Source organism: Dipodomys spectabilis, unplaced genomic scaffold (genome assembly GCF_019054845.1).
Source record: "Dipodomys spectabilis isolate Male_0828 unplaced genomic scaffold, ASM1905484v1 ptg000045l, whole genome shotgun sequence".
NCBI classification, from domain to species: Eukaryota; Metazoa; Chordata; class Mammalia; order Rodentia; family Heteromyidae; genus Dipodomys; species Dipodomys spectabilis.
This window is the reverse complement of record NW_024870722.1, coordinates 3,402,382-3,546,560: the sequence shown is the minus strand read 5'-3', so window position 1 is coordinate 3,546,560 and position 144,179 is coordinate 3,402,382. Positions and strand designations below refer to the sequence as shown.

At 41.7% G+C, this 144,179-nt stretch overlaps 1 non-coding gene and 1 pseudogene across 1 annotated transcript; one reads left to right on the top strand and one right to left on the bottom strand.

Annotated features, from left to right (window-relative positions):
• Nucleotides 1-14,868: 14,868 nt before the first annotated feature.
• LOC122107034 lies at nucleotides 14,869-14,973 on the bottom strand. Its single transcript, XR_006147286.1, has one exon. It is a non-coding gene; the product is annotated as a U6 spliceosomal RNA (small nuclear RNA).
• Nucleotides 14,974-53,575: 38,602 nt separating this feature from the next.
• On the top strand, nucleotides 53,576-119,019 carry LOC122106990 (annotated as a pseudogene).
• The last annotated feature ends 25,160 nt before the right edge of the window (nucleotides 119,020-144,179 follow it).

Here is a 144,179-nt window from a genome sequence, read left to right as displayed (position 1 = left end):
ATAAGAGCAGCTGACAAAGAGAACAAGCAATTTCTTCATCTTTCAGCTCCACACCGCCTCTGTGCTTTGTGAATGGCCAGTGCACCTGTTACAGTGAGCAATCCTCCCCGCTCCATCAACTGGAAAAGAGGGCCAGCTCCACACCCCACTCCCAACCCCTGTTCATATTTTTAAGAAGGAGTGGGGGGGGGGAGAAGAGTTTTCTGACATGAGGGCACTGATAAAGGGCTACCTTGGGGCCCTATCTGGGCCGGCTGGGCTGGGCTCAGCAGGACAGAGGCTAAATAGAAGTTGGCTTCCTCTGTCTGGAAATGTTTTTTTTTTTTCCTGTCCTCCTTCTCTGTGGGTTGTTTTGGTTTATTTGTTCCCTGCTTCTCTAAGCTTCTTTGTTTCAACCTTGGCTGCTAAAGATCCTAAAGGTTTTGGTGAAAAGAAGCTTCTCCCAGCAAAACTAACTTTGGCATGAGGAGAATAAAGGCCCTCCCCGTTTGTCCTAGGGTGGGTGGGCGGGCATGCATGTGGCCTCTTCCAGTTTTCTTTTTTCTTGTTTTATAGTCTATGAATCCCAGGCTGGCAAAAGGTGCTGGCTGGACAGGCTGGATCTGTTTTTCCTGGTGAAGCAGCTCTGTGGGCTAATTGGTAATGCTGGAAGGGAATGGGTGGAACCATCTCAAGAGAGAAAGGAGACCAGCATTCTGTCCATGGAATTTTTTTTTAGAGAGTCTTGCTATGGAATCTACTACCCTTGAACTTGTGATCTTCTGCCTCACCTTCCCAATGGCTAGGATAACCAGCAGGGGCCTTTGCACTGAGCTTTGAGGGAGTCACTTCCCTTCTGCCCCCTCACTATTTTCCTCTGTCCAATTGATACATAATCTAGCTAAAGGTCACCCATCCCAGAAACCTGCTGGGATCACTGTAAGTGATTTGTAGCATCCCCTTTAGAAGAATGCCTGGGGAGGGTGGACAATGCCTGGCCTTTCTTGCACTCTCTGCCCTGTGTAGCTACTGCCTGTGAGGTGGACCAGGATGGGTCATCCCCAAATATGCCAGGTTTGGGTCCAAGAAGTATTTAAAACTGATAGCATTCAAGTTGCTGAAATCCCTTATTTGCCTGAAAGCAGAGACTCCCAAAGGAACTCAGTGATCACAAATCTCTACCCTGTGTGCAGCTAAGTAATCTCTTCGTGGAGACTAGGAGTCTCCAAATCATGCAAACAGTGTCATCAGACTCTCCTGTCACCCATCTTCTCCCCTAAGAGCCCATTTGTCTTCCCAGCTGTCATTCATTTTCCATATGTACGTGCCTTTTCTCCTGTTGTCAGATGTATTCTCACCACAGCTTTGACTCCGTCACCTCTGAGTATTCTTGCCCTGTAAGAAGGATGTGCATTTATTTTTTTTCTCCAGTGAACCTGTCTTTCCTCAGTTATTTACAGGCTCCTAGTCAATGGACCTAGAAGGGTAGAGAGGGAAAATGGTTTCCCCCTCCGCCTGTGCCCTTAACAAGACCGGTCAGTAGTTTGGGAAGCCTTTAAGGATTCCAGCCCCTCCCTCCACCCCCCCCCCCCATCATTCCCTCAGCTCAGTCCTGGCTCCTAGCCCACATGCTATAAAGATTTGATAGTATTAAATGCCAGTGGTCCTGGCTAACTGGTGTATTAGTCACAAGTTGCTTTACAGTTGAGATTTGGTGGGGGTGATGGGTGTTGAGAGGCTGTTTGGAGGAGGAGGTAGAGTCTGTGTGCAGTTTTGAAGTTCTCCAGTTAAGATGGAACATGAAGAAAGGTGGTTTATATTTAGTATGTCAGCTGTTTATCTGATGGGCTCCTAACATGCTGATTCTAGCTTTCATAGCACAAAATGGGCTGGCGGGGGCTGAGGAGGACTTTTCGTCATCTAGATTTGGGCATCAGGGAATGGTAAGGTGTGAAGGTAAGTGCTAAGTTTCCAGGGCATTTGGTAACCTCTGGGATGCTGTGATTTGAGTCTTATTCCTGATATGTTATCGCTTCTGTCTCAGGCCTGCTCAGAAGATGAAATTTTAACATCCTCTGTCAACTTTCCCTTATGGTTTTGTCCTGCCCAACTCCTGGCCAGTGCCAGCTCCCCAGAAATATTTTGAAAAATTGGACTTTAATAAGGCTTTCTCCTATCCTTTCCAATTGATATATAATCATTTGATGCATTAACAAAGAATTTCACAGCTGGCAGAGACTGCATAGCATTTTAAGGGAGATTTGAGGAGTTGGAAGTTGGCTTATTTTGAAGAATACACTTCATTATTTCTAAACAGTCATTGTATTTCCTAAGAAGATGAAACATTAGAGCCGTTACTATGAGTGGCAGTGTGCCCTCCTCCCAGTATTTGTGGGATAGCTTACCATTCCTTGGAGAACAGTGAGGAGCCTTTTGTCTGGTGACACTATGCATGCCAGTCTTAGGGCTTGAACTCAAGGCCTGGGTACTATCCCAAGCTTTTGTGTTCCAAGCTAGTATTCTATCACTTGAGCCACAGCTCCACTTTCAGCTTTTTGGTGGTTAATTGGAGGTAAGTTTCCATGGACTTTCCTGCCTGGGCTAGCTTCAAAGTGGGATCCTCAGATCCCAGCCTCCTGAGTAGCTAGGATTACAGATGTGTCATTGGCCATCTGGACTAAATAATCATTATAGAGGTTTTTTTTTTTTTTTTTGGAGGGGGGGGTCCTCTGGTTTGAACTGTTTGTTAGACAGGTGCTCTTCTATTGGATCAATGCTCCTAGCTGTAAATATCTATTAACCAATATCACAAGATAGTATTTCATACCCATTGATTAAATCAGGAGCTCCTCTTGTGATCCTAAAATGTCTTGAATACTTCTCCAATACCAGTTCTTCTCCCCCCCTCTTTTCTTCTCTATTATTACCATCCTCATCATTTCTAATAAACAAAGCGGTAGGAAATCCCTATGTTCTCAGGCCTCAGTATTGTGCTGAAATTTATAACATTTTTTCCTTGTATTTATTTCTATAGTCACCTTCTGTTTATGGCAAGCATTGTTGGCCTACAATTCAAAATTGGTATCAATTAAAAAAAATTTTTTTGCAGTCCTAAGGTTTCAACTCAGAGTGTTGTGTTTGCTAGGCAGGTGCTCTACCATTTGTGCCATACCCCCAGCTCCGTGTGTCAGAAAAATTTAACCATGAGAATATTTAAAGAGCTGGGCATGGTAGTATACTCTTGTAAACCCAACAGTTGGAAGGCGAAGACAGGAGGATCACACTTTCAAGGCCAGCCTCAACTACACAATGAAGCATAAAAAAAGCATAAAAAAAAGAAGCATAAATTGATTTAAATATATTAAGTGGTAGGTAGAATTGGGAATGGCAAACATTTTACAGGTGATGCGATGAGAAGTAGAAGAGACCTTGGTTTGGAAGATTTCTCATTCTTGCCCAGTTGTAGCAGTTAACCCTTAATTGTTTCAGGGGATATTTCTCAGTGAGACTGGCTTGATTCCATATTGGCTTTTCTCCTTTCCTTCACCACCGCCATCTTTTTCCTCCTCCTCCTCCTCCTCCTCCTCCTCCTCCTCCTCCTCCTCCTCCTCCTCCTCCTCCTCCTCCTCTTCCTCCTCCTCCCCCTCCTCCTCCTCCTCTTCCCTCCTCCTCCTTCCTCTTCCTCCTCTCTCTTCCTTTTCTTCTTCCTCTTCCTCCTTCCTCTTCCTTCTCTTCTTCCTCTATTTTCTCCTCCTCCTCTTCCTCCTTCTCCTTCTTCAGATGAATTAGTGGGATGAAAACAAGGGTGAGAACAGAGGCTGGCTCAGGCAGGCATGCTCTCTCCCTGTCTGACCAGTTTCAACAATTTTTAAACTCTTTTCCTTGGTGTGATCACTTTCTGCTCCATTGCTCACCTGTCTGAGATTCTGCGCTGGGGGTCAGGCCTGCAGGCATGGGCCCCGTTTTTCTCATTTCGCATCTTGTATGGACCCTGGGTCACTGCTAGCACATACAAGGTTCTTGGTAGTGGTTGCTGCCTTAGCTATGTGGCATTTTAGCAATCGGCCTCTCTTGATAAATAGACAGGTGACCAGAGGCAGGTGGATCAAGGTCCTGGTACCATACAGACTTCAGTACAAAAAGTAAATAAATAAAGAGAGGCAGGTGGAGATTACACAGCCCCACTTCTACCACCTCAAGGCTAAGATGAAAGCCAAGAGTTAAATCTAATTTTTTTTTTTCATATTCTGTGGACCAGTGAGGTGACAATCTTTATTCCCAGATACATTGGCAGGGCTGCTCACAAATAGAGTCAGGTTAGACTGCCCCATGAATAGAGTGACACAGGCCTAACCAGAATTGAAGGCCTACTCTGTTGGTTCCCTAATATTCTAATTAGGGCCCATAGAATCTTTATGCTTTATTTGTGCAGAAATGGTAATAGATGGGCAACTTTTACTCAGCCAAATATTAATCACTAACCACTTCAAAATACAATTTTTTTTGGGGGGGGGGTCCGGTTGTGGAGCCTGAACTCTGGGCCTGGGCGCTGTCTCTCAGCTCTTCAGCTCAAGGCTAGCGCTCTACCACTTGAGCCACAGTGCCACTTCTGGCTTTTTTTCCTGCTTATGTGGTGCTGAGGAATGGAACCCAGGGCCTCAAGCATGCAAGGCAAGCGCTCTACCACTGAGCCACCTTCCCAGCCCCCAAATACAATCTTTTATGCTTGTAATGTATCCTCTGGTATAATTTTTTAAAATATATTCCTGTAGCACCTTTGGTGGATTAGTGATGAAATAGTTCTAGCTACATGTGGGTCATAGATTGTAACACACACACACACACACACACACACACACACACACACACACAGAGTTAATGTTGAATGTATCAGAACAAATTACCACAATGGAAGAGTTTGGAACATTGTCAGTAGAGACAAATGTCTGAATGTTTGCTATTGCTCCACCTGCTTCCTTTGTATCTTCACAGGAACTGCCAAAATCACTGCCAATCAGCTAGCCACAGACAGGCTCTACCTCTCTACCCCCCACCTCCCACTTTTCAGGTAATGGAATTTGAACTCAAGACATGCTCAAGAGGCATGTTTGCTCACAGCTGGAGTTCTGCTGTTTGAACCATACTTCCAGGCTGACATTTTGTTAACCAATTGGATATGAAGTCTCACAGACTTTTCAGCCTAGGTGGTTTCAAACCATGATCCTCCTGATCTTAATAGCTAGAATTACAGGCATGAGCCACCAATGCCTGGCTACTCTTTCTCATTTAAGACAAAAAAATATTTAAAAAAATTTCAGAAGCATCTTGAGATTTTACTTCCATGATCTGGATTCATTCCCATTGAAAATCAAGGTCAAGTGGACTGGGTCTGCTTTTCTGTTCCACAGGAAGTTTCTGTCCACCCCCTCATCCCTGAAAGCATTTCTTAGAAGTTCCCAGACATTATTTGGATTGCTTCTTTAGCTGTAAAATAGAAAGCAGAAACTCACTAAAATCCAGGATTTTCTTCTTTCCTCGAGAAGTGCAGGAGAAAATGTGTGTCAAATTGACTTGTTAGTGTTTTCTTTCTTTCTTTCTTTCTTTTTTAAAAAGCAATTCCACTGTGAGCTACTTTAGTTGTTAGCACCCCACAGGCCCTAGAAGCAGCCACAATTTGCAGGGAGCCATCTTTTCTCTGGATTGGATAACTGAGTCACCTGTACCTGCTGTAATCCAGGAGTAAATGCATGTCCCTACCATTCCTTCAGTGGAACACTGAGTGAAGGCCGAGAGAGTATCTTAACATAGGATGTATTCTAGCTTGAATGGAAATCTCAATTCTGTGACGTGGAGTTCCAAGGTTTATTGTTTGTATGATGAAAGCAGAGAGAGGAAAAAAAATGATTTATTTTTAGTACACTCCTGCAGCACTGAGCGAGGATTGAGATACGGATGATTGCTTTGTTTCTCAAAAGTCTCATCATAAAGCTGCAGCTGCTTAAGTCTAAAAGTTGTAGTGCTCCTATTTGGCTTAACCAACGCCAGCACACTTTACTTAACTCTTCTGCCTTCTGCCCACATTGCTTGGCTTAAGAAAACATACATTTGCCTGCCATAGGTGACCTAGTGTCTCTCCTATGGAATCAGATTATCATAAAAATCGAAAAAAAGAAAGGATGGGGGAGTCAACAGTGAAGGCACAGAACGCACTATACTTCTTTTAGACCAATGCTTATTTTCTTGGCAGGCAAATGTTTTTTTCCTCACCTTTTGACATAATCTGAATGGTCCCATTAAAATACATTTAGCCTCTTCTCTTTCCTCCATCTGCCAGCAAGCAACTGTGTCATTTGGTGAACAGCAGACAGATTTTAAGTTCCGAAAAGCAGAGAACAGTCTAAAGTATTAGAACAGGATCATATGTCTTCAGTTTTATTTTCAAAAATCTCCCCCCGCTTCTCCAGCCCCCCCATCCCCCGCCACCCTGACTCCTGTTTTATTACAGACTCTCCAGTTGTAGCTGGATGGGGAGAAGCTGGGACAGCAGGAAGGCATCTCTTTGTTAGGGAGGATTTTCTAGGGAGACCTAATTCCTAATTCCCATTAGGAATCTTTTGGAGCACAATGTTAGATTTATTATTTTTGGAAACTCCAACATGGCCTTGTTTAGTTGGTTCCCAACATTCCTTCCATTTCTCTGAGTGGATGATTGATTTTTTTTTTTTTTTTTTTTTGGTGGCTATACTTCAGGTTCACGTTCATAAATAAATTGAGAGTGTGCCTTAGCCTCAGACAGACTATCTGCCAACAGCAAGAGCTGGAAAGAGCTGAATTGGTGGCATATGAAGGGTGAATCTAGCTTATGGACAGTCGGCACAAACTATATTTACTTGGCCTTTCCAGTTCTTTGGTTAATGGTAGGGAGCAGCAGCAGCAGCTGGAGGAGGTAGGTAACAGTCTCTTAAATTCCTTTCTCCATCACCAAGTGACAACCCATCCCTTCCAGGATACCCTGTCAGCTACTACAGCTGGCTCTGAAGCAGGCAGGGCTGCTTGGTGTAGTTTTAGGATCCTGATGGGACCAGCTGGTGGGGTGAGCTTTGCATGCCCCTGGACTATCCAGGCAATAGGCAAAGGTTGAGAGCCCTTCTCAGGCAGGATGTATCAGAAGAGCAGGGGCTGAGCAGTTTCTGACTCAGGGATTTGGCTTAGGGCTTGGAGATAGCCAGAAAACGCCCAGCACGTTCAACATGGGGGAGAGCTGAGGAAGAGCCTTGAGGCAGGCGGCTGCTCGGGGAAGCGGCTCTGGTTGTAAGGATGGCTATAAGAGCCGGACAGGGCTGCACAGCCCTGCCTCAGGCCAGAGGAGCCGGGAGCACTGTCCTTCTGTCTTCTCCATGCAGCTGCTTCACTACACATCCAAGCCTCTGGGTCTTCAGAAAACACTCCATACCGGGTTTTCTCAACCCTGGCAATATAGGTTGAATGTTCCTAGTTGGAAAAAAAAAAATCTAGCATCTTTCAAATCTCCATGCTTCAAAATCTGCAACTCTTCTGATCGCTGATGCATGGCTCCACAAGTGGAAAGTTCCACCACTGACTTTGTGAGACAGGGTGCCGTCAAAACACAGGCACACTAAAAAGAAGGTAAAAACGACCTTTAGAGCCAGATGCTGGTCCTCATGTATGTAATCCTAGCTACTCAGGAGGCTGAGATCTGAGGCCCATGGTTCGAAGCTAGCCTGGGGGAGGAAAGTCTGTGAGAGACTTATCTCCAATGAACCACCAGAAAACTGGAAGTGGCTCAAAGTGGGAGAGTGCTAACCTTGAGGAAAAAAGTGCCTAGGCCCTAAGTTCAAGTCTCACAACTGACAGAAAATAAAAAGACCTTTAGGCTATGTGGATAAAGTATATGTGAAACATATATGAATTTCATATTTATACTTGAATATCATCCCCAAGATATTCCCCTGTATATGCATATATTCTGAAAGTGTCCCATATCTGAAATCTGAAACATTTCTAGTTCCAAATATTTGAGATAAGGGTTATTCAATCCATACTGTTGATATTGGGACACATAATTCATGTGCTAAGTTTGTGCAGTAAGGGGACATTCAGCTCTATCCCTAAAAAGCCAGTAGCATCTTCTATCCCATTATGGCAGTGAGAAATGTCTCTAGACATTCCTAAATATCCTGTTAGGGCAAAAATGCCCCCAACTGAGAAGCACTGTATTTTTCAGAACATAATACCCTTCCCACAACCCCACTTCCAAATTTATATACGCCATTTGGACAGAGAGCAGGTGGGGTGTAAGATCATATGTTTTTCATATTTGAATACCCAGCTCTTTTATTAGATTGAAGCTCACAAAATTGTCGTTCTTTTCAGATGTCAACGTGGTTGAATAACAGCAATTTTGTATGGCTCAAGCTAATACTGAGCCCATGAAATCAGATTTGTACAACCTCAGTCAGAGGGGGCCTCAGGACCGGGTCATGCCCTATGGTGTTTATTAAACACCCCCAAAAGCGTCCTCTGCAAGGATTTGTGTTATTTGAGGAGGGTGGGTGGAGAGGGAGGAAAAGAGGAGGTAGAGAATGTGCTGGAAAGAGCCTGAGAACAGAGCCAAAACTTTGGAGAATATTTGAGGGCAAAATGGGGAAGAGTTTCACACGTCCACGCTGTGGGAAAGGAAGAACACATCCCACTGGGGACTTATAGCAGAAGGATCATTCTAGAGGAGAATAAGAAAGAAAAGAGACAATGAGCTAAAGGGGTTTGGGAGAGAAGGGGCAGAGGGGCTGGTCCTGTAGGAGTGTTCAAGTAAATAGGAACTGGAGCTAGCTTGCCTCCCTTCTGACTTTTTGGGTTGATGTAAGGACTCTGGGCAAGCATGGCATTTGCTCCAGGGACTTGGGAAGCAATCTGCTTTTAGTGTATTTTTTTTTAGAGAAGGGAAAGAAGCAGTGGCCAAGTTTTCCCTGGATATCTTCCCTGGCCTGGCTCTTCTCCTCAAAGCTTGTCTATTGAGCTTGGTAGTTGTAGCCATTCCTTGTGGCTATAGCAGGCTGAAAATGTGATAGATGCATTTGTGGAAATGTCACAACGAAACCCATTCATATGTATGGTTGAGATGCTTTAATAATTACAAAAATGTCTAACAAAAAGGTATGTGTTTTAATAAACATTTAATAAAAATACTATCAGTTGCTAAAAAGAAAGAAACGGACAGACAGACAGACAGACAGACAGACAGAAAGAAAGAAAGAAAGAAAGAAAGAAAGAAAGAAAGAAAGAAAGAAAGAAAGAAAGAAAGGAGGAAGAAAGAAAGAAAGAAGTTACCACTCCTTGAGAAGAACAGTTGTTACCTTTTCTCACTCATAGCATTTATTTCTTTGGGCTTTGACTCCTTTATTTATTTAATTTAATTTAGTTTTATTTTTTTTAGGTACAGTCATGGGGCCTGAACTCTGGGCCTGGGCGCTGTCCCTCAGCTCTTCAGCTCAAGGCTAGCGCTCTACCAGTTGAGCCACAGTGCCACTTCCGGCTTTTTTCTTTTTGCTTATGTGGTGCTGAGGAATCGAACCCAGGGCCTCATGCATACAAGGCAAGTGCTCTACCACTGAGCCACCTTCCCAGCCCTCCTTTATTTATTTTAATTTTGTACATGGCATAAATAGGACAAGTTCTTCCAGTAGAGGTTCTTAGTTTTCTCCCTTTCTTCTTTCTTTTCTTTTCTTTTTTCTCCTTCCTTCCTTCCTTCCTTCCTTCCTTCTTTCTTTCTTTCTTTCTTTCTTTCTTTCTTTCTTTCTTTCTTTCTTTCTTTCTTTCTTTCTTTCTTTCTTTCTTTCTTTCCCCTCTCTCTCTCTCTTTCTTTTGTCAGCTGTGGGGCTTGAACTCAGGGCCTAGGCACTGTCCCACTATCCCTAAGCTTGTTTCCCCAAGGCTAACACTCTACCGCTTTGAGCCACAGCTCCATTTCTAGTTTTCAGGTGGCTAATTGGAGATAAGAGTTTCATGGAGTCCAGTGCCAGTGGCTCATGCCTGTAATCCTAGCTACTCAGGAGGCTGAGATCTGAGGATGGTGATTTGAAGCCATCTGGGGCAGGAAAGTCCGTGAGACTCTGACCTTCAATAAACTAATCAGAAAAAGCAGGAAGTGAAGCTGTGGCTCAAGTGGTAAAGCACTAGCCTTGAGCACAAAGAGGTTCAGGGCAGCACCCAGTTCCTGAGTTCAAGCCCTAGGATTGGAAAAAAAAAAAGTCTCATGAATTTTCCTGTCTGGGCTGGCTTCAGACCACAATCCTCAGAACTCAGCCTTCTAAGTAGATGGAATTACAGATGTGAGCCGCCAGCACCCAGCCTCCCGTATCTTTAACCCTTGTCTGTCATGTCTCAATAGGCCTCTTTGAAAATTGATGGGAAAACACCATTGCTGTGAGCCTACTGTTTGCAATGTGACCAAATAGGAGTTGTTGTTCAGGCAGAAGGGGAGAGGAGGCAGAGGGAGACTGGAACAAATAAGGCCCCGGTCTTGATGACTGAGGAGGGGATGTAATGGCTCAGATAGGCAGCTTGGATCTAGGAGGAGGCCTGGAGGATGCTTATTTCACTGAAGGAATGCAGGCCCAGAAGGACCTCCTCATCTGCCATCCTTATTCAGTTCCCGCTTCTTATGTTATTCACAGCCTAAGCAGATGCTCTTTTCTTTGTTATCCCAGTCCAACCAAGGGCTGCAACGCTCTTCCCAACTCCTAGCTGTGTGCATTACCTGGTATAGGCACTGAGCATACGCTTGTCCAGGACCTGCTTGCATGACTCAGTAGTAGACTGCTTCCTCCAGCCAAGTGCTTATCATCAACAGGCCTGGGACCATATTGTTACTATTTTTTATTTTGGCCAGTCCTGGGGCTTGAACTCAGAGCCTGGACACTGCCTCTGAGCTTTGTTTGCGCAAAGGTTGGTGTTCTACCACTTGATCTACAGTGTCACTTCTCGTCTTTTCTGTGTATGTGGTACTGAGGAATCCAACCCAGGGCTTCACACATGCTAGGCAAGCACTCTACTACAAAGTCACAATCCCAGCCTGTTACTATTCTTTTTTGAGACAAAGTTTCACTGTGGCACAGGCTAGCCTGGAACTCACACCTCCTCCTCTTTTTGTCTTTAAGCATAAATTACTTTATGATTATTATGTGATTACATCACCTTAAAATTTAATAAATTTGCCACAATAGCTTTACAGATAACACCTATTATCAAATAAAACATTATGTCGGGCAGGTGCCAGTGGCCCAAGCCTATAATCCTAGTTACCCAAAGCGCTGAGAGCTGAGGATCACAGTTCAAAGCCAGCTCAGGCAGGAAAGCCCATGAGACTCTTATCTCCAATTAATCACCAGAAAACTGGAAGTAGTGCTGTGGCTCAAGAGGTTGAGTGCTCACCTTGAGCTGAAGAGCGCCCAGACCCAGAATTCAAGCCCCACAATCGACCAAAATCAACCAATCAATCAATCAATTAAAAAATCATTTAAAGAATCCTCTTAACTACAGAGCTAGAATCAATTTTGTTTCTTCTACATGTTTACTCTTTCTTCCCTGCTTGCTTCTTGAATGCTGGGACGACAGCCACTTGGTAGGAATAGACTCATTTGCAAAGTAGGAAAGGTCGACTCATAATAGTGTCTGTGGAAGGGTGTTTCCTGGCTCTGACTATACAAATGTCTATACCCATTTGTGGAACATTTATGTAGGAAGGGGAAACAAAATGCAAAAGAAAGATACTCTCAGGGCAGCTGCATACTCTCAGGGTTCCCTGGTACCTACGGCATCCTATTTGGGATGATTAACTTCATTCCTCATCAGGAAGCTGAAACTCAAGGAGAAGAATGTTCTTGTCAACCCATAGGCTCATGTGCAGCCTTTCTGGAAATGAATGAAATGTAAGTTGTGAAGCCCTTTGCTTGGGCAGGCTTAATTTGTGCTGGTAAATTTGTAGATGCTTTGCATCATCAAGGTTGTATAAAGTTAGTCCTTGTATAATGTGGATCTGCCTCCATCTGTCTCTGTAATTAGAAATCACAGCACTTCACAGGCCAATGTTGCATAGATTTTATTTTTACTAACTCAGGCTAGGAAAAGGCACAAAGTTTAAAATCCTAAGGGAAAAGAGTGCGGATGGATGAAGGAGAAGCAGAATTTGTCTACAATAGGAGGCAGGATTTTTTGTGTGAAACTCTCCCACCTCCAACCTTTCTGTCAGCTTCATTTTGAAGGCAATGAATGTCCAGTTGAATTTAGTTTTCTGTTTCCCTTCTTGCCATAGTGAGATGGAGGAGGCAGATCATAGGCTTAGGCTGTATGTCCATCAGTGTTCCATTACTGTAAGAAAATACCCAAGGTATTCAACTTAAATGCAGGCAAAGTTTATTTTGTCTTATGTTTTTTTTTTTTTTTAATTTTTTTGGTTAAAGGACTTCAGTCAGTCCATGATTGATTGACCTGATTGCTTCTAGGCCTGTGGTGAAACTGAGCATCATGTGTAGGAGCCTGTGGTAGAGGAAGCTGCTCACCTCATGGTGGCCAAGAAGCAAAGAGGGAGAGAGAGAGAGAATGAGCTGTGGTTTCAATACCCACTTTAAGGGCATGTCCCCAGTCACCTAACTTCTACCCTCTAAGCTCTACTTTCTAAAGGCTTCACTATCTCCCAAAAGTGCCTCAGGCTGGTGAGCAAGTCTTTAACCAACAGGCCTTTAGGAAATACACTGGATACCCAGGTGCAGAGGTTTGGAAGGGGCTCCAGCTGTGTGAGGTGTAAGAAATGTGTAACACATGTGCACTATACACAGCAGTGGACACATGAATTGTCCCTCTGAAGAGGACCACTCAAGGACACTTTGCGCCTGCCAAAGCCAGGAACTGACCAGGACTGGGAAATTGTTACACCAGCCATGGAATGAAGAGATTAGACATTACTTCGTGTTCAAGGCACAGCGGGCCACAGGTTCCAATTGTTTTCCAGAGTGACAAGGGGCGAAGCTGGAATTGTTTGGGAACAATTTTGCTCCCATTCATCCCTCCTTCTGCCTCTTTCCCTGTCACTTGTGTATGTGTCATTAGAGTGGCCAGCCTGCGGGCCCATTTACAAGGGGAGGAAGTTCCTCCTCCCATTGCCTTTGTGATGGCTTTGAGTGGACACTCTATTCTTTGGTGCTTCCTGCCTTGAAAGTGCTGACCAGGGTCACTTGCAGGGCTGTTAAACAGCTGCTGTGCCTCACCCTGGCAGCAAACACAGCCATTCCAGGCCCATCAATCAGCCTGGTTGGACAAATGTTTTGAGACCTGTCTGAGTGAAAGATGGGACATGAGCGTGGGCTTAGACCAGACTCTCTCAATCTCCAGACTAAACTTATCCAGAGGCCCTTGGGCCCTAACGCAGGGAGTCACAAGACTTGTGCAAAATACCTCAGATGCCCTGTGCTGTCATCAAGGAAGTGACTATTATTTTCCCTTTCTTTCTCATTCATTCTTTAAATACTAATTGGTTGCCTGCTTGAGACTGAACACAAGCCTTCACAGTTTTCTTTCAATAGGTAACATTTGGTATTGATGGATGTCAAAAAGACTGCTCAGTGCTAAAGAAAAGAAGGGACTTAACATTTGTGTGTGTGTTTTTATTCTTCGGGTGTGCTCAAAATGTAGTTCAAGGTTTCGCTTTTTATTTTATTGTTATTATAAAGGTGATGTACAGAGAGTTACAGTTATATAAGTCAGGTAATGAGTATAGTAGCTTTATTTTCTGATAGATGATAGGAATCATATGACCATACAAACCAAATTGCTCCAATAAATAAAATTAATAAACAAAATCAAGAGAGTCACACCTGATTTTTTGTTTCATAGATAAAGTCAGGGCAGGTTTCATTTAGTTATTATTATTATTTTTTCCTCCAGTAACAGGGATTGAACTCAGTAGTTTGTGTGTGTGTATGTGTGTGTGTGTTTCTCATATAGCTAGTGCTTTAATGCTTGAGCTGCACTTCCACTTCTGGTTCTTTGTTGGAGATGGGATTTCTTGGACTTTACTGCCCTTTCTGCCTGGGCTGGCTTGGGACCTCAAAGGTTCCATGTGTGAGCCACTGGTGCCTGGCTAGTTACTTATTCTTAAGAAAGCAACATTGAGAATGGAAACCAATTGTCTCTTAGAGCTCCATTAGCCCCTGGCTGCTATGAGTCTAAGAAACAAGTGCACTGGGAAGAAACCCTCCAGCCCCTGTCCCTCTGGTGTCTGCTGTATTTGTGGCCTCTGTTTGGAGGAAGAGGTGGGAGGGGACAGGTGGAGATTGCCACAGGTTGCCAGTAATCTCTGAGGTAACTTCTAAGAACTGAAATGTCTAAGTGCTGAAATGTCTAAATTCTAGCCACAGGACAACCTGTGATCTTTAGTTCTTTTTTTCTTTTACTTATTTTTTATTTTTAATATATATTTTTAATTGTAAAGATACTATACAGAGGAGTTACAGTTACATGAGTAAGGTAATGAGTACATTTCCTATTGAGCATTGTTACCCCCTCCTTTGTTTTTCCCCTACCATCCCTTCCCTCCCCACCTCTCCAGCTTCTCCCCCCTCTCTAAGCTGAAAAAGTTCATTTTCAAAAAAATATGGAATGCTGGTCTAGGAAGGTGGCTCAGTGGTAGAGCGCTTGCCTTGCATGCATGAGGCCCTGGGTTCGATCTCTCAGCAACACATAAGCAGAAAAAGCTAGAAGTGGCGCTGTGGCTCAAGTGGTAGCCTTGAGCCAAAGAGCTTAAAGGACAGCACCCAGGCCCAGAGTTTAGGCCCCACGACCAACAACAGCAAAAAATAAAAATAAAAAATAAATATTTATATGGAACGCTTCATGAATTTGCATGTCATCCTTGTGCAGGGGCCATGCTAATCTTCTCTGTATGCTTCTAATTTTAGTATACGTACTACTGAAGAGAGCATGATGTTTAGTTCTTAAAGAGGATGGAAGTGATGGATGAATGCTTTCTTCCTAAGTTTTTCAAATGTCTCTAGAGGCCATTCCATACTCATAGTCTTGTGTTCTCTCCATCAGAGGAAATGAAAATACAATTACTATCATGTGTTGTTGTGAAGGACATTACTTGACCTAAAAGAAATCCTGCTCTTGGTTGAAAAGTGTACTGCTCTTTGGGTGTGTGTGTGTAGGTGTGTGTTTATGTGTATCTGTGCTGGTACTGGGCCTTGAACTTAGTGTTTTTTGCACTCTACTACTACATCCATGCCTTCACTTCCAGCTTTTTGCTGGTTAATCAGGATATAAGAGTCAAGGTTGTGTCTGCCTGAGCTGGCTTCAAACCTTGACTCCCAGATCTTAGCTCCCTGAGTAGCTGAGATTGGAGTAGTAAGTCACTAGTGCCTGGCTAACTTGATTGATCTTTAAGAAATGAAATATGAACATACATTCTGGTTCTTTTTTTCCCTCTCTCAGATTCTGGGAGATCAAATAAAAGCCCCCGAAGCTGGCTGGGCTGTAAAATAGGGCTTCCATGTTTACTTCATTGCTTTTCATCAGCCTTCCCAGTCCTGATTGCCACCCAGCATTACCTACACAATTACATCTCCTTTGGCTGGAGTCAATAAGGCTGGATTTTGAAGGAGAAAGACAGACAAGGGAAGCTTCCAGAAAGAAGTTCCTGGAGTGGAGAAGGTTTTTCAGATTGCTCGGCATACTTGTGCCGTTTGCCTTTTGGCTTAGCTGCCTTCGGTTCATTGGTCGTTCAAATATTTTCCTTCTTTCCCTTTGGTAAGATGGATTTGTGGACATCTAAACATGGGCCCTTGCCTACCTGGGCTGCTTTGCTCCTTTCCTAGGAACATAAAGGACTTGTTTGAAGCGCCTGCCCTGGCACGGATGCCAGGCAAACAGATGCAAGGGCACCTCCGTATGTACAGTCTGGGCTAAGTAGCCCTTTCATTGGGGTAGTCAACACCTTTTGTTGCTGCCAGACTGGTCAGGATTGACTCAATATTAGCGGTACTTTGAGGTGGGTTGGAGAAGGATGAATGTGCCCAGAGTAGCTTCTAGAAGGGACAAGCTGAACACTGCTTCCTTTGGTTCTTCCCTTCAGGGGATCTGCTAAGGACAACAAAAGCTTTTAGTCTCAGTTTTGGCGATAACTGGAGTATATAACCAGAGACAGCCAAAAACCCTTTAGGAAGTTCCCACTTAACACATTTGCTTCTATGATTCTTCACATTTTTACATCCTCTCCTTGATTTTCGATTTCCTTTCTATGAAATTTTCATAAGTTGAAAGAAGAGGAATCTTAAATCACGCATAATTATATTTACTCAGACTCTACTTAAAGTATGAACTCATTGGAACCGAGAGAGGGCTGCTGTACTAGGAAAGTACAAATTTAATAGAATGTTCCAGAATGGGCTATGGCAGAAACCCATTGGGTCTAGGGTGTGTTTTTGAATTATAAACATGCACACTGGTGAGCTGGTTAGTGAATGGTCAGATTAAGAGCAACATGGCTAGGAACTATTGCAAGAAGTTAAGCTGATTTGTAGGGATCCAAACTGTACAGTTGGTGTCTCCCTCCCTTTCTCTTTTTCCTTCCTTCCTTCCTTCCTTCCCTCCTTCCTTCCTTCCTTCCTTCCTTCCTTCCTTCCTTCCCTCCTTCCTTCCTTCCTTCCTTCCTTCCTTCCTTCCTTCCTTCCTTCCTTCCTTCCTTCCTTCCTTCCTTCCTTCCTTCCTTCCTTCCTTCCTTCTCCCTCCCTCTCCCTCCTTCCCTTTCTGGTACTGGGACTTGAACTTAGGGCCTGAGTGCTGCCCTTCAGCTTTTTTGCTCAAGGCTAGTGCTCTACCACTTGAGCCAAAGCTCTACTCCCAGCTTTTTGATGGTAGGAGATAAGAGTCTCATGGAGTTTGCTGCCTGGACTGGCTTCAAACTGTGATCCTTAGAGTTCAGCTTCCTGAGTAGCTAGGATACAGGAGTGAGCCATCAATGCCTAGCTTCTCTTTGTTTTTAAGAGGAGGTCTTACTATGTAGCCAAGGGTAGTCTGGAATTTCCTATGTTGTCCAGGCTGACCTTGAGTTCACCATTCTTGCTGGCATTACAGGCGTGCATTCCCATACCCAGCTTCTATATTCAACTTTTGGGGGCAGCAGTATGTTTTTTTTTTTTCCTCATAGCAGCTGAGCCATTTATGCATTGTTGTCCCACTAAGACATAAGCGTTCCAGTTTCTCTCCATTCTAATAGTTTTTTTTTTTCCCCAGGGCTGAGGACTGAACCCAGGGCCTTGCGCGCCGGGCGGGCACCCTTTGTCTGGGCTAAACCCCCAGCCCCTCTAATTGTTATTCTCTTTCGTGTGTATGTTTTTGTTTGTGATAGTAGAAACATTCTAATGGGTATGAGGTGATATTTCACTGTACTTTTGTTTTGTATTTTCCTAATCAGTGTTCATGTTCAATTTCTATTCATATGCTAACATGGATATAAAAAGGTGGATGTTTCTATGTCTTCTTTAGAGAAAAGTCTACTCAAGTCCTTTGCCCATTTTTTTTTTTCAATTAGGGTAGTTTTTGTTTTTTTTTTTGTATGTGTTTAGTTCTGTTTTGTTTTTGTTGTTGTTGAGTTTTAGTTCTCTGTATATTTTGGAAATAAATCAGTCCTTCATCTTATAGTTGTTTTCAAAATGTTTTGTTCCTTACTGTGAGTTACCTTTTTACTCTCTTAATTATGTCCTTCCATGGAAAAACGTTCCTAATTTTCATAAAGTTCATATTGTTGATTTTTCTTTTATTGTCTGTGCCTTTCACGTCATATCCAAGGAATCAATGCCAAATTCAATACAGGAAGGTTTTCTTCTAAGAATATTACAGTTTTAGGTCTTATATGTAGGTCTTCAAGCCATTTTGAGTTAGTTTTTATATATGGCATAAGTTATGGATCTAATTTCATTCTTTTTTTTCAATTGTCTATGATAATTTGTTATCATTATTTTAAATTTTATTGTACAGGTGATATACAGAGGAGTTATAGTTACGTAAGTAAGGTAATGAGTATATTTCTTTTTGCACAGTGTTACCCCTTCTTTCATTTTCTCCTGCTTTCCCCCACCTGATTCCTCTATCCCTGAAAGTTGTAAAGTTCATTTCCAATACAGTGTCTAGTGAGTAACACTGTTGCTAACTGTATTCTCTTTTTGTTTTGGAGGTGGTAATGCTGTAGGACTAGGGTTTGAACTATGGCCTTGTACTTTCTAGGCAGGCATTCTACTACTTAAACCATACCTGCAACTTCATGCTTTATGGAAAAAAGCGTATAGTTAGTTATTTCAACACTCATTTTTGTCTTTTCCTAGTGAATGTTCTTGGCACCTTACTGAAAATCATTTAACCATATATACAAAGGCTTATTTCTGGGTTTTTGGTTTAACATTGCTAGCATGTCTTTAAGCTAGTATCACACTATTTTGGTTATAATGGCATTGTAATAAATTGTGAAATCAAAAAGTGTGAAATCAAAAAGCTTTGTTTTTCTTCACCCCAATTGTTTTTTGTTATTCATGGTCTCTTGAGATTCCATGTGAGTTTTAGGATGGATTTTTCTGTTTTTGTAAGAAATAGCACTATGATTTTAATAGGCATTATGTTAATCCTCTAGATCACTTATCACAGTTATCAACAGTAATATGGAAATTTTAACAATATTAAGTCTTACAGTTTAATAAGATTTAATATTGTTAAATATTTTTAAATATTTGATAAGATTTAATTTTAATATTTAATAAGACCCACACAGATGTTTTCCCACTTATTTATGTCTTCTTTAGTTTCTTTCAGCAACATTTTGTTGTTTGGTACATCATTTGACTCCTCAGTTAAGATTTTACTTATTGTTTGATTCTTCATGATGCTGTAAAGGAGTTGTAATTGTTATTGATCTCTTTGGTTGTTGCCTTGATCAAGGCAGACAATTTGTTTTTCTTCTATGATTCTGTCTTTCCATGCCATTATTCCTTTCCCAAAGGCAGATGAATACTGTTTAGGTGGATGGTGCTAGCCCCCCAGAGGGTCATCTCTGCCCTGGGAAAGGAAGTTACAGAAAGAGGAAATTGGGGCTAGTCTCAAGTTGGTCTGATGTTGTTCAAGGTCTCTGAGCTTTACTGACTCTTATTATGTAATATGCTTTATTCACAGCACCAGCACAAACAACTTTCTTTCAACTATTGCATCAAGCAAAGTGATGAGAAATGTAGCAGCTGTTGGGAGATTATTCAATTTTTAAAGCCTGACTGAAGCAAAAATTCTAAGGTTAAACAGTGCATTCATAGCTGCATTTTCTCCTTGCCCTGGTCTGCACTGAGATGTTTTGTTTTATTTTGTTTTGTTGGCCAGTCCTGGGGCTTGAACTCAGGGCCTGGGAACTGTCCCTGACCTTCTTTTGCTCAAGGCTAGCACTTTACCACTTGAGCCACAGTGCCACGTCCAGCTTTTTCTGTGTATGTGGTACTAAGGAATTGAACCCAGGGCATAATGCATGCTAGGCAAGCACTCTACTGTTAAGCCACATTCCTAGCCCCTGCACTGAGCTTTTTAAAAAAAAAAAATCTTCTTTTATCCTGTTTACCTGTTACCTGCCTATCTTTCTGCCCCATTCCCTTTCCCCAAATTTCTTTTCCTCTGTCTCCTTAACAAAATGTGTCTCTCCTATTTCATTCGCTTTGATGGGTAAAAATAAACTCTTGCAAAGCGAGACTAGGTGCTATCTTAATCCAAATAGGATGACATGAATCCAGCTAATCCTGGCTGCTTTAGGAATTCAGAGGCTAGAAGGGCAAATTGTGGGGGATTTGCTTAAGTTTGAACCTCACTGACAGTGGACAGAAGCAAGTGTTTGGACAAAGCCAGGGGCAGATGATACAGCAGCAGCCAAGTGATACGCTGGCCCACAAAGCAAAGCAACTGCATTCCTGGAGGTGCCTCAGAGATCAGACACCTCTACCTCCTCACAGGCTCTCAGGGAGACAGGAACTCTAATTGTTATTGGTCTCTCAATGACCCATTTCTAACTTTCCAACTTCCTCCAGGATTGGCTTTAGGGGGAAGGAGGATTATCCGAGGACTGTGTGGTTTCAACAGCCTGCAGGTACTTCAGCAGCAGTCTGTTAACTTCAGAAACAAGTCAGATTTGTTTAGGAATCACTGCAGACTTAAAGCCCAAGGACCCTCGGACTGATGTTCAGTGTATGATCTAATGACATGCCACAGTCACAGGCCATACCTGAGGGCAGCTACGTCACCTGGGTCATTACTGTGAAGAGGGTCCGTCCCTGTCTTCAAGCCTTCCTCAGTCTGGAGCCCTGCAAAGCCAGGACTACACAATACCTCAACTCAGCAGGGTAAGGCGGGGCTTGGCAATGAGGTGGACTGGAGATTCTGCTTTGTGTCAGGCTGCTCCACAGAGCTGTCTGCCATGTGAATTTGATACAAAACCCACAAACATTTTACTGCAAAAGGCACATTTTTTTTTTATCTCCCTTTCCAGAATCTCCAAGAGAGCCAACCTTGGTGGCTTGCCAAACAGGCTCTGATCCTTATGAGATGTGGGTTCCTATCTTCCCATGGAACCTGCATCTCTGGAGCTCTGGATATAAAAATGCAGGGGACATAGTTGGGGAGGACATGTGACACTATCTCAGACACAGGGCCAAGGACACAAACAAGCTTAGGTAGACCGGAAGAGAAAAGGAACCCCAAACAAACCAACACAAAGGTAAACATCTGTCTCTCATTTCTTTCCTGTCCCAGCACCTAAATTGTATTAGTGGAGGTTAGAGATGACTGTTTTGAAACTTCTGATTATAGCCCCACAGGTCTAGAGAATCAGCCCTAAAATTAGGACCTTCTTTGTTGAACCAACAGAATCTCATATTATTAAAGTTTTCTTTACAACTTGCCAGCATTTCTTCTCCTTCCCTAGCTTTAAGATCTTGAGCCCTCTGCCCCCACTTTTTAAACTTCTTTGCCTTTTAATTCCTGTTTCATCTGGTGGAGGACTCGCTGTGGAAATGAAGGTCTTGGGGATAAAGTTCCTCATTTTGTCTGTTTGGGTAGTAGAGGGAGATGCTAAGATTCAAGAGTCACACCTTTCCATTCGCTTTCCTGCCCATGTTTCTCTACAGCAGGCTTGACATCTTTTTCTTTAAATTTTTATTTAGTTACTTTTTTGTTGCTCGTGGGGCTTGAACTCAGGGCCTGGGCGCTGTCTCTGAGCTCTTTTTTGCTCAAGGCTCGTGCTGCTCTACCACTTTGAGCCACAGCTCCATTTTTGGTTTTCTGGTGGTTAATTGGATCTAAAAGTCTCACAGACTTTCCTGTCCAGGCTGGCTTTGAATTGTGTTCCTCAGATCTCAGCTTCCTGAATAGCTAGGATTACAGGTGTGAGCCACCCAGGCCCAGAAGGCTTGGCATCATTAATTTATAACTTTGAGTCTTAAGGGAGAGGGTTGTCTTTGCCAGTGGATGTTTTGTCTCTGACTCAGATTGGCAAGCTGGGTGAACAGAGCTCCCAAACAGTTCCAGAATTCTCTGTCTTTAAGTGTTGTCAGGCCTCTGATGTAACCTTAGTGATTTCAACTTTACATGTCCCAGGCCTCTTTAAAAAAAAAGAAAAAAAAAAGCATGGTTGGTGTTCAATCCATGGATAATGTTACCATCCTCTAGGGGTGTTCGGCGTGGTGTCTTAGAACTTTTCCAGTTAGGCAGTGTCTTTCCCTTTCTGGATGGATGTCAAGCAGAAGCCATCGTGGTCAATGCCACATCTAAACTCTGGCCTCATAGGAGAGTCCAACTGTGAAGCCATGATAATAGGCTTCATAAATTTTCCTTGCTCTTTCAGGGGGATGTGGTATCTTTTACTTCCTGTCTCTAACTGCTCGGCATTGTTGTGCCATGGAACAGCTGCTTCGTATCAAGTCATGGCCACATTCCAGCTGAGGAAGGAGAGTGTACTTTGGTGTGCCACTGTGATATAGGGGCAACTTTTGTTGGTGGTGTAGACTCTCAGGCTCCGCTCCTGAGCTGCCTGGACACGGATAACTAAAGGCTAAAGCATGGCATTAACACGTTAGATTAGAATGAGGCTCCACTACAACTCTAATTTTACAGGTGAGACATCAGGAAATGGGCAGACTTGCTGTTCAGCTACTTGCTGATCTGCTGTCACATGCTATATGTACTTTCTATTCCTGTTGTTTCTTTCAGAAATAGCAGGTAACAATAAATAAGGTCAGAATTCTCTAACTAGCTCCCATTTTGTGTTTTGTAACTACTTCTTTATGACATTTTGCTTGCCCTGTGTATATGTGTGTGTGTGTGTGGGGGGGGGGGAGGTGTTGGAGGCTGAAACAGACAAGTTGTCATTGGCTTCATTTAAAACACAACCAGTGATGCATGAGTCAGCTGAGGTGTTCCGATAGTGCCGTGGCCGGAGTGATCATCTTTCCCTCCCTCTAGTTTTTAAGTAGTGCCTTAAAAATGTACTTAATTTGTGACATGTCCATACAGGGAGAAAACTATAAAACATAGGATTCCGTTGATTTATTTTCTAAATTTTTGCATATTGAGATACTTCTGGGATTGCAAAAAAAAATTGTAGAAACAATAGAAACAACATGCAGATCTCCTGTATATCCAAATGTTTACCAAATTAATTTTCTTCCTCTCAGTGATAGTTGGAGCCATTTCACTCTGGCTTATGGGAACCATTCACTGATATTTCTGGAACTCTGTGAGCTAGTTGCTTAATTTTGACCATTGTTAAACATTAAATTACTTTAGTTTACTATTAAATTATATTAATTAAATTTATTATAAAGTTAAATTAAATACCACAATGACCAATGCCTTGTCGAAATTTCAAACTTAAATACTCAGTAAATGAGTACTTAAACGTCACCTTTCCTTAATTATTTTAACTATTATCTATGTGCCTGTGGTGATTTTCTTCTACTATATCTATGGCAGAAATAATATATTATGGAATGCTCCATCCATTGCCTCCCAACACATCCTGTGAAGTCTCATAGCTAGCAAGGCCTTGGGTTCGATCCTAGGTACCTCAGATGTAGATACATATGCACATAGTTTTGGATGACTTGTTATTAAACATTTATCAGAACACCATTGTACATGCATGTTATTTTTTCTTGAGATGAAGTTGAAGATATATTGCTTGTCCCTTTATCTCTACATTCTATGGAACATAAAACAATGAGAACATTTTCATATATGATGGCAGTAATTTATGTAGTAAAAATTTCAGATCTAGAAAACTAACAGGTATGCTTTTGTATAATCTACCAATTTATTCAAAAGTCACTAGTTGGGCTGGGAAGATGGCTCAGTGGTAGAGTGCTTGTCTTGCATGCCTGAGGCCCTGGGTTCAATTCCTCAGTACTACATAAGCAAAAAGGAAAAAAAAAGCCGGAAGTGGCGCTGTGGCTCAAGTGGTAGAGTGCTAGCCTTGAGCTGAAGAGCTGAGGGACAGTGCCCAGGCCCAGAGTTCAGGCCCCACGACCGGACCCCCCCTCCCCAAAATAAAAAAGTTACTAGTTGGCTTAATAAAGTCTTTTCTGGTGAGGATGAATCGAGTCACTTATAGTAAATTCTCACACCTGCTTAGATCCCTATCTTCTTTAATTTGGAATACTTTTTTTAAGTTTTGTAGTCCCCAGCATTTCGTTATTCTGATGTTTTCGAGCAATATAGGGCCAATTATTTTGCAGAATGCTTTTTACATTTGCATTTGTCTTATGCGTAGAACTCAATTCTCCATATTGAATATAAAGAAAAGGTTGTATTCTTATTAATGTTTTATTGGAGAATTAGTTATTTATTATAGTGCTGGAGATTGAACTCAGAGGCTTCTACTTGCTAAGTGTGTACACTATCCACTGAGTTACTTTCCCAACTCCTATATTGGAGATTTTTTAAAATGTCAATTTTACCCATCATAGGTGACACATTTTCCCTGTCTTTTTAAGGCATTTGTCTACTAAATTGTTATTATATAAGGTTATTATTTTGAGGAGCTGATGAGGTAACACAATAGTAGAGTTCTTGCCTAGCATGTATGAAGCCTTAGGATTTATTTATTTATTGTCTGTCGTGGGGCTTGAACTCTGGACCTGGGCGCTGTCCCTCAGCTCTTCAGCTCAAGGCTAGCACTCTACCACTTGAGTCACAGCGCCACTTCCCATTTTCTGAGTGGTTTATTGGAGATAAGAGTCTCATGGACTTTCTTGCCTGGCTTTGAACCGCGATCCTCAGACCTCAGCTTTCTGAGTAGCTAGGATTACAAGTGTGAGCCACTGGCCCATGGCTAAGCCTTAGGTTTGATCCTCAGTAATGAAAATTTTCTTCCCATTAAATCTTATTAATAAGAATCATGTGGGGATGCAAACTGGAACTATACAATATTCATTTTCTCTATAAACTTTGTATCCAGTAGTTTTAGTGTTCTTTGTTGTTTTTTGAGTGTTTTTCTTATTACTAGGGTGATAATAAATGCTTGTTTTCATAAGTGTCTTACTTATGATTATTGTTTGATTATTTGTTTTCTAATTGTATTATCTATTAGCTGGCATCCTTCTATTGGCATAAATCTCTCTTATTTTTGTCTGTGTGAATTTAAGAGGTTCCTTTTTTATTCAGTGGATTGTCTGTTGCTATCATTTTTATTTTGATGTATTCAAATTGAGCCACAGTTGGTTAGTAGGAGTTCCTTTCATCTGGTTCCTGTGTGCTTTGATAAATCGAAATTCATCTCTTTTAAGAGAATAAGTGAGCTGGGTGGTGATATACACCTGTAATTCCAACACTTAGGCGTCTGAGGCTTGGGCTACATAGCATGACTCTATTTCAAAATTAACAAACAAACCATCACCAACACAAATAATATTAAAAGATAGTATGTAAATGAATTAGCATGTCTGTGTTCCAATAAAAGCTTTTTGAAAAGAACAGAGAGAGAGATGGGTTTGGCTAATAGGCCATGGTTTGCCAATCTTTGGCTTTAGTTTTTAACATTGAAGAGTTGACTGAGTCTGGGCTCCTGCTGTACAAGGCAAAGTCAAAACACAGAGTAAACATTCATGAATTAGAACAATCTGGTGCCTAAGCGTAGCTCATTCCCTTTAAAAACCAGAAGTGTAGAATATATAAATGTGGGGAATTTCTGTACTAAGTTGCTTTTCAAGATCATGCAGCAGTGTCTCTAACAAAACACTGACATATGCAACAGGACAGCAGAGGAGTTCTTCTGGATTAGTGGTCTGCATTCTTATTTCTTCCTGTAGTATCAGTTCCTGGGCTCTGAAGAATCTTGGGGGTGGGGCTGGCGGTTGGGGAGCTGGGGAGGAAAGTTTAATGTGTGTTTTTATTTTAAAAGAGTTTTCCAGGTGTTTCAGATGAAGTCAGATGAAGGACTAGCACTAAATGGTGAATAGAACTTCTCAGGAGAGTATCTTAATGAAGAGATAAGAATAATCTCTAATTACTACATTGATTTTATGTAAATAATGCTTTTACAGGGCTCACAATATTTTAAAAGTTAATAAGTAGCTAAAATGCTCTTTTCTAAGCCCTCTCTGAAAACTTGATTGTCACTTCTGAGATTCTTATCACACTATTTTTTTTTCATGCATGTGTTAAAAACAAACTTCAGAACTGCTTCTGCTGGAGTTTCAGAAAAATACTAATTATTGGTCTCTAAATTAAAGAGTGAAAAGTATTGTGGAAATTCAAGCCCATTACCATTTATTCATAAGGACAAGTGACTTAATCAAAACAGTAGCTTTGATGGATTACATGTGTTTAAACAAATAGTTAACTATAATACCGAGGGATTAGTATTTTTGAAGAGCTCTATTTTTGGTAGAGCTGTAACTGATATTCTTTGATAATCCCTATTTTCCCCTGGGAGTTGATGCCTAGATTTATTTTGGAAACAGTGTTTTAATCTATATTGTGTTTTAACCATATCCCCACAGTGTAGAATATGTACTTCTATTTGTAATACAAAAACCTACCAAATTTTGGAAATGACAAGATAGTGATTTGTATATTTCCTTAGAACTGAGCTATCCATCTGTTGATGTGAGATTCTAAGCCGAGACTGGTTAATTTATAACAGTAGAAACTTATTTCTTATTCTTTTAGAGGTTGGGCAGTCCAAGGTCAAGGTCCTGATGAGGGACCTGGCTTTGCTTGGGGACAACTCCTGTGTTGTCACATCATATGGTAGGAGGAAAGAAGGGCAGAAAGGGCCAAAAAAAAAAAAACCAGAGCATTTCTCTGCCTTCCTGACTTGCTCACTTCCAAAATGTCCCATCCCTTAATTCTACTAGTAATGAAATTTCAGCAAATTAGTTCATTCAGACCATCATTTCAATATTAGAAAAAAATAGGTTATTCCCTATTATCACTGATAATGATTTTGATACCCCTTGTCTTGTATATAAGTTTATCTCATTTGGGGAAGGGAAGGAGAATCCCAGAAATGGTGAGACAAAGTACAAAGGGTGAACCAATACAGCAGTGATACTCACAAGACACTATGTTGGAAATGAACTTAACAACTTGGGGAGAGAGGAGTCAGGGGAGAGAGAAAGTGGGAGCAAATGAGGGAGGGGATAGCACTGTTTGACAAGAAATGTACTCATTACCTTACTTATATAACTGTAGCCCCTCTGTACATCACCTTTACAATAAAAAAGGAAAAGAATCATCTGAAACTTAACAAACTCCCCTGAAGATGAAATCCTCAGGCAATATGCTTCTCATACTGTCAATTAGGGCTCGGATACTGAGAAGTTAGTTATATATTACCACTGAGACTTGTATTTGTTAGAGATACAAATCATTTCTGATAGAAACTCTCTCTCCTGTAAAAAAAGATCATCTGAATGCTTACAGTTTTACCGTCCTCAAGGTCATTACCCAGTTTGATTCCCAGACTCAGAAGACTGAATCTGACACTCCTGTTTTGGCTAGCCATAGAAGCTGCTCTTGTTGGAATGCCCTGCCACTCAACCATCCTGTTGGCCCTTCATAAGTGAATTACATACATTCTGCTCTATATCTTACTTGTGTAAACTTTTTTTTCCCCCCCTTTCTGGTATTAGGGTTTGAACTTGGAGTCTTGTCCTTTCTGGGCAGGTATTCTATGGCCAAGTCATTCCTCTAGGCTAGTTTGTAAACTTTTCTGAAAGTCCTACTATTTCTTCTTTAGGGTCCCAAGTTAACCTATGCTCTATGTAAGTGACTCATCTGCCCTACAGATGGATACTATATGGATAGCATCTTGGTTAGCACAGATCCAAGTTGTGGTTTGGTTATAGCCCAGCATATACAGTTAGGGGAACCCATTCATAGGGGTTCTTTGTGGTCTTTGCGTAGATAAAACATCTAAAAGGCCTAGATTATTAGGGGACACTTAGAGGCCCATGCATATGGTAAATGAGGCCCAGCCTCATTCTCTGATTTACATGGGTTCCCGTAGTTTATTGGGAGAGACTGCAACCTCCACCTAAAATCAGAGTTCAGAAATAAAAGGTATGGTCTATGACTATAGGGCAGGACGGGCAATGAAATTCAGGCCACAGGTAGGACAGTTGCTGTTTTCAGGGCTGGCTGATATCTTGCTATAGGCCAAACTTGGTTCTAAGTAATGAACACATAGATAATCTTTTAACGTTTTCAATTCTTTCAGAGGCTAGCTTTTGAATTCGGAATCCAAGGTACAGAGAATTTAAGTGACTTGTTCAAGGTTACCCAGCCAATGCAGTTTGAGTGGTCTGGAGTCAAGCTCTTAACTAGTACACCATATGGCTGTAATTGAACCAACTCCCTGCCAGAGTGCTAACACACCCTGGGCAGAGCAGTGAGGGTGAAAATAGAGCTCTTTATTACTGGAAACCTAATAAACTCTCCAGGGAAAGCTTTCTCAGGGTTGGGCAATAAAACTGAAGCCTCTATGGCATTCAGGTTAGAAATAAGAGATTAAGGACTCTTGGTCAGAGAAGAGAAAGAAGTAGAAGAGAGGCAGGCATGGAGGTGGGGGAATCCAGTGGTGCACATGGCCATTTGAGGGATTGAGATGGCATCAGGATTATTTGGAACCAGGATCCTTTTTATTCCTTAACAGGGTTTTTCTCTCCGCTGGCTTTCTTCCCCAAGCTACAAGCTGGAGGAGGGAGTACAGGTGGCACCTCTTGGCACCTCAGTGTCACCAGCAGAGAGGGACCATTTTTATTCTAAGATCCAGGGAAAGATGCTGACTGTTCCCTTTGTGACTTTGAAAGGGATGGTGGGGTATGTTTTCGTTGGTAGCCTAGTTTAGAATTATCTGTTCTTATTGGGGTGTGTGTGTGTGTGTGTATCTGTGTGTGTGTGTGTGTGTAGGATAGAGGAACAGTTCTCTCCCCAAAGGGAAATCATATTTCCAGAAGGAGCTTGGTAAACAAATACAAACAAACAAAACTCCAACACACACACACACACACACACACACACACACACACACCTCAGCAGGTAGACACTTGCCTCCCTTCAGATGAATTAGGTTATAAATAACACATCCTACAAACAACGAAGGCAATTTGTTAGCTCATATTCAAGATTCAAGGTAAGTTCTAGCTTCAGGAGCATTGTCATCTAGGTTCCAGTTCTTTTTTTCCTCATGATTTCTTTCTGTCCAGTGTTTCCCCTTGTGTGTGTATTCGCTTTATTCTCAGGACAGTTTTTATTGTAAGAAGCATTCATGTCCTTCTCTGTAGTCCCCAGGATTCATTTTTATTGGACTGGGTTAGACCGCACACTTTGAATCTTTTTGTGGAGGGGGGTGGGTTCCGGGGATGGACCCAAAGTCTCCTGTATTACAAGTGCTCTGCCTCTGAATGACACTTCCAGGCCTCAGTCATTTTTCTGTTTTGTGACGTTTTCAGACCAAATGGGGTTTCCTAGGCCATTTGATATACCTCTAGAACATGGTAAAACTAGCTTTGGGAAGCCAATTGCCAAAGGGAAAGGTAAGGTGGGGGAGCAAGCTACAGGCAGCCACTCTGTCACCGAAGAGATCAACAAAGGTTGAAGAAATCATCCCACATCACATACGCATAGACAGACAACATGGTGGCTATAAGATTGACCTGAAAGTCTTCCTGATCTCAAGGGTCATAACAATTTGAGTAGATTTCCTCTTATTAGCAATTAGACTGTTTCTGGTTTCTCTTGTCACATTGCCCTAAACAATAACAATTCTGCTGTCTGACCTGAGCCTTGTTGAGTACTTACTCTGTTCCATGAGGTATCCCTGGGGACTCGGATAACGCAAGATGATTTTTTCATCCACACACTTGGAGTCTCCACTGGGTGGCTGGTTTATCCCTCCAGCTGGGTTTACCATCAGAGAATATGAACCTTTTCACATGGTAGCACAGGCCGCCACAAACTAGCATTCCATAGAGATAAACTGTTGTAATACCATCCTTGACATTCTTCTCCAGCCAAGACAGGTTGCATTGCCAAACCCAGAGTCATTGTGGGATCTATGCAAGGTGCCAGTACTGGAAGTAGATGGTTTGAGGCCACTCACTGTAACTACTATAGTGGTATACTTTTGTCTACAGATATAGAAATGTAATGAGGTGGGGAGCAGAAGGTTTTGTTTGTTTTTGTTTTTGTACTGGGGTTTGAAGTCAGGGCTTTGTGCTTGCTAGGCAGGTTACTGTATCACATTGAGCCATGCCTCAAGCCCCTTTTTGATGATTTTTTAGATAGGGTCTCACTTTTTGCTTGGGCTGGCCTAGACTACAATCCTCCTCTTATTTACACTTTCTCCCAAAAGCTAGAACACAGAAAGGTTCTGCCACACTCAGATTTTTGTTGACTGAGATGGGATTCATGTGAACTTTTGCACATGCTGGCCTCAAAGTGCAATCCTCTCGGATCTGAGCCTCCTGAATAGATAGGATTATAGGCAGGATCTACCTGTCAGCCAGACATCTGTCTGTCTGTCTCTGTGTGTATGTGTGTGTGCCTGTCTATCTGTGTGTCCCTCTCTTAATTAATCCATGCAAGATGCAACATCTCCCACCCTCTAAGGACCATCAAGGGACACTTGGGAGGGGTGGCTACATGGGTGGCAGGGCTGGCAGCTCTAGATCTAATGACAGTTGCAGTTCCCACTGCAACCTGGAGTCACCTATAAAGGTGTCCAACATTCACACCTTGGAGTATGGGATTTAATTAATTAATTAGTTAATTATTTTTAACATAGATTGATTTTTTTTTTACCATTTTGATTTTATTCTAAGAACTTTGCTTGTTTAAAGGAATGGTAGGCTGTCATACCTATTATCATTTGTTCAGTCACCCAAATTCATATGTTATCATCTGGGCATTTTGCTGGGCAACAGAAGATGAGCATTTATCAGAAGGGAGGCAATTTGTCACCCACCCAGGGGTCTCATCTAAGGCTGTTGGCACTGGTCAGCTAGGCCATATCGGATCCCTGCTTTCCAAAGGTCCTCATGATTTGCCATCATTGAATAGTCTCAGGTGCTCTTCTGCTTGTACATATTACAGCTTTAAAATTGCTATCTTTTTCCAATAAAGCTTATCTTCCTCATTCTGTTTCCCTCCTTCTCTCCTTCTACTGCAGAATTAGTCTGAACATATTCAAGTTTCTAAACCCCAAGGTTACAATTTATCAAGCCCAACATTCTCAACATGCCATTTTTTTTTCCTTGAGAGGGGGTGTGAGAGTATTTATTTTTATTTTCTGATCCCTTTGGTGAAATATTCCACATATGGAGGCTGTTTTTAAGTTTAGTGTTTTTTATGATCTCTCATTTCAAGTATCAATCCAAATTATGCTCTGAGTCTTTTATCTTCTAGCTTAGCTTTGTTGGGAGACTTATTCCATTGACGTGTCCAGCTCAGATATTTCAGCTGTTTTTCTCATTTTCATTGCATGACTCTTAAAACAGGAAAACACTTCGGAGTATGACATTCCTGGTAACTCTTGGTGGTAAATGTGTTGAAGTCCACTGATGACCTTGTCCGGTACATTTCCAGAAGATTTAGAAACAGCATGTCAAATTTCTGTCCTTGCTAGGAAAGAAAAAAAAATTGGCTATTGAGTTGCCTTTTCATGAATCTGAGGCTTGGAGAGTGTCATTTCACATTTCCTGTAGCTTTTGGTATCTCTAGGCCTGCACAATGGGTTTCCTGACAGTTCATTAAAGGTGGAGCCTATCAACCCTAAACTGCTGTCAACCTCAGTCAGGTTGTTATGGTTCAATGCAGTTGAACCATTAGAATGGAGAGGAACACAGGACAAGGTGAGGGCCCTGGTATAACCTCACCTAGCCAGAGCAACTGGGGGTGTTCTAACCTCTTACATTTAGGATGGGGACTTCCTAGGGAAGGAAGGAATTTGTGATGCCAAGTCCATCACTGATTGGCCCTTTCCAGCTAAGTAAGATTCTTCCCAGCATAGAACAACTTCCATAGATGGTTTCTAACTTTGCTGAGTTTAACCACCCCGTTTGCACGTCCAAGCCCAGTTGAGTTAAGATGCCATGTTGGACTGTCCTGGTGGAAGTCCTGCTAACCCATTTATACGGGAAAATCTTTCATTGTTGTTTAAATGAAAACAATTATCTTTAAGTAGTTGTCCAAACATGTTTATATTCAACATGTCAGTTGAATGCACAATGCATTTGATCAATGTCACCCCTTTCATAATTCTGCCCCCATCCCTCATAACCCTATCCATGCCCTCAATTTTCCTAGCTCCATTTTCACATATGCACATTGAATATTATAACTGTATTCTCCAGTCCATCCTCTCTGCATTTGTCTACCCTTGGCCCCTTGGGTCCAACTCCCTCCTCATTACAAGCTCCAGCTTCTTGGTGTTCATTTTGTTTATTGTTTGTTAGTTGTTCAGTTGAGTTACACTATTGAAATCCTCCCCTGCAGTACCTTACATAAGTAAAGTAAGAAGTACATTTCTTTTTAAAAATATTTTTATTGTAAAAATACTGTACAGAGGGGTTACAGTTACATAAGTAAGGTAATGAGTACATTTCCTATCGAGCATTGTTACCTCCTCCTTCCCCTACCATCCCTCTCCTCCCCACCTCCCCAACTCCTCCCCCCCACCCCAAGTTGTAAAGTTTGTTTTCAACAAGTGTCTTGTACATCTCATTGTTAGAATGGGTCAACCTGTATTCTTATTTCAGCATTTTGTTATTTCCCTTCCCCTCCCCAGATTAGAAAAATGTATATACAGGATGCAGGGCACTGGAATCAAATACAGTGAAAATGGGTTATACCATGGGGGAAGAACATACAAAAGAAACAAAAATAAGTATATTTCTTGTCAAACTTGTTACCCCTTCCCTCATTTTTCTCCTACTTTCTCCCTCCTATCCCACCCCCAAGTTGTATAAATCATTTCCAACCTATTGCCTTGTGTATTTTGCTTTATTTATTTATTTTTTCAGGTAGGATTCTGTGGTTTTGGCCTGAGGGCTATTCTAGACTCCCATCATCCTACCCACGCCTCCTGTGTATCTGGGATTACAGGTATGTACCACTACTACACTAGGCCTACAGATTCTTTTTCCACCTCCTCCTCCTCCTCCTCCTCCTCCTCCTCCTCCTCCTCCTCCTCCTTCTTCTCCTTCTCCTTCTCCTTCTCCTTCTCCTTCTCCTTCTCCTCCTCCTCCTCCTCTCCTCTCCTCCTCCTCCTCCTCCTCCTCCTCCTCCTCCTCCTCCTCCCCTCCTCCTCCTCCTCCTCCTCCTCCTCTTCTCTTCTTCTTCTTCTTCTCTTCTTCTTCTCTTCTTCTTCTTCTTCTTCTTCTTCTTCCTTTCTTCTTCTTCTTCTTCTTCTTCTTCTCTCTCCTTCTCCTTCTCCTTCCCTTCTCCTTCTCCTCCTCTCCTCCTCCTCCTCCTCCTCCTCCTCCTCCTTCTCCTTCTTCTCCTCCTCCTCCTCCTCCTCCTCCTCTCCTCCTCCTCCTCCTCCTCCTCTTCTTCTCCTCCTCCTCCTCCTCCTCCTCCTTCTCCTCCTCCTCCTCCTCCTTCTCCTTCTTCTCCTTCCTCTTCTCCTTCTTCCTCTTCCTGGTCCTGGGGCTTGAATTCTAGGCCTGGCTGCTGTTCCTGAGTTTTTGTGCTCAAGACGAGTGCTGAGCCATAGCTCATTTCTGGCTTTTGTGGTTAATTGGAGATAAGAGTCTCGTGGACTTTTCTGCTCAGGCTGGCTTCAAACCACAATCCTCAGATCTTAGTCTCCTGAGTAGCTAAGATTACAGGTGTGAGCCAGGCTTCAAATTCTTTTTTGACGATGGTTTGCTGTTCCCTAAATAACTGCCCGTGACAGGCACTTTCTAAGTCACTAATATCTATGTAGCCCTGGGCTAAGACAGAGACGGCAAAGAACAGAATTTCTATTCCTAAAGAGAAGAAATAGAGGAGTTGGAGATTTATATAGATATCCAATAGCAGGCAATTGATATCATATGTAAACAGATTCTACAGGAGAAAAAGGGAGGATTTCTGTGGACTGGCTGGGTGGGGGAAGGTATCAGGAGATGGGAGTTTCTACTTGGCCTGTGTAGTCTTCAAGAACATGTCCTTTTCAGGGAAATATGATTCATCTCGGTGAGGCTAACTGAGGATGTTAGGTAACTGGAAAGGACAGTGGTGGGAACAGTGGGCCCCTCTGTTTCAGATGCCCCTGTGGTGGGATTGGAATTTACGTCTGTGGCTTGGCTCTTCTTGGCTCTTCTTCTTCTGTGACACAAATCTTTTCAACCAGTGACGGGCTGGCATGAACTCATGTTGGTCAACTTGTACGATTGCCTGACTGAGATTTTTTTTCAGGGAATTTTGTGAGCTGATTGTTGTTAAATACACCTATCATGATAAATTAACCTATAGAAGGAGGTGTCCCTAAAGGAGACAGGGAAACCTGGGCCTCTTTCTCTTTCTCCTAGCTTTCTGGGCTTAAGCTGAGTGGTCTTATTTTGTCATGTGATTTTGCTGTGAAGTGTGACTTCACCATGGGCAGGAGACAATGCGGCCAACCTGGACTGGAACCTCCAAAACTATGAGCCAAAGCAACTCTTTCCTATTTGTAATGATCTCAGGCATTTGTTTCAGTGATGGTAAGTTGATGGATGTCCCCTGCCCCTTCTCTGCCCCCTGGCCCCATTCATATGTTGAAGTCCTAGTCCCCAACACCTCCGAATATGACCTTATTGGAAATAGGGTTGTTGCAGATGTAAATAGTTAAGACAAGGTCATTAGGATGGGCCCCAAAATAATCTTAGTGGTACTCTTCTAAACAAGGGAAGTCTGGACACAGAGTAAGACATAGACAAGGAGAATGTCAGGTGAAGATGAAGGCAGAGACTGGTATGAGGCCGCAGGAGCTAAGAGTCAGATGCTAGGAGAGGGCATGGAGCAGACTTCCCTGTCACGTGAGCGGCGACGATATCTTACAGAACTGTGTGCGCCTGGCCATCGCATCTCCCACTCCTCATCCCGTAGTTTGACATCACTGATGGCTTAAAACAGTCACAGCAGCTGATTTGTAAACCCACGCCACACATCAGGGCTTGATTTACTGTTTTGTCGATTATCCAGACAAGGGTTGGCAGACTACAGTTTGTGAGCCAAACCTGGGCTCCTGCCTGTTTTCATAAAAGTTTTATTAGAACACAGCTATGACAGTCTTTCATTTAAGTGATGCCTGTGGCTGATGGCGAAGTACTTTCGACAGAAACTCTGTGGCTCAAGAAGTTAGCAGTGTTTTTCTTTTCACTTCTCTTTCTTTCTCTCCTTTCTTCCCTCCCTCTGTCCCTCCCTCCTTCCCTCCCCCTTTTCTCCCTCCCTTCCTCCCTCCCTCCCTTCCTTTTTTCCTTCCTTTTTGCTGATAGGAATGTTTGAACTCTAGCTCTCACAATGCTTGGCTTCTTTGCTCACAGATAGCTTTCTACCACTCGAGCCACACCTCCAGTCCTGTTCTTTGCACATTGTTTTGGAGATAGAGTCTAGTGAGCAGTTCTTCCTTGGCTATCTTTGAAATTCTACCCTCCAGATCTCAGCCTCTTGAGTAGCTAGGATTACAAAGTAAGCCATCAATGTCTGGCACTATCTGACTTCTTATAGGCTGTTGAATCCTTGTTCATGACTTACGGAGGCAATACAGATGTTAAAACTACAGAGAAAGCTTTAAAATGTGCCTGGCTATAGCCTTTCCATACACAGTGTATAGTAAACACACACACACACACACACACACACACACACACACACACACACACACACACACACACACACACACGGAGGAAATAATCTAGCATTTGAAAACTGGTTTCTACCTCAGCAGACATGCTGCTTCTATCACTGTAAGGTGAGTGGAGTTCTCACTTGTAGATCTTCTTTATTGTTTTGTTTCCTTCTTGTTTCCATAAAGGAGAATATCACTTTAATGGTAGAGCACTTGCCAAACCTGTTTGAGGCCCTAGGTTCAGCATTCAGCACTGGAATAAATAAAGGAATGAATGGATAGATGGAAGAAATCAACAATGTCATAATTACACTTATTCGCCGGGTGCCAGTGGCTCATGCCTATAATTCTAGCTACTCAGGAGGCTGAGATCTGAGGATCAAGATTCAAAGCCAGCCAGGGCAGCAAAGTCTGTGAGACTCTTATGTCCAATAAACCACCAGAAAACCGGAAGTGGCGCTGTGGCTCAAGCAGTAGAGCACTCGCCTGAGCTGAAGAGCTGAGGGACAGCGCTCAGGCCCAGAGTTCAAGCCCCACAACTGACCAAAAAAAAAAATATTACACTTATTCATCAACTGCCATCCTAAAGTTGCCTAGTGACCCACCATGGGAGTTAGTCAAAAATCAACATGTCACTATGACCATCAGCTGTAGGGTGTGTATTGCACACCAAACCTATGTTTTCTCCCTCAGAAAGCCAGTTGTTAAGCATTTATGAGCAAGCCACTTCCCTCAGTGTCCATGTCTCACACACACACACACACACACACACACACACACACACACACACACACACACAGCTGGGCAGAGGGAACCCAGCTCATGGAGCTGTTGCAAAGTGATTTGGGCCTTGGCTTTGTTTCCCCATTGTGTAGGGTTGACGTACATAAGGGAACAGAGTTGGTGGGAATGAGGGCAGTGGAAGGCTCAAGGGTAGCAAGTTACAGGACTTGGCTAGAGTCCACTCTGGGTAAAGGTGCCGGGCAGGCGACTTGAGCATGCTGATGAAGAGGCTGGTATACAAATCCAGCTTGGACTTGCTTTTGTCAGCCAGGGAACCCATCAGCAAAGGAGCAGCAGGGTGAAGGCTCTGGTTTAAGAAGGCAGATTTGGTAACGATGTGAAGGACAGATTGGACAGGAACAACCAGCTCCAAGCTGTTGCAATCTGTGCTTTAGAAAACACAGCTCAGAAAGTCAATGGCTGTGCCCTAGGCCTGTCTGTCTGGTATTTGTCAGGGAGACTTGCAAAATGGGAAGAAACAGGATCCTTGCTTGATTGTGGACATCTCGATGGAAGCCTAGAGTCTGTAGAACAGAAAAACAGAAATGCAGCTTTGAAATGCCTTGCCAAATGGCTATCATGTGGCTGGTCCCTAACCCTCTGTCTATTTCTAGATGCTTCTTAGAAGGAAAGAAGCAAGTTTTCAGTAACCTTTTCTTAACAACAGGCAGGTACAGGTGCAGGGCCTCACTCTGAAACTGAGACTGTGGGTGTTTTTCAGTTAAACTGAGAAAGTGCTTTGTTCCTCAGGATCTATATTGAGGTGGGGCCTCCCTGGATCCTGAGAGGCACCTATGGAGCATGACACCCCTGGGACTTGGGGTGGGGTGGGAGATGGTAGATGCTAAGAGATGGATGCTAGGACAGTCCCTCTTGCCAAAGCCCACCAGCTGCCTGTGACATTGTGACCCCTGACCACCCAGCAAGTGAGACTTCAGTCAGCACTGAGCAGCGTCCTGCTGTCTGGAGCTGTCAGACCCAGCTGCTCCTTCATCCCAGGCTGATTTCAAGCAGGGAGACTGACAGGACATGAACATGGCGCTCTGCATGCTTTCCCACACATGTCTTCTGGGATGGAGACAGTAATGGTGGCTGGGAGGGTACCCCTCTCTCTGATATGGTGGGACAGCTCTGTCCCCAGAGGCCCTGTTCAGCAGTACACTCTTGAGGACTGGGGAGCAATCTCGTTCATGACCATCCTCCTGAGGCCTTTGTCCAGACCTAGCCCCTAGTCCTCTGGGCTTGCAACTTGCTAACAGGTAAAAGATAACAACCTGGCTGCCAGTTTCTCCATACTTACCAGGAGGGCTTCTTGCTGGACTTGCTTTTTTATGATGTTGGGCTGTGAGTATACAGTGGAAAAGATGAGGAGTTTGAGGCCATTTTGCTTTTGTGCTTCCTCCTCTTCTTCTTCTTCATCTTGGTTTGTTTCTGTTTTTGCAGTTCTAGGGTTTGAACTCAGGTCCTCATGCTTGCTAGGCAGGTACTCTACCAATGACGCCATGCCTCCAGCCCTAAGAAAACTCCGAAATGATCTGAACTGAATTCAACTCTGTGCCTTGTCACAAAATAGCTGTTCAATCTTGAGCAAATTAATTAACCTCTCTGTATCATTTTTCCCCCTCAAACCTGTTGCTATGGTTTGGATCTTAAATGTTCCACAAAGGCCCAGGTCTTTGATGACTTGAGGGACAAATAGCTGAGGAGGAAAGAAACTTGAGTATGTGTGACAGAGAAATTAATCTGAGAACGGACAAGATAGAAGCCATGATAGGTATGCAGCAGTGGGTGAGAGCAGTTGTATAGATTTGGAATGTTATATGAACTTTAAAATAAAGGCCAAGTATGAAGACGCGCTCTTCTAAATTCCAGCACTTAGGAGACAGAGGCAGACTACATAGTGAGATCCCATCTCAAGTAAAGAAACAAACAAGCCTGGCGTGGCTCATCGATGTAATCCCAGCTGCCTTGGAGACAAAGATAGTAGGATCAAGATTCCAGGTCAGCCGGGACGGCGGGGGGGGGGGGCGGGAGAGATGATAGAGTGACAGACACCAGTCATCCCAGCTACACAGGAGCTTTATAAATAGAAGATCAGGGTCCAGGGCAGTCCAAGGCAAAACAAAACAACCTCCCTCCCCACCTCCAAATGAAAGCCACGGGGTGGTAGCTGGGGTTGTAACTCGAGTGGTAGAGTACCTGCCTGCCAGCTACCAAGGGTGAGGTCCTGAGTTCAAATTCCAGTACTGTCAAAAAATAAAAAGAAAGATGAGAAAAGAAATAGGACACATGAAGCCTAGAGAAGCTGGATGTGGAGAGAAGGAGGTAGGCCAAAGTTTGTCCTTAACCTGATATAAAGCATGTCAAACTTGCAAGAGGGAAGGAAAAAGAAAAAAAGAACAATCCAACATAGAGGTGGCAGGTATCTGTGGCCTGACTGGGTTTCATTCTCAGAAATGTGCTTTCTTCTGTTGGTCTCACTTGATTCCTGCGAGACCTTTGGGTGTGACTTTGTCTTCCAGATGTTCAAATTTGCCTCCCCAAGGGCTACAGCAGCCCTGTTAACCTACCAGCTAAAGGGCTGTGGGGTTTTCCATGCTATCCCAGTCCTGAGGTATGAAGGGGTCCAGGTCACCGGAACTGTGGTGGCTGCCTGTCTCCTCTATCGGCTCCCTCGCAGGGCCTCTCATCCTGCTAGGCCTCTCCTTAGGTTGTGAGGTGAGGATCTCTGTGAGACAGTGATGATGAGGAAGATACCCCCCCCCCCCGACCCTAGCTCTCCACATTTGCTATGGCTGGCATGGCTTCCGTGGTTGACATTGCTCCCTGGAGGAGTCCTCGTGGATGATCTTGGGTGGTTTTCTCCTTGTTCCACTCCTCCACTATGGGTGGGGCTGTGGTGGGATTTGGGACTAACTTCGTTTTCAGCCCATTTTGTTTTTCTCAAGAAGCTGGCGGTGGTCCAAAGTGAGGTGGCTGGAAGAGTCTACCTTCCAGCTCTGTGCAGGCTTCTCTATGGGAGGTGATCCAGGTCGGAGGATCTTCAAGTAGGGACCAGTCATGAGCATCAGATGGGACAGTTCCATTCAGCCTTCCCATGAAGCTTATCAGGGGCTCTCAGAAGCAGAATTGCTCTCCTGCCTGTGGCAGGTGGTGCTCAGCTGAGACCATCCATGGGGAGATTCCCTGAGCTCCTTCCTCTCCTCATCCTGAAGCTGTTGGTCTAATGAGCTTTTGTGCCTGCATTCCCTTTTCACATGTTTTCTGTTTCAGTCTTTTTTTTTCTTCTTTAAACATAGGCATTATCTTGCAGATGACAGCAAGATCTCTGTTTTAAAAAAATAAGAATGGTTGTCCCTGAGGGTCTACGGGGGATAGATAGTTCCAGTTTCCACCCACTGCAGCTCCCCTCTCCCAAATCCATTGAAGCTCAAGTCCATTTTATAAAATGCTATGGCCTTGTTGCGTACAATCTATGCATTTCCTTCTGTGTGCTTGAAATCATGTCTGGATGATTTCTGACACGCAATGCAGTTCTCATGTTGTGCGAACAGTTCTTGTCCTGCATTGTTGAGGGGATGATGACAAGAAGAAAAGGGTCAATACCAACCTATTTGGGGATGGTATTAGGGTTTGAACTCAGGATCCTGAGCTGGGTAGGAAAGATCTCTGCTACTTGAACCCACACCCGAGGCCTCTGGGTTTAAGTGTTTTTGTTTGCTTGTTTGTTTCTCAGATAGGAGTTTATGTTTTGCTGCACAGTCTCATACTGTGATTCTTCTACCTTCACCTCCTGAAATAGCTGGGACCACAGCTGTGACACCACACTTGGCTTGGTTTTGAGGCAGAGTATTACTAACTAGGCTGGCTTCAAACTGAGATCTTCCTATCCCTGCCCCCTAAGTAGTCGAGACTACAGTCATGAATCGTCACATCTGGCTTCCCCAAAATATTTTCCATCCACAGATGGCTGAGTCAACAGATTTGGAACCTGTGAATATGGAAGACCAACTGCACACAATGGGTGAGGGAAGTTGCTGTTTTTAGACCACATCCATCTTCTTAAGTCAGACTTGCTTAGACCTGAAGTTAAGTTTTCATATTCCATCTTCATCTTATCTCTATTGCCTACTCTCAAGTCTTCTTATGCAGTCGTGATGGACATGTTCACCATTTGTTGTGCCAAAGATCCAAGAATAAGCATCACCACAGCATTTCAAAGTCAAAAGCTACCAAATTGAGAATCTGGAAAATACAGTATTTTTTTTTCCTTTAGGCACCTGAGAATAGAAAAGCAAGCTGATGTGTTAACTGATATTCTTTAAACATTATGATGGGTATTCCTGGTTTTTCTTAATTTAGAAACTATTTTCTCTAGTGCCTACAAAAGCTTCCTGGGGGGCTGGGAAGGTGGCTCAGTGGTTGAGTGCTTGCCTTGCATGCATCAGGCCTTGGTTGGATTCCTCAGCACCACATAAGCAGAAAAAGCTGGAAGTGGCGCTGTGGTTCAAGTGGTAGAGCGCTAGCCTTGGGCTGAAGAGCTGAGGGACAGCGCCCAGGCCCGGAGTTCAGACCCCATGACTGGCAAAAAAAAAAAAAAAAGCTTCCTGGGATCATGGCAACCCACTCATGCTGGGATGTTGGAAGACCATCCTGTTTGGTTGTACTCTTTTTACCCAATAATGGTGGGAAGGGCTGAGGCTCTAAAGTGTGATCCTTTGTTAGAGCAGTTAAAAAAAAAAAAAAAAAGAAAAGATCAATGACTTTGGAAGAAGGAGTGGAAGGAGGAAGACAACTTGGATCTTAGATGGTGAATGTTTGCATGTCTTACAATCATTGCTCCCTCCCTTCCCTGGCCCAGGCTGGTTTGCATTCAAGGTACTTACCAAGATTGGGCTTAAATTGGGTTTAACTGGTGAGGCCCCAGCTCTAGCATGACTGTAAATCACAGGGGATGGGGAAGCAGCAGCTGAAATTTAATGGGATTACCCAGTTCTGTGACCCCTGCTGAGCCAAGCCACCAGGGAGAAGCCTCTGTTCCAATGACAGGGACACTAAAATTGTTCTGCACTCCATCAGCTGGAAAGATTTCCTATCCTGTTATGGCTTTTGTGCTGTGTGAGTGAGCCCGGCTCCCTGGCTGACCTGGGGGAGGGAGTGGCTGACTCCTTCCCTCCCTTCTGCTTTCATGTTGGTGCCTTTAGGATCTCATTTTAAACAAATACTGGGCCTCTTTCCTGGCCCAGGGAGTGCTGGCGATGGTTGTCCTCAGATCGAAATGCAAGATCGAAGCTGGAATGTGTGCATGGGTAACTGTGGCTGTCATTTCAATCTTGGGTCTCCAAGAGTTAATTTGTCCCCGGGTACCAGTGGCTCACACCTATAATCCTAGCTACCGAGGAGGCTGAGATCTGAGGATCGAGGAGGCTGAGATCTGAGGATCGTAGTTTAAAGCTAGCCCAGGCAGGAAAGTCTATCAGACTCTTCTCTCCAATTAACCACCAGAAAACCGGAAGTGGCGCTGTGGTTCAAGGGGTAGAGCGTAGCCTTGAGCTGAAGAGCTGAAGGACAGTGTTCAGGCCCAGAGTTCAAGCTCATGATTGACAAAAAAAAAAAAAAAAGAGTTAACTTGTTTTCATGTGCGAGAAAAGATACATATATATAACATTTAAATACATAAATTAAATATAAATATATTTTATATAAAATATATTTTATATGTATTTCACCTCTCTGTTCTTGCCAATTGATTCTTGGTTATGCAGATCATTCTATTAAGCTCAAAAGCATCCTGGTTTTATAAAGAGTAGAGAAACAGGTAATTTTTCAGGGGGACCTGAAAAGACCAGGTACTTCCTGGGTCCCACTGTCACCACAGGATCGAAGTTTCCACAGGAGACACCTTATTGATTTTGGACTTGCATGTTTGGAATTACATATTGACATTAGAATTACATAACAATGCTCTCTTAGAACTGAGGGTGAGGTGATAAGACGCGTCTTGGGATCTGTTTCTAGACACCTACTCTGTGCCTTATGCCCTGTACTGTACTGTGCTATGGACACAGGCGAATGACACCCCCCCCCCCCAAAGGCTCTCGAAGCCCAGGGACAGCTCTGGTTGTAATGAAATGTGATAAGTGCGATGTGTGTCTATTTGCAAGAGGAACGTTTGCAAGCCTCTCCAAGCTGTGAGTACAGATGAGGTCAGCTGCCCTGCCAGAACTCACATTTCACCAGCTAGCACTCCTTTCCTCCTATGGCAGGACCCAGCCAGTTATTTCCCAGAGTCCCTAGAATCTTTCTTGCCTGTGTGCTTTGGCCCAGGGCTCTTTGCTGTATTTTGCCCTAGCTCCACTTTTGAATCCTGGGACCTCTTTGTTGACAAGCCGTCATCATCATACTGATGCACTCTGGGCCAACAGGTGCCTCAGCCCTCACTGAGGGCCCTGAGCTTGCTACCCTCTGCTTTTGGGTGCCAAAGGGGAAATCACTGTGAGCCTTTCTTTAGGTTGCCACTTTATCGTCTGGACCTGAGGCCGTGTGGCTGGACTCCTGTGTCTCACCCAGACCCATTGGCTTCTGCCCACAGCCCCTCTGTCTGCAGAACTTGGCCATAAGTCCATGGAGCTGGGCTCAGGGTCCCACATCTCCAACAAACGCTAGAAACACTCACTTGCTGACATCAGCCCATGGGGTGATGTTGATCTATCTGCATCTACATCTAACATCAACATCATGAGTTAACCACACGATCTCTTTCGCCCCCTTCCTTTGCTTCTTAAGTCCTTTCTCTACCAGATACTGGTCTGCTCCTCAGACACAGACTCATGGCCTCTGTGTCCCCTTCCTCCTGCTCCCAATGTTCTACTTCAGGCTCCCATGACTTCCTGGACCATTGTCACAATTTCCTAACTGGCCGACGGCTCCTGATCTCCTCCTCCTCTACTCTGTACCCCGAATTACTTAAGTATGTGACATAGGTGGGGTCTAGGCTGAATCTGTTGATTTCTCTGGCAAGTGACAGCCAGGTCCCAGGGTACTGTTCTCTTTCCGTCCTCTTAAATGTTTTTTATATACAGTACATTGCTAAGTAGCTATATTCTAGCAGATAGGTCTGTGGTGGTCCCATGAAATTATCATGGTGGGGAGTATCCTTCTTACCTCCTGACCTTGTAGTCATCCAGATGTTACAGCACAATGTGCTACCTGCGTGCTTGTGTGACATTGGTGTAAGTAAGCCTACTGTGCTGCCACTCCTAGAAAGCCAAGCACGTGCAATTATGTGTAGTGTGCAGTACATTTGAGACAAGGTTTCACTTTGTAGTCTGTGCTGGACTCAAACTTCAGATCCTCTTGTCTCAATCAACTGTGTGCTGGGAGTACAGGCATATACCACCATGACTAGCTATATACTATAGCTTTTGTTGTTATTTTAGGCTGTCTATTTTATACCTGTACAAGAACTTTTTTTTTTTTTTTTTATAAGATAGTGTGTTGTATTGGCCTCATAGCAGCCTCAGATATCTTTCATATGGGTAAGTACGATCTAAGATGTTCCCACACAGCAATGAAATTGACTAACAACACATTTCTTAAAACACGTCATGGGCCATTAAGTGACACATGACTGTGTAAGGTTTTTCCTTACCCTTTTCCAAACACCACGAGTCCATCAATTATTCTACTTATTCCCAGCCCATCTCTATGGAGAGGAAAATGAATATTTATCATTAGCATCTTTACATACAAATAGGTTGATGCTTGCCTGTAATCCCTGTAGATCTTTAAGTTCCAGGAAGATCTTTAAGTTCCACAGCTTGGCCTATAGAGTAAGCTTAAGGCAAGTCTGGGCTGCATAGTGAGCTCCTACCTTAAACCAAACCAGCAACAGCTTAACGGCTTTTTTTTTTTTTTGGTAGTACTAAGACTTTCACTGAGAGTTTCTCATTCCTGTTAGACAGGTGCTGTGCCATCTAGCCATACCATAGCACTTTTCCATGTTGGTTATTTTTAAGATAGGCCTTGACTCTACTCCAGGCACATCCTGAACTTCAGTTGACTTCCTGTTATAGTTAAGAGGACAAGCCCCTGACACCATACCCAACTTCTTCTGTTGAGAAGAACCTCCATCCTCCTGATCTCAGACTCCTGTGAAATTAAGATGACAAGTACATGTCACTGCACCTAGATATGAAATGAACTTTTCTCCCTGGGATGGCCTTGGAATTTTGATCCTTCCATTCTCAGCCTCCCATATAGCCAGGGTTACAGGTCTGACCTACTACACTTGGCCAAGAGCATCTTTCTTTGTTCTACCTGGATACCTATGTAATTTGAAAGGATTAAAACTTTATGGAAAAGCTGGTTCTTCACAAATTTCAGAAAGGGGGAGGGTGTTTGGATTTTGGCCAATCATAACTTTTCTCACCAGGGTCTTGATGGATTGTATCTGAAATGGATATACTGAAGAGGCGTCCTGCTCAGGTGCATCCTGACTCTGGGCAGATGGAAATCTCTGCAGAGCTATGAGCTGTGTGAAACTAGGCTATTGATCAGCTAAACACCAACGGAACCAGGTAGGATATAAGACAACATGACAGTGAGAAGTTGTTGAAGGCTTGATTCTTAGCACAGACCAGTGCAAAAGATTTGCAGCAATAACAGCTCCTTAATACTTGGGGCCACCAAGAACAATCAGTATTTCCCGTGTGCTAAATTAACAGGAAAAAAAATCTTATTGCAATGTATACAATCTAGACTTTTCTCCTTGCTTTCATTTCAAGGTAAAAAAAACGAGCCCTTTGCAGCTCTTGGCTTTCGTGTATGTGCCACTACTTGTGAGCACTCATGCTGGGCGATCGTGCAGGTAGAGGGTTAGAGGGGATTTTTGCTGGCAAAGCCTGGAAGTCTTCCTTCTGAATCAGATTCTCCCACTCCAAGCCAGGATCTGGGTACAGGAAGAAGTGTACCTCCTTCCCCTGGATCAGACAAAGACAGCTTTATCACATTATCCTTACTGGATTTAGTGGTAAGGTGAAGACTATACACAGAGACCTCAGTGGGCAAATGTCTGTATGGAGAGGGATGTTGTTCTTGTCTGACTGGTGGGAAGGATTTAGATAGCCAGAGGCGAGCTCATTCTCAAAGGGTAAGAGCAAAGCAGAGGAGGGACTAAGAATAATGAATTCCTGTGAAAAAAGATCAGGAGTCTTGCTATGAAAGAGGATCTGCATTGGGAAATGAGAGGACTGAGCAGGGCTTTACTATGGAGGGCTAGGAAAGTGGGCAATGAGGCCTAGATTTAACCCCACAGGAAGCTGGAAACCATGGAGACTTTTTCAAGGGGAATAACAACAATGGGACAGATTTGGAGAGTGAAAGCATGAGATGTCTGGACTGGGGTGAAGAGGTGTGAAGAGTACCTGAGATAAACGTGGTAGCAGGAGGAAGGACCATGTGTAAGTAATAATTTGCAGGAAAAAAAAAGTTGGGCCAGGGAGACTGATTTGTTATATATAGAGGAAAGAAAGTGAGGCTGACGATACCGCTAGGGTTTGGGTCCACAGAGACCAGGGGTGTGCAAAGGACCTGTTCTGGAGAAAGGACTCTGAGTCTTGCTCTGGCTGCTGGAGTTTAAGCAAGTGATGAATCAGCCAAAGAGAATGCCATAGCGAGGCTACTGTTCCAAGCCCTGGAGACAGAATGTGCTCAGGGGTGATGATGGAAAGACAACGAAACAGGAAACATGTCCTCTTAGACAGACAGTGAAGAAAGAAGAGCAGAGGTCCTGGCCTGGCCTTGGACTGCAAGCTGAAGAGGAACTTGTGAAGGAAACCAAACATTCCCAGCTCAGGACTGCCTCATCCTATACCACCTGGCTGCCTGCAGCTCTGCCCTACACTCGTCCCCACTAGCACAGCTCCACTTAGATGTTTGCTGCTGACGAACGCAAAGCAGGGCCACAAGCCAACAGGACTGTGTGTGTGTAGGACTTGCTGCATTATTAGGCCTACTCATTTTGGTGTCTCATTTAGATTATGACTTCAGACATGGCTTCCAGTGGCAGACTCAGTATCTGAGTCACCAAATTCCTTCAGTTGATCCTTTAAAAGGGCCTTGTAATGAGGGTTGGTAGATTTAGCAAATTAAAAAAAATATATGGGGTGTGCATTTCAACTTGATCAGGTCAACAGAAAAAATATGTTTAGTACAACTATATCTCAAATATAACATGGTATATACATACATAAACTAAAAAGACTATTGGTTCTCTGAAATTAAAATATAATGGGACATCTTTTTATTTTATCTGGCAATCTATCCTCTGATGCATCTTCATCAGAAGACCAAGTCATATCTTTGCTAAAATACCTCCCTCTTTCTCTTCCTCCCTCCTTCCCTCCTTCCCTCCCTCCCTCCTTAGTACTGGAGATTGAACCTCAGGGCTGTTCTTGCTAGGCCAAGCCAGGCACTCAAACACTTAAGCCACACCTTCAAATCCTCTTTGCCTTGATTCCCTGCCCCCCCCTCCCCCGCCAGGGTCGTGGGACTTGAACTCTGGGCCTGGGCGGTGTCCCTCAGCTCTGCAGCTCAAGGCTAGCGCTCTACCGCTTGAGCCCCAGTGCCACTTCCGGATTTCTGGTGGTTTATTGGAGATAAAGAGTCTCACGGACTTTCCTGCCCGTGTTGGCTTTGAACGGAGATCCTCAAATCTCAGCCCCCTGAGTAGCTAGGATTACAGGCGTGAGCCACCAGTGCCCAGCACCTTGATTATTTTTGAGGTAGGGCCTTGCTTTATGTTCAGACTGGCCTGAACTTCAGTCTTCCTACTTACCTTTCTCTGTATTTCTGAGAATAATAAACATATTCCACTGAATCCAGCCACTGTGCTTCCCCTGTAGCTGGCTTAACAAATGTGTACCATCTCACTTAGCCATTGGCTGAGATGGAGTCTCATGAACATTTATGCCTGGACTGGCCTTGAACCATCATCCTTCTGATCTCTGCTCTCCCAAGTAGCTAAGATTACAGACTTGAACTACTTTTCCGGGCAAGAGGCTCATTTGTCTAATATATTTCATTCTCTCTTTTTCTATCCCTCTCACAGAATCACATGGTATTATTTAGAATCAAAGAGAAATTGTTCCATACCTACCATATGCCTGACAGGGCACAAGGCATTTCACACATGCAGTATCCGTGGTTTACAACTTGTTCAGGGGATATAGCACTTGAAATAAGGTGCTTTTGGCAGAATGTCATGAATCTGAAATAATTTTCCTAGCAATCTGAACAAGATGATGGCATTTGCAGGCCATGCAAGAGAACATCAGCAAAGCACATATACACAAAATAGAACCATCATGTTTTTTTTTTTTTTTTTTTTCAGCCATTCTAGTGATGTATTTGGAGAGGAAAATGTTTTGTGTAGTTATTTATTTTTGTTTTTTTTTTTCTGGTTATATTTTCACACATTCCCATCAAAAGAAATTCAACCTTTGTGTGACAAGGCCAAGAAATAATTTATTGGTGCCCAGAAGTCAAGCCCTCTGATGTTTTGTTGATCCTTTGGATTGGATTAAGCTGGTGGTTCAGGAGGAAGAAGATGAGGGAAAAGAAATGTCTGCAGAGGTGAAGGTAACTTTGTCTGGTGTTGATAGGTTGGGCAATGAGAGATCCCAGAAATTTAAGAGGATTGGTTGACTTTGAGGCTTCATTCCTAGAAAGGCCAGGACTTTGATAAGCATAGAATAAGCCACAGTAGCATAATAATGTTATTTTGAGCTGAACATATTTATGTTCCTGGAATCTCTTATCTATCCAAAAGTAAACTCAATTGTTAAAAATTCCCTTTCTCCAAGTAATTGTAATCTCTTCTTCTTAACTAGAAATCAACACTATACCCTAACAGATATTATCACAAAACAATTATGTCTCCTATCTACTCTCCTTAGGCTCCATTTGTTTTTCCAAAAGCTCCTTTGCTTTTCCATAAATGCCCCTCCTTCTAAGAGGTCACTTTTTCTCAGAAGTATCCTTCTGTGTCTTTCTATCCCCTATTAGGACATACAGTACTTAAACTCTAGCCCCTACCACCCACTGATTTGTCAATTATGTCCTTAAATCTGTTTTCCTTTTTCCATTTGGGTTAATCTGTCATTTGCCAATTTAACTTGTATAAATAATAATAAAACCTAAGGAGGTTTTTCCTCTCTGACAGCCCTTCTTGTACTCATTGTTTCATGAGGATTGTGGCAAGTTGTCTGTAGATTAGGGTTCAGAGCCCCACAAGTGGCATGAAGATAATAGGCCTACAGAGAACATCTCTGAGTCCTTGTAGCATGTTGTAGGTACTGTACTCAGTGGGAAAAGAAGAAGTGTTGGCCATGATGGTGGCTTCAACAGCCCAGTCTCCCAGTCTCTCTTTCCCTCTAGCTCTGCTTTTCCACATTCTGGTACCCAATGGCACCCACAATGCCTTGGGGCAGGGGGAGGGCATGCCTCAGATACAACTAAGACTGAATTTCCCATCAGCCTATCCCATCAGCCAAAAGCAAGTAACATCAATACAGAAAAAGAAAAAATTCCTACTCTTGAGTCCTCATGATACAGACTAATATTTCCTTTCAGACTTTCTTTTTTGTTCAGAGCCTTATTTTTAGTTTGAAGGGTGGCAGGGTACAGAAAATGCTGCCTCAAAAGTACTTCAAATTGATGGAGATTGAGAGGGCTCAGAAGCAAGAAGGTCACCCTGACCCTCATCTGCCTTTCTGTCTGTCTTGAGGCCAAGGCAAGATACTCTCTGACCTACCTTGGGCTGAAAGGATATCAGAAAACTCATTCCAGAGGGTCCTGTCCTATACCCAGGGATAAGGAATGCTAACTCGAGAGACTGAGAAGAATCTAAGCAGACAGGCTTTGCTGCTTCCCACATCTGTGGCATCAGTCACCATAAGGGCATAGACTTTTGTCCAATCATATTTCTGTACTGCTAACAATGTTTCATCCAATCTAAACCTAACAAGACAGTTTTCCCTGGGCTTTTAGAACCTTCTTTCTTTTCTTTTCTTTTTCCTTTTCCTTTCTTTCTTTCTTTTTCTTTCTTTTTTTTTTTTTTTTTGTCGGTTGTAGGGTTTGAACTCTGGGCCTGGGCACTGTCCCTCAGCTCTTCAGCTCAAGGCTAGTGCTCTACCACTTGAGCCATAGTGCCACTTCTGGTTTTCTGAATGGTTTCTTGGAAATAAGAGTTTCAAGGACTTTGCTGCCGAGGTTGGCTTTGAATCTCGATCCTTTGATCTCAGCTTCCTCACAGGTGTGAGCCACAGGCACCTGGCTTTTCTTTACTTTTATTTTCTTTTTTCTTTTTTTTGTTGGTTATAGAGCTTGAATTCAGAGCCCGGGCACTGTCCCTGAACTTTTTCACTCAAAGTTAGCACTCTATCACTTTGAGCCACAGTGCCATTTCTGGTTTTCTAGTGGTTAATTGGAGACAAGTGTCTCATAGCCTTTCCTACCCAGGCTGGCTTTGAACTGCCATATCCTCAGAACTCAGGCTCCTGAGTAGCTAGGATTATAGGCGTGAGCCACCAGAACCCGGCAAGAACCTTATTTCTGAAGGCTCCCCTGTCATCCAAGGTTTTGATGAAATTAATTGGTTATTTGTTTTTCTTGTTAATCTGCCTTCTGGTATTATGAATGTTGGCCACATCCCTTCTGGTGGGGGAGGAGAGGTATCACACTTCTCTATTCTTCCAGAAGTTGCAAGAACAACAAGTTTAAGAGAAATCTACTAGAAAAAACCTGAAGTTGAGGAAATTGTAACTATTAACTTTATCCCTCCTACTCCTTCCCATCCTTGGCACTATGAATAGATCACCATTGAAACATTTTTCATCAGATGACTACTTCAGCTCAGTGCCATAGGAATGAAGTCAGAAAGACTGGTGATCTCATAGTGTAAGGCTATGCGCAAGACACTAACATTCAAAAATCCAAGGTCCAGTCTAACACAATAACATTATTTATAGACCGACAAGAATCTTGGACAAATGTGACGCATAGAGAGCAATAAAAAGAAGGAAGGGGCAAGTCATAGAAATCTGAGACTGAATCAAGGAGGAAACCACCCAGCACAAACTTGGATAACTTGGAAATTTTGTAGGGTTCCTGTGTTTAACAAGAACTATGCTTCCATGATTTTCTCTACCCAGTGCCCTTTGTCCTATGATAAATGATTCCATTTATCCCTCTAGAGCTTCTAAAGCCCCAATTTTTACATCAGGTAAAAAAAAAAAATGACTGTAGTCTGTTTCCTTCTTGTTGTTATCATTATTATTATTTTTATATTTTTGGTACTGGTCCTGGTACGTGGGGCCTGGGTGCTGTCCCTAACCTTCTTTTGCTTAAGGCTAGCATTCTACCATTTGATCTAGGGTTTTGGGAGGTAGTCTATTAGACATAAGAATCTCATAGACTTTTCTGCCTGGGCTGACTTTGAACTGTAATCCTCAGATCTCAGCCTCCTTAGTAGCTAGGATTACAGTTGTAAGCCACCCGACCCGGATCGCTATGCTGGGTTCACATTCAGTATTTTTGAAAGATACAAGGTGGTCATACTTCTCAATATCTAAATGTGACCAGAACTTATTTACAATGATGGGAGCTGGGTGTGGTGCTATGGGAAGGGACCCATGGTGAACTTCCCTTGGGAAACTTAGATGAGGAATTACGTTTTGTTTTGTTTTAGACAGGATCTCAATATGTAGCTCAATCTAGTCTCAAACTCATGATCCTTTTACCTTAGCCTTCTGAGTGCTGGGATTTTAGGTGTATGCCAACCAACCATGCTTGGTTAGAATCTCATTAGAGAGATGGGGGTAGGGAGAAAGAGAGAGGGGGGAGAGAGAAAGAGAGAAGGAGGGAGGAAAAGTGGGAGGGAGATAGAAACAGCGATAGAGACACAGAGAAATCCTGGGAGTATTCTCTACACATAGTAGGGAAAAGGTCATGAAAAACTCCTCTTTTTTCCTTTTTGCTTTTTTAAAAAATGTGTGATCCCAGTGAGAGTGATGGGCCTCCATTTTTGCTCTACCACACACCATTATGATTTAACATTGAAGTGTGCCATCTTGGCTCACTCTTTTTCAATTCATGAGTGGCTGCACTGGTCAGTGGAGGAAAATGGGAGTGTTCCAATCTCATGTCTCCTGTATGGGATTTCCTGACACGGTTTCAAGGTAAGAGAGGAGATCATTTAGACATGAACTTCCTTTGTGTGTGTGTGTGTGTTTTAACTCTTCTGTCATTATCACTTACATTTAGAAAACCCTATTATTTAAAAAAAAATCAATCTGAATTGGATTTTTTCCCCCCTTAAATCTTGTGAATCAGGTGACAGAATGCCATAAAGAGTTGGAATTCACTTTTAGAAGGGAAATGAAAAGCAGACATAAATGTCTGCTAAAGAGGTGTAAGCAAGAGCAGCAACAAAAACCTTGTTATTCACCTGGCTTGGCCAAAGGTTTTGTATTTTCTCTTTTCTGTTAGTGGTCGAATAAGAGCTGCTCCAAGGGCCATTCCTGGGGCGTTACTAGTTAGAAATGTTTGGTGCTTTCAAGTTCTGCTGAAAGACCACAGGTGAACAGAGAAAGAATTTTGCCTGAATTTAAGGGGCTTTCCTGAGAGGTGATATATTTTGTGGGCCAACACTTTATTACGTAGCCTGTAGAGCTAGTTTCCTCTGAAAACAAACCCGATGTCTGGAACTTTCCATGCCAGGAGTCCACGTCAGTCTCAAGGCCTCTAAAGCCATGGCTGAGTTAAAACAATACTTCGTGTGAATGGTTACTGCTATTCTTCCTCACTGGGAAGGTTGGGGTTGTCAAGGATCTATAGACCTTTCAAATATAGTGACGATGTTTCCCTGAATCTCAGCTTTTTCTGATGAAAGAGCAGCTGAGTGGGGAGCGAGAAAAGCCTTTGTGGAAAACATTGGTAGTGCTATAATTGCTGTGCAGTCATCTCAGAAGTCTTTGCACAACTTCCCACAGTCCATGTCAGTCAGAGGGATATAAATACAGAGAATGTTTGTTTCTGGAGTGTGCACATAAAGCAAATCAGCTCTAGCAATTTCCAGATGGACCAAAGGATGGACTGAAGGCTGAAGGGGTGTAACTGTGAGAGCCTCAGCAATGAGAATTTAAACTATAGGCTTCGATTGTGTCCTTCCGACATCCTTTGAGTCATAAGGTGTTCTAGGGCTGACCGAACTGAAATCTAACACCTTCTCTACTGCTCTGGTTTTCTAATTTAAGTGTGATGGAGTAACAGGCAGCCAAGTGAAAGAAAGGCCTAGGGATTTTGAGGCAAAGATAGAAGGCTGGTTGGCCAGAGGGAAATTTCTCCCCTCATCCAGCCCTCCTCTGTGGTTTTAGCCCAGAGACTCCCTGGAGTTTTACATCAGCGCTTGATTCTTGCATCAGGTATGGCAACTCTTTCCTGTATTGTTTGTATTCTCAGTGGTGAATGAAATATTAATAAATGTCTCCCTGAGGATGTTTGTGAAATCCATATAAGAAAACAAATTGATATGTAAAAATCTTGGGATATTATTGATGCAATACCTTGCTTACTGGTGGAGGTCTACTTATCTCTTCCTCGCACTTGCAAAAGAAAGGAAAATGTGTAGCTAACACAGTTCTTCACTTTTTCTACATTTACATAGTCCTTTGCTTTTTCTTTTTTTAATTGGCAATCCTGGGGATTGAACTTGGGGCTTCTTACTTGAAAAGAAGGCAGGTAGGACGTGAGCCACATCTCCGGCTCTTCTTTGCCTTGGTTATTTTTTGTTTATATTTAATTTGATCTAGTTAAGCTTTCTTTGCTACTCTATTCATTTTATTATCTTTCCAGTAGTCATGAAGAGGTTTCCATTTAACATGTCTATTTATGTGTACAATGCATCTGTACCAGTATTACTCCTTTTTCTTTTTTTTTTCCAGTCCGGGGACTTTAGCACTGTCCTTGATCTTCTTCTGCTTAAGGCTAGCACTCTACCACTTGAGCCAGAGCACCGCTTCTGGCTTTTTCTGTTTACATGGTACTGAGGAATCAAACTCGGGGCTTCCTGCATGCTAGGCAAGCACTCTATCATTAAGCCACCTTCCCAGCCCCAGTGTTACTCTTTCTATCATTCTCTATCACCACCTCATTTATCTTATCCCACCCATTTTTCAAGTTTTCTAGTTCTGTTTCACATAGATACTTTGAGTATTATGACTATATTTGCCCAGTATTTCTCTCTCCACTTCTCTGCCTCTCTTTTCTAATCCCTCATTGCCCTCAGACAGGACATGTTTTGGCTTAGTTATATTTGAGGTAGGGTCTTGCTTCATGCTCAGGCTGGGCCGGACTATGATCCTTCTGTTTGTGCTCCCCTACATTGCTGAGGATAACTGTGCACCACTGCACCTGGCCCTTGGGCTTCCTGGTAACTGGAAGAACAGGTAAATTCCACCGTGCTCAGCCACAGAGTGCGATAGCCTTGCATGAACTTTGATGCTTGGGCTAGCTTTGAACCTTGATCACCCTCCCACGACTGCCTCTCAAATAGATAAGATTCAGGCTTGAGTTATAGTTCCCAGATACTCCTATGCTCTTGATTAAAAAAAAAAGACTAGAATCATAAATAGATACTAGATTATATTCTTTCCAGAAGATAGAGAGATCAAGAAACTACACTGAGCATGGTGGTTCATACCTGTAATTCCAGGCAAAGGCAGGAGAATCATGAGTTCAAGGCCAGCCAACAGCCAGACTGTCTTAAGAAACTGGGAGAGAAAGAAGGGGGAGAGGCTGATAGCTCGCTACCTAGCTAGGCAGTTAGATAGATATCAGTTGTCTGCCAATGAGTAGGGAGGAACTCATTAGTCAGGTGATTTCCTCTGTTACCAGTCACTGCTCTGGGTGACCAAAGTTTGCCACCAAAAGTTATGAAGAATTGTTCATCATTAAGAAGAGGAGAGCTCTGTTGGCCTGAAAGCAAGAGATAACCTGCATATCTTTCTGTTAGTGAGGCCAGGGCTAACCACTGAAGATGATTTTGAACCTTATGGGCTTGGAGATGGTAGCAGAGAAATCTCCATCATTATATTTTACTGTCATTCATTTGCTGTTCCTCAAGTTTGGCTTTTCCTTTGTCAGGTAACTTCTCTAAAGACCCAGTGTTCTTCATTGAAGAGTATCTCTACGCTGGAATTCACAGATACCTTTTTGAGAACTACTCACCTGCTGGGTGTCTGAATGTCTGTGGGAAATACATATCAATAAGCATCTGTTTGGTTTTCTCTTATGAATCTGTCTTTTGTTAGAAGGTCCATTCTGACCAAGACCCCATGGTGCTTAGTTTGCTGCCACTGTCTCTCACAACCTGACCTGCCACCTTTTAGTTGAGACTCAAGGATGGTCTTCCATGGCTGTCTCAACTTTAAGACAGACACTGGCACGGTAATCTTTATCTCCCGCACTTTCTTTTTTTTTTTTTTGGTCGGTCATGGGGCCTGAACTCTGGGCCTGGGTGCTGTCCCTCAGCTCTTCAGCTCAAGGCGAGCGCTCTACCACTTGAGCTACAGCGCCATTTCCGGTTTTCTGGTGGTTTATTGGAGATAGGAGTCTCATGGTCTTTCCTGCCCGGGCTGGCTTTGAACTGTGATCCTCAGATCTCAGCCTCCTGAGTAGCTAGGATTACAGGCATGAGCCACCAGTGCCTGGCTCCTGCACTTCCTTGAGTTGGGACTATGTAGGAGACAAAGGGAAATTCCAAGTTCAGAAACAACTTTTTTCTTCATTCTTGTATTTTTTCTCTCCAATCCCTGTACTATCCTGAGATTTTGACTTCAACATTCTTCTCTAAGCAATAGGGAAGGGTTCAGAAGAGGAGAGGAAAAAGTCAAGATCTATTAAGTGTTAACTGGTCCTGCTCCAAAATTGTTGTTAAATACATACATAATTAACTCTGTCATGGACTGCTCTGTACAGACTACAAGCCTTTGCTGCAGCTTCATTGATGACCTGGGCACATCCAAAAATTAATGAAGACTGATCTAAGTTCTTATTACTAAGCAAAGAGCCGGCAAGCAAATGGGAGTGGACCAGAAAGTTATCTTCAGTTATTTTCAGAAGTATAGTCACAATTAAAGGGATATCAAGGGAGCTACTGATGTTGGAGATCAGAACACACTACTCCAAAGGATGCCAACTTGGAATCTGAGGAACAGAGAAGCGTCCTTCTCTGAAGCAGGTCCTAGGACTGAGGGAAGACTCCATGACCTTCTCTCCCAGAAATGCATAAAACCCTAACTGGAGAGGTGAGTTAGAGGCAAGGAACCTCCTTTTTTTTCTGAGGACAAAGAAGCACAGTGAAGAATCATAATACTCCTTGCTGTGTCCCTATTTTATTATCATTCATCATACTTCCTTTGTCCAGTCATACTTCTTTATGACTATCTGCTTTGTCATCAAACCTAAGCATTAAAAAATACACAGGTTGAGCTAGGTGCTGGTGGCTCATGCCTGTAATCCTAGCTATTCAGGAGGATGAGATCTGAGGATTGTGGTTCAAAGCCAGCCTGGCAGGAATCCATGAGACTCATAAGAGTCTCCAATGAGCCAGAAGTGGTGCTGTGGCTCAAAGTGGTAGAATGCTAGCCTTGACGGGGGGGGGGGGGGGGGGAATAACAGCTTAGGGACAGCACCCAGGCTCTGAGTTCAAGTCCCATGACTGACAAAATAAAAGAAAAGGAAAAAAAGAAAAAAAGGTCACAGGTTGGCCTTTGGGTCTTCCTTATGAAGGTTCCTGTGTCACCTCAAATACACATACACACACACACACACACACACACACACACAGATACACATAGTTATTTATTTGCTTTTCTTTATTAAAGGAGCCTCAGTCATGAATCTAGAGATGGGTGATAAAAGAAATCACCTATCTCCCACAATAAAATAGCCTACTAGTGTTCTTGGAAAGAGCTGTACCTTCTTGTCATGCTACTTATCCATTGACATTGGAGAACTAGAGCTAAGCAGAAGAAAAGAGCATGGGATAACAATGATAGAGCTGGTGCATTTGGCCAGTAGGAGCTTGTCAAACTGGAGCTCTTACTGGACTTTGGCAATGATAGATCTTGGGTAATTCTGGAACCCATCCATAGGCTGATGGGCTATATTTTGCAAATTAGACTGAAGTGTTCCACTTTTGGTGGCCAGTTTTATTCCAAAAAGCTACTGTAAATCTATGAGTTATAAGATTGTGTCAACATCGGGGGAGGTTAAGGCTACTACTGCTTCTGAGGACTCAGACTCCTTTTTTTCCAAACCCTCATTTCATTTTCCCTCTGTCATTTATCCAACCCCTGAACACTTCTCCCCTCTGAAAAAAAATTGCTTTGGGTTGCAATGGAGAAGTATGTTGGAATTTTCCTCACCTGCCCTCTATTTCCCTTTGAACATTTGTGGCTAAATATAGCATCAGAAAAATAAAAAGTGATTTCTTTAAAAGAATGTGGAATGGTGAAGCAGTAACTAGCCAAGAGGAAGTAACACTGAAAAACGAAGATCCTCAAAGGTTTAAAAGTTTTTTTCTTCCCCCCTCTGTTGTTGTTCCTGCCAACATCTCTAAAGAAATTTCCCCGCAGATCTACAGTAAGATAAATCAACAGACAGCCGATCTGCGCTGTGTTCTTAGCAGTTTCTTTCATCGGGCGGACTTGGTGATCATTATATTTCTCTCTCCAGGACACTTGACTCATTTACCGACTTCATTCCAGGTGACGTGTGTGCTGAAAAAAGCAGCCAAGTGTTAGTACCAGGTGGGGTGATAGGCCAGCTCCCTGCCAGTAGCATTTATTTACAGTAAAAGGAATAGCACTGAGCTGGCATGGATGAGGCCCACGGAAGGCTCCCAGGAAGGAGCCAGATGACAGATGGCAAAATAGACTCAGGGTTCCATTTTCCACAGGGGTTTTAAATAGTCAGAGGATCTGAGCTCAAGGCATCATAAACACATCACCTTGCATTACCCTCATCCTTGTTGACCCAGCGGTGATGCCTGACTGCAGTTTGTTTTTTTTCCTCTTGTGTTTGCAAGGGTTTTGAGAAAACTAGGGAAAAGCATCCTCACATCCGGCTACCTTCTCGCTTTTTCTTGATTCTTTCTGTTCTTGTTTGCAAGCCACACATCTCAGGATTGAATCTAGGCTGGTGAATACATTTTGCAGAAGATCATATGTATCTAGGGTACAGCTCCCCTTTCATCGCGATTCACCTTTGCTTTCATCATTCAGCACTTTTCCTCTGGCCTGCTTTCATCTCCATGAGGGGATCTCAGCTGACAAGGGGTATCCCTCAAGTGGGAAGTTACGTTTTCCCCTTTCTCCTGTTAGACATGTGAAAGCCAGGACTCTGATGACTAATTAGACTATAGAGGAAGTGATAGGTAAAAATTCCCCACATCTTTTTTTTTTTCTCCTTTCCTTGATAGTGTAGGGGGAGAAAAGGATTTTTTTCTTCATGCCTCAGCTAAGAATTTTAAGCAGAATAGACCCATGCAAGGGAAGATTATCAAGAGAAAACAAACAGAAGTGTATTAACACAGACAAGGCAGATACCAGGGAATGAAATGAGTTAGTTTTCCAAGAGATGGCTTTGAATTCTTGCTTCTGTTCAGTTTCAACCAAGAACAGTACATCTTTAGAGAAGTTTCAGGACACAAAGGAACAAGACTTTGGGTTTCTAAGAGCAGCAATTTGTGGCAAGGCAAAACTGTGGCAGGTAAGGGCAAGTGAGTGAAACCTGTTAATGTAGATTCCCCTGTTGCTCTCTCCAGGCCTCTGAGAGTCCTCAATAGTTCACCACTGTTCTTCTAGGAGAAGAGGGCATAGCTACCTCTGGATTTTATACAGAGAGAGTTATCATCTTCTTAATTGCCTTTAGTTCAATCGTCCTGAATGTTTTAGGGTAGCAGATTCGAATCTCCCATCCTGTGCATCTTCAACTTATTTCTAGAAATCCAGGAGGCAGGCTTGTTGGGCTTTAAAGAGGATCATTGCACACGTGTAACAAGGAGCACAACCTGTGGATTGGTTTCCACCACGTGAATAGGTTGTTTTGCTGTGGGAATACGTCCTCAGATGGGATCCTTGACCATACATAACAATGTCTGTGTTGCAGATGTGGTTGTAAAGAGTGGAGAGGATCTAGGGTGAAAACATGGTTGGCATGCACAGAACTTGGGGAGATAAGAGAAAAGCAAGGTCCAGAAATGCTTTTGAGCTAGACTGGGAAGGGCTTAAAACCATGCAAAGGCATTTTTTTTTCCTTAAGGGCTAAAGGAGAATGCCTGAAACATTTTAAGCAGAGATGTACTTTGACTAGGCTATCTTGGCTAGTCAAGAAAGATAATTGTAGTGGCAGTGTAAAGAGCAGTTGTGAGGGAAGAGGTGGTGGTTAAGGGTCCCTTGAGGAGGTGATTGAATTAATCTACAGGAGAAACTGAAGTGGGTCTGAATCAAGCACAATTGGGGGTTGAGTTAGAAAGATATTAAGAAAGTAGAATGGATGGCACTGGTTTGTGTCTTCCCACACCACTAGCCATTCTATCTCTTCTCTTTGTGAACAGACCTTACATGTTGTTGGGAGATGTGAAAGAACCATCTAAAAATCTGTTTCTGTGGCTTTCTTGAAGAGGCAGCTAATGAAATGTAGTATTCTTCTGGAAGAGTCTTAAAGGAGACTTATGCAACTCTTAATTGTCTCTTTCCTCTGTATCTTTCTGCCCAGAACTTGGGAGTAGTCATCTTGTAACTGTGATGTATTCGAAAGGGTGGGATCCTATGAAAGCTGTCAAAGAGGCAAAGCAAATCTCCAGAGGGGGCTAGTGGCATGATGGGCCCATTACACCAATCTTAGACACCAGAACCTCTAATACTCTTACTGTATGTGGAATTAAAGAAAAAAAACCCAACTGTGATTTCTTTTCTGCCTAGAAGCCAAACTCAATTCCTGAGACAAATGTTGAAAAACGGAGTGAAAGATTTGAAGCTGGACTTCAACTTTTGGCTTGACTGATGGGTGAGAGCGTCCACTGTAAGATAAGGAATGAAAGTGGAGTTTGGAACCAGGGTGCTGAATTTTATATTGTATGTGTTGGATCTGAGGACTCTCACAGGAAACAATTGGGTGAAGATTAGAACTAGAGCTATACAACAGGTAGCCACTAACCTATAGATACCTATGGGAGCCATGGGAGTCTATAAGCTAGCATGAACAGAATCTGTCTCTTGCCTCTGAAATTCAAGTAGGGTGTTATTTAGGGTTGCTTTCCTGAACATTTGGGGGAGCATCTGGGAATAGGCCAAAGACAGAGTGTGAGAAGCCAGTAGTTGAAGGAGCATCAGAAAGGAAGAAAATCCAGAGAGAAAGGTATCATGAAAATCAAGTGCAAGTAAAGCAAACCAGGCCTAAAGAAACATAGGTCCCATGGTTTCCCTTATTTGCAATAGCTAGTATATGTGTAGGACAAGCAGAAAAGGTCAAAAGCTATGTACATATGAACATATAAGATGATGATAAGCAAAATGAACCCTAAGATAGGTACACTAGTGCTTTTATCTGGTTTTTAATGTATTTATAATGAACTATGTGATTTTTTTTTTGTTTCTTTTGTATGTTCTTCCCCAGGGTATAAGCCCTGCTTTCACTGTATTTGATTCCGGTGCCAGGATACAGGTTGACCCATTGTAACAATGAGATGTACAAGACACTATGTTGAAATGAACTTTACAATTTTGGGAGGGGGGAGTGGGGAAGAGAGAGGAGATGAGGAGGTGGGGAAAGGGATGGTAGGGAAAAAAACAAAGGAAGAGGTAAGTATGCTTTATAGGAAATGTACTCTTTACCTTACTCATGTAAGTGTAACCCCTCTGTACAGTATTTTTACAATAAAAATATATAGAAAAAAAGAAAATCAAGTGCAGTCATAGAATAGAGGGTTACTAATGTCTCTGTTGGGAAGGATTTAGGAAAACAGAAAAGAGGGAACAGGGAAAAAACAGTCATAGTATTTCTCCTTTTTACACACTACTTTCAGAATGATCTAAACACAGAAAGGGGTCATTGGTTCCTTATTTGGGATTCTTCGAGGATTTTGTATAACTTGTTTCTTAAATTTAAAAATAAATGTTACTATAAAGGTGATGTACAGGGCTGGAAGGTGGCTCAGTGGTAGAGTGCTTGCTTTGTGTGCGTGAGGCCCTAGGTTCGATTCCTCAGCACCACATAAGCAGAAAAAGCCAGAAGTGGCACTGTGGTTCAAGTAGAGTGCTAGTCTTGAGCTGAAGAGCTGAGGTAGAGTGCTAGCCTTGAGCTGAAGAGCTGAGGTAGAGTGCTAGCCTTGAGCTAAAGAGCTGAGGGACAGTGCCCAGGCCCAGAGTTCAGGCACTACTTCTGACACCCAAAAAAAAAGGTGATGTACATAAGGGTGACAGTTATATAAGTCAGGTAAACAGTACAGTTCTTTTGGGACAATATTACCTCTTCCCTCACTCATAACTTGTTTCTTCAATCATTTCCTCCCCCTCCAACAACTTTCTTCCCCACCAACAGATTTATCCCCTTGAATGTGACAAATAATAGTTTGTAATGAAGAGCTAATGAGTTAAATAGTCATTTTTTGTTTTTTTTTTTTTTTTTTTTTTATGGAAGACACATAACAGAACACTTTACCTTCATTAGAGATCTGGTAAGATAAGCTAGAAAATCAATGTGTCAGTTTGGCCCCAAGTCGAATCACATTTGTGATATTCATGTTTGTTGTAACCTAATTGTTTGTTATCTGATTTTTTTCTGTATTAGTTTCTACTGGAGATGAATTACTTATATGGTAAAACTAGACATATTAGAAGAACCAGAAACTGAGAAGTCACATATACTACAATGGACTGCCCCAATGTAAACTTTTCACCCTCTTGGAGCAGGTCATAAAGACCAGCAGCAGTCTCTAAGCAGGCCTGCCATCTTTTCACTGTGATTTTTCAAGTTGTTTTGAGGAGACACAATCAGTTAGGGTATACTTCCCAAAGTCTGCAGAAGGACCCTGAGGGCTAGGCCTTGCTTTTCACATGCACACAATTTAAATGAAGTTGTAAATTCATGTGGTATTGTTTTAAAGGTGTTCTGGTATTCCCAGTCCAAACAAAGGGTTCAATGTAAGTTTATTGCTGAGGGCTTCATAAACTCTGCTATTAGCACAAGATCCATTCAGTTTTCTCTTGCTCCGTAGGACAGGTAATTTAATAATAACCTGTTTCAGTCTAACATGAGGTGTAAGTTCTCTGGTTAATCTGAAAACCTTAGATAGGTAACCTGTTGCATGCAAATCTAAGCCTTTTAGGTGATACTATGACTGCATCAGGAGAAATGGTTCCATACTGTGATTATGTTAAGACAGTGCTCAAAATTAGGGCCAGTCACTGTGAGCTCATTCACATATTTTAACCAGACCATCTGAACTAATTGCAATTCCCAAATGTCTCTTGCTAGGCTTTTACTAAACAGGGTAGTTGAATCTTTAAATCTTTGTGACAAGATTCTCCAATAATATTTCATAGTCACCTGAGTACTGGGATCTCACTGTTCAAATGAAAACAATAATTGAGAATTTTTCCCTAAAGGATAAAAAAAGTATCTTTAAAATTCAACACTATGAACCATTCCTAGTACCCTGGCATGATGAAAATATTTCAACACTTGTGTCATATTAATATCTAATCTCTCCCCACCCTTTTCTCCCCCTCCCTCCATCTTTCCTCCTCCCCCCTCTCTTTGCCAGTCCCTGCTTTTTGTGCTTAACTGGACATAAGAGTCTCACAGACTTTTCTGCCTGGGCTGGCTTTGAACCCTGATCCCCAGAGCAGTCTCCTAAGTAACTAGGATTATAGGTGTGAGCCACCAGTGCCCAGCATGTCTCTTTCTCTTTTTTTTTTTTTTATTGTAAAGCTACTATACAGAGGGTTACAGTTACATGAGTGAGGTTATGAGTACACTTCCTCTTGAACATTGTTTTTTTTTTAATTATTATTTTTTTATTGTGAAAATAACATACAGAGGGGTTACAATTACATGGGCAAGATAATGAGTACATTTCTTATCAAGCATTGTTGTCTCCTCCTTTGTTTCCCCTTACCATCCAATAGTCATTTTAAGTAATTTCTTTATCACAACTTTTCCAGAGTCCCTGCCAGTACACTGGGGGAAAACACAACTGGGACTGGATTCTGTGCAGTGCTAATGAATACATTGTTAAAGAGTCTCTCTGAAAGAGTCTGACTGAAGAAGACAAAAGGTGTTTAAAGAAATCTGTGAAACAAGGCAGAGGGCGAGATTGCTTTAAGCTGTGGCCGTGACACCAGTAGAAAACATGGATCTCCCAGTGGTCAGATCCATGTGTTCATGTCTCTCTGGTCACCACCATTGTTGAGTTGAGCTATCACAGGCTGATATGTCTTTGGTCTCTGTGGTAAAAGTAGAGTTGTTTTCTAAAACTCTTAATTTACTTTCTTGAGTAAGAAGTGAGGACTATATCTGTGCTTGATTGCATCAGCCAGGACCTTAGAGGACCAGCTCTCCCTGTGGTCCAGATCTCTCAAGGATGCTCAGAGAAAGACACTCTGGCTCTGAGCAGCTTCCTGCAGGGGATGACGAAAATTGTTTTCCCATTTAAAGGGCAGTTGAGTGGGAAGCTGTGAGGTGAACACATTGCTTTTAGCTCTCCAACAGCCTGTCCCCTCCCTGGAGAACACATCACGATCCTCATCTGGAACATTTTAATTGGGAAGAAATCTTACACGGTATCCCCAAGAAAGACCCCCAGGCACCACTTCAATAAGAAGTGCCTGTCGTTAGGAGTCATGGCAGTTCCTTGGCCCATTAGCCAGCTCTGGGAGAACCAGCAGCAGCATGAGTGTTAAAGAACACTGAGCATTTGCTGAGAACATGTTTCTCCTCAAGATGCCACACAGAGACAAACTGAAGAGATGACACCTGCTCTTGCATTTCTTAATCTTAAGTTGGATAAAAGTTGGACTCGAGGACAGAGGAAGATACTCTAGTTGGAATACCTCACTTGTAGACTAAATATCTGCAAGCATATGATCCATCACACGTGGAGATAGAGTAAAATTTCACATATTTGGTTGCTAGCTTGGCTATCTAAAAGAAACTCCAAAAGTTAAAGTCTCTGAGTTGACATATTTGATGTTTTCTATTTTTCTTCCTTCCTTCCTTCCTTCCTTCCTTCCTTCCTTCCTTCCTTCCTTCCTTCCTTCCTTCCTTCCTTCCTTCCTTCCTTCCTTTCTCTCTTTCTTTCTTTCTCTCTCTCTTTCTTTCTTTCTTTCTTTTTCTTTTTTTTTTTGGTTGGTTGTGGAGTTTTTCTGCTCAAGACTAGTTCTCTACCACTTTGAGCCATACTTTGAACAAGTTTTCCAGTGGTTAATTGGAGATAAGAGTCTTACAGACTTTCCTGCCCCAGCTAGCTTTGAACCATGTTCAGATCTCATCCTCCTGAGTAGTTAGGATTATAGGCATGAGCCACTAGTGCCCAGTTAATCTTTTCTTTTTTTTAAAGGTATGATTCTACAGTTCATGTAGAATTGTTTGCATTGTTCCAAATCCCTTTCCTCTTATTTTCGTTATCATCTAGATAACGTTTCCAGAGCATACCAAATCAGAATTGTGGAAATGGGCTGTGTAAAGTAGCGGCAGTAGACTATCTCTAAGGAGAAGTCATTTCTGAGGATCATAACAGTAAGTGATGGCTTCCACTTGTCCAACACACATTAGCGTCACCTAGTCACATTTTACCAGTATCTATTTTGTGTACATTTTGATTACATCAATTAGTCATGCATGTCACTTTGACACGCCCATATATGCATACAAGGAACCTTGATCAAACTCACCCCTTCCATCTCTTTCATCCATTGTGCTTTTCTAAATCCAATCTCAACAAGCTTCACTGTGCCATTTTTTTACCCATGGGCATAGCATATTTAGATCATATTTTCCCTCCTTCACCCTCTGCACTTGGTCTACTTCCAAAATGGATGCAGTTACTATCTGTGGACAGGGACACAAGCATCAATGTTTTGGGCCGCTGTTCAGGTGATTCCAATATGTACAAGGGGTGGAAGTCACTGCATTGACTTAGCAAGAGCATTGATTTAGCAAGAGTAAGTGAACTCTTCACTGGCATTGTTCTGATGCTATTTTGTGTAGGAGCAAGGACCCTTGGCCACTTGTAGACAGCAGATCTTATCTTTGTTGAGGGCCTGAAGGTATAACAAGGTCCTATCAATGTACTTTGCTTCCCTGATCAGTATTACTATATTACAAATACAATCCACATGGAAGGCCCTGATTCTTTCTGGCAGGGTTTGTTTCCAAAGACAGCCTGGAATTGGAAATAATGTACTGTGGGGCATAATATAGTCTTCTGTACTTGAGATACAGATTTCAGAGACTCTCAGTTGTCAACCAGTACAGTGTGGTCTACATGAGGCTAGTGACACTTTTTGCCTAGAGGGAAAGTGGACAGCCCTGCATATAAGAAAGTACTGTAGGAAGTGGTGCTGTAGCTCAAGTGACAGAGCGTTTGCCTTGAGATGAATTGCTGAGGGAAGGCATTCAGGCCCAGAGTTCAAGTCCCATGACCGACAAAAAACCAAAAAAAAAACCAAAAAACAAAAAACAAAAAGAAAGGAAGTGGCACTGTAGCTCAAGTGGTAGAGCGCTCGCCTTGAGCTGAAGAGCTGAGGGACAGCGCTCAGGCCCAGAGTTCAAGCCCCACGACCGACAAAAAAAAAAAAATAACAAAAAGAAAGTACTGCATATCATTGCTTCTCCACATTGACCATGTCTCTTCATTTTCCACAACTTCTTTTTATTTCTTCTAGTTTTGGTGTCTTAAACCTTTCATTTCCAAACCCTGTTTCCTTGGAGTTACAAATCCTCTGTAAAGAAAGAAGGACTCAGCCCTGAATCCAGGTTTGGATTTTAAACAGTTCATAGCTACAAGTGCTTGTTAAATGTTCACATCTTAGCTGGGTGCTGGTGGCTCATGCCTGTAATCCTAGCTACACAGGAGGCTGAGATCTGAGTAGTGCAGTTCAGAGCCAGTCTGGGCAGGAAAGTCTGTGAAATTCTTATCTCCAAGTAACCGCTAAAAGCTGCTTGAACTGTGGCTGAAAGGGTAGAGTGCTAGCCTTGAGCAAAAAATGCTCAGGAATGGCCTCTAAGCCCTGAGTCCAAGCCCCAGTGCATGCATGCTTGCATATGCGCGTTCTCTCTCTCTCTGTGTGTCTCTCTGTCTCTCTGTCTTTGTCTGTCTCTCTCTCTCTCTCTCTCTCTCTCTCTCTCTCTCTCTCTCTCACACACACACACACACACACACACACACGTATCCACATCTTTTCTGCTTTTTCTGGTTCCTGCTGTCTCAGGGGACCATAAGTAAGCATAGGGAAGTAAGGAAGAGGAGCATAAGGTAGTAGCAGTAGCTCAGGATTTCTCCCTAACTTGTAAGAATAAGTGGGGAAGAGACTAGAGGAGCCGTCTCAGAGGCATCATCAGCCAACGATGCTAACTAGAAAAATGTTCAGGCTGTGATATCAACCTGGAAAAGAGCAAAGTATGAACTTTTATGTTTAATATATGACATTAAGGCAAAACTCTAAAAAAGGCTGGCTTGGAAGACTGAAAAGCAATGCATAAACATTAGCAGTGGTTTCTTTTTGGATGCTATGACTGCGGGTGACATTTTTTTCTCCCAACTTTTCACAAGGAACATATGGTTTCCTAATTTTTTTTTTTTAAGAAAAAGAAGACGTATTCTTTTATTTTCCTTATTTACTTTTTGAAATGAACATAACCACAATTTTGTCATCTTTGTAATAAAACAGAAGCTGAAGCGGAAAACTGGTTTGATCAACCAGCCCTTTTCCTTCTTCTTCCTCCCAGTGATCAGAATTTTCCTAGATCTGGGCTGGGAAGGTGGCTCAGTGGTAGAGCGCTTGCCTTGCATGCATGAGGCCCTGGGTTCGATTCCTCAGCACCACATAAACAAAAAGAAAAAAGCCAGAAGTGGCGCTGTGGCTCAAGTGATAGAGCACTAGCCTTGAGCTGAAGAGCTGAGGGACAGTGCCCAGGCCCAGAGTTCAGGCCCCACGATCGGACCCCCCCCCCAAAAAAAAAAGAATTTTCCTAGATCTGCAGTTGAGCTCCCTACAAGATCCCTGATCATTTTAGCTTTATTTTGGAAAATTAGCTTGATTTGCTCACACAACCTCTCTACTTCCTGTCCTGACACTGTTTCCTTAAGCACTCAGAGAACCCTTGTGCTTTTTGTGTCACCTTGTAGGTTTGGTGCTTGCCTCTTTCCTCCCTTCTTCCTTCCTTCCTTCCTTCCTTCCTTCCTTCCTTCCTTCCTTCCTTCCTTCCTCCCTCCCTCCCCTCCTCTCCTTCCCTTCATCCTTCCCTTCCCTCCTCCCTCCCCTCTTCCTTCCCCTTCCTCCTCTCTTCCTCCCCCTTCCTCCTCTTACTCCTCCTTCCTCCTCTCTTCCTCCCCCCTTCCCCCTGTCTTCCTCCCTCCCCTATCCCCTCCTTCTCATCTCTCCTCCCTCCCCTTCCCCTTCCCTTCCTCTCTATCATCCCTCCTCTTTCTCCTTCCCTCCTTCTTCCTTCCTTCCTTCCTTCCTTCCTTCCTTCCTTCCTTCCTTCCTTCCTTCCTTCCCTTCCTTCCCTTCCTTCCCTCCTTCCTTCCTTCCTTCCTTCCTTCCCTTCCTTCCCTCCTTCCTTCCTTCCTTCCTTCCTTCCTTCTTTCTTTCTGGATTAAAGCACTAAGTCTGGATTAACAGACTAAGTCCATAGAAAGGACAAGGGACATAAGCCATATATTGAATTCACACTCAAAATATAAGAGGCTCGGTCAAACTTCAGCATGACATTAAGAAATCAATAGAGCCAGGCGCCAGTGGCTCATGTTTGTAATCATAGCTACTCAAGAGGCTGAGATCTGAGGATCATGATTCAAAGCCAGACCAGGCAGGAAAGTCCATTAGATTCTTTATCTCCAATTAACCACCAGCAAAACGGAAGTGGCACTGTGGCTCAAATGGTAGAGTGCTTGCCTTGAGCTAAATCGCTCAGGGACAGCACCCAGGCCCAGAGTTCAAGCCTAATGACTGACAAAAAAAAAAAAAAAAAAAAAAAGAACCTTCAATAGAATGTCTATAGAAAGGAACAAAGATGTTCCGTGCACATGGATTATTAGCTGGTGCCAGGATCTCATGACTAAAACATTAGAAGTGGGCAAGCAAAGCCAGATAGACACTGGTGGCTTATGCCTGTAATACCTAGCTATTCAAGAGGCTGAAATCTGTGGATCACAGTTTGAAACCAGACTGGGCAGGAAAAAGTCTGTGAGACTCTTATTCCCAGTTAATCACCAGAAAACTGGAAGTGGGGCTGTGGCTCATAGTAGCAGAGTACTAGCCTTGTGTGAAAAAGCTCAGGGACAGCACACAGGCCCCAAGTTTGAACCACATGACCAACAACGTAGAAAGTGGCCAAGGAGATGGTATGGACAAGGAGCTGCTGGCAGAGCCACTGGGACAGAGCAGTCTTAACTAGTGAGAAGCCCATCAGCAGGAAAGTTAGCTTCTCTTCTAATGTGTATAAATGCGAAGCATTTGCAAGGCTTTGTGGGAAAGTACTTCTAAAGACTTACCCTGACCTCTTACCCCTCATTCTATGGTGAAGCAGAATCGTCTTTCAGGGAAGTAAGCGGCCACGGTTCTCTCTCAGATTCTATGCAGTCTTAGAAGAATGGAATGTTGTAGGACAAGCCCAGTGATAAAGCTGCCCAACAGGAAGAGGTGCAGTGTGGCCTCAAGCCCCAAGGAAGATGAGATCCCATTGAAGTCTCCCAACTCCCACTTATCTTTGTTCCAAATACTTATTGTGTGTTTGGTTTTCGGTCACTGTCCTGTTTCTCATAATGCTTTCTTAACAAATTCCTTTGTAACAGACTCTTTAGTCTCTCCCACCCCATTCTCTTCATAATTTGTCCCTCTAGATTAAACAATTAGTATTCCACCCCTACTTCCCTTCCTTTTACTCAGAAGGTGAAGACTTCCTTGCCTGGGAAAGAAGAGACGAGGGGAGGGACTCTCTGTCTGTCATGGCTGCTGGAGCTGGATGGGTCCATATGGCTTGCTCTCTATGTGTATCCTTCTGGGAGCAGCTGGCCTCAGGTAATTCGCTTTTCTTCCAAGCTGGGTAATAGTAGCCACTGCTTTCTTCAGAGGAGCTGCCATCTTCACAGGCCTGCCTGTGACAGGGGTAAAGGGGTATGGGTGCGGGGAAAGTGGGGGTGGCTTTAATGATGGCTTTCTTTAGTGATGAGGGCAGATGTTAGAGAACGAACTCTTCTGTTTCCAGGTTTAAGCTTCAGATTGCAATTGGCTTCCCTTGCAAATAAATGGGCTACTTTGTTCCCCATCTATCTGACTCTGACTTCCATAATTGCTCCCAACTTGAAATTAGGTGGGTCGGATTTTGGGGAGAGAGTTGGTCCAGGATGATTATTTATTTGCTTTCCTAAATCTTGAATAGTAATAATTATTCTTATTCCACAATTAAGATATCAGGAGTTGTTCAAGTCTTAGCCACCTGAAAGACTCTTAATCCACCTACAGTTATATGGAGAAAGGTTCTTTGTATGGAGGGAAAGGAGTGCCTAGGATAGAGCTGTGTGTGTTAAAGTCTTTGCACTGTTTAAATGAATAAACGAAGGGGTTTGTAGTTTAAATGTCTGTATCCTGAGACCAGAGAAGAAATGAATTGTCCATCTTCTTCTGTCAGATGGGCACAGACCAAATAGTGTTGAAGAGGGTGTGGGAAAACAAGTGATCTTACACTCTGAGTACTTTGTTAAAAATAATCTATGTAGGGCAATTTGGCAACATCTATTTAAAATATATATGCACTTGGCCTGTGACCCAGCAATTTTCTTCCCAGGAATTTACAGAATGGATGTACAACCGTGAGAAAAATGACTTTATGTGAAATGGTATTCATGTCACGTCATTTACAATAGCACAATTTGAACAAAATTCTAATTGTCTAACCATTAGGGACTGATGGAATAAATGGGAGAACATCCTTAGGCTAATTCTTTTCCTTCCTTCCTTCCTTCCTTCCTTCCTTCCTTCCTTCCTCTTTCTTTCTTTCTTTCTTTCTTTCTTTTTCTTTCTTTCTTTCTTTCTTTCTTTCTTTCTTTCTTTCTTTCTTTCTTTCTTTCTTTCTTTCTTTCTTTCTTTCTTCTTCTTTCCTTCCTTTCTCTCTCTCTCTCTCTCTCTCTCTCTCTCTTTCTTTCTTTCTTTTTTCTTCTTCTTTCCTTCCTTCCTTTCTCTCTCTCTCTCTCTCTCTTTCTTTCTTTCTTTTTTCTTCTAGTCCTGGAGCTTGAACTCAGGGCCTGGGCACTGTCCCTGAGCTTCTTTTGCTCAAGGCTATCCCTGTACCACTTGAGCCACAGCACTACTTCCAGCACTTTCTGTTTATGTGATACTGAGGAACTGAACCCAGGGCTTCATGCATGCTAGGCAAGCACTCTACCACTAAGCCATATTCCCAGCCCATGATCAATCATTTTTAACTGTGAAGATAAAGGAGGAAGTTTCTTACTATACTAGTAAAGAATGATTCCCCAGATAAACAGGTAAGTGGAAACAACCACAGTGCAAGGCACTGAGTGTATTGGGCTGACATTAAGGGGAGAGAGAGAGAGAGAGAGAGAGAGACAGAGAGAGAGAGAGAGAGAGAGAGTTTGCACACCAGGGAGCCAGATATCGGTGTCTCTTGCTTGTAATCCTAGCTACTCAGGATGTTGATATATGAGGATCATGGTTTGAAGCCAATCTGGTCAGGAAAGTCTGTGAAACTCTTATTTCCAATTAGCCAGGAAAAAGTAAAGAGTAGAGGTGTTTGAAGTGGTAGAGTGCCATCCTTGAGTGAAAAAGCTAAGGGACAGTGCCTAGGCCCTGAGTCCAAAACCCAGTACTAGTACAAAATAAATAAATAAAAAGATGAAGAAAAAATCATTTTCTTGTAACACTTTTAACTGAAACTATACAATAGAGGCAGATAACATTGTTTACCTATCAGGAGAACCAGGTGGCTGAAGTGACAAACAGTTCGGTGGGGACTTGACTCTCTACTAGTTATACCTTTTGAATTTTATACATTGTGAATGGTTAATTGAAAAATATACACACACAAATGGGCATAGTGACTTGCTTTTATTGAAAGGAAACATTTTTATGTATTGAAAGAAAACTTGGCCCTGGTTTTCTTAGGCAAAACTCTCAGTGGATAACATAGGAGGTATGATTTTTCAGGAAGCAGAATGAAAAAGATGAATTTAATGTAGCATGGCAGTCAGTACGCAGGTTCTGAGATCAAACTTTTTAGATTTGCCTTTAGCTCTGTCTCTTTTGTGAGTCTATTGGTAAGTTTCTTGTTGAAGCTTCCATTTTTTCTTCAAAGGAGAGATAACGTTAGTATCCAGCCTCTGGGATTTCTATGAGGATAAAATAAAAGAATGTGAATATAATCTGGCTCCCCCCCCCATATATGCACACACACATATAACCTCTCTCTCTCTCTCTCTCTCTCTGTCTCCACACACACACACACACACACACACACACACACACACACAACCTGGCTTTACACAGGCCCCCACATGGTCATGTCTGAGTCGTCATATTCAAAGAATGTGTTTTTCACAAAACAAAGAAGTTTTGTGAAAAGCCAATTCATGGATTTATTGCAGTTTCCTAAGAAAATTCCACAGGAGTAGTATATGTACAGGGAATGATTAAACTTGAAAAATCTTATTGGTCTTGGGGCTGGAGGTTTGGATCAGTGATAGCGTGCTTGTCTCGTATGTATGAAGCTCTGGGTTTGATCCCCAGCACTAAACAACAAAACAAAAGCACTTCTTGGCCTTCAACTTGACCAGTTGAACAGAGAATAGTTGTCCTTGAAAAACTTCGGTCCATTCTTATATTCCAACAAAAATTTGTCATGCTTAACTGCTATGCTTTCTTGGAGCTAATCTTTTTTTTACTCTTTTTCCCCTGTGAAAGAATTCTCTCCATTGCAAATACAAATCTCCTTGCCTCTCAGCCTTACAATATTTTTTTTTCCTGATGTGTGTGAATGGAGGCCCAAGAATTGGGGATAGGGGGAGATACTGAATGAACCAAGTCAGAAATTTACTAGTGGCCATGGGGGTAGACAGATGTGGGAAATGATGGAAAAAAGGCTTTAAATAGATTCTTATAAATAGGTTTTTAGTACCTATTACATATATAAGGAACTTGTAACATTGTCTGGCACATAATAAACACTTAATAAATCTTACCTATTAGTATTTCTAATAATCACTTTCTTTCAACCTGACAGTAATAACAACAGCTAATATTTACTGAGCGTCTACTATGTGTCAAGTACAGGTCTTATACTTCATATGGATTAATCCTGTAAGCTTCCTAATAGCAAGGTGCTGTAGATCCTCTTTCTACCCATCATTTTACAGAGAAGGAAGCACACATAGAGAAAGTTAGCAACTTTCTTGACTTCTGATAGGAAGGGGAAGAATCAAGTTATGAAGCCCACAGTCTGACTTAGTTTCTCCCTGAACATCCATGTGTATTGCCACTAATACAGGCAATGGGATTATTATTTCAATGGGATTCTTGGGAAACTAGTCAATCCCGTCCTTCCTACTCACACAGTTGTCAGTGGTCCCAGGTAAGGTATATGAGACAACAGGGTGGAGGCATTTTCGTGTTTCTGGGAAGACCATTGTTATTGCCTGGGCTCCTTGGCTCCCAAAGGTTTGTGGTTAGGAACCAGAGAAAGATCCTTACCCATAAATTCTGAGCAAATGTACTTGATGTCTCTCTCCCATTGTCTATTTCCTGCGGATACATTAAGTACCTTTAACCAGCTTATTCTGGAGAAGGTACTAGAATGGCTCATGTCAAGAGCTTGGTGCCAGAGGCACCATGCATTTATGTACCTAGCTATCAGATTAGCCTGGCATTGAGTCCACCCATTCAGGACAAGGGGAGAAGAGGCTGCTCAGCAGAGTCTTGGCTTAGTGTTGTTCCATGTTAGATTTGTTTGTCAAAATGAGTTTTTAGTCATGCTTTTCTAAAGAGGAAAAGTACACTTCTGGTTCCAAAATGTTTTCATCTGTCCCAGGAGAGTGGACCTTCAAAGGGTGGGCATAGGCTGGTCCTATTTACCGCATAATGTGAAGGACAGCAGATCCAACATAAGAACATCTCCTGACTGTTGGAAGTAGAAATTGCTGAGGAGAAGAAGGGATAATTAGGTGTATTTTTGTGGGCACATGAGAGATGAGGAAGGAACTATATCCCGGAGAAGCCGAGGGCAGTTAACACAGAGGAGCTAGACTCCACGTTCAGAATGGAAGAGCTGTCCCAGGCCAAAGCAGAGCCCACACACAGGAGAGAAGGGGCCAAGATGTGGTAGTCATGGGAACCTTGTGCTGGGGTGTCACATTGTGGTCATACTTTGTTTTGACTTTGCTCCCCAAAGTTGGAAAGGTAATTTCCACTCTCATATGTCAATGCTGTTTGGATGTAGGGCTCTTGAAGTCATTAGGAATGGACTGGCCCGTGATGCGGGGAGGGGACATCTCCTGAGGACCTTGGTAGCTTTGTCAGATGAGGAAAAGGGCTCTGAGCTGGCATACTTGCTTAATCTCACCATGTGCTGCCTTCCACCATGGTACGATGTAGAAGGTATATGTTACCATGTAGTCGGTATCACATATGCCTCATCGATGCCCAATAGATGCCAGTGTTGTACTCTTGAACTTCTTGACCAAATAAACCTCTACATCTCAGGTATTCTGCTACAGAAACAGGAAAAACACTTCGGCTGTGTTTTGGTGAGAGGTATGGGCATTATTAGCTCAGAAGTGGAATCAGAGAGAATGCTGGATCTTGGATGGCCATCACTGGAATTAAGATCAGAGAGGAGCTGCAGTTAGTCTTGGGACACCTGCAAAGCCAGGGAGAACTAAGGAAGCTGTTGGCAGCAGAAGTCTGTAGGATAATGACTAGGTGTGTTCTCTTCCCAGAAACAAACTGAGTCACAATGGCCTTGGGCAAATCAGCAACCACAGTAGTGAGGACAGAGGCTGGTGCCTAGATTCAAGCAGGAGATGCAATAACCAGAAAGTGGATGAGCCAATGTCTTTATGACAACAGCTCTGGGAAAAGGAATGGCCTGAGTCCTCAAAAAAGAGTTAGATACCTTTAAAACTGAGCGTTTTGAGACACTGGGTTTACTCTAGAGAGCCTGCTTTGAGCCAGAAGAAATGGAGTTTTTTTCTCCCCAACTCTCAGTATAATAGCTTGAGTAGGAATTGTTCAGAGAAATTATGGGAAAATGTAAAATGTGTATTGTGTGTTTGCGTGCAAATATGTGCATGCTGTTAATAAAATTTAGCTTTGCTGAAGCTGGGGGAAAATGAACTCTATGGCGTGAGTTCAACAAATTCCTAACATCCATCCAATACCTTAGAATGCAAATGTATTTGGACATGGAGCCTTTAAAAGAGGGATAAGGTAAAATGAGGACATATGGTTGGGCTCTAAGTCAATCTGACTTTATAAGAAGAGATCAGGGCACAGACACATACCACGTGATGGTACAGGGAAAAGACAGCCATCTGCAAGCCAAGGAGAGAGGTCTCAGAGAAAAACAGTCCTGCCTACACCTTGATCTTGCATTTACAGCTTTTGGAAGAGTGAGGGAATAGATTGATGTTGTTAAGTCACCCTGTCTATGATATTTTTTTTTTTAACTGGTAGCCTGAGCAAATGAATGTCACAAGAAAAACCCATTTGCATTATTAAGCATTAAAATGAAGCCAACAATCACAGATGTTCAGAAGTAAGTTATTGGGATAACATGAATTATTAGTCTGAAGTGGGTACTGGTGTACTGTAGACTACAAAAGAAGCAATATGGTATGATGGAGAAGTCTGAAACATTGATTAGCCATCCACGTAAGTAATGAATTGGCTCAGACTAAATGCTACTTGAATTTAGAATTAGAAATAGAACTTAGCGAACTTAGAGTTTTTCCTCCATGATACTCTCTCTCTCTCTCTCTCTCTCTCTCTCTCTCTCTCTCTCTCTCTCTCTCACACACACACACACACACACACACACACACACACTTAATTTAATGCCAAGAGGGCACTTGCCCTCTTACTTTTGAACAGTCATCATTCATGGTGAGCAAGACCACAGTGAGGTTGATTTTGTAAGTGTCCCTATGTGCAGGTGTTCTGCTGGGAAGAGCGGACTAAGTGATGGTAGAACCATGAACAACTCTCGCCCCTACCCAGAGAAGAAAGAAAACATTGACTCAGTCCTTGTGGCCAGCATTGTTTTCTTCAGCTATCAGTAAGCCTCTTTCTCCAAAATATCCCTTTAAGCACTCTCCTTGTTGTTGTTTTAATCTCTTCACAAGCTTCTAGTTGTTCTGGTCTCTCAGCACTGTGACAGATACTACTTGACTAAAAACACATTGTGATTTATGATATCCATAAATCATCAAGCCAGATGATATGATTATATCTCATCCTTCCAACTAGGAAGTCAAAGGGGGGGGAGTAATCATTTTAAATGCAGGATTGTAGTTTTTACATCAAAACTGCTTGATTTTACACAATCGGAAGTCAGTGTAAAGGTATTAATGAAACTGCGACTGTGTCTATGTATCACTGAACAAAGTCCCACTAAGCTCCATGTCACATGACCTGTGGAGGAATGGTCCCTTGTTGGACTCAGAGGACCGTAGCATTTTTTCTATTCTAGTTGGAAGTCTTGTGGATAAAAATATTGTGACTATATGCAGAACATGGCATTGGATCAGTGAGCAGCCCAGAGGTCATTCTGACTTTGTTCCAGAAGAAATGACATCTCAAGACACCATTAATTAAAACTTCATCTGTTTTCTCATTCTCCACCCCCCCCCCAACTATTTCCTTTTCCTTCCTCATCCCCCACATACAGGCAATTAGTTAACTGATGCTGCCGTGGAGAAGCTGCCACTAATTAATTTCTCCTCACATCGAGGGAGACCTTTGACTAGTAGGGCATATTATAAATCTTTTTTTTTTAAAGAAAAGACTCCAAATGCAAACATTCCATCTGTCCCCAGTGCACTGGGATTTCCACCAGTGGCATTTTCTTTTCCTGCTCACTGAGAGATGGTAGATGGACTGACAGGCTTGGAAAAGGGAGTCTTTTCTCTTTGAATAAATTTAGCATGCACTTTTTATGATTACTTTTTGTAATGAAATCTCAGTTTGACTGTTGACCATCAAGATCTTGTTTGCTGCCATTTTGAATCCTCTGTGTCTCTGTATCAGTTAATGGATGGCGTTTGAGGGAATGGGTGGGCACTTGTACTAGGTGTGTTTGGAGGGATAGTGTTCATACCCATAACTTCACTCGTTCTTCTAAAAAGTTCAGGTCAAATAAAGGGAGCATTTGTCCAGCATGGCTGAGCTAGATGGCAAGAGGGTACAAAAAGTAGCCTTGAGAATCCTCTACCTTCCTAGGGTAATAAAACTTTATTGAACAAGATGTTCAATAAGTCAGGATTGCCTATCTAACCCAGACTTCATGAACAGTGAGAATTCAGAGAAAATAATTTCCAGAAGCTGAGTTATGAAGAGTTGGAGACACCAAGAATGAACACCAAGAATTCACTCTATTCACTTGAGCCATTTTTTCCCCCTCTCACCGCATCACTGTTTGGAGAGATTCATATTTCTGTAGGGAATTGTCAAGTGCATTGTGTGTATCTTGCAGCTAAATGGCAGCTACATATTACCTCATCTTGAATGTGGGGTGGCACAATTGAATTCCCAGTTCTGAGGGACACATCACAGTTGTTTATGTTTAATAGACATGTTCTCCTCCAAGACACAACGTTTCTGTAAGTAAATATTTATCATTAGTTCTCATTTAACTTTCTTATGGGTAGAATATGAAAGCATATTATTCCCACTTTAATGATGTAACCGAGTTCACACAAAGTGACCCAGTTCCAGTAAACTTTCCAAGGCTGACAACCTTGGAAGGAACTTACTGAGTTAGGAAAAAGAAATGTTTGCTTTCCAAAGGCAAGTGAATACAGAATAGTAGGGTTACTATTGATTGAAACATAACAAAAGCTGGGTGCCAGTGACTCATGCCTGCAAGCTACTCAGGAGGCTAAGATCCAGAGATTAGAGGTTTGAAACCAGCATGGGCAGAAAAGTTTGCTAGATTGCCCCTATCTGGATGCATGGCTCACATGGTACAGCAGCAGCTGAGCAAGAAATCCATGTGAGTGCGAGGTTCTGAGTTCAAAACTTCAGTACTACCCCCAGAACAAGACAAAACAAAAAAACTATAAATCTTGATCTACCCTTGTTACAAAATTAATTATTGCTTTATAGAAAATTCAGGCATGTTTTAAAGAAAATAAGACTCATTTGTAATTTCACAGCCTGGATTTCTGTGTTACTTAGTTGGTTTCATCCATTTATACCTACACATATAAACGACTCATATACGTCTCTGAGTTTGCATGGCCAAGTGATGTGGGAAGAGACTTCTTCACTTCCTGCCTAAACATTTGGATATGTAAAATAAGCAAGAGAACTATTACTAAGCAACTGAGATTTTGACATTATTTCGACAACAAACTCTAGCCTATCCCTCTTATACGGGTCATTACTTGTCAAGAATACTCAGCACTCTTAAAAGCTGCTTTCAAATGTCTACTGTAATTTTTTCATATATGTCTATTGCTGTGGTTTGGGTATATATGTTCTAAAGGCCCATATGTTAGAAGCTTGGTCCCCAGCTTGGCAATCTTGAGAGACAGTGGATGTAGAGCCTAATGGGAGGAAGTTAGGCCATTAAGAGAATATTGGAATCCTGGCTTCCTCCTTTTCTTCCTGTTTGATTTGCAACTACTATAAGGGAGCTGCTTGCTTCTTTCTCTATGTACTCCCACCATGATGTTCTGTCTCACCACAGTCCCAAAAGAAATGCTGGTCAAGTGACCATAGATGGAGGCCTCCAAAACTTTATTACTTATGATTATCTCAGATATTTGTGATGGTAACAGAAGTCTGGCTGAAACACATATTCTAAGTTATATTTAGTAATTCCTCTGTTGCAAAGTATTTGTCTCACACCTTCAATTTCTTTTTAAAAAATACTGTGGTCGTAAAGTCTATCTATCTGTCTGTCTGTCTGTCAAGAAATTGAATGTTTCATGAGTTGAAAAACTTTTGCCAAAGACATTATAGTGTGTCCTACTTTGGTAGCACATGGCAGAGACTGTCTGTTTCAATACAATTTTCAAAGCTATGTCTTTAATGTTTTAACATATTTTTGTGGTTTTTAAAGGAAAAAATAATTACCATTTATTTGAAAAAATAATGTTTGAACTTTCTAATAGGGCCTTTTTGTCTGTTGCGAATGGTATAGATGATCAGTTTTTTTGATATTTTGTCATTTTCTGCTCATTTGTCATTTTCATAGCTCAAAATTTAATTCTATTGCCTTCATAGTTTGGTTTCTTCTCTTTCAGTCAAGTGATCAAACCTGTGGTCTCATGTATGCAAGGCAAGTGCTCTACCACTAAGATACTGCTCCAGAAAATATTTTCATTTTTGACATAATTTCAGAAAACAAAAAGGGACAGATTTTCATGAGATGTTTGCCAGTGAGTCAATTTCATCTTTCCAAACAAGAGGAAAAGTGGAAGCCAAGCAGCAGTGAAGCATTTGCCTCACTTTTCCTTCTGTGATGCTTCCTGAAAAGTTAGCTTGCCTAGGATATAGAAAGGGCCCTCAAGTCTCCCCATGACTCACCCAGTGATTGATCGTTCTATCTATCTATCTATCTATCTATCTATCTATCTATCTATCTATCTATCTATCTATCTATCTATCTATCTATCTATCTATCTATCTTACATACATGTATATACACACATACATATACATACTATGTATATACTTTTAAAAATTCTTCCCACTCCGGTTAGCTTGAGGGTTAATTTTTCATTACATACTGCATGGCTCATGAAGCTATACATAGAAATTGGAGCCTCAGATTCTCTAATTCTAGTGTCTGCCTTCAATTGTGCAATCAAGGTAGGAATAGGTGTCTTCTGCATCCTATATTCAAATCCTGGGTCCCCTAGGGATCCTTGCTATTGTTTCATGGAACCTTGCAGCTTACTCTTTCCAGACTGTTTCAGAGTGTTTGTAGCGTCCGTATGGTTTACTTCAAGAGCATGGGGACTTCGTTTTGCTTCAATTTCCCCCAGTGTTCTTTCTCTAAGGCTGATGAGATGCTACTGTTTGTCATTCCACAAATACTTGATTGGTTAAGTGAATCACCAAAGGAACTGGGCTCTTCTCTCAGCTGCTTCTATTAGCAATGCAGGTGCTACATGCAGAATTATACAACAGTGTCTGAATTTTTATATGTACAGGGGCCTAACCCACTGTGAGGTGTTTACTTAATTAAAAGTTATTGAGCATGTCATAGATACTTGTAACTATTTGATGAGTCCAAGTCAACAAAAGACATACTCCCAACCAACTCATCAAATATGTTACCAGAAAGTTTAGGGAAGTTAGGCAACCTTGGGTCTGGCAAGAGAAGAATTTAGGCCAGATGTGACCACAAATAAAGAAGATAGAAAAGTTTATTAGAAAAGAAATATGGCAGAGAAAGAGAGCATGTGGTACAGACCTGTCATGAGAAAATGGTAGTTTATTCATATCTGCCATCTTGTCATCTTCTGCCATCTTTCATTGTTGTAGAGCTTGGCCCTGGGTTAAATACTGAGAGTTGGATGGCTATTTGATTCACATTATTCAAACTGGTGTTTCTTAGGAAACAAGTTAAAAACATAATGCATTTATTGTTTCATTATTTCTATTGTCTTTAAGTAATTGTACAAAGGGTTTCAATTCAGTACCTCAGTTCATGAGTATAATACATCTTGACAAATGTGACCCTTCCATTGTTCTCTCCTAACCAACCTATCGCCTCAAGTTACCTGGTTCCATTCATAATGGATGTAGATGTAGAGAAAAGGATTCTCCCTCTCTTTCTCTTTCTCTTTCCTTCTTTCTCCCCCCTCCCTTCTCTTTGCACTAGAGTTGGATCCCAGGGCCTCATCCATGTTAAACAAGTGCTGTATCATTAAACTACACCCATACTGAGAAAATTCTCTATTAAGAAAAATTTGATGCCTTTTCTCCTTGTTTAAAGTAAGGGCATATGATAGACACTGAATATACAGGATAACTTAACCTGTTGGAATTGGAATTTCTGAAACCAGGTAAGTAACTTTGGAGAAGGCATATTAAAATGTTTGCGATGTATACAATAATACGTCCTGTTCGTTCTTAGTAAATCATGCCATGTTTGGTCTAAGAGGTTTTGTTGTGGTCATGGAGACTTTAGACACTTGTCCCAGCAGTGGGCTATGGCTATTTAGAGCAATGTCTCATGTCTGTGGCAAAAATATTTATGAGATATGGTCCAGGGAAGAAGTGGAATGCTTCTGTTCAGAATGCTGCTTAAATGTTGTTATTAGTTTACATGCCATCTTTTATGTAAGGAATGGACATGGGGACCTGAGTTAATTCAAGTTATCAATTTAATTTGCTCCATTGATATTCTGGTAGCTTCAAAAGCTCCTGCTTTTGCATATCCTGGGCAGAAGCTCAACCTGTTCTGTTCTTTAATATAACTCTAAGGAATAGAAAATCCAAAGTCAGTCTGAGGAGAGGTAGACTTTTTTTTTAGAGGAGGAAGTAGTAGAGCCAAAACTTAAGGGTTCATTATTTTCCTGAAGGGCAAGGAAGGGTAGAAGGGAGGGAAAGAGCATTTTGTGGTAGGGAAAACACATGAAGAGACAGGAATTCATGTCTGGTGTTTCAACAGCCTAGAGTTTGCCTGTTGTAAGTGTATGGCACGGCTAGAGGAGGAGAGACGAGGCTGGACAAATGGCCCAGAGCCCAAAATAACAAGGATAAAAATGCACACCTTCAGTTTCGGCAACCTAGAGAGAGAGACACAATAACCAAAATGATTTTCCTTTCCATACACACAGAACTATTTTCCCTCTATACTTCATCATTTACATAAATTTACAAAATTTACATAAATGTAGAAAAATTTAAAGACCAAGCTAGTAAAAAAATATTCACCGATTACTTACATTTCACAATTAATGGTTCCAAAAAAAATGTCTGCAGGCCCTAGAACACCCTCTGTGGATGTGGTGGTTAATTGAGACCATTAACTCAACTGGGTTGAGAAATGTGTCTCTGGTTAGTAAAGCACAGCCCTGAGTTTGTCTGTGAGGGTATTTCCAGACAGTGTCAGCATCCATAGAATACAAGGACAGAAAGGAGAAAGCCCACTAACTCAGGTATGCTCTCTTCCTTCCTCTCTCTTTGCTTCCTGGCTGACATGATGTTAGCTACTCTGCTGCACTCCCTCCATGATGGACTGAAACTCTGAAACCAGGAGCCAGAATGATCCTTCCTCCCTTCGGTTATTTACCTGTCTTATCATAGCAGTGAGATGTCTAACACAATGGACCTTTAAGTTCAAAATAATGCTTACATGGTACATCTGTTTTTGATGTGTGTGTGTTTGTATTGATGGGGCAAATGCGAAGGTGGTTAAAAGTCTGGTACTTTGGCATGAAGGAAGGCAGTGGGTATTAGTGTCCACTCATCAATAGTAAGGGGAATCTTTATTGTCACTTACTTGTAGTGTAAGAGATGTTTTGTTTGCTTTGCAGTCCTGGGGGTTTGAACTCAGTGCCTTGTATTTGTGAGGTAAGTGACTCCACTTAAGCCATGCCTCCCAAGTCCTTTTTTGCTTTAGTTATTTTGTTGCATAAGATTTTATATTTATGGCTGTATAGGCTTAGACATTGATCCTCCTATTTATGCTCTCCATGAACTTGAGATGAGAGGTATGAGCCACTATATCCAGCTGTTGGTGTTTTACCTAGGCTGACTTGGAAACTTAATCCTCCTGACGTCTCTCTCAAACATCTAGATTATAGGTTTGAGCAACCAAGACAGGCACATTTTGAATATTTTTCCCCTTGCACTTCTAAGGATCCATCTCCTGGTCTAGCACATGCTAAGTAAGTATTCTACCATTGAACAATATTGCTAGGCCTGCACCTTGTTGTTTTTTTTTAAAACCTGTCTTTGGCTTTCTTTCCTACCAATTCTATTCTTTTCCTAAGTAATCTCAGATATCAACTATCTCATGGTTTTAATTACTAGAAAATAAATCCTTAAGGGTTTGAGATTTTTGTCTTTTTCACAGTTTTATTCTCAGCCTTAGGAAAGTACCCACATATTATGCTCAAGAAACAGTTTTTGAGTAAATAATGAAGGAATGAATGACTGAGTGAGTGAATTGTCATTCATAGATAAAATCTCTATGTAATTCTTCTTCTTCTTCTTCTTTTTGCCAGTCCTGGGGCTTGAGCTCAGAGTTTACGTACTCTGTTCCTGAGCCTCTCTGTACTCAAGAATAGCACTCTATCTCTTTCAGCCACAGCACTACTTCCATGTAGTTTATTGGAAATAAAAGTCTTATGGACGTTCCTGCCTGGGCTGGCTTTGAACTGTGGTCCTCAGATCTCAGTCTCCTGAGAAGTGGATTACAGGTGTGAGCCACCGGTGTCTGGTTTCTATGTAAGTCTTATAAAACTCAGCTTGGTGCAGTACAGTGAATATTCAAAACAAAAATGACTCCAGATAAAAGGGATTTGCAAGTGCAAATAGGTGGAGCCATTCTAGAAGACAATTTGTCAAGACAAAGTTTATAAATACTTTAAGTATTTATAAACGTGTGTTATAGCATAGTTCTTGTTTTCTTGGTTATATATCCCAGGCTCCCCCTCCCCCCCAAAATCTCATGAGTCTACAAGAGAACATTAATGAGGATGCTCACTCTGGAGTTATTTGTGGTAAAGAGAGTTGGGAGCAATTTAGATGTCTTTCATTGGGAAATGTCAAATGAAACGTGGCAGATACACAATAGGGGATCCTACCACGCAGTTGGACGCAAATATGTAAACACAGCAGCATACATCAACCTTGAAAACAGTGTGCTGCGGAATGAGGTAAGGAACACAATGATCTCTGTTGCACAATGTCACTTATGCACATTTAAAACATGTGCACAGAGCAGCAGAAAAATATTCGATGACTTGATTTAGGCACATCCGTATGTGTAAATTCAGCAGCCTTCCTAATGAAGGTCATTTTACTTCACTGGCTACATACCTCAGGTTCAAAACAAAACAAAAGATATATTGTAAATTATATCTGAACAATTACCAAAATAAAAAGGAGATGCATCAAATTCATCGCTTATAGTAGGGAGAATGGAGATAAAAATTTCTTCTTTAAAAAAGAAAAAACATTGAAAATGGAGCTTTATATATGCCAGCCTTGGTGATGGACCCTGAACTGACAAGCCTACAGTCTTCTCTATAGTTTATCTACTCACCTGTAAGTGTAAATATCTTTGGGTCTATCTGCACATGGGACATCAACAAAAACATGTATGTCACGGTCTTCAAAATATTAATCAGAGCCCTATTCTCTTCTTAACTTCCACCGCTGTTTGCCTTCGACTTACACTCAACTGGATACATTCATTTTGGTAATTTGCTAACAAACAATGCTCTGTTCCTTTAGAGTTGGTCTTTGGCAGCTATTGAAGTCCTGGTGGTGACAGGGCCTCTGTGCCTCTCCATGTGCTTTCAACTGTAGCTGCATTTTGGACCCATAGTCTTGGCTTAGCCCAAAAAGCTTATTTGAAATACAGCATCTCCAGAATGAGTTCCAAGATCTCAGGTGATTTGTTCTTGCCTCCAGACTTGAAAAGCATGGTTCCATTTCTTGTTTGACTTTGTTATCCAAGCCTAGAATACTGCTTGGAAATAAGTGGGCACCCCTTTTGGAGTATCTAAGTGGGGTCAAAGGCATATTCTATTCAAGCTTTGTGTGCCAGGGCCTGCTAGATGAAGAGCCAGGCTTCCAGATTTCTAGCCTCTTCTTGAGTGAATGACTTTGAAGAGGCCACTCCTCGTTATGCATTTCAATAGCACTCTATATTAACAAAGTGCTTCTCCATCAATTTATTAGTGATTCTCCCTCAAATTCTCTGCATCATCTTTCCAAGCAATAAATCATAAGGGATTTTCTTTGTAACCTTTAAGTGGCTGGTAAATTGTAAACAAGTGGGTTGAAAAGGCAATACAGTACAGAAGTGTTTCAATTTACCTCTATCCATCCTCCATACATCACTTAAGGGAGATACAAAGTGTTCATAGACCCAATCTTGTACTTAGAACATAGTTCTAAGCAGAGGCAAAGAGAGAACAACTGTATATTCTACTATATAAACCATTAGTTTAGTAAATTAAACACCACTGTTGAGCTACTGTGCTCAACCAAGATCCAGCATCCCCTATCTAGGGTGGGTTAGGAGCTGCCTCAGTTTGAATTGGACAAAAAAAAAATAACAATAAATAACAATAACTCTGGTCTCTGCTTTAGCTCCTGTATACATTTATCCTTGAAACCATGTCTTCCTTGCCCAAGAGAGAAGGGCAGCTGTAAAATGCCTTGTTAAACTGCACACATTTGTCTCCAGAAATCTCTTTAAACCTTCTATTTCTCTTTGGATTATTTCTCTGCCAAATATATACCTTTGTCTTCCTGTGCTAGACTTCCCCTTGTTGTAGCACCTTCCCTTTTCAGAAAGTGTTAGTTCTCTGTTGATTCATAGCCTTCACCTCATATTACCTGAGTTCTTGACTCTCTAGCCTGACTGTGTAGCCAAAGTTTTCTGCATCTGGCCTCTCACACACAAATTGGATGCCAATCCCTCCCAAATTCACCCAACATAAGATGCAGACCTGTGATTTCATGTTAGTCGGTCAACTTTGGGGATGGAGTATCTTTAAAAGCAAAGTTTGATTGACGCACAGGAAGAAAATGGTTTTCCACCAGGATGAAATAAAGAAGCAAGAACTACCAGACCAATAAAAACACTACCTAGTTACCATTAGATATATATGGAAAGAAGCATGGGTCGCCATGTGGATCAGGAAGACAGTCTTAGGTGCGCAAGTTGGGAAGCTTGCTGACCCCTATAGGATCTCACAAATGCCTTTCCAGTGCTCCGAGGAGAGTGTGATCATTTTAAGAAAAATCTACTGTGGGTAATACTATCATTCCTCTTGTAACAGGGCTGCTTAACCAGCCAATTACAGTCAGCTTTAAAAAAATAATAAGAAATGCTCTTTTTTGCCAATACAATTAAAGCACTTTGGAGAGGCAGATGGTATTAGTTCAGCTTTTTCTCACTACATCTAGAAAATAACTTTTTTTTTTTTTTTGCAAGTGCAGGCTGGTGTAGTAGCCAAGCCCAATATAGGCATTGCACAGCCATGTGATTGCAGTGGTCTACCAGGAAAAAATAAATAAAAGAAAAGCCAATATAAAATGGAGCTTTCTTTTAGGTTTCCGACAAATCTGTTTTATATCAGTGGAAAGTAAGTAGAAAATTATTGTGCTTTTCAAATAACAAGAGGAAAGTTTTGGGAAACTAGCAAGAAATGTAGTTATTTCTCTTTTGCTGCATAGGGCAACTACATTGCCTAACATTAGGTGATTCCAAAGGGTTTTCGGTTCAGCTCAGTAAAGTAAGTTGGAGAGGGAGCTGAAGAAGCAGGAGTAGGAATGGAAAAGGCTCAAGGTTTTGTCCGTGTCCTTTAATTATCTGGAATCCAACATCAGCCCACACATTTGCTATCAACAAAAATCATAAATAGTTCCCCTGCAGTGACATGCAACTATTCTCAACTAGGCAGAACTGAGCAAAGGTGAGAGGTGATAAGAATTTGTAGATACACTGCACTAATGTTGTGTATCTACAAATCAATACCAATTTGGAAGTAAAAGTAGAATTGGGTTTTTACCCAAAGACAACCACACTGCAAGGAGGCAGTGAAGGAAATTCATGGATCAGGGCTACGCCTTTGAGATGTTCTTAGTTGAAAATTTCCTACAATTGCAGTTGGAAAATCTGGACCCTGGCAGAATTCTTTACGTAAGTACTGTGGGTGACCTTGAGCTACTCATTCTCTTTTGGCTTTAGATGCTTCAACTGGAAGATGAGATGTAGTAAATGCCATGTTCAAGCTTTTATGTTCCTACTTGGTCCCATTTGTTTATAGAAGTCCATGTACAACCAGGGAGATCAAACACCTATGCAATAAAAGCCATCAGTGCCAGCCAATGAATTTTGAGGTCGACTCAACAGTCTAAGCATTTATTTATGTGTGATCCAGTATTCCACTCATTGCAAATCCTTCCAAACCCTACATTGTGCTCTAAATACACAAACCTTACCTTTTTCCTTCCTCAAGGCCAAATTTCTAGAATAATTGATCTTCATGTACTGCACCTATGACTTCATCTGTCATTCCATGCTTAGTTCATTGAAATTTGGTTGAATTTTCCCTAGCTCCAAAAACAAACAAAACAAACAAAGCCTCTTTTCTGCTAAGGACACTGACAATCTCTTTGCTCAAATACCATAGACTTCCCTCAGTCCAGACATCTCTTTAGGACTTAGCATTTTACACTTTGGACTTTTCTGAAATCATCTTTCATTCCTCACCTCCAAGACTCTGATCTTCCTAGTTCTCCTCATTCCTCACCAAATGTTGCTCCTCAGTTTCTTTCCTGAGCATGTCTTCCCTACCTTCCTTTTCAGTACATGTGCTGTGTGAAGTTGTTCCTGTTGCTGGACCACATTCTCTCTTTAGATTAAAGTTCTACAAGTCACCAAAATTCTGCAGACCCTGAAGATCTCTTGATCTTATTCTTCATTGGCTCAGTTAGCTAGCTGTATGGACACTCAAAATTATATACCAAATTCAACTACACCTTCCTTTCCCATACTTGTTTTACTATCCTAATGTTTTCTAAATAACTATAGCCCACTAGTTTACCTATTGATCCAAGTAGACACTTGGGCGTTACTAGAGATTCCTTCCACTCCTTTCCCCTGTCTGCCATTACCCTGATCAATCATTAAGAGCTTGCAATTCTATTTGTCTTCTCCTATGGGTACAACCTCTACTCTGGTCCAGGCCTTCATCATCTTTCCTTGCCTGTCCCCAGCCTTTGGGCCTCTCTTATGCAAGTCACCCTCCCACTTCCAACACACACCTGTGGGTTCTTTCTCACTCTCCAGTTTGATCGCACCATTTCCTAACCTTCTTTGTTGTCTTGAACTTGAGTTGGTGCTCAAGGTGCATAGGTGTTTGTGATTTAACTATGCAACTTATTTTGAAATCCATCAGGAGAATAAGGTGGGTGGGTGGATGGATTAAGGGATTGGTGGAAAGATAAGTGATAAACCATAGTGTTCCTTCACTGTCCCTAACACACACATGTGTCCAAGGAGGTTCTCTGCCAATATCTTGGCATACACAAATGGAGGATAACACTTCTCAGCCTTTTGTATGAGCTCAGGATATAATGATAAAAAAGTAACCTTGGAATATATAAATGGGATGTATCAATACCTTCAATGATAGATATTCTCAAAATTGAACTGGTTGTAATATGCTTTCTGAGGCCTTAGCAGTTAACTCACTGACATGCTGAACTACTGTGCAGCTCTGCCCTCTCTATTTTCCTCTCTATATGACAGTAACACAGAAGTAACCTTGAGGCAATTGTCATTTGAGTAGAGTAAAATGACAGATTATTTTGTCAATAGCAAGCTATTAGCATTGAGTTCTGTAGATTTCAAAGGAATTCACTGTGAAATACTACTTGGTTTTTTTTTTTAATGTTAACTATGAACCCAATATTTAATAAAGATTTCTCTTTCTTTGTGACCACAATAGATAAACACCTTTGGATGGTGTCCAAGGAAACGTTTCATATATAATTTTACCCTTTGAGGAACAGTGATAAGAACTTTTTTGTGTGCAAATAACACAATCCTAGAGATATTTGAACTATCTAAAAATAAGAAAGCGTTTATTCCACATTGCACACTTTAGCTGTAATCTGGAACTATTTTGTCACAAGAAATCGGAACCAAGCATTTCCTAGTTCCAAGTATAATTTGGCATTATTTTATTATATATGATTCCAATTTCTTGGAGTGAAATAAGTCCAATTTGTTTCTCATGAATCCAATTCAGAATAATCTTTTCAAGAGAGTTTGGCATCAGATTGTATGTTGAGGAATGTATGTGGCTATGGCCATTGCAAGGGAGGGATGGGTCATGATTAATTGAATTGATAATTAACATTACCCATATGGTAAATCACTTTTTAAATTCCAGCCTGACTTCAGGTGGCCCTATAGTTTTGTGAAAACTCCTTCCAATGTCTAAAATACATAAAATAAACAAACAAACAAAAAGACAAAACTAGTCTCTCCCCTCACCCCATTGTTGATATCAGCATAAAATATGTACCATAGGAGATTTGAGAAAAATGCTATTAAACAAGTCTTATGAAGATGTAAACAAAGATCTGCTTTTACCAAATGTCAAAATTATGTTGTCAAATTTGATATGCCATGCCACAGAAATGAATCTATTGCATAGATTTCCATAGTAGCAGCTCTCAATGGGAAGGAGTTTATTTGGTAAGGGAAATAGTTTGCAATCAAAGTATTATTGCTTTGGGGGCAAGGAGGATGCCATTCAAAAATGATGCAGACGTGAAACATGCAGATAAATTTTGTAGTCAGGTACTGCATTGTTAATGGAGTTATGTGCATTCAAATAGCAACCATAGTTTGCATTCCTCTTAAAAACTTCAGCATTGGACATTGGATTTAGGGAAGGGGATGAAAACTTAAGAGTTTGGCAGGACCTCTTTGGGGACATTAACCCAGCCAATATTATCTGAGTCTTGGTTAGGAGATAAACTAGACAATGGAAACTACAGATTACCTGAACCAGGGCAAACCAAATCATCAGAGCTTACATCTGGTAAACATACCAATTTGCTTCTATAATATTATGTTTCAAAAAGCTAAAATTTTGGTTGACATTTCAACTCTTCTGCTTTTTATATGTATTATGGTGGAATAACTGCTTGATCCTTTTTTCCCCTATGCTACAAAACTGTAATCATTTAAATGTTATTATGTAGGCTTCCTGAGATATCATTTAGCAGATTCTCAATGAATAGGAATTGTTGTTTTTATACTAGTAGTCTTTCTTCTTAGTTGGACTGTGACAGTTTTCCCTGCAATGGCTTGGGATCAGAATTCTCTCATGGAGACCAAATACTTCAGTGTTCAACCACAGTTGCTAAGATTTGTTCTTTGGTACCCCAATTTGGGTCTCCCTCTTTCTTTCCTGATTCTTGCTACCAATAATCCTTCTTGTAGCTACAACCTAAAAAAGGTCAAGAGCTTTTGTAAAAACCTAATTTAGAGAATATACTAGGGTTGGTATTTTTATTAAAATGCTTTTGTATGGGATGGTGATGATCAGCTACCATGAATATTCTGAGCTGCCTCCACCTCCTTTACTTACCCTGCTCCCCAGTGAAGGTTGGTTTTATGTGTCAGTTTGGCTGGGTGACCATATCCAATTCTTTAGCCACAGACTTGTGTATGTTGCTTGGAAAGTGTTTGGTAGATGTGTTTATCTTTACTACCCATTGACTTGAAGTAAAGGAATTTACCCTTGAAAATGTGGTGTTCAGGGGTGCGGGGGGGGGGGGGGGAGGATGGGAAGGGATAGGAAGGGGAAAAAAAGGAGGAGGCTACAATGCTTGATAAGAAATGTACTCATTATCTTGCCCATGTAATTGTAACCCCTCTGTACAGTATTTTCACAATTAAAAAAAATAAAAAAACTTCAATGAAGACAAATTGCAATAAAGTCTACCCTTAAAAAAAAAAAAGAAAAAAGAAAATGTGGTGTTCAGTAGAAGCTGAGGCTTCCTGCTTGAGAAGAAAGAAGATTGCATCCAGTCTTGCCTGAATTTCTAGCTGCTGACTTGTTCTACACTTTGGAATGCAGCTCCTGTAATTGTAGGCACCATTCTTTGAAATTTATGTCTCTCCTCCTCTCTACTCAGTTGGCTTTTCCTTCCTTCCTTCCTTCCTTCCTTCCTTCCTTCCTTCCTTCCTTCCTTCCTTCCTTCCTTCCTTCCTTCTTTCCTTCCTTCCTTCCTTCCTTGCTTCCTTCCTTCCTTCCCTCCCTCCCTCCTTTTCTTCTTTCCTTCCTTCCTTCCTTCCTTTTTTCTTTCCTTCTTTCTTTTGCTTGCTTGTGACTGAATTCAGGGCTTGTGCTTGCTAGGCAACCACTGTTTAAAAAACAATTATTGTTATTATAAAGTTGATTTACCTAACCATTTCATAGGTCAGGTTATGAGCACATTACTTTTTAGACAGTGTCACCCTTTCCTTAGTTCTCTCCCAGTTCTTCCTCTCCCAATCCTTGCCTACAAGGTGTATAGTTTATTTTCAACATAATTTCTACTGAGTACCACTGCTGCATTTGTTCACCCTATATCCCTCCATTTTTGTGCTCCCTCTTACCCTTCCAAAGATGGACAAAGAAACAAGCAAGACACAAAAAGAGAAAAAGAAAAAAATCTCTTTTGTTTTCATTTCCTGGAGGGACCAATTTTTAAAGAAATCTGTATGTGAGTTTTCTTATGTGTTCTTTTTTTTTTCCTTTCCTGGAAATCTCTGACCAATCTCCATCCCTTTGCTATTTCAGGTTACCCTGTCTTTTCTCAGAGGTCTTCCCATGAAAGAGTTAAGGCCTAGCACCCAGAATTCTGGCCAGACAAGGGCTGGTCTCCAAATCAACATTTTGTGGGACCAAATCAACATTTTGTGGGAGGAATAGAAGGTGAAGCCCTCCTAAGTAGTGCTTTCTATCATCCCAGTCCTGGGATTCCTTTTCCTTCTACGTTAAGAGGGTTTCTTTTCTCTTGTTCTTTCTTTCTTTTCTTTTTCTGCAAAAGAAATTGTGCCACTGATAAACATTAGCTATGGGAAGGTTTTCTTTCAACTCAAAGGAAAGAACAAGATAATTTCCCCTGGTTCAAGAAAATCAGAGTAGAATAAAGCTCCTTGAAATATGAGCTTGATAAAAAATAATATTGTCAGTATGAAATAAAAATGAGAACTTGGAGACAGCTTCATTCTAACTTACTTGATCATATATAATAAAGCCCACAGAATTGGGTTGGGGGAGGGATTTGAGTGTGCTGAATTGAATCAAGTTGAGTTCTTAGCTCAGGAGTATAGCTTCCTCTGGTAGTATGTCAGTCAACCCTCTGTCCCTATAACAAATATCTGAGCTAAGCTACTTACAAAGAGAAAAGGTTTATTCTGGCTCATGGTTTTGGAGGTTCCAGATTACAGTTGGTTGGCCCTATTGCTTTTGGGCTTGTGATGAGATAGAACATCAAGGCAGAAGAAACCAGTGTCTCATACATCCTTTAAGGGCACAGCCCTAGTGACCTAAAACTTAACATCTCCAGTAGACACTCCCTCTTAAAGTAACATGCTGGGGACTACACCTTTCACACAGGAGGCTTTGGGGGACATTCTACATCTGAACTACAGTAGGAAGTTTGAAGGTTGAAACTGTCACTTTGACAGTAACTGTTTTGCTGATCACAGAGGTCAGGGTGAACAAAGGAAGCTGCTAGGCCTTCTGGTTGGAAACAAGTCTCAATTCAGGTTAGCTTTGGTTCTTTTCATCCCACAAACAACAACAACAAAAATCATGACTAATGTTGTGAGCAGAGTCAGTTCCTAGAATACAGATTGTTTATACAGATAAATCTGGAGTAACCAGAATATTGTAGTTCACCAGTTTAGTAAGGCCACATTTCTTGTAAGGATGAAACTACAGTCATTCTGAGGGTCCCTAGAGTTTAGACTGAAAGTTCAGTGTCTGGGAAGGGGTCCTCCTACAATTTCTGGGGATTGTCATGAATGCTAATTTATTCTACATGTCCATTTGGGTCTTTGACACCTGATAATGGGCACCAGCCCTAGTCATTGCTCTGCATTGCTCAATTTATTTTCCTTCTATCATGAAAATTTCCAGGTTACATGTTCACTTTCCTTCCTTCCTTCCTTCCTTCCTTCCTTCCTTCCTTCCTTCCTTCCTTCCTTCCTTCCTTCCTTCCTTCCTTCCTTCCTTCCTTCCTTCCTTCCTTCCTTCCTTCCTTCTTCTCTCCCTCCCTCCTTTTCTTCCTTCCTTCCTCCCCAGTGCTGATCCTTTCAGGTCCAGTTTCTACCAGATTCTGACATCTCCTCTCCCTAATTCTCCATGGTCTCCTGCTCTGGATAACGGAAATGGTCCTGTGCTCCTAAGCCAAGTCTACATAGTCTCTGTGGTCCAATAGTGTTGGTAAGGAGGGACATTTATTTCCTTAAGGAGAAAGTGGTACCTTGAGCTACAAGGTGAGTCTAACTCAAGGTCAACCAAGACCATTTCAGTGATGGTATTTGGGTCTACAAGCAGCTTACATTCTGGTTGCTCCTCAGATCCTGAAAGTTGAGACTGACTATCTTTGTCTCTACAGCCTTAGCACGGTTCTTGGACAATGGCATGTTCACATCTTTATTCCTTCCTCAGGCTGTAGGTCTTGCCTGGATCAGTCTTGTCACAATGGCCTCCAGTAGTGCCAACCTGAGGTGTACCTTCAGAAAGGTCATGCTGTAGATGCAGCCTTGTGATGATGACTATTGACTCCCTTGTCTTACTGAATGAAGACCATGCCTCCTTCTTAGGTGGGCTGGGGGTGGGGGGGGGGGGGGGGGAAGGGAGGGTGGCTTCTCTGCTCAACTCTCATTGTTCTTTCCAGCTTTACCCTCAGAGTGACAACCCTAAATCCAATCGCTTATCTTCCCAAGCATACATCATGTCATTGGCCACCAGACTCAAATAACTACTATGGGCCTAATCTTTATTAAGAGGCAAGAAACCTGATAAAAAGTAGACTTTTCTCCTCTTTATCCTTTGAGGAAAACAGATATGACTAGGAAAGACAAGCCATGAAGATGGGTTTGGGCTACAAGGACTCTTAAAATTTACAAAGCAGTTCTACTGAGTGACTTCTTTAGGGGAAGAAAGCATTGATCATGAGCTGAGTAGCTATACCTGTGGCCCATTGCTGTATGTCTGATGTCTTGTCAGAATGCCTCATTTCCTTCCATCTCTGTGGTGGGTGTTACATGAATTCTGCAGAGGAAAAGGAGGGACTGGCCAACTTGTGTCAATATTTGTCCTCCACTTCTTCAGGTTTCTTCATAAAGAGGACTGAATGAGAAACCAACGAGTGAGCAGTTAGGTGTCATTATAGACATTGTAGCCTTGAGATCTTAGCTACTTTTATGATTTCGAGTTCCTGATGGGATGTATGACTCTCTCTCCCTCTCTCCCTCTCCCCCCTCCTCTCTCTCTTTCTCTCCCTCTTTTCTCCCCCCCCCCCCATTATTTAGCCCAGGTTGGATTTGAACTTGAAATCCTCCTAAGCCTTCTGAGTACTGAGACTACAGAATGCACTACCACTCCCAGTCTGTCTTCCATTTCCAATTTCTTCTCTTTTCCTGATTCCCAGCCCAGTGTTTGCAGTCTATGAAGATGGACAATGTCTTCTCCATCTCCAGGACTTGTGTTCCTTAGCTTTCAGCTTTAGGATTGGAGTCTCCCTCCCCCTGCCTTCCCAAGTGCTCTTTCTCTGGTGCATCATAATCTCTGGTGCATCATAATCTCTGGTTGGTTATCATTGATGGAATTTTATGGAGATCTCACCATGTCATGTGGTGGAGATAAAGATAAATAAGGCAAACTTCTCACTCCTGAATCAAACAGTAATTTCTTAAAAAATAAATCAAGCACGTGAGATCTATTAGGAATACAAAAGAGGAAGTAATTCTGTGTGCCTGGGCCAGGGGCATCCTCTGGGGAGGGAACTCTCTCTCTCTCTCTCTCTCTCTCTCTCATCTCTGTAATGGAGATGGGGCCCAATAGCCCCTTGTATATACTGCCTTTTGATTCAACATCATTGTGACAAGGATACTAAGAGGCTCGTCTACATCATCCTTTATCCCAAGTTAGATTTTAGAAGCATCTTGTGCTTTCTAGAAGTATCCATGCCAAGCAGTTATTGGCATTGCCTGGGTGAGTCAGTCACACTATTTCTAAGTCAAGGGTATGGATCCTTAGGTGAAGCTCAAACACAGTATAGGATTGGTGGGGCTGCTGTTCTACAAAACACATTGTTAGCTTTCTTCATTGCACACATATTATAGTGTGTGCTTGCACAAATGAAGGTGACTAGGCCATCACTAGTTACCCCGGTCTGACTGGCCCACCATTGTGTCTGAGGTCCATCATTGAGTAAAATGTCACAATATGGCAAATGTTTGTCATTAATGGAGGTCTTTCATTATGTTCAGGGCAGAGGACATGATTCCGTCTCTAGCTTCATGTATGGATATTCTTGGGGTCTCATGGCCTCTTCTGGTCCTGGGACTACCATATACTCTGCATGCATGCACACTGCAGGACCTTTCTCATGTGCTTGGTTCCCTGTTCCCCGTCCCCCGCTTCTTGCAGCTTTTCTAATGTGGGGACCCAGCCAGGATGGTCTGCTGGGGTTGAGGACTGGTCAGGAGGAGTTTCTGAGGCGTCTATTGCATTTCTGCCCCTCCGTCTTACCATCTAGCTACCTAGGAAGACCTATAAAGTGCAACCTATGCCTCGTTAATTTTAAATGAATCTCCCCATGGAACCACTCATCTCTGACGGCCACAATTAACCTCCACTGCACACTCCCTTCCTTTGTGTTGGGCTGGCTTACCAGTTTGCCCTCCCCTTAGCTCTCACCCCCTAGAGTGTTGCAGGCCAGGCCATTCAGTAAAACTCCACGAGGCATTCTCAACTTTACAGGCCTTTCTTTTTCCTACAGCTCTGGGCCCCCTCCCCCTCTCATCCTGGCCTGCTACCTCTCTGTACCCGCTAATAATGCTTTAAACATGTTGAGTAATCAGCCTTCCCCAGGCAGTCACTTTGACCTTGCAATTTCCTCCCTTGCCCTTCCTCTTTCGACTCTCAGACTTGTGTTTTCCGCTGCATGATGTGCACAGGTCGGGCTGTGGGAGATAGGATGGGCTTCAGCAGCAATATGTTTCCCATACAGGGAGGAGGAAACTCGAGTTGTATTTTCTTCATGGCTGACCCCCGTTTTGCTAGCTGCGGAGGCATGGGACTCCTTTTTCTGGCCAAAGTCCTGGGTTGGGCTTCCTTTATGTTGAGTAGAGGACAGTGGGAATTTGTCACAAATTGCTGTGCATGTCCTATAGCCTACAGGAACTGAAAAGTGACTTTTTGATTTTTCAGATTCATGTTGTCTCTCTTGTACTCACTTGCATGTTGCTCTTTGAAGGTTTGAAATGCTTCTGCCTCCCTCCAGCAGGTGACTGTAGACTCCCGGAGGAGGATTCCACTGCCCAGTAACTGTGGGATTCAAATCCCACACCCTTCCCAGCGTAGCCCAAAGTGCGGCGCGGGCTTGGGGAGGGGACAATCACTGCTGACAGCTTGCAGGTGTGATGTACATCTCAGATGATGTGAGGACCAGCCCCGAACCCCAGGAGATGGGGGTGGAAGTAGACTTCTTTTCCCAAGTGGGGAAACTCAGAGCAATTGTGGTAAATGCAATAAGGTGTCTGGAGAAAAGCAATCATCTGAGTGCAGAAAGCCGGGCCTCTAGTTATGGAATCTGAGCAGCACCTCTGTGCTCTAAGAGGCTTAGCGACAGCTGCAATGACCATGAAACCCGACTCACCATCTCCCAGCATCCTGAAAAGGGGTAGCAGAAGAGTGACTTCCTCCTAACACCTGGTAGCAGGAAATGAATTTCACATCTGTGTTGCTTTTGGTAGACCAGAGCAACGGATGAGCAAAGTTTCTGGATTTAGCAAATGAAAAGAATGAGTTGACCAGTGTGAATTTCAGATAAAGTTGAGGCTGGTACAAAGTTTACCTGGCCAATTTGGAAGGAGGGGAGGTATGATACTTCCAGTAAAAAAAATAAAATGAAATGAAACAAAATGACCCTAGCCAGATACCAGTGGCTCATATGTGTAATCTTACTTGTAATCTTCTCTGCTGAGACTTGGAGGATTGTGGTTCAAAACCAGCCTGGCAGGAAAGTCTGTGAGACTTTGTCTCCAGACAAACCAGCCAAAAGTTAGGCTGGAGGGGGTGGCTCAAGTGGTAGAGCGCCAGCCTCGCAAGTGCTAGGTCCTTAAAGGGTTCTTTGATTTCCTGAAATTCATAGATCACTGGTGTCTTGTTCTGTACATGACAACCCTTTCCATGACTTGTGGTTGTTGGGCTCATGGGCTGCCGGTTGTCATTCTCTTTGTGTCTCTGTATAATTGGGTTTTCCTGACAGGGGACAATCTCTTTCTTTTCCTTAGTTAATTTTTGTCCCATGCTTAGCCTTAGCACCACCAGTATAGCCAACTGCTCCTCAGCCTTCTTGATCGCAGAGTCATGTGTCTGGGTTTAAAGCAATTAATGCTGGGCTTGCAGCATGCAAGGGACCCCCTTGTTTAAGAACCAATGTAGTTAGTGGCAAGCCTTGTGCCAGGAATTCTGGATAACTCACAGATTATATCCATAGCCAGTCACTACTATAATTATTTCAACCCTTTGAGCAGCTTAAGTTACTTGCTCAGAGATGGATTGTTTGAATCCTGCCTTTTTTGTTCCAAATTCCATATTTCCCCTCCTCGATGGGTGGACACATCAAGAAAACTAGGTGCAAAAAACTACAAACTCTTACAATAAAGTCATCAAAATTCTCACGTAGAGTAATTCCGAATCCCTAGAGAGAATTTCTATAGGTTAATTCTATTTGGAGACCATGACTGTCTTGGGAAGAATCTGAGCTGGTACTTCTGCATTGGAGACAACTTTTGTGATTGGAAGGATAAGGTAAACATCTAGAAGCACTCCAAGCTTTGGGAGCAGGCTCAGTGGGTCCTAATCTCACATTTCCTGGAAATGAACTGGCTTGAAAAGAAACGTTCTCATTGGCAGAATTTCTTTTTAGGTGGTTCCTTTGAAGCTCTGGGCACTAGGTTTTGTCCTTTCTATAAGCTCCTGTGTATTCTCCTGACTGTTTTGTTTTCCAAAGCTGTCTGCACCCTCATTACCAGGCCTCTCTTCCTGCTAGTGCCGGGAAAATGTGTTCTCAGATGCCTGCTTATCTTCGAGCCTCCTCGGCTACAAGTACTACTTTCAATCCCCTGTCTCTGGCAAGGTCAGGCCCGTGTTGTTCTGTGACTTAAAATTGGGTTAGTATTTCCTCATTGGTGCAAGTACTGTCTTTCCTGTAAGTCGTAAATAAATAGAGAGCAAGAAATTTTATTGGATAGGGAGCTATTAAAGAAAAAAAGGACAGGAAGAAGTGCCCAGTTGCTGTCATTACCATAGTGCAAGTTTGTTTTCCTAATGGGGATTTTCCTAAGGGCACTTAGTGCTGGGACTTTATGGAATAAATGTGGTGGAAAGAGGCACACTTCCCCTGTACAATGTCCTCTTAACTCTCTTCTGCTCCTCTGAGCTTTGCCTCTGAATACACAAAACCTGTGTTTGTGGCTGCCAAGAGCCTTCTACAGGGAGGGAGGATGCACTGTAAATCACACTTTCACAGCCAGTTAACAGGGAGTGTCTTTCTCACCCGTAATTATGGTTTTGCTTTAAGTTGAGAAGGTTGTTTGGGGGGCAATAAATTGTAATGTCAGTTATCCTTCATGCTCTTTGCATGTGACTCCTCTGTCAGAAATTGGTGCTTTTAACAGTTAGATCTCTGGGGTCTCTGAGCTTTGCAGCTGAATATCTGGGAGTCCTCTTTTGGAAAGAAACACAGGAGGTGGGGTGGGAAGGGGAAAGAGACGAGAGAGAGGGAGAGGAGAAGGGGAAAGAAGGACGGAGAGGATATTCACATAGGCCCTTTTGTTTCAACTCTGCTGGTAGGAAATTTGAAAACAGGGAAAGGGACTTTGGTTCTTATTAACCAAAAATTATGGGAAGGGAAGGGAAACAACAAAACGGTGAGACCAAGGACAAAGGGTGAACCGATGTAACAGTGATCCTCACAAGAAAATACGGTGAAAATGAACTTTACAACTGCGGCAGGGGAGGGAGATGGCAGGGGGAGGAAAAATAGGAAAAAAGAGGGAGGGCTAACCATATTCAACAAGAAATGTACTCATTACCTTACATATGTAACTGTAACCCCTCTGTACATCACCTTGACAATAAAATTAAATTTAAAAAAGAGAAAAAAATTTCAATGAGGCTTTGTCCTAATGAATAGTAATAATGATCACATTATATAATATTATTAAATATATTATAATACACTATATTGCTAAATAGCATGGCTATTATATTAGTAAATATATATTAATTAATATTGAATATGATTTAATAATATTGGATGGTTGGTGGCCATCTTTGCATTTATATTATATTATTAGATCAATAACAATAATGAATAGTATATTATGTATAGTATACTATTATATAGAATAGATTATCATGATTAATGATTACAATATATTAACTATCATTAACCATGATAATTAATTACTGTTGTGGTACTCAGGTCTTGAACCCAAGACCTTATGCTTGTTAAGCAGGTGCTTTGCCACTTAAGCCACTGCATCAGCTGCTTTTTGATGTTGGCTATTTTCAAGAGAGGGTGTTGCTTTTATGCCTGTGCCAGCCTGTACTGTGACCCTCTTGCAGGTACTGCCCTTTGTCACCAAGATGACAAGTGTGGGTCACTGTACCCACCCATTATGCTTCCCCCCTAGCTTAGGACAAGCACACAGTACTGTCACCAGCCAATGTGCTGCCCCTGTAGCTGGGGTAATAGACAGATGTCCAGCCATTGCGTGAGATGGACACTCTTGAAATGTTGTGCTTAGACTGGACTTGAACCTTGATCCCTGGATCTTTGCCTCCCAAGTAGCTAGAATTGCAAGCTTGAGTATCAAGGCCTTTTGACCACATACCTCTTCTAAGAAGCGCCCATACAAATGCACTACTAGCCTTAGCACTGTTTCACATTAGGAAAGCTTCCTGGTGAGAAAATTTCAGGTAGAATAAGAAGATCAAAGCTCTTCCATTCATGGAACTTCAATGTCAAATTTAATAATACTGAATATCAGCTCATGAAAACACTTTTTGAATACTTAAAAACATATCATTTCTTAAGTCTTCTCTATGACTGATTTGTAGAATTGTTATTCTGACCTCTTTAGGTAATCAGTTATGAGGAATTATCTGGCAACCTCTGCAGAAAAAAAAAAAGCCATGCCTCAGATTTTAGGCAATTCTGGTAATTGCTATAGCAGATTGGTAAAGCCTGCTGTGGCTGAGGCCTAGAGCTGGTCCAGGTCCAAGCACATAGCTTTCGGTCTTGTGTCTCACATGACAAGGAAGGTTTATTCAAATCACAAGGGCATGATACTAATTAAATCATCTGCTTAGTTAACACAGGGGTTTGGCCTGTTGCTGTCTTACATTGTGGATGGGATAGGATAGAATTAAAACATCTTGACCTGTAGAATTTCCAGCTTATGCAGCTTTGTTTTCTAGAATCAAAATGATCCTGACTCCAGTTGCTGCTCTTGCATATATTTGCTGTATTATCTTGAGCAAATGCCTCTAGTTTTTGTTTCTGTATTAGTGAGATGGATACAATAATGCTAATGAAAATAGAGCTCTAGGAGCTGGGAAGATGGCTCAGTGGTAGAGTGCTTGCCTTGCATGCATGAGGCCCTGGGTTCGATTCCTCAGCACCATATAAGCAAAAAGAAAAAAGCCGGAAGTGGCACTGTGGCTCAAGTGGTAGAGCGCTAGCCTTGAGCTGAAGAGCTGAGGGACAGTGCCCAGGCCCAGAGTTCAGGCCCCATGACTGGACCCCCCCCAAAAAAAAGAAAAGAAAAGAAAAAAAGAAAATAGAGCTCTTGAGATGGGCGCAGGTGACTCACGTCTGTAGTCCTAGCAATACCATGTGTAGCCTAACCTGTTAGCTTAGATGCTAACCAGTCAGTTAGGCTCTTATTCAGCTTTACCTTCCCTCATAGTTTGCATTTCTTACCACTCTACTCACAATGCATTGATTATCTCTCTAGCCCTGGAATACAAACTCCACAAGAGCATAGTCTCTTTCTATAATGTTTATTTTTGTTTCCCTGGTACCTGGTGGAGTGTCTGGCTAATTAATTTTTGATAAATGTTTGAATAAAATCTACTTCCTAGAGTTACAAAAATATATAACACCTCTGAAATGCTTGGCAAAAAGCCTTCTTCGGGATACGAGTATAATAGATGTTAGCTATTATTATTCTGACTACAGTTTAATAACAAGGCGTCACTTAGGAGTAGAAGGTGGAAATTTAAGTGTAGTGTATTGGAGAGCCAATTGATGGGGAGAAAATAGTCCAGATTCCTTTTCTAGGGCCTGGGTTATCATTATGATTCTTTCCTGTATATTATTTATTTTTTATTTACCATTTCAATGGTAATATACAAGAGGTAGAATCAAATAATACAAATGAGCTTAAAGGACATAGCAAAACTGTTTCTTCAGAGCTGGGCAATACAGGATAAATACCTTGAAGTAGGGTGGCTGAAATGATAGATAAATATCTTCTCTGGCACAGATCACAGGTACAAAATTGAGAGGATGATTGCTGGTCACGCATGCAGATAACCTGACATACCCTTTAACTTGCATACCCATGAACTTTGATTTCTATGGGGGAGCTAAACTTCACAGCCGTAAAGTGGTCAAACCAACAACGATTGGAAGACAATCGTGTGGGAGCTGTGTATTCTGTAGTTAAGATTTTTTTTCCTTTTAGGTCCTACAAGTATTTATTGACTTCTCACCTCCATGTGTCAAGCTCTTCCTATAACTTAATTTTCGCAGCAAACTCAATAGGGTTTGGATGATTAAAATGGGAAGTATTTACCCCATTTGTTTTTGGATACAAGATGTCATATTTGTAGGGCTGCACAACAAATAAAGCACAGAAATGAGTGACAATTTCTGTTTCTCTTACTTCACCTGGCACACCTAGCCCATAATAACACTTAGCCACTCTTTTACCTCAGTAAAAATTAATAATAATAAAAAGAGAAGAGAGACAGGGAATGACACTATATTAATTTTGAAAAGTGCTGTGGATCCATTTGATGCATAAAGAAAGGAGTTTACCTACGTAGACTTCTGAAGCAAAACTGCATATGTAAATCTTAGGGGAATTTTGTTCTGGAGGCTCACAGTCAAAGGCCAGACCAAAGCAAGACTTTATCTGAAATATAACTAAAAGCAAAACAGGGATGAGGCATGACTCAAGTGGTAGAGTGTTTGCCTAGCAAGATAAATCCCAGTACTGCCAAAAGTAAAAACAGTTTTAGGTAAGTATATCAGATAAGCTGAGATTGAGCTAATAAACCTAGAATAACCGTCGCTTGGATAGATCTTTTAGTAAGGTAAGATTAGGTTGAGCTATTAAACCTAGAGTAGCTTGAATAGATACTTTAGTTCTACCTTATGAAATGAAGTCTAGAGGGAAATATTACAGGGCTAGAATGGTTGCTCTGGAAAGCAGAAGGACTATCTTCCTTCTGTTTGTTTCTTCCCATGTGCTTCCACTTAAGGCCCAGAAGTCTTGTGGAATGGAGCCATTTATCTGTTTTTAACCATTAGGAAGAAGGAAGGAGTATTGGGGGAGTGTTGTTTACCTGTAGATACTTCTCAGAACTCTTGTATGATAGTTCTGCTATATCCTTCTGGCTACTTACAGTTACAGTCCGCAGCTAACTGCAAGGGTGCTGGGCGATGCCAGTTAAAGGGAAGGACTGGATTATATTACTAAGAAAGGGAATAGATCTGGACAGACTGTGGCAGATGTGGTTTGCAGAGTGATATTTTAATTAGTGTGTGTGAAATAGCAATGAAAGTTTGGACAAGTTATTAAAGATGAGGAAAAAAGACACTAACGTGTTGTCTTAGAAGCTTTATTTTTTTCCAAGTAAGTTATTCTGAGTGGTCTTTTACACATGTTTGATGTAATGTTTAAATTGAGATGGTTTAACAAAGTGCTGTATTTTTTATTGTTTTTTTTTATAGTTCTTTCGTACAGTGTCATCTGTTCCCTCATTCTTCTCAGTCCCTCCCTCCTGGCTCCACCCACGAGTTGTACAGTTCACTTTCATCAATGTCCAGTGAGCTCCTCTGCTGCACTTTTACACCCTTTTTCCTTTGAGTTCTGTACCCTGCCCCCACCCTCCTGAAGATATAGACATGAATATACCATAGGCATAAGGAAAAGAAGACATTGCATTTCTTTTAAAACAATTTTATTGTTATTATTAAGATGTTGTACAGAGGGGCTACCATTATATAAGTCAAGTAATGAATACATTTTTTTTTCTTGGACAATGTCACCCCTCTCTATACTTTTCCCCAGATTTCCCCTCCCATCCCTGCCCACAAGTTAAATGGATCATTTTCCATATAGTATAGAGTGAATAGTGTGATTTCATTTTTTCATACTCCTTTTTCCCTTCCTTTTTGTGCCCCTGCTTTATCTTCCCTAGAAGAAAAAGAAAACCTCAAAGCAAAAACAAACACCACTCCCACCACCATCAACAATAGCAACAAAATAAAAATAATGTTTCCATTTACTGGAGTTTTCTTTAACAAATAGTATCTTAGATGTTCAGAGAAGTTACTCCTCTGTGTTTCTCCTTAAGAGTATCCTTTTTGGTCTGACTGTTTATATGTGAATACCTAGAATCCTACTTAAGTTATCACATTCGATTATTTTATATCCAGCTTCCACATATGAGAGAAAACAAGTGCCATTTGTTTCTCTGAGTCTGACTTACTTCACTTAATCTGATTTGTTCTAGATCCATCCATTTCCCCGAAGATGACATATTATTTTCTGATAGATGAGTAAAATTCCATTATGTATATATACCACATTTTATTAATCCACTCATCTAATGTAGGGCATCTGGGCTGTTTCTTTAACTTGGCTATTGTGAATAGTGCAGCAATAAACATAGATGTGTAAAAAACAAAAAGGAAGATTTTGTTTATCATCATCTCAAGATAAATGATGTTGCTGGCATAAGCTGTCTTGTCCTGTTCAAGCCCTATAGCCAAGTGTGACACAGTGCCACTAGTTAATGACAGCTTGCCTTAACTTCTATCAATAATTGAGAGGAAATCATAAGGTGGGTCTACTTAGAACTAAATTTTATGATCAGGAGTATCTGCAAAGTAAGCAACTGGACATCATGGTTTGCTAGATGTTTAGAACTAAAGAATATATAGATCAAGCCAATATGAAATTGGTATTTATCATAACTTCATATGTTTGGCTTTGCTTGTTTGTTTTTAAATATGGAGAACTCAACTCAGAGTTTCATACATGCTAGACTAGTGCTCTACCACTTGAACCATACCTCTAGTCCTTTTATTTGGCCTTCATACATGAACTACAGGCTTTAGAGGGACATTCAAGAATATAAGACATCTTTGTGCTGTTGCACACTAGTGAAGAAAAGATTAGCATTTAGCCAGACTTTGAACTAGAAGAAGAACTTGGATAAGGAAGAAGAGGATGTCTAGGAGGTGTGGCCTAGGTAGAGCCTTGGAGTTGGACCCTGACATTTACAGCTGTGATCCAGTGTGGAGGCAAGTAGTGGCCAAGTAGCAAGAAGGAACAGAAGATAATGTTGCATGGGAGGATCACATGGGAGCTCTCTAAGGCTAAGATAACCAACTAGTAGTTTGTTCCATTAGCAGTGAGAACCAATAAGCCATTTCAGAACAGGTGAACCACAATAACAATACAAAGATAAGCCTTGGGGATAGATTAACTTTCTGCTCTGACCTTTGGAAGAGGACCAGTAAATGAAGTAGAATCAAATATCCAGGTAGGAATAAGCTGAAGAAGTCAGTGTGCCGTAGAAAACAAAATGTAAAATCTTACAGGACTAAGATTTGGTGTCACCAAATTGTAAAATGTCTCGTAGAACTAACATGTGTGAGAAAGGGTCATTGTTGAACATGGATGGGAGATTACTGCTGACAGGCGAGAGCTCACAGTTCAGGGATGTAAAGTGGTGTGGCTCAGGTTCCCCAAAGAAGCACAACGGCAGGTGGAGATGACTTGAACTGAAAGTTGGCAAAGAAGAAAGGAAGGAAAACCCTCGAAAGGGCACAACTTGGCACTTGTACCCTGAGATGGGGAGAATGGAGCTGCATATTTTCAGGCAGAAAAGCAGCATGGATGGAATCAAGACACTGGGAAGGAATGGTTAGGGAAGTAAAGCCTACGTGACCAGCTGTCCTCTTTAAATTGAGAAAAAAAAAAAAAAAGATCTCTACTTCTGGGGTTGGGAAGCAATGGAGCACGCAGAATGGGCACCAGAGGGAAAAGGTTGGCTGTAGTTGGAGGCAGGGATTAGGGGTCAGGATGTTTGGAGGGAGTTTTGGAACTCTGTAGGGCATGTGCTAGGAACCCAGGGACTGCAATGTGGCACAATGAATACCTTAACTGGGGAGAACTGTGCCATGGCTGTCTCTTCACCAGACTATGGCTGTCTCTTCACCAGACTATCTGTCTCATAAGAGTACAGCTCAACCAGATATCTACATGAATGACTGGCCTACTGGACTTGAAAAGTCATACTTGGCTTAAAGAAGAGACACAGCAAACCCTTGGCAGTGGTGCCAGAAAGGGTGAGTGAAGAATGGGAGGTTTCCAGCCCACTTCTTCCTTAAGAAATGATCCAGAAAGCATATTTAGTAATTATTTTGTAACTGTCCTTAGGCCACTACATTATTTCACAAGAGCAGATGTTGAAAACAGGGTCAGTTCCCTTTGGCCACGAAACGTTCATATGAAATATCAAAGAGGTACCAAAATGCCTGTGTGGGAGAGGGGAGGGCAATCAATAGCTTGCTCTAACCAGCAAGTGCCTCAGTCTGTGTTTGGGTCCAGATCCTTTTATTTCCACTTGAGACCTTGATCCACTGGACCTAGAGAACATTCTTATAGAGTCAAAGTGGCATTGGCTCACAGCATGGGTGTGAAATCCTCCAGGCACCCTGGCTTTACAACAGATGAACCACAGTGCCTGAAGAGAGAAAATCAAAAGTGAGCACAGACACCTGCGGACACCTGTCCTCACTTCTTGCCTCTTTCCTCCCACACTCAGCTGTCCTTTTACTGGACTCAAACAGAGCCGGTCTGTTTCCCAGGCCCTCATTAAACAGTTACTCTACCATACTGAGCAGATTGCTGTGGGCAGGTGAGTCAGAGTTCACAGCTTCTGGCCAAGAACCCTGAGTTCTGGGTTGGAAGCATCTATGCCAAGCCCAAGCAAAGTCCTCTTGAAATCTGCCCTTGAGAGAATTCTGGCTCTGGCTCCCCTTCTCTAAGCAGAGCTCATAAGAGCAGGAGTTTGTTTTGCTTGCATTTCTGCTGCACACACCCCTAAACTAAATGAAACAAAGTGCTGAATTGTTACTTCGGCTGTTAGTTTCCAAATCAAACATTGGATCCCAATGAGGTTCCCAGGAGGTTTGGGAGCACTGTACATTTGTGCTTTGATGGAGATGGGATCACCGAGTTCTGGACTTATCTGAAAGTTGAGGGTAGATGGGTTTCAACTTCCTTAGGAGCAGTCACTCTGGTTTATACATGGTGTTCAATTTACATTGTCTCCAGAAATCCAGAGTGATTTATTCTGGACAATCCATGGTTGAGGTATTAGAGACCTGAGCTGTTTCCTTTGGAAAACTCACCCCTTCCCCACTTAATTCCTGTATTAGATCCTCTGAGAATTCCAGGGACAACCTTGAGTACTGTTGAAAAAAAGAGCTGCTTTTATGCAATTTCCCTGGAACCCACAGTTTGAGATAAATAGAGTCCCAAATGATAAGACACAAGGTTAGGAGTTAGTGTTAGCCAAGGCACCCTGAATCTCTTGAGTGGCCTTGAATAAATCTCTTAACTCATTCCCTGTGGAGTCTGAATGTGGGCTGGCTAAGAGCCTGGCTACTGGTGGGTGGAATGCAGAGATGCATGCCTGAGGCTGGTGGAGGCCACTTCGGGAAAGGACTTTTAACTTCTTAAACAGAAAAGCAAGATAAACAGTGTTGGTGATCAACATTCAGTGATGGCATAATGTTCCTTCAGGCTCTACTAGAGCCCAGAGACTGCCTATGAGCTACAGTCTTCAAATATAAAGCATTGAATGAACATTCCAGCTTCCTGAACCCACAGACTCTTGGTCACGTATCCCACAAACTCAGGTTCTTATGTCAGGAGACATTTACATTGATTTATCTTGATCTGGGTTGGTCTGGATGAAGTCACCTAGCCAACAGAGCCATGATTGTTTCTGAGGCTGAAGAGGCTCAAAGGCAGGTTGCTAACCTCTTAATTACTCTCAGTGGCAAGAAAACTGAAGCCTAGATTTGAATAGTAGATTTGCAGATTGACACAGCTTTCCTTCTGTTCCATCTCTCCCCCAAACTCTCAGAAAGCCCAGGCTATAGATTTCATTAGATATCAGGAGCCTTTTATCTTTTCTTCTCTATCTGTGGCTAGATAAGGGTGGTTATTAAGAAATCCTAATGTTTCCTAGTTTTGTTTTGGCTATGTTCCGTCTTTAATAAAATTGTTGGGCCTGACCTGCCATATTCTGGACTTTTGCTTCTGTCTTTTCCATGCACATGAAGAAAAAAAATCAGATGTTTCTGCTATTATCTACTGTAGCTCCATGTAGATCCCCCCAAAAAAAACCCATAGGATGAAGAACTTCCGTTGCCTGGAGATGAGCTCTCATCTAAACAAACAAAAAAAGGCACCCTCTGGATCAAGTTTCTGGGTGTCTCCATCTCCCCCACACTCTAGAAGATTCTTTGTATGGTTCTTCTCCAATCAATATTACACACGGAGTGAAAATCTCCAACTGATTGCAAAGTCAATCCATTACATGCCTATGCTAAACAAAGACAGGCAGTTATTTTTCAGAGAACGAAGAGTCATCTCTTTCCTGCTATTCTGGGTCCGGAGGCTGCATATTTCTCCTACCTTACTAACTTAGCACTTCCCTGTCCTGATCTACTGACCTCCATTGGCAATGTGGAAGCCACTTCCAGCACTGATGTGCAATTGGCATGGCTTTCAGGGTCACGAGGAGATGGCATGTTCTATTTCTGTGTCTCCTCGACATTTCTTTTTCTTCAAGTGACTCCAAGCCTTTTTGGTCATTTGGCCACAAAAATGTGTGGAAAGAGGAACCTATAATCATAGCCTTTATGTTCTCTCCTTCTGTTCACTCCTTCACTTCATTTCATGCTGGCTTTTGCCTCTGTCACTTGCTTGACACTGCTCTGGCTAGAAGTCAGCTCTGACCTTGTGGCCAACTTGATGGTTCGGGTAGGAGTTCCCAACCTAGGGGCTCTGAATCGGATGGAGAAAAGGCTTTCTTGTTGCTAACCTTTAACTGAAATTCAGCATTTTCTTCAATTATGGATGTAGCAATAAACCACACACTAGTGTTAATGTGACAGTTATTACAAATATCTTGAAGTATCATTTTCTTTCATCACCACTGAGAAGTTGCAGTATTTTGTGAAGCGACTGCTAGGTCTTGTTACTTAATATGTTAACAAAAAGACACAAATATTATTATGGTATAATGTCTTCAAATTGTCTATCATGTGGGAAAAAGAATATACACTATGTTTGACTATAGAATATTGTGTTGTAGGGTCTTCAATTATTACTATATATGTATATATATATGATCTTTTCTATATTTATCAATATTTTGAGAAGGAGTTCACACAGTCTCCAACAGACTGCCCAGGAGGCTCATAGCACAAAAAAATATACAAAGTGCTGGTATCTCATGTCTGTAGTCCTAGCACCTCATGAGGCTGAGGTCTGAGGGTCACTATTCAAAGCCAGCTGGACAGGAAAGGCTGTGAGACTCTTATCTCCAAATAACCACCAGAAAACTGGAAGTGATGCTGTGGCTCAGAATGGTAGAGTGCTAATCTTGGGCTGAAGAGCTCAGGGACAGTGCCTAGGCCCTTAGTTCAAGCCCCATGACCCCTTTTTGCTCCCTGCTCTTTTCTTGTGCCTGGGATTACAGGTATATACCATCAACTTGGCTAATCACCTGATTTTTTTTAAGAGCATTTTTCTGAAGAGCTTATTGCTCACATGTCACAACTCTTTTCCCCGAATGCTTTTGATTACTCTTTTTTTGGGGGGGTTGCGGGGTCCGGTCATGGGGTCTGAACTCTGGGCCTGGGTGCTGTCCCTCAGCTCTTCAGCTCCAGGCTAGCGCTCTACCACTTGAGCCACAGTGCCACTTCCAGCTTTTTTCTTTTTGCTTATGTGGTGCTGAGGAATCAAACCCAGGGCCTCAGGCATGTAAGACAAGTGCTCTACCACTGAGCCACCTTCCCAGCCCTTTCATTACTCTTTCCTGGCTCTTTTATGAATTTATCCTTAGTTCATGTCTTAGAGTTAAGGTTATCCCATGGTACGTTTCTTCTTTCCTCCTTTCCTTTCACCTTATTCTTAAGAGTCCTTACTCTTAAGTAGCTGGCAGCCCTGTAGGGGTAGAGACAATGTAGGTCATTGCAATGCCAGTTACTATAGGATACGTAGAAGGCACCGGGAAGAAATACCTAACCCAGTGTGGGAGCAAGGAAACACTTCTAGAGCTCACCCCAGGCTATGTCCTAGAGATCCAAGTAGAGATAGCTAAAGTTTGTTAGTGGGAATAGAGTTGTGACTAATAAAGACTGGTTAGATGGTAAAATTGTAGCTGGAGAGGTAAGGGGCAGCAACAGGTAGAGTACTTTTCAAAGCATGTTACAGGTAGCTACTGAAGAATTTTAAGATGACTCAACTTTAGAAAGATATCCTCTAGCTTAGGGTAAAGGTACAAGTTGACCCACTGCAACAATGAGATGTACAAGACGCTATGTCGAAAAACGAACTTTACAATTTAGGCTGGTGGGCGGGGGGTGTGGGGGTGTGGGGGGGGGCTGTGTAGTTGTGGAGATGGGAGGGAAGGGATGGGAAGGGAAAAACAAAGGAGGAGGCAACAATGCTGGATAAGAAATGTACTCATTACCTTGCTCATGTAATTGTAACTTCTCTGTACAGTATTTTCACAATAAAAAGTTTATTAAAAAAGAGATCGATTGCAGGGAGGAAGCTGAGAAGTTGGAGTCATGAGGCTGAGAAACACTACTCTTCTCATTCATAGGATTTTCTCACAATCATACAGCAAAGACTTGACAAGTTCCTCAGAGCCTCCATAGAATTGTTAAATCTCAGGGTGAGGAGGGCATCTGATATAAGTGCTTTTTTCTTTTTTCTATTTTATTGTGAAGGAGAAACCTGTTTTCAGAATTCGGAAAAGTTTTAACAGGACTTGAATTGTAAAATAGAAGTCAAGATCTCCTTTTATCTTTAGTGGACAAGAGATATTTTCCCCAGGATGACACAGAAGAGACTAAAAAGGGTCAGGGAGCATGAATAGTATTAGCCAAGGAACATGATGGGTTGAAGATGAATCCCAGCAGTCATGCCCTAGCAGTGAAATGTATTTGCCTGAGGTCTCTTCTCTTTGTGTATTAGTTGGGGTTCTCAGGTGGACAGAGCAGTGGAAATATATAAAATTATAAGGGGGGTTTACTAGGTTGGCTCACACGATCTGGGGTGGATTGTTCCACAATGACCATCTGAAGGCTAGAGATTTGGGAAACCAAATCCAGGCAGCTGGAAGCATCAGAACAGAGGACCAGCGCAAGTACAAGGCTGAAGGCCTCAGGAACTTGCTAGGGAGTCTGGTTAGAGTCCACATTCAAAGCCTAAAGAATCTGGAGTTTGATGTCCATGGGTAATGACAGCACGAAAAAAGAAAAAGCCCACAAAACAGCAACAACAACAAAAGAAACAATAGCAACAACCACAAACCTCAAAATGCACCCACTCAAGAAGAGCCCAGTATGTGCTTGAAAGTGAGTTTCTTCCCGCTTTTGTTGTTTTGTTCCATCTGGACCCTCAGCCTATTGGATGGTACTGCCTTATTTGGGAAGAGATCCCCCCCTTCATTTGATAATATACATGTCAGTTATCTCTGGAAATGCCCTCACAGCAAAGAACTTATGATTTTCTAGGTGGTCTGTAAGTGCAAACAAGTTGTCAATTATTATGTATCACCACAGGATAGGGGTGGGAAGCTATGAATACCCTGTCTGTCACAGAGATTTTCATCATGAACCTGGAAAGAACTTCAATAATTGGCAGAAAGGTAGAAGAGGTAACCCCTTAGATCTCAAGTTCTAGCTGACATGGGTGGGGGGAGAGGACAGGAAATCCAAGCACAGACTATTTATATGTACTTATTTATATTTAATTATCTATCTATCTATCATCTATATCTATCTCTATATTGTCTACCTTGTATGCTTCCTTGTTTTTCCCCATAATCAAAACAGAAAAAATGGTTCAGGTTCTTTACCTTAGTGTAGATGGTAGCCAGACACTAGAGAACTCTGTGAATTGAAAAGAACATCATAGAGATTGTAGGTTGGTCTTTAACTTTGCTGCATTGTAGGTAAAGGGCGAAAAGGCTTCTAGCTGGCTAGTGAAGATAATCATAGGCACAGTTGACTCAATCCCTAGTAGGAAGATTGCTGATTAAATACCAGAATAAGCCTTCTTCTAACTCCTTCAAAAGCAGCAGTAAATGATGATGGTGATGGTGATGGTGGTGGTGGAGTTAACCATGGAGGAGACAAATACCTTCCACCCCAGCCCTTCTGAATGACTGAAAATTAGACATGCCTGATGTCAAGTATTCAGAAGCCTGGTTTACACTGGACAATAAATTGGACATTTCTCATCTTCTTGCCTCAGTCAGATTTGCACTTATTCCTGCAGACCTGCTGGTATTGAAATTTCATAAAGCAAGGAAGTCATTGGACTCTGTAGGTTAGAAAAATCAAGAGGTACAGCTTTTGAGTGCTGAGAAAGAAAGGGGGAAAGTCATGTCTATTCCCTGCTGCAGTGAAATGGGACTAATGGGCAAACTTAATTCATGGACAGGTTAGATAGAAGGTCGAGTTGATGAATATCCTTTCGGCTATACTACAAGCTGCTGGATTTGTTGTCAGGGAAGAGCTTTATTCTTCATCAGAAAATTCATGTGTGTACCAGTAAGAATGGGTTCACTAAATCTAGGGTAGATTGATCTATGCAAGGTTTGAGTCTTCGCAAAGCAAGGATAAGAAAATGGTGTGAATGAAGGAATAGTAAGGTAGTTCATCTATTGGTGGTTCAGATTTCTCATTCATAGTTCACTAGATAGGACAATCACCATGTGTTAGAAGTTTGCTGGTGGTTTATAATGAGTGAGTGGACAGATGGAAGGCTCCAATGATTTCTACTAAGAAGGTTTCTTTTTGTTATTAGCAGAAAGTAACTACATAAAGTGTTTCAAAATGGTATTTATACACAAATGCCTTCCTTCCTTCCTTCCTTCCTTCCTTCCTTCCTTCCTTCCTTCCTTCCTTCCTTCCTTCCTTCCTTCCTTCCTTCCTTCCTTCCTTCTTCATATATATATATTTCCTATCTAATATACACTTCCTTCTTTCCTTGTTCTTTAAGTGGGGAAAGCTCTTGTCATTAATAGGAACACTGGAGTTTCTCTCTGAGCTCTTTAGGACACATTTTTTCCCCTATTTGGAAGTGTTGCTTCAGTCGGCTTTGTCACAACCTTAGCTCATAGGTGTCACAGCCGCCTCCTAAATGTGAAATGCTTTTCTTGGCATCTCTGATTTAGCATCAGAGCATTTAGAAATGCTCTTGCAAGTCAGGTTCTGGACACGGTGTGCACATGTGAGATTGTGGGGAGAAACTACGTGGCAAATCCCAGACCAGTACAGGTCACCTCTCTAGATCAAACCTGTCCAAGTTCTAGAATACTACAGCCTGCTCTGGACAGCTCCATCTGATGTGGCAGAAGCATCACATTTCATATAACATGCATGTCACCCTGTCCAACCTTTCTGGACTGGTTTCCTATTACGTCAACAGAACCACCTCCCAGGTGCCTCACTAAGCTTTCTTCTCTCCTCCCTTGCACCCAACAGATTCCTGCAACGTGAGAGAAAATATCTGCCTCCCAAATGTGCTGGAGTTGTGTGTGTCCTAAGTCTGTCACCGATGCTTTAGTATCTTTCTATGCTTCAATGTTTTCTACATAAAGCCTTCCAACAAGTCATCTTTACCTAGCTCGGTCTCATTTTTTTCATCAGAGCCTTCAGGCTTCTTTCTGATTAAAACCATCTGAATATTCTTCCTTGCCTTCAGAACACAGATTGAACTCAACCCAGGCCTCAGCAGCTGAGATTCTGTAGGATTTGATTCCCGTGTGTCTGCACTACCTCCCCTGTTCATTTTTTTCCTTTTTAATTTTGTGACTCTGCAGACGGACCATATGCTGTACCACTAAGCTATAACCCCAATCTCAACAATCTTCTTTTTCTTGATTCCCCAACTTGCTTGGCAAAGCTCAGTTCTCTTTGCCTTTGCCTTCACTGGTCCTTCTGGCCAGAATGCACTTCCCAAGTTTTCTCTTTGGAAAACTCCATTTGGTGTGTAAGCTCCATCTCTAGGCCTTCACCTTCCTCTCCTGGAAGATGATACCAAGCCAAAATGTAACAGCTGATCATACTGGTTTCTGAACACATAGAACAGATGTCATGGTAGCTGTTGCCCAGGTCTAGCCCACCACAGTAGAGTTGCCCTGTCCTGCAGTGCCATGACAGTCCATGTGGAGGAACATGCTATCTGTCACGTATTCATTCAATGAACATTTAACAACTGCCTCCTCTATTTAGGAACTAGGTAGGCGATAGGAGCACAAGAATTGATAAGACAATGTTTCTGCCTGGAAGTGCTAATCGTCTGGCCAAACAGCATTTTGTTGTTGTTGTTTTATGTATCTTTTCCTTAAGATCACGAGCTCCTCAGAGAGTGGAAAGCAGTTTTCTCTCAGCATTTTGGTCCCTGCCTAACAATGTCTGTGATGCGGCATGCTCAGTCAGGATTTGTGTAGTGAGGGTGTCTGGCTGGGGTCTGCCATGTCTGGGCTGGTGGTTCAGGCTATCAGGGTATTCAATGGACTCAGGGAGTTGATTGGTCATGGGTTGAAAGGCTCTGGAAAGGGTGCGGGCATCAGTGTTTATTTATAAAGGTATTCAGGGAGAGACACAGTTCGTTTGCCTTCTCTGTTCCTAACTTAGCCCTTTCCCTTGCTCTTCTCTTTCTTTTTTGAATGGAAATAATGTCACCCACTCGCTAGTTTTATATAGCTCCCATTGAAGTAGAAGTCAAAGGAAATCATGCCTATTAATTAAAAACCCAGAATGTGGGCAGTTTTTGAGCTGCTAATGAAAACTCTCAGCAAATTGGGTTGCATTTGCGGTTTTCAGCCTTTTTCTTTTCCTCAACCTAGAACATTTCCTACTAGAGAAGAGGACTTTTAAAAAAGGCAGTAGCCAAGAATGATAGCATCTTATTTTAAGAACGGTGTCAGGTCCTTCCAGTGAGATCTCAGGGACAGATGTTTCCCTCCCTCGGAGAAGGTTGTTAGCGGGATCTGGCAGGGACACAATTGACTTCCTACCCACCTTCCACTTTGCTCTCAACGATGGATGCCAACTTTCTTCTGTAGATAGCCCAGCAGATGTTTGAAAGGGCCTGACGATGCCTTCTTTCTCAGGCAGATCAAAAGCAGAGTGTCTCACCAGTTTACCAGGCATTGCAGGGCCCATCAGTGGCCCTGCAACATCATAGCTGCCCTTGCGGTGGGCGAAGCAAATGGTAGGCAATTCTCAAAACTCTGGATTTGCTCCTGCTCTGCCTTCCTTCAGGACTGTGTTCTCTGTAGTCTATGAATATTGAGATTTGTTCCAAGTGCAGCTTTCTGGGCATGGTGCCAAGGACTCACCCATTCAGCCCAGGCTACACCCCCCAGCCTGACTTTTTTTGGGGGGGGGTGTGTGTGGCTCAGCAGGACTCCCTTTGTAACTACAGTCAGAGTTTACATGGTCTCCCATGAGGTGGGCCTGCTTGAGCCATGTACAGAGGCTCTGACAAGTGGCCCCATTGTATCCTGGCCTGAGAGTACACAGAGAATGGTTCTTGTGATGGAGGAGCATTCATTGTGCGCCTGTAGGGCTTGATTCCACAAAGCCAGGCAAGGCCATGTGGTGAGCATGTGGTGGGGAACGTGGTTGGGGCCATCGGCTGGCCATGTGCTTTGAGTTTGGGTTTCCTTTCTTTTTCAGAAGGTGGTTGATTCATGCAAAATGCTTAACGATGCCTGCCATGCACCACGCGGGGGATTGGATCCCCTTTGATGTTCAGGGTCTTTTTGGAGGTTCCAAAAAAACAGTTCAAAAGGTTTACTTTGGACACCACACCTCCAGCAAATGTGAAAGTCAAGACCAGGCTCCCTAGGAAGCATGCTGAGGAAAACATCTTGTCTAGGCTTCATTGGTTCCTCAGATCTGTCTTGTGCTGAGCACAGGTTTTCAGACTTTGTTCTGTCTTGGTGGTACAAAGGGGAGATGAAGCAAAGGAAAACAACCAGCTCAGACTTTTTTCTTTCTTTTTCTTTTTGTTTTCGCCAGTCCTGCCACTTGAGCCATAGAGCCACTTCCAGCCTTTTTTTTTTTCTGACTAGTGTATTGGAGATGAGAGTCTCATGGACTTTCCTGCCCAGGCTGGCTTCAAACCACAATCCTCAGATCTCAGCCTCTTGAGTAGCTAGGATTACAGATGTGAGCCATGAGCCACCAAGCCCAGCAAGCTCATGAGCATGCAGAGAAGCAAAGTCACATTGTATCTTTCAGTCCTGCTGCCAGTGAGTAGGGAGAAGGGAAGTAGATGGTTTGCGTGTAGGGAGGTATCCTTCTTCTTAGCCCCTCTGAGCTTAGATTTCTCCAGGGGAAGCCAGGCAGAAGAGAGGGCATTGTGCTACCCTGTGGGAGTCAGATCACAGTTATTTAACCATTGAAGGCACAGTGGTGTTTTCCTCTGCATCTCCTTTTATCCACAGTGGGTGCTGGAGGCACATGGGGACTTGCAGGCAAATCACTTGCCATGTTTCACTGTTCTGTTTCCTACCCTTCCTAGTCCCCCAAAACATGGGTTTGAGACAAGGCACCCCCAACTCTGTGCTCAGACTTGAGACTGGCAGCATAATAAGGAGAGAAACTTCTATAAGGTTCTCTAGAGAGAAAGCAAAGCAGAGGCTTGCCTTATCATGGTTTGGCCAGGGCCTTAGGGTCAGGGACTCTGGGAAGAATTTTTTTCCCCCTCCTCCTCCTCCCCCACTCCTCCTCCTCCTGCTTCTCCTTCTTCTCCTTCCTTCCTTCCTTCCTTCCTTCCTTCCTTCCTTCCTTCCTTCCTTCCTTCCTTCCTTCCTTCCTCCTCTTCCTCCTCCTCTTCCTCCTCCTCCTTTTCCTCCTCCTCCTCCTTTTCCTCCTCCTCCTCCTCTTTCTCTTCCTCTTCCTCTTCTTCTTCTTCTTCTTCTTCTTCTTCTTCTTCTTCTTCTTCTTCTTCTTCTTCTTCTTCTTCTTCTTCTTCTTCTTCTTCTTCTTCTTCTTCTTCTTCTTCTTCTTCTTCTTCTTCTTCTCCTCCTCCTTCTCCTTCTTCTCCTCCTTCTCCTCCTTCTCCTCCTCCTCCTCCTCCTCCTTCTCCTTCTCCTTCTCCCTCTCCTTCTCCCTCTCCTTCTCCTTCTTTTTCTTTCTAACTCTCAGGAGCTCTTGAGTTCCTTGGCAGTGATCATTGTTCCATTCTGCAGCCTCCATACCTATCCGGTTGGGGTGGCTGCTATGATCAAACTGCTATGATCTAACTGCTGTGTGTAAGTTAGGACAGAGCTGGTGAACTCAGATGCCCCTAGTGTTAGGAGAAAAAAAAAACCTTTAGCATCTACAAATCAAGGGTCAGCCCGGGCTCACCACAAGGACTCAGCGAGCAGTATCTGGAGTATTTGCCTGCGCAGGTATTGCAGGTGCACTATTGGAGAAGAGACAAGACACAGGGGCTCCCACAGCTCCACCATCTGTGCCCTTGGAACTACACTTCATTTCTCTCCAAGCTCAATGTAGGTTACTGGCCCTAGCAGACTCGAAACTCCTTACCAAAGCTGGCATCTCTGAAATGCCACAAATGCTTAGTTGGCCTCCCAAGTGATTTACCATAACATATGGAAGGCTCTGGGCCAACCCTCTAATAATTTGGCAAATTACAGGTATATAGAATCATAGACTGCTTTCTTTTTCTTTTAAAAATGCAGTTTACTCAGGCTCTTGTTTCACTGTCTTTATCTATTTATGTTTTCTCACAATTCTCCTTGACCCTGATAACTGAGAGTCATCTTCACTGGCAGCTGAAAATCATCCCATCGTCTCCCTAGCATCTCTGTCTGATGAGCCTGCTCTGTTGTCCACTCTAGGAACACTCGGGGAATGGCTATTTTTCTTTCCCATGTTCATGTCCTTGGAGATCCCCTCCAGTTTGAAGGCTCTCCCACACATTTTCCATCACTTCATGCTGCGTCTTTGCAAGTTTTCGGAAATCCTCCTTGTTCAGAGAAGATAGAATCATTCTCTTTGTCTTCTCATATCTTAGACTAGCAGCTCTTTTCTCCACACGATGCTGGGCTCTTATTTCCATTCTTTAAATGTCCACTTCTGATTGAGTTAGCAACTAGTGATTCGTTGCTGTGTGGCAAACGATGTGCTAGGCACTTTCCTTTATCAGCAACTTACAGAAAAGCCCTGCCTTGCTGTTCCATTTTCACAGAAACAGACTGTCACTCGATAAAGTAGACTTGCAGCAAGTAACTGAGCAGCTCCTTTAGTATGAAATAAGCTTCTCTTTTCTCTGTATCACATATGGTTCCCCACTTAGTTAGGTGGGAAGTGGTCTCAAATCCATATAAATCTGGAAATTTCTCCACTTCCCCACATAACTAGTTTGGAGACATAATTAACCAAGAGTGGTTGACAAACACTACTGTGTGTGTGTGTCGGTGTGTGTGTGTGTGTCGGTGTGTGTGTGTGTCGGTGTGTGTGTGTGTTATTTAATGTTGGCCAATACCGTGGACAGATACAGCCCTCCCATTTAGTGAACAATGACATAATTGATTAAACGACCAATGGTAGACCCCCTTGCTAATGACATATAAGGAGATCAATCTGTATTCCTCATTTCATAAGTTTGCATCCTGATTTTCTTCAAGGTTGCTTATATTTTTCTTCCCTAGATTTGGATCTGGACATCCTGGCTACTTTCACAGTCAGTTTTCTATGGTTTCTGTAAAGAAAGCAGTCAGTTAGCATAAGGCACACGAAGGCCAACATAACATGAAGGTTTGCTATTTGGGTTGCAGGAACAGAGCTCTGAGAAATTTGCTCTAACATCAAAACTAAGTATGCTATCATCCGGGTCCACTTCCGGGAACTCTAGGACTGGAGATGTGAAGGAAGCCCAAATCACAAACTCATGGAAGAATGAGGACATGAATAGTCACACTGGGATCATCTCATAACAGGAAAATCTGAGATAAAGTGATAAATAAGTGAATTGGGAAAGGGAAAACAGATTCAAACATCACAAAATTTTATTTCAGTGGGAATACCTCTTGAACCTGGAACACTCCTATAGATGGAGTTAAAGAGACATGGTTACATACTTGCCAATGATGCCACCTGTGTGGAACCTCGTAATGAATGTGCAGAACTGTTTTGTGATATTTTTATGCCTATCTGATCTTCATGGTTAGAGCCTAAACCTCTTGAGGGGTGGATAATATATATCTCAGTGCCAACTACAGTTGAGAGAAGAAAGGGGAACTGTTAGACTTATAGAAATTAAAAAGTGATAGATATAACATGTGAAAGATAACATGTGTCTCATCATGTCATTTGTTGTTCCCATAGTGCCTTGGGGTTCTTGTTCAAATGCTTCTTCCCACAATGTCCTGGATGCCTGACCAATGAAAACAGTCAGGGTAGCACATCCACATGCAATCAAGCCATCAGAACACAAAGCCGAGAGAGGAGATATAGACGGAGCTCCATACTAGAAACACCATCTTCCAGTAGGGCTCTATTAGACTCTTCTTTGAGGATATCTCCCCAAATGTAGAGTCTCACTACTTTCTTTTTGTGGGTTTTCTTTCAAAGTCAGTATTGGAATGAAGCTACTTTTTCCATTTAAAAGTAGTTAATAAGCTGGGTGCTGATGTTTCATGACTGTAATCCTAGCCACTCAGGAGGCTGAGATCTGAGGATCAGGTTCAAAGCCAGCCTGGGTAGGAAAGTCTGTGAGACTCTTATCTTTAATTAACCACCAAAAAAAAAAGCCATTGATAGAGCTATGGCTTGAGCAGTAGAGTGCTAGCCTTGAGTACAAAAGCTCAGGAGCACCCAAGCTCTGAGTTCAAGCCTTAGGACTGGAATACACTATGTGCATATGCATACACACACAAGAGGCGGGGGGGGAAGGGAGAAATCGTATATGTAATGGTCATTATCAAACTATGTATCTGAAGAGACTAACTGATGAAGCTAAGATTTTGAAAAAGCCATCATCATCCAAATATTTTAGGCTATCATATTTTAATAAAGTCAGTGACAATAATCAGTGCCTTACTATGAGTACAGAGGTGAAAAGTCTCTAAATGATTTATTAGAAGAATTAAATAAAGGCAGCAGAGATCCTTTCCCAGAAGCTGTCATTTCTTTTAAAGTTTCTTTAAAGATGGCAAGATAACTAAAGTACCTGCACCCAGAAAAGAAGCGATCGCATGAAGACACAAACTCTTCAAATGTTCTTATTAAAGGTGATTTTGAAACAATTAAAATCCGTGATGCAAAAGTTTCTCTACCATTGACTGAAAATATGAATGGGGCTAAACCTGGCCTGTTCTATTGGTCATGAGGCATGGAAACCCAAGGAAGATTTGGAGCGAAAATGGCATTATTTACTGATAAGGCAGACATATCTTCCTTGGGCCATACTCTGTGGCCAGTGATGACGTTACCACACACCGTAATCTTTCAGATGTTGATGATGCTGATGCTGATGAAAGTGACCTTGATGAGGAAACATACTGTGGATCTTTGGGAACTAGGCTACCTACGAATACGGAAGAATTGGATGACTCATATCAGAAAGTCACTGAGCTCTTCACTGTGTACAATAATGAAGATGCTGAAGGTCATCCTGCTGCTCACATAGCTGAAACTTCAGAACTAAATGACGAGTGCTCATGTTCATGATGACCTCAGCAGAGCTGTATGACTGTTCTCTTTACTCAAATACATTCATAGAGTTCCAATGGTCTACAGGAACTGGACTCTCTGTAAGTGGCCTAATTTAAGACCATATCGCTGTAAGGATAGGCATTTGGTATTGCACTGAATTTTCAGAGGAGTTTGCAAAATGACACAGGTACTAAGATATTGCTCATAGAAACTTGAAACACTGCCAATCAAATTTTGTATACTGAGCTAGTATTGATTTGAATTGAGTGACCATGCTTTTATTAAGGGTTTTTCTCAGGCATTCTATATTTTAGTGGATCTGCTAAAAATTTGCTGTTTAAATAGTACAAAGCACGCATTTGTACTTTCTCTAACCTTTCTTGGTATGTATATGTGCATATTCAGTGGTCACTGGGATTTGAGAAGAATATGACTCAGAAGAGTAGCTACGTAGGTATTTCCAGACTCTGGTTATATCTTTTCTTCCTGTCACAGCTCTCCCCAGCTTTTTGATATTTGCTTTAATTTATTAAATACATTTTCTCTATTGAGATTCCTTTTTCAGTTTCTACTTACTCATCTGTATCCTAACTATTTCATAGATGTTCTGTAAGAATTATAAATGGGACAGTGCAGAATAAATGAGAGTTTGGGTGCCAAAAAACATAGACTATATATTTGTACCCTTGAAATGATCTATAGATACAATTTCTCCAAAAGCTCACCCTTTAAGTTGAGTCAATTGCAAAGTATATCTTGAGATGAGCCAGCTTTTATTTCTAACTATGTATGGGCCTAATATTAATGCTTGACGTGATGGTTCTCATTTATAATACCTGTAAGTTTCCTTGAAAAATGTTTTTTTACTTTCACAGGCTAGCCATTTACATTTTATTTTTAGTATGAAAATGCTCCTTTTCTATAAATCCAATAGAGCAGAAAAGTAGAAGATCAGGAAAAATTCTTAGGTATCCTTTTAAGGTTGATACGATAGAGCAGAGATTAAGAAGTGCACCAGCATGAGTAGGTAGGAGACAGAAGTCTATAAGGTTTGTGCCAACAATCAGATTTTCGTGATTTGGAGTATGCACTCTACTGTGTGTTAACTGTATGACCATCATCCTATTACTGATTCTTAGTTTTCTCTTGTGGAAAATAGAAAAGCATACCACCAGTGATAGACTCCATTGTAGCACTGCTCCCCAGAATAAAAGAAGTCATACTGGTCAAGCAGACCAATTATGCAATATTGTACAAACTGGTTTGCACAAGTTGCTTGATGAAACTTCTCCCCTCCTCCAGTTCTCTCTGCCTTCTTTTCTAGAAGAAAGAACTAGCATTATACCTCTAAGCAAATGGAATGGACCTCCTAAGTCATTCCCTATGATTAACCTTGAATAGTCTCAACTAGGGAATAGTCTGAGTAACTAAAGAAAGCAACTCTTTGATTTTTTTTTTTTTTAAGATCTAAACACAGGGCAGTGCCCAAGCCATTCCGAGGGGCTGTTAAACACGATTCAGGCAACTGACTGCAAAGGACAAATTTCCTTCTTTCTATAATTAATACATCTGTCAGTGGTCCTGACCCTGCGGAATTGGAGAATCAGGAGCTGAGGACAAGCAACAGGTGTCTGAAAAGCTGGAGAACATCATACCTCAAGCCGCTTAGAAGCTATGTGAAGAGGCTGAGAATGTCTGAGACAGAGAGAGGTCCATTGTAAACTGGAAACAGATTCCACCTGAGGAAGGTTGGAGACATGAAAAGGAACACATATGGTTCCTGGAAGAAGGAGACTTGGCTTTGTGGGTTGGTCAAAACAAAGACAAGGGTAGAAAGCTCCTGCCAAGCTTTGGTTCCAGGGCCCAGCTCAGAGACAGGGCAGGAAGAGTGGATTTGCAGGAAAGTCTTCTCCAGGGCTGCAGTCCCAAGGCTACCTGGCTTCTGGCTCTTGTTTATAATATAGAAGGAGATATTTGCTTCTAATCTGGTTATGCAGACTTGTGCAAGGAAGAGTGGTAGAAAGTCCTCAGGAAAGAGCCGTTGTGATGATACTGGTTTTAAAAGCAAATCCACTGAACCCTATTCATGCCTGGAGGCAGGCTTTAAGGATAAGCACCAGCTCATCCTTCTTTTGGTCTTTTGTTCCCTCTTTCTTGTATCTCACCTACCTCCCCTTCTAATAAACTCTCATATAACTGATGGATTACTTGACAGATACTGTCCAAAGAGAAAACAAGGGTTGCACAAAGATATTACAATTCTAATCGAGGAGCACAACAATTAACCACCAATTGCAGTTAAAACATCTCTGTTCACTAATCTATACCTAAATTTCCCCTGCTAGACTGTAATAGCATAGATCTAATTGGCATTCCTTGGTGGTCAGAGAAATGATGTGGTGTTTTGCAAGGAGATGTCAGGGAACAGAGAAGACCTCTGAGTGTGTGTGCGCACGTGCACACATGCCAATACTGAGGCTTGAACTCAGAGCCTAGGTGCTGTCCCTTGGCTTTTTCACTCAAGGCTGACACTCTACTACTTGAGCCACCACTTCTTTCCTGGCTTTTTCTTGTTTAATTGGAGGTAAGCGTCTCATGGAATTTCTTGCCCGGGCTGGCTTCCAACTGCCAGCTTCAGAACTCAGCCTCCTGAGGAGCTAGGATTATAGTCATGAGTCAACAGTGCCTGGCTTCTGAACACTGTAAACCACTTGTAATCTTATAGGTACTATCAATCAACAGAGCTATACTCAGAATTTAAGTCTCCTCCCCTGGAGGTATATTAGAGTTGGAGATGAAATTAGGTAATGAAATCTCTAGAAAGACAAAGGTGAACTATGGGAGGTCCAAAAGATTTCAGCTCCAGAGGTCTGCAATAATTCCTGTTGGCTGCTGGGCACAGTATAAGATGAGCACAGCATCGTGCAGGGTCTCACAGTATAAGGAAAACTGACAGATGCTCTCTGTTCATTCCTTAAGTTTCTTGAGTTGTATTGTGATGATTCACCCATAAAAAAGGTATATGTTCAGTTTCAGAAGCACGGTATCTTTTTTTAATTATTAATTTAGGATTTTCCTAGATACACTGTAATAGACCAGATACTACTGAGATTTGTTTTGGGTGAATGAAAAGAGATTTAGACTTTAATTCAGAAGACAAGGTTAGGAGTCCCATCTGTGACCACTGTTAGCCAGAGTAGCAGATCTGTGAACTGAGAATAATAAAGTCGATTTAGTGGCATTTCGGTTGTAAAATGTGTTACATGTAACAGGTCTTGGTCAACTTTCACATGTGATACAGATGTTAGATTATCCTGTAATTATTACCGTTTCTATTCAAATTGTCTATTTACTTTTTAATTTAAAATTTTAAATTGTTATTATAAAGGTGATATACAAAGAGTTACATAACTCAGGTAAAGAGTACTTTTGTTCTTGGACAATGTTACCTCTTCCACGCATCAGTTTACTTTTTTTTTTTTTTTGGTCAGTTGTGAGGTCTGAACTCTGGGCGTGGGCACTGTCCCTCAGCTCTTCAACTCAAGGCTAGGGCTCTACTTGAGCCACAGCACCAATTCTGGCTTTTTCTGCTTATGTTGTTCTGAGCAATTGAACCAGGGCCTCATGCATGCAAAGCAAGCACTCTACCATTGAGCCACCTTTCTAGCCCACATCAGTTTACTTTTAGACAACTTTGAATAACCTAGCAGTTCATCATGGGCATTTTGCTGATCAAATATTAATTGTACAAAACTATAAAACTAATGTATTGGTTGGATTAGGACTGTAAAAAAAAGTGCCTTTTGATATAACAATCCTCCAAAACATTTTGAATCTTCTTGAGAGATGTCTTCAAGGTTCACTTTCTTTCCCAAGGTATAAGACTTAGTTAATTGTTTCGGCAAATAAGTTTAAATATTTCTGGCCAGTGATAGTGAATACCATGGAAGATTTCTGGATAATAGTACCCGATTGTGACTTTTTCCTTCTTTCTCAGTGACAAGGCAGCTTGTAGAAATCTTGGATCTAGATGACAATTTGAAAAGTGATTGGCTGTTATTGAGGTTCACTTCTTTGGAGAGCATCTGAGGATATTATGTTATCTACAGAATATCCATCATAACACCAAGATCATAGAAATCCATAATCAGTATAAATAGCTCTTGCTTTGGCTGGTTCTTAAAGATCTCACCTGGAGCTGATGAGGGAGAAAAGCCAGGTATATGTTTCTGGCCAAACATAGCCTAGGCATAGCTCATCTTTTCTGTGTGTCAAGTTCTTTCTCTGGGACATGAGAAACTCCTTTCTAAAGTCCTATGGCACCAGCTTGCACTATGGGATGCTCAAGACACTTGAATTACCAAGGGGAGAGAGAGGCTGTTGAAATTACCTAGCTTTGGTTTAGAAGCTGTCAGAGGAGCCCCTCTGTGATTGGGAAGAGATGTGGTTCAAAGACTGGAATATATAAAGAATAATTCCTTTACAGCCTCACCTTCTAGGAACTACCTTATAGAAGGCTCTCTTTGACTCCAAAGATCTGACTAAGTAAAATTAAATAGAATTAACTCTACGATCTTGTAAATTAGTCTGTTCTGATGACAACAGACGACGATCAAGGGATTGCTAGAAGCTGTATAGATGTTCTCATTATTGTAAGCCCAGGTCTGTGGTTTTCATGGAGTTGCCAGGCAAAGTCATCATTCTCGTTGTAGTTCTGCACATCAGTCCAGTCCATTCTTGGGAATGCCAAAGACTATAGTTGAAATGGGTTGAGATCTTCAATACTCACTGACAGCCTACTTGCAGAGACCTGCTGTGTTCTGAATTGCAAAATGTGGGAAGCAGAGAAGGAGGGTGGGGAAATATTAGTAATAGTCAAGATAGGGAGATCTGTTCCTATTCGTGGCACTAGTCCAGCCAGTCAAGCCTGGAAGTTGTGGGAATCTAGAGAGCCATCTTGATAGATTTGACTTCTTAGGCAAATGTAAGGCTGGCCTCAGTCCAGACACTTGGTTTTTGGCTCTTCTTGGTAAAGCCAAACCACATGCACTTGGTTCTGAGAACATTAACCAATAATCTGAGAACTAATTCCGGGGAAGGCCAGCTGACAGTTCTATGAGGCTAGTGAGTTTGACCATGCTACTCTAACTCATTATTCTGCTGTCTGCTCTCTGACTAAGGCTGGTGGGCTCTGTCTGTCTGTTACTGTGGCACAAGGACATACATGTTCCTGGGCTTTGAGCTCACTCAACCCATGACTCAATTCACACACATTTCTTTAAAATATGCTTGTGATAAGCTTGGCTAAAGTTTCCAAAGCCCATCTCCTATGCCTTTTGCCAGTAAAGATGAGTCTTCTCTATCACTTCTCCCTAGAGGACTTATGTAACAGGTCAATTTGGAAATGGATCTTAGGGATCACTCTCCAATCTGCCTTCCTTACTTTTCAGGAGGAAAAAGGGGAAGTCCAAGAGTTCAAGTGTCGTGCTAAGGCCATAGCTGGTCAGTGAGTGAACTGACAGAAGAGTCTTGTTTCTGGTGTCTTCTGTGCGGACATCTTCAGGGCACGCGGTCTCTGGATACAGTGTGAGCAATGCTCTGAAGCTGTGTTATGATTCTTAGTCTACTATGATTTCAAGGTCATGTCTCTTAGATCATGGCCTTTTTATCCCCTTGTACTTTGCAAGGTTGTTGTGGCTATGATTTGAATGAATGTATGTGTCCCTCCAAACGTTCAATGTTGGATCTAAAATCCCCAAGTGCTATATAAAAAGAGATTGCTGTTGGGAGGTGATTAGTTTATGGGGGTGGGGGAGGCTCTAATTATATACACAGATGGATTAGTATTTTTTTTTAATAAGGAGCTTTGGATGGAACAAGTTTGTCCCTTGTCACTTTTTCTTCTGCTGTGTGAGAACTCAGTAAAGAAGGTGGTATCTTGAAAGCAGAGAGTGAGCCTTTCCTAGATATTGCATCATCTGGCACTGGGATCTTGGACTTCCTGGTCCCCAGACTTTGGTAAATAAGATTTTATCATGGTGGGGGCGGGGGGAAGGGAAGGAGGAAGAAGCTGGGAGGGGGAGAGGGAAGGAATGGTAGGGGAAAATCAAAGGAGGGGGTAACAATGCTCAATAGGAAATATACTCATTACCTTACTCATGTAACTGTAACCCCTCTGTACAGTATCTTTACAATAAAAATATATATGAAAAAATATTTTATCATGTATAAATTACCTAGTCTGAAGCACTGTGTTATAGCAGCAATGGGATGCACTAAGACAATAACCTAATGTTACTTTTGAAACAGTGAGGCAAAATATGCCCTATAGTTATTTATCTATGATACTGGTCAAGTTTCTTCTGCTGTGATAAAGTACCATAGATAAATAACTATAGGGCATATTTTGCCTCACGTTTTCAAATGTTTCTGTCCATGATTGCTTAATTACGGAGCTTTGGGTCTGTGGCAACACAGTGCTCTATGGTGGGAGCCAGTGACCAATGGGGCCACTTGCCACATGCCTGCCAGGAAGTGAAAGAGAAGAAAGGATGGGCTGGGGTCCTAATGCCTCCTTCAAAGCCTCCCTGCCCAGTGACTGAACTCCTGGACTAAGTTGTTGTTGTTGTTCTTTTTTTTTCAATGGTGATAGTCTGGTTTTGAACACAGGTCCTAACACGAGTGCTCTGCCACTTGAGCCATACCTCCTTTTATGTTTTTAGTTTTTAAACTTTCAAACTTTTAAACTTTCAAATTCCTACTTTTGCTCAAGCCAGCCTCAGGCCGTTCATTTTCTGCCTTTCATTTTCTAAGGAGCTGGGACTACAGATGTGGACTACCATACCTGGTGAGTCTTTGGCTTTAAGTTCCACCACCTTTGTATAGTCTGAGGAACAATCTTTTTAGCAATGGACTTTTGCTCTAAACTTTAGCTTTCTGTTTCCTTAAAATAAGAGGCTGATTGATATTCATAAGATGATGAATGAAAAGTATCAGCCATCATTTTGGAGATTATGCTGGTATAGGACATGATGATATAAATGTCTACTATATAACATTATCATTCTTTTTTTCTCTCTCTCTCTTTTGGCCTGAAGCTCCTTAATCCCTAGGCTGGCCTTAATTAATTTCAGATATATGATTAATATGTTAATGATGTTCTCATTCAGCCCTGGGCATTTAATTGTCCTACAGTGTCTGGGCTACCAATTGAGCTCTCTACTCCTTAGCTCAGCAGGGGACCATCTACCTTCACCATGTTTTGAAAATACCCATTCCAACAAAAAGATAAAGGAAAGGACTGTTCATATTTTTTTTTAAATTAAATTTAATTTAATTTGTGAACATACTGTACAGAGGAGTTACAGTTACATGGGCAGGATAATGCGTACATTTCTTACCAAGCATTGCAGCCTCCTCCTTTGTTTACCCTTCACATCCCTTCCCAGCCTCCCCCCTCCCCCCCAATCCCAATCCTTCTCCCCCCGCACCAACGTTGTAAAGCTCGTTTTGGACATGACAACTTGTACTTCTCATTGTTGCAACAGGTCCACCTGTATCCTTAAACAACTGGTTTTTCCCCATCTCCTCCACAAGTTATACTGACATCAAATATAGTGAAAACAGGGGTTATACTGTGGGGGAGGGACATACAAAGCAACAAAGAGATAATCTTATAAATGTGTTAGAAACACATGCATGAAAGAAAAAAAACATTAAAATGCACATCTAAGGGTTATTTTCCTGACAACACATTATCTGACCTTTTCCTCTTGACTCATACATATACTAGATATTACAAATAAGGGAAACCATGGGACCTACGTTTCTTTGGGCCTGGCTTACTTCACTTAATATAATTTTTTCCAAGTTTTTCCATTTCCTAACAAATGGGGCAATGTCATTCTTTCTGATGGAGGCATAGAATTCCATTGTGTATATATACCACATTTTCTTGATCCATTCATCTACTGAGGGGCATCTGGGTTGGTTCCGTATCTTAGCTATGGTAAATAATGCTGCAATAAACATAGCTGTGCTGGTAGCTTTAGTGTGGTCTTGTTTGTAAACATTAGGGTAAATGCCCAAAAGTGGGATTGCTGGGTCATAGGGGAGCTCTATGTGAAGTCTTTTGAGGAACCTCCATACTGCTTTCCAAAGTGGTTGAACAAGTTTACATTTTGCAAATCAGTTCCAGAGAACTTTTAAGAGGAAGCTCTGCTAGCTCATAGGGAATGGCTGAAGTTACAAAAATTCAGTGAACATTCTGACTGCTGTTTAAAATGAAAAGAACAGGTTTAGTCTAAAATCCAAGGAAAGATTAACAATGGACTTTGGTAGGGTCAGAAAAGAGCTTAATGTGACCTTCATGACTAAGGGCAAAGTATAATTTTCTCTTTTTTTTTTTTCCCTCTGATACTGAGACTTGGCCTGGGGGACTCACACTCTCACTTGGCTTTTCCTGCTCAAAGATGGTGCTCTAATACTTGAGCTATACCTCTACTTCTGGCTTCTGGCTGGCTAATTGGAGATAAGTCTCATGGACTTTTCTCCTTGCAGTGACTTCAAACCACAATCCTCAGATCTCAGCTCCCTGAGTAGCTAGGATTACAGATGTGAACCAGCAGGGCCCTGCTAACTTGTGACATCTGATAAACAAATGATAAGTCAACTCATGCAACTAGGCTTATCCAGCCTAATTCAACCTTCTTCCTTCTGATTTGCTCTTTGTCCATGCCATGGGTAAGTGGAGAGGCTAGTTGTCTATTACTAGGACATCTACAAGAGAAAGAAATAAGGAAATACATAAAAACTATCGTTTCAAGAAACTCTTTCAGTGGGCAGCCCCAAGTGTCTGATGTCATCTTTGTTATTTTGCTCTGAGGCATTTCTGGCTTGACGGATAATCTTTTCGATGTGGAGAAATACTTAGACTGCAGAGAATAGTATCTTAGGCATTAGAAAAGCTTGAAGAATTCATTTTTTATACCTGCTGCAATGTGTTAATAACCAAAGGTTATACAACACACAAAATACTTGGATCTCTTGATACGGAAAGTTAGTGAAAATGCTTCATGCTATTTTCCATTGTAGTTCCAAGATCACACATCTGTTTGGAACTGAATCGTCGCATGTGTGCTGGGGAACCTGTATGAAATTAACTTTTATAGCTGACTTTACAAGGAGGATCTTTTATTGTCTACAACTTGGCTGGGATTCAAGAAGTTCCCAAAATGATTTATTGTCATATGTGCCTGTTCTGTGGCGGCTGATGAAACTGATATATTCTTGAACATATGCAGCCATTGTGGGTAGAGACAGAGATCATCTAAGCCTTTTATCCCACCAGATCGAAGAATTCACATTGTGGAAGGAAAAAAAAAAAATCAGAGTTGAGTGTTTTGTTTTAAGTGAAATAATTACTTGCAGGAACAAAACATTTGTAACCAATCCTGTAATTCTTTTCTGTTTGGCAACATAGAAAAAAAAAGTAGTAAAATCTAGAATCTATTCTTGAAATATTGAAGGTAAAATTTCCTCACTTATTTTGTTTGCATTCTTATAGTATCTGAGAGGGTTTGTTCAATTTATTTGGTTATGATAATAAGAATAAAGATCATGAATTTAAATTGCTTTCACGTTCCATAATACAACCTCCTCTCTCCAAACTGTCAGATTAACAGAAGGACATACACATATCTTATCCAACTATCATCTTTCATCATCTCAATAAGAAATGGTAGCCAAAAGAATAGAATTTCTCTTTAATAGGAGAGAACCTCAGAACCTTTTTATTCTGATGAATCAGGAGAGTTTCCATATATTGACAATAATGCAGTCAGCATCATTGAAGATGATTCAAGTAGAATATAGGAAAGAAAACTACTAAATATAATTCTAGACTCTGCATTTAAAGCACCTAAACTTTTTAATACATGAGTGAAATCTAGACCTAATTCTAGACTCTGCATTTAAAGCACCTAAACTTTTTAATACATGAGTGAAATCTAGACCTTCAGGATTCTATGTGATTTCTCCAGTCAGATAACAAATCCATGCATCCACATTTCATTTAGAAAAGAACTAAGAGCTGGGAGGTTCAGGTGGAGTTTGGAAATGAAACCACAGACTTCAGACTTCATAAAGCTGTGTTATTGCCCAGGAAGACTTAAGTTTAATTTTCTAGTGACAAAACATTCTTAGATATTGTATAAACATTGAATAATGGATCCTTTGGAAGGCAAATTTGAGTACAATACTGCAGATGGAATTAGATCTACATGGGATTTTTGTTTGTTTTGTTTTTAGAGATAATCTTCCTTCCTCTGCCTCTTGAGTGCATGCATCACCATACTTCGATTCCCTCCTCCTTTGATATATGCACCCACTTTTTTGGGGGTGCATATATTATTCTGTGCAAACAGAATTTGTAGTCTGCCTAGTCCACAAAGTCTCCTTTATTCCACAACACTTTTTGCCTAAAATAGAAATCATTTTCATAAACTATTTAGGTATCAACAGGTATCATTAGATGTCTTCAAATAGAAAGGTCAAAAGTGAATTTAAAGGCTGGGAAGGTAGATCAGTTGTAGAGCGCTTGCCTTGCATGCATGAGGCCCTGGGTTCGATTCCTCAGCACCACATAAGCAAAAAGAAAAAAAAAGCCAGAAGTGGTGCTGTGGCTCAAGTGGTAGAGTGCTAACCTTGAGCTGAAGAGCTGAGGGACAGCGCCCAGGCCCAGAGTTCAGGCCCCATGATCGGACTCCCCCACCAAAAAAAAGTGAATTTAATAGGCTTAATATTGACTACAAAACTATTTCCTAAAAGCCAGTCTGGGTAGGAAAGTCGGAGAGGCTCTTATCTCCAATAAATCACCAGAAAACCAGGAGTGGCTCTATGGCTCAAGTGGTAGAGCACTAGCCTTGAGCTGAAGAGCTGAGGGACAGCACCTAGGCCCAGAGTTCAAGCCATAAAACTAACAAACAAAAAACCAATTTCCTAGTAGCCTCTAAATTATGATCATGGAACACGATTACAAAATGGATGTATCCTATTCAGGATTTTTTTTTCCATCACTGTAACCTACTAGGCTGATGATTCCATGGACACATAGTAATAAACTTATTTTCCAGGCACGGAAGTTAGCATCAATAATGAAATGACCTCTTCCAATGGGGACAAGCCCCTAAACTCCAGGTAACCCTGTCCTGACAGTATGATTCTGTATCGAGATGGTCTGGGTAAAAGGGCATTTCTCTATTCATTCTAAACTTAAGGCTTGAAGCAAGCAATTCAAGGGCACATCTTACAGCCAGGCACATAGTCTTATGTAAAGAAGAATAGCACATTTTCAAAGGGCTTTTGAACTGGTTGAATGTGAGCAATGTTAATTTGGTGTAAAACTTCAAGTGGCATATTACTAATGCCAAAGAACAAAGCAATTGAGGATCTGGTAACTAATTACTAACAGCACTGTCACTATTCAATGTAAGTGTGAACAAGAATCATATGTTTCTTATAGTTCCTCCTTGTTGATGTACTTAGTCTCACTGGTGAAAGTGTGATAATGAGCAGCTAGTGGATCACTGAGAGTTGCACTGGACTCTTCTCAGTTACAATATTTTGTACCCATGCCCAGAGGCCCTGGGGAGCAGTGGACATTCTTCTTTTTTTTTTAACAGAACAATTTAATAGTTGTAGTGATTTGCAAAGCAGAACCACAGACTTGAATTAGGAGACCCTGCTGTAGCAATCTGAAATGAATGACATCTGACTTTGTGTTGCAAAAAGTGGCGGAGACTACCAAATGTAGCCTTCTAGCTGTTACCCGTAATGTGTCTGCCTGGAAAGATGGCGCCTGATCTTCCTGTGGAAATAGTGTGGCTAGATATTGGTGAATTCTGGGGAACTATGTGCCTTCAGGATTCCAGAAGGAGGTGGGACAAGACCAGATCAGCAGCTGTGGATTCCTGTCTTATTTTGTTGGATTTATTTATCTATTTTTGTACACTAGATGTTTTGTTCAAGAATTTTGGGAAGAGTTAACTAAGCGCTCATGAAAGGGCAAAATCATTCTACACAATTCTGGATGGTTGTGGAGTGGAAGAACTACAGAGCCCTTGCTCCAATGGTATATATATATTAAAAAACAAACAAACAAACAGGGGTTGGGACGCTGCCTGGAGATGGTTGTATACAAATATAATCCAAGTTGTATACAAATATAATTCAGGAGGCTGAAACATAAATTTTGAGGCCAGTCTGAGCTATATAGTGAGGCCTTGTCTCAAACAACAAACAACCAAAACAAAGCCCACAACAAACAAGATGATTTCAAGGAAAGTACCTATGATAATCCCAGAATTCTAAACTGTAGGAGGAGCTAAGACAGACCTCAGGGCAATTGCTCTCTCTGCCGCTTAGTTGATGAGGTCCAAGGGCATTAAGATTCTATAGCTGGTTGATAAGAGAACTTCAACTACAACTAGAATTAGTCGCCAACACTTCCCCCCACCCCAGGCCCTGTCACTTCCTGAACAACTCTAGCTCCTCATCAGTAAGCCCATCCTCACTAAGAAACCATCTAAGTGCCATTTGATCTTTGGATAGATCGCTGTGTAGGTAATGAATCTTGGGTAAGACATAGCTTATCACTTATTGCTAATGAGTAAAAATACTATCTCAGGTGAATCAGTCACACATACCTTGAGCCTGCAGGAAGCTTCACCCATTTTCCTAAGGCCACTGGCTGGGATTCAGAAAATATGGCCTCTGACCTTGTTTCTGTCCAGTCACTTAATCTGTTAGGTCAATTCCCTTATTTATAAAGTTAAAAGAATGATAGATAATCTTGCATGACCCTTTCAGCTCTAAATTTTTTTCTTTTTTTGTAAAAAAAATCATTATTAAACAAAAAGGTTACAGTTACATAAGTCAGGCAAAACGTACATTTCCTTTTGGACAATGTTACCCCTTCTCTCATTCTCTACCAGTTTTTCCCTCCCAGCCCCACCCACAAAGTTGTATACTTCATTTTCAACATACTGTCCAGTGAATACCATTGCTGCATTTGTTCACCCTTTGTCCCTCCATTTCTGTACTTCCCCTTACACTCCCAAAGACATATATACATACAATACAAAAAGAAAAAAAAACAACAAAAAAGTAAAAAAAAAAACAAACCTCGTTTCCATTTCCTGAAGTGCATAGCTTGATAAGTATTATTTTGTATAATAAGATTCACATAGGAATTATAGCTTTCTGTTTCTTTCCTAAGAGTATACTTTCTTTGGTCTCACTGTGTATAAATGTCTAGAGACCTGTATAATTTATCATGTCCCAGTATATTTTAGATCTAGTTTCTGCATATGATAGAAAACATACGCCATTTGTCTCTCTGAGCTTGGTTTACCTCACTTAACATGATTTGTTCTAAGGTCATCCATTTCCCTGCAAATGACATACTATTATTCTTTCTAATGGCAGTGTGAAATTCTATTCAGCTCCAAATTTCTAAGAATCTACTTAGATACTTTTATTGGTATCTGTCCTGGGGCTTGAACTCAGGCCTCAAAGCTAGTGTTCCGCCACTTGAGCCACAGCTCCACTTCCAACTTTTTTGCTTGTTCATTGGAGATGAGAGTCTTAGAGACTTTCCTGCCTAGGCTGTCTTTGAACCATGATCCTCAGATCTCAACCTCCTGAGTAGCTAGGATTACAGCTGGCTGGCTCTACTGAGATACGTTTGAAGAGGAGTCAATAAGACTATTTCTGAGACAAGGTAGTGTCTTTTTATATGCAAATGTGCACTGTGAGTTTCAAAAGGAAGTGTAGATATGAACAGCTAGTGGAAGGGTAAGACCCAGATGGCTCAGCAACACCAGTAAGACAGTTGGAAAGATCTAAGAAGCCACTGAACACAATGGTATTTAGATGAAGGAATGTATACGTGTTGTACATTCCATATATAACAAACCCAGAAATGAATTGTGGGCTTTTTGTTTTGTTCTTTTCTAAGAAGTGGTTCAAAATTTGATTTTTTTAAAGAACTTATTCTTAGTATTTTATTATTTCTTCTTTTTTATTGTAAAGATGAGGTACAGAGGGGCTATAGTTACATAAGTAAGGTAATGAGTACATCTCTTTTTAAACACTGTTACCCTCTCCCTCATTCATTTTCTCCCACTTACCCTTCCTTACAACCTCTCCCGAATTGTGTTTTTAAACATGGGATAATCCTGAAAGGTTTCTCTTGGGTTCAGATTTACAGTTTTATTTTATTTTTCGGAGCTATCACTGACATTTTGAAATCAAAAAGGTTATTTTATCTTTTAGGTATATTGTATAATTTATCGACACAATTGCATTTTAATTAGTACTATTTAAACATGCAAAGATACAAAATTAGCTAACCACATAGGAAGACATACGGTGAAAGTGTTCGCCACTGTGAATAATCGAGCACTGCCTTGGGATAAGACTTACACCAGACTCAGGTTTAACAGTGTGAACCAGCTTAAAATACACCCATTTGTATGCATAATATTGCACATAAGGGTTAAGCTGCTTTAGCAATTGTTGATAATTACAGATCTTTGCACCACTCTGAGGATCTTTGAACATTCTTTGGGAATAAATCAGCCATTTTCACAATTAAAAATGAAAGAGTTTTATAGGGTGCATTTTTGTCCCAGTGGTTAGGTGATGAAACTGGGAACCCTAAAATCACATCCAAGTTCTTCTGCCTATGTATGTGGTGGGGGAGGGGGGGTTAGAAAGAGCAGAGGGAAAGATACAAAGAAGAATGGACTTAATTTTGGAGAGGGGTTTATAAGTCTTTATAGCACAGCAAAATGCAGTAGCTCAGCATGTTATATATTCAGGCTTGAACTTTTCAAAACCTTCAACTCAGCTACCAAGATAAAAAAAATCAAAGACAAAGGGAAGATAATTTTCCCTCTAAGGCTACTACCAGTGTGCGAAGGAGGCCCTTTGTGGGTTTAGCAGATAGGGACTTTGCAGATTTCACTCACCTTTTTGATAGTGCCCCAAAGAGTCAAGTGAGCTGTATGTAGCTCAGGCTTCTGGTCAGATTTCCATGATTATTTATCCTCTATCAACTTCCACAGTTAAGTTGAGGGGCCAGTCATGGTGGCCCAGCTACTCAGAAGATTACTCATAAGATTGTAGCTACTCAGAAGGTGGAGGTAGGATTATGGTCTGAAGGCCAGCCTGGGCAAAACAGTGAGACCCAATCTGAAAAACAAACTAAAAGTAAAAAGACTGGGAGCATGGCTCAAGTGGTAGAGGCCCTGAGTTCAATCCTCAGTACTACCGCCCTTAAAAAAAACAAACACCCAAAGTTGATAACTAACTTACATCGTAGTTTATGAATATTTTTAAAATAAAATATAGTCATGTCTTTTATACCTGTCAGGCACATGTGTCTCATAAGATGGCAATGAAGCAGAAAAAGTCTTCTCATCTAGTGGTATCATAGTTGTGGTGACTTTAAGGCATAAGTCATTACTCATGTGTTTGTGGAGTTACTGGTGTTAATGAGCCTATTGCATCATTAATCATATAAACAGTAGCATACACAATTAAGTAACAGTAAGATCCATTGTGGTTACAAACAACTATGTGGCTTGCTTACATAATTCCTATAGTATACTTTCTCTATGACTTCAGTGTGTACTCCTTCCTACTTTTCATACAAAATCTATTGTAAAACAATATACCACGTACTATGAGTATCTCGTATTTACCGCATTGCTTGATTGCATCAAGAAGTCCTGTAGAGTGATTGGCCTAGGTAGGTCACCTCATGGCTGTGCTATCTCGTTGAACAGAACAGATAACAGACAGAACAACAGCAATAATAATAACAGTCATTATTTTTATTTATACCTGTTATTATTAGTAGTACATATTATACATATTATTATTTGGATGTATAATTATATAATAATTAATATTATTTTATTATTTTGTGGCATTCAGAATCATATATCTTTGAAAGGCAAGCCATTTCTATTTTGAAACAACACACCAGGATACAGTCTATTAAAAAAAAAAAAAGAAAAAAAAACAACTCTTGTAATGATTCAATTTTTTTCTAAATAAGAAATAGCAGTTACTCTCGTGGAGATGGCCATAGAATTCTGGGCCTTAGATATGACAAATAGCCAGGGAGACTTGACCTCTGAACTATTAATGCCTAAATAATGCACTTTAAACTCAATAACGGACGTAGCCGATGGCAAGGGCCCCACCTGATGACTTACTTGTCTTCTATCATCAAATTCCTCATAAAAACGAGGGAGAGATAGACAACCAACAAGGGAGGCAAGCCAGAATCTTTGTTCATTCTGGGCTCTTCTTCGCTAGCTGACAAATGAGAGTGAAAGCCCACACTTCCTGGCCTTTCTCTGCGAGCCCATTAAGGCTTCTCTCTGGTAAACAGGCCTGTTGTTGCTTTTATTTAGTTTTCCTCCCTCCACCCCACCCCCCACCCCATTTGTTTAAAGCATTGAAAGTCCCACAACTGTCAGGAGCCATCATTCTCTCAGAATATAACCTGCACAATGGCAGAGGACAATAGGAAAGGGAGGCTGCCTGAGTCCCTTTGTGTCTGAAGGTTTCTGGGAGTTTGTCAGGTCAAAGCAGCTCACTGTCCTTGTAGTACAGGGACCAGGCAGGTGGAACAGGTTCTCTTGGGACAATTTGCAGGAATACATTTTGCCTTTTCAAAACACCATCAAACAATGAAAAGAAAGTTCTTCGTGTCTCCTCCCCATTCTAATAGTTCCTATAATTCTGACTTAGGCCCTATCAGAGCCTGTGCAGAGTGCTTGGAGCTATGGCACTTAGTACACACTGAGTGTGTGATTCTGGGCTTTGCTGCTGCTTGACCCCACCTGGTGCTTCGTACAGCTCAGGTTGGAGGGAGGGGAAGGAAGATGATTGATTGTAAAGATCAGAGATGTCTCATCAGTACCTATGGACAACCTGGGCCTTGGACCAAAAATCTTCATAGTTTTTTATTTCTATACGTACCTGAGAGTAGATTGGTTTACCAAGAATTTGTGTGATTTTGCATAGGTCACTTATATCTTCCTCAGTAAAATTAGACTGGTTTAGTGGTTTTCAAAATAGAGCCAGTTTGTTGTGTTCTCTCTCTCTCTCTCTCTCTCTCTCTCTCTCTCTCTCTCTCTCTGTGTGTGTGTGTGTGTGTGTGTGTGTGTGTGTGTGTATGTGCTGGTCCTGGGGTTTGAACTCAGGACCTGAGCACTGTTCCTGAGCCTTTGTGCTCAAGATTAGCACTCTCTTACTTGAGCCATGGCTCCATATCTGGCTTTTTGGTGTTTACTTGGAGATAAGCAACTCATGGACTTTCCTGCTTTTGCTGGCTTTGAACTGTGATCCTCAGATCTTAGTCTCCTGAGTAGTGAAGATTGTAGGTATAAGCTAAAAGATCGAAGTTTTTAATCCTATTTTTAATCCCTTGACAGAGACATTCTGGATTAGTGCTGGATGGGGTACAGCTGCCTGTATTCTTCCAACCAGCCAGAGACCACTGAGATGGAGGCCCTTGTATATTTCATCTTCTCCTTTTCTTCTCTTTCTCTTCTTATTCTCTTCCTCCATCCTCCTTGTCCTCTTCCTTGGCCTCCTCCTCTGCCTCCTCTTTCTTTCTGTCTTTTTCTTCTCCTTCTCTCTCTTTTTTAAGCACTAGAACTCAAGCCTTCATATTTTCTAAGCAGGAAATCTACCACTTGAGACACACCTCCAACCCATCTTGATTTTAGTTATTTTCCAGATAGGGGCTTTTTGCCTGGGGCCATCCATGCCTTTCATGAAGCTGGAATTACAGATGCCTAGCTTTAGCACTGTGATAACTCAGCATTGATTCAAGCTGATTCAAATCTGAATCTTTACACACACACACACACACACACACACACACACCACCACCACCACCACCACCACCACCACCACCACCACCATTTTCCAGAGAGAGCCATGTCAAGTGTATCATCCTTGAGTGTCTGTGTTCACACACACAAGAATTATAATCCTGGAATGTAAGGAAAGCTAGAGACCTGTGAACTAGCTTGACAGACTAAAATCTCATCTGTTCAAAGTTCTATATTGCTCTTAGGTTAAATCAAAATGATTTCCCGGGACAGTGAGATATCCCCAACTACTGTTGGAGTGCTGCAGGCAATACTTACTTCAATGTGCACATTTGCCTGCTTTGAAAAGAAGAGCACACTTCCCCTCTCCCCCTTTATCCAGTGATTAATTCTTTAATAAAGATGGTTCCAGAACACCAGTAATGTTGTCTGGCCCCCTGTGTCAAAGTAACTGCTATGCTGTATCAGGCTGTATTATATCTTACATCCTTCTGCAGTTGGTGTCAGTATTATGACAGCCCAAGGCTCCATGACAAGTGATTTCTTCTGCTTCTTATGAACCACCCTCTCACTCTTGCTCACTTCTGTGCCTTCTGCTGATCTGTTAAGGCTTTCAAAATTGGGCTAGGAGCCCCTCTTATTCATCCCAGGACCACCTGTTCTTATCTCAAAACTAGAAACAAAACAATAAACAAACAATAAGACAAAATGAAAGAATTCCCTTTTTTGCTATCTTACTGCTGAGCGTGCTCTTATGTCTCTGTGTGATAGACTCACTGCTGCATACTATTCCAGTGTATGTGTATGTTTCCCTGATTCATCACCTGACCAGCAGTGATGAACTCCCAGACTACCTCTGACTCCCACTTCCAATCACATACATTGCTACCAGAAGAGACTGGTAACCTATGAGAGGATCCTTAAAAATCAACAACATCTATGTGACTTGACTCCTGGGAGGGATTGCTGGGTCAAAATGTATGTATGCATTTTCATTGGCTGAGTATCGTTCCATCTTCTGCATGACTGGCTCAATCATATAGGCTTTATCACATAAATTCGAGATTGTAGTCTCTGGTCCATTCTGACATTGAAATACCCTTTTCCAAAACTTTGTTAACTTTAGTTTTGGTGTCCTCTGTTTAAAAATAAGATCCTCTGTTTTTCCTTGTAGCATTTCATGCTAAGCTAAGCTTTGTCCTAGCTAGATTCACACATAGATGGAATCCTGTGAATCTAAATGCTGAGTGTCAGCATTTAAGCTACAAAACCTGTAGCTTAAACATCAGCCTGTTGGGAAACACAAGTACAAGTGTTGTATGCAAGCATTACAGGGAGTCATGCATATTGTGATAAGCCTGATAAAGAACCAAAGCAATAGAAAAGAAAGTCAGGAGAACTTGTGTCTTTGGAGCTTGATGCCTAGAGGAATCAGAGAAAAGAGTGAAACTGGTTTCCCATTGGGTAGGCCTCTGAATTCTTCCTTGCCAGACTTCACAAACAACCACAACAGGTGGTCCCTGCTGGCTCTGTATGTTTTAGCTTGGCCAGCAGATAGCCTTTTAGAGTTAGCAGATTCCATGATGCCCACAATACACTGACCCTTGATTCTGAATAAGGGGAGTTTGATGATTTTATTGCCAGAAATTCACTGTTGAAAGAGGCAGAAAGAATGTAAGAGGCACAGGAATAGTTCTTCTTCAAGGAGAGGGTTCCCTTCTTAAGATTCTGAGTGAGATTTTTGTTTCTCCCTGACTTTTTCCCTTGGTCTGGAACATCAGTGGAAGAAAGACTCTTACTCCAGGAATGCAACAATCAGCTGGATAGCTCAGCTCCAGAGACGGGATGTTCATTGGTTGGACTATCAGGCACTTAGGCAGCAGTGTCTTTCCACATCTCTTTTCAATCTCTGTTTGTTTGTGTTGCTTGCATTTCCTTGTTCATTATGATACCTTTATCTTCCCTCAGTCTACCTCTTAAGTCCTATTCTAAAGTCCTAGTGCTGAGAACTTGAGATTCTCACTTGTTTGTGATGGGTCTGGTACCTAGTCTTGTCCCTTGTATACCAGTCCATGGCAAGTGGATATGGCCACTATGAGCTTCCTGAAAGCAAGGCAGGCGGGAAAGGAGGCTCCAGGAAATACTATTCATGCAATGTAGCAAGCATCTTTCTGGGGCAATATTTACATAAGAAAAGGATCTGTAGGCAATACAACCTGATCTCTTTTGCAAAATAACCAATTCTCAGGCTGTGTTATGGGTCAAGTGATAGTAATATCTATTTTTTTCACCCTAATAGAAAAGAAAGGAGGGAGGAAGGAAAGGAGGAAGGGAGAGAGCAAAAAAGGAAGGGAGGACAAGTAAGAAAAAGTAGGAGGGAGGGAAGGAGAAAGAAAAAAAGGAAGGAGACATAATTTGGACCGTTTTCTAATAAGAGCTTTTGCTTGGTTGTCATACCTGTAACACAGTGGGATGGTGTGTATACACTTATGTGTGCAGGAACAGAAATGCACATCGGGGCCCTTGCAGTTCAAACATATACTCTCCTGGGGATCCAGCAATTTGAGCTTTCCAGTGCACACCTCATACAAACATCTTCCAAGGAAAGCAAATAGTTTCAGGTTTTAAGGAAAAACAGAGATTTGTTATGATAATAGCATTCAACAAGTGTAACATTCTGGACTCAAAGCAAATGTCTTGTGTCAGAAGAAAAGTGCTAACAAGGCTTGATTGGGATTTTAATGAGAGTTTTTTTTTCCCCCTCTCTACCATACTCTTCCTTCTCCCCCACCCCCTGGTTATTTTCTCTAGCAAGCCAGTCAAGAGCCTTGCGCTTGGGAACCCTGGGAGAATGTTAACAATTCAACTCTACCAATTAATTGCAGGCACTTTCTGTATCCTGCTCAGCAGGATCTCTTCTTGCAGGCTGCTGAAAATGTGTAACAATGCACCTCAACCATTGTGAAACGCATAATGATAGTTCATGGGGGGGAGGGGGAGCTAACAATCCTTGGGGCTACGTTATCTGCTCTTTGGGCACACATTATAGTGGCTAGATAATGTCTTCCATGACAGTCAAATAAGAAGCAGAAATGTCCCCCTTCAAAGAGAAAAAGCAAACCCTAAGACAGGAAGGAAAGTATATGAGCACTGACTTACAATTCACATGTGAACACTTCCTGTGCCTCTGGTATTTGGTCATGAATGAAAGCACTCCTTCAGGAAACCAGGTTTGAGTTGTAGGGTACCCCTCACACTCTAATTCTGCATGGAAGTTGCTTTAGAAAAATAGTTGGCTAGTCAGCCCACATTAATATGTATTGAGCTCAGTGGTACAGCACTTGCGCAGCATGTGTAAAGCACTAGGTTCAATCCCCAGTACTGCAAACAAACAAACAACACCTAATATGAATATCAAACTACGAAGGCAGCACCTCTGTGTTGAGAGAGATGAAGAGGATCTGCCAGGTATAGTTCCTCACAGGCTGGCACTGGAGACAAAACGCAGAGGTGAAGGGTACACAGATTGAAGGGAAAACACACCGAGGCTGAAGAGAATCAAGTACCAAATCAGAATCACTAATAGTGAGCACTGCTTCTAGCCATCACTCAGTATAAGGGAGGAAGGGATTTGGAAAGAATTGGTTTTTTTCAAGAGGCCCGTGTTTACCTAACCAGGTATGATGATTGGTCAATGACACAATGACTGAGGAGAAAAAAGTGATAAATTCTGTGGTGCAAACAGGGACGCGTAAAGGGTCCCAAAGGAGTTGGCTTTTAAGATCTAGCTAAATTGCACTGTTGTGTGATGTGTGCCTTTAAATGAATGGCTCTTAACTAGGAGTGGTTGGTGCTGCTGAAGGCTTGAGAGGGAGCCACGGACTGAAGGAAGGGGTAAAGCAGAAAGTCTAACTGGAGGCTCAGGAACATGAAACAATTGTGAGTGAGTGGAGGGAATGACTTCCAGAAAGGAGGTGTTTCCAACATCGTTGTGAGTGTCCATTCTGCAAGCATTCCAGTTCCTTTGTAATGGAAGCTCATACTGATAACTTTAGTCCCTGAGTTTTGTATTCTCAGTCCCTCAGTTTTGTATTCTCATCAGCTCCCTCTTCCTACCTGTGCAAGTTTATCCATAAGACAGAGGATCTTTTTCTAGGTTGTTCTTGCAATATTAGGGAGAAAGAAAGGTTTGGATCACATGTTTTCAATAGTGTTCCTAGGGTCAGGGGAAGGGTTTGGGGAGGATAAATACTCTTTTCTCCTTCACCCTTACCCGGCCTTCTAGTGGACTCTTTCATTCAAACAAAACAAACCAGGAAAATGGAATCAGAGCCTCTGTTCTCCATTGGGAATGGCAAGAGGAAAGCCACTTACAGCAAGTGTGATGACTGTTACAATACAAATCAAACCTAAGCAAGAGTCAAACACTTCATCTCACAGTCATGCCAGAGCTCATTATTGTGAAAGGGACAAGATCAAAGACGCAGATCTGGTGGGGATGTCCTTTCTTCCCAGGAGATTACATTGTGATGGCTCCAAAGCAAATTAATGCTTGACTTGGCAAGATGCTCTTTGCAATTATTAAGGAAATCAGTTGGGAGATAGGACAGCCATCCAGTTTTGTTCTTATCCATGGGAGAGTTTTCAGGGACTGTCATTTTGACCAGTTGAACTTGGGCATTTTGCAGGAGGCAGATTGGAACATAAGGGTGAGAGGGGTTCTTCCTGAAAAAGAGGATGGAATCTACAAAAGGAAGGAGTAGGTACTCCATGTTGAGAGAACTGAAAAAGAGAAATATGGAAAAATAAGGCAGGATAAAAGATGGTGAGAAGTAAAAGAGACATAACTTCCTAGCTGCGTGCTACCCCCTTCAGGGCTTCAGATCAGGGTGATTTCCTTCCCTTGTTGATAGGAGGAATAATTAAGTTAGACAAAAAAGTACTGATGTCAATTTCTGCTCTGCTGTATTGTCTGCTTACAATGAACTCAGGAAATACAGTATAAAAGGAAGATACTATTCCAAAGATAGGGAAAACAATACAACATCTAGGAATTGATTTAACTAAAATTATATCAGATCTCTGTGGAGCAAAACTTCAAGTCTCCAAATGATACATAGCAAATGTTCTCAATAAATATCATGTTCTTGGAGGAGCAATTTAATATTACAAAGAACTTGATTCTTCTAGTTGGACTCTTTTCATTAACTCAATACTTTGTGTGTGTGTGTGTGTGTGTGTGTGTGTGTGTGAGAGAGAGAGAGAGAGAGAGAGAGAGAGAGAGAGAGAGGAGAATGAGAGTCTCCTAGGGCTTGAACCCAGGGCTTGGGCACTGTCCCTGAGCTTCTTTTGCTCAAGGCTAGTATGCTACCATTTTAACCACAGTTCTACTTCTGGCTTTATGTAGTTTAGTGGAGAGAAGAGTCTCACAGACTTTCCTATCTCAGCTGGCTTTGAACCTTGATCCTCAGAACCCATCCTCTTGAGTAGCTAAGAATATAGGTGTAAACCATTGGTACCTGGCAACTTAATGCTTTATCACCATCATCATCATCATCATCATCATCATCATCATTTTGTTGTGTGTATGTGTGTGTGTGTGTGTGCTGATACTGGGACTTGAACTCAAGGCCTTAACCACCTCTACTTCTAATATTATTTAGTTATTATTTTGCTGGTTAACTGGAGATAAGAATCTTATGGATTAGTCTGCATGGGCTGGCTTCAAACCCATATTCTCAGGTCTTAACTTCCTGAGTAGTTAGGATTCTACAGTATGAGCCACTAGCAGCCAGATCAATACATTTTTCAAAAGAAAAAAAATCATCCGAAATCTTCATCAAAGTTGTCAAGTCCATATTGCAAAAAGGGAACAAAAATAAAAAATTGTACTTACCCATGTATTAAAATATACAACAGAGCCATAGCAGTACAGATCATACACACAGATCTGATAAGTCACAGACACTTCACTGATATGTAATTCAATGGAACAAATTAGGAAGCTCAAAGATTTTAAGAACCACATTTTAGCACCACTTGTTATCAGGAAATCAAAGAATTGCTTAGATGACTGGGAAAAATGGTTCATTGTACAGGAAAGATGAATACAAGGCTCTTCACCTCACAGCACATAGAAGAAGAGTGAACTCTAAAGAGATTCTAGCTGAATTAGAGGTCTGTTCTAGAGCAGAGGTGAGAGGTAAAGCTATAAAGTTGATAGACAAAAATGTCAGGATGAGATCTTTAGGAGGGCAAAGTACAAGTAAAAATTAGATTTCTTTATATCATAATGGAAAATATTTCACAGACAGGCATTATAGACAAAGAAGACAGAAGAATGGCACAGTGAAAGAAGATATTTGCAATATCTAAAAAGTCAAGATATTAATATATAGGATATGTAAGGAAGACATGCAAATCAACTTCCATTGAAAAGTGAACAGAAAGTAAGAATAGGGATTTTAGAAACAAAAAAAATAACCCAAAAGAGAGGCTCATATTCCTGAATAACTAGAGGAATAACTAGAGAAATGTGAAGGACAATGATATTTTGCTTTGTATTAATTTAGCTGAAGAAAACATTTATGCAAAGGGGGCGCGGCGATCTCAGTAGATGGATGGTGAGGAACGGTTTGGGATTATCTAAGTTTCCTCATATACTGCAAACTGGAATCTAGACCGACACGCAGCAAGCCTACATTACTCATAGGTTCTTACCTGTGGTTTTGAACAAGCACGGTGAATAAATAAATATAAATAAATAAATGCCAAAAGTAATTTCAAAACCATTCCATGGCTCTGTTGATGTGAAGAAGCTCTCAGTCTGTCCTGCATTATTGTCGGCTGTGTTTAAATCATTACATGATCTGCAGAGTGCCTTCCTGCCCTTGATTTTGTGAAACCCAGGTCTCCTAGAAAGAAAATACATCTCCCAAAGCAAGGTAAGAGTGAATTCGCTTAACTTCAGTTATACAGTGAAATTTTGATATTTATCAAAAGGTGGAAGCCGGGTGACTTTCAAGGAATAAATGAATAGAATGCTTGTGCTAGTTCTGAGCTCTATGCATCTTGAGCATGCGTGGATTTTCCTCGCTGGTGGTCTCCTAGGATCCATGTACTCACAGATATCAAGGATCTAGCAAATAGCTAGGTAAAATTAGGAAAATAGGTAAAATGGGGTTAGATAAGGTCATCTATGTAAATCCTTTACAGCGATTACAGCAATGACTAAATGTACAATAACAACACAAATTT